The sequence below is a fragment of the Coregonus clupeaformis genome, chromosome 20 (assembly GCF_020615455.1).
Source record: "Coregonus clupeaformis isolate EN_2021a chromosome 20, ASM2061545v1, whole genome shotgun sequence".
In the NCBI taxonomy this organism is placed as follows: Eukaryota; Metazoa; Chordata; class Actinopteri; order Salmoniformes; family Salmonidae; genus Coregonus; species Coregonus clupeaformis.
In genome coordinates this window covers 13,308,943-13,438,416 of record NC_059211.1, presented here as the reverse complement: position 1 = coordinate 13,438,416, position 129,474 = coordinate 13,308,943, and the positions used below count along the sequence as shown (strand labels likewise).

At 43.1% G+C, this 129,474-nt stretch overlaps 4 protein-coding genes across 7 annotated transcripts; 3 read left to right on the top strand and 1 right to left on the bottom strand.

The window, feature by feature from the left end:
- Positions 1 to 9,751: 9,751 nt before the first annotated feature.
- Positions 9,752 to 64,064, bottom strand: ccdc50a (coiled-coil domain containing 50a). Of its 2 annotated transcripts, XM_041839960.2 has the most exons (12): positions 63,747 to 64,064; positions 37,359 to 37,421; positions 30,471 to 30,600; positions 26,606 to 26,696; positions 25,720 to 25,822; positions 21,121 to 22,125; positions 20,178 to 20,338; positions 19,674 to 19,718; positions 18,997 to 19,110; positions 18,653 to 18,732; positions 12,988 to 13,097; positions 9,752 to 12,654 (listed from the first exon to the last, which is right to left on the bottom strand). In XM_041839960.2, exons 1-12 carry the CDS (start codon positions 63,793 to 63,795, stop codon positions 12,635 to 12,637), a joined length of 1,971 nt encoding a protein of 656 aa, XP_041695894.1. In that variant the 5' UTR covers positions 63,796 to 64,064; the 3' UTR covers positions 9,752 to 12,634. The 2 variants fall into 2 exon arrangements, with proteins under 2 accessions (XP_041695894.1, XP_041695895.1); XM_041839961.2 differs by lacking the exon at positions 21,121 to 22,125 and having other exon boundaries at positions 63,747 to 64,051.
- On the top strand, positions 63,080 to 77,055 carry uts2d (urotensin 2 domain containing). 3 transcript variants are annotated; one of them, XM_041839964.1, is made up of 6 exons: positions 63,080 to 63,314; positions 65,676 to 65,808; positions 75,474 to 75,578; positions 75,732 to 75,769; positions 76,153 to 76,246; positions 76,397 to 77,055. In XM_041839964.1, the coding sequence occupies exons 2-6, from the start codon at positions 65,727 to 65,729 to the stop codon at positions 76,420 to 76,422; spliced, it is 345 nt and encodes a 114-aa protein (XP_041695898.1). In that variant the 5' UTR covers positions 63,080 to 63,314; positions 65,676 to 65,726; the 3' UTR covers positions 76,423 to 77,055. The 3 variants fall into 3 exon arrangements, with proteins under 3 accessions (XP_041695898.1, XP_041695896.1, XP_041695897.1); XM_041839962.2 differs by lacking the exons at positions 63,080 to 63,314; positions 65,676 to 65,808 and adding an exon at positions 74,045 to 75,010 and having other exon boundaries at positions 75,447 to 75,578; XM_041839963.2 differs by lacking the exons at positions 63,080 to 63,314; positions 65,676 to 65,808 and adding an exon at positions 74,049 to 75,010.
- A 4,939-nt stretch (positions 77,056 to 81,994) lies between these two features.
- On the top strand, positions 81,995 to 86,645 carry LOC121532775 (platelet glycoprotein V). Its single transcript, XM_041838571.1, has 2 exons — positions 81,995 to 82,079; positions 84,357 to 86,645. The coding sequence occupies exon 2, from the start codon at positions 84,362 to 84,364 to the stop codon at positions 86,540 to 86,542; it is 2,181 nt and encodes a 726-aa protein (XP_041694505.1). The 5' UTR covers positions 81,995 to 82,079; positions 84,357 to 84,361; the 3' UTR covers positions 86,543 to 86,645.
- Positions 86,646 to 94,037: 7,392 nt separating this feature from the next.
- On the top strand, positions 94,038 to 107,414 carry LOC121532776 (leucine-rich repeat-containing protein 15-like). Its single transcript, XM_041838572.2, has 2 exons — positions 94,038 to 94,290; positions 104,595 to 107,414. Exon 2 carries the CDS (start codon positions 104,603 to 104,605, stop codon positions 106,316 to 106,318), a length of 1,716 nt encoding a protein of 571 aa, XP_041694506.1. The 5' UTR covers positions 94,038 to 94,290; positions 104,595 to 104,602; the 3' UTR covers positions 106,319 to 107,414.
- The last annotated feature ends 22,060 nt before the right edge of the window (positions 107,415 to 129,474 follow it).

The following is a 129,474-nucleotide window of genomic DNA, read 5'->3' as shown; positions in this document are numbered from 1 at the left end:
CAATGCCTTCCTCTTGCAGGAACTGCTGACACACTCCAGCCACATGAGGTCTAGCATTGTCTTGCATTAGGAGGAACCCAGGGCCAACCGCACCAGCATATGGTCTCACAAGGGGTCTGAGGATCTCATCTCGGTACCTAATGGCAGTCAGGCTACCTCTGGCGAGCACATGGAGGGCTGTGCGACCCCCCAAAGAAATGCCACCCCACACCATGACTGACCCACCGCCAAATCGGTCATGCTGGAGGATGTTGTAGGCAGCAGAACGTTCTCCACGGCGTCTCCAGACTCTGTCACGTCTGTCACATGTGCTCAGTGTGAACCTGCTTTCATCTGTGAAGAGCACAGTGCGCCAGTGGCGAATTTGCCAATCTTGGTGTTCTCTGGCAAATGCCAAACGTCCTGCACGGTGTTGGGCTGTAAGCACAACCCCCACCTGTGGACGTCGGGCCCTCATACCACCCTCATGGAGTCTGTTTCTGACCGTTTGAGCAGACACATGCACATTTGTGGCCTGCTGGAGGTCATTTTGCAGGGCTCTGGCAGCGCTCCTCCTGCTCCTCCTTGCAAAAAGGCGGAGGTAGCAGTCCTGCTGCTGGGTTGTTGCCCTCCTACGGCCTCCTCCACGTCTCCTGATGTACTGGCCTGTCTCCTGGTAGCGCCTCCATGCTCTGGACACTACGCTGACAGACACAGCAAACCTTCTTGCCACAGCTCGCATTGATGTGCCATCCTGGATGAGCTGCACTACCTGAGCCACTTGTGTGGGTTGTAGACTCCGTCTCATGCTACCACTAGAGTGAAAGCACCGCCAGCAATCAAAAGTGACCAAAACATCAGCCAGGAAGCATAGGAACTGAGAAGTGGTCTGTGGTCACCACCTGCAAAACCAGTCCTTTATTGGGGGTGTCTTGCTAATTGCCTATAATTTCCACCTGTTGTCTATTCCATTTGCACAACAGCATGTGACATTTATTGTCAATCAGTGTTGCTTCCTAAGTGGACAGTTTGATTTCACAGAAGTGTGATTGACTTGGAGTTACATTGTGTTGTTTAAGTGTTCCCTTTATTTTTTTGAGCAGTGTATATATATACAGTTCAAGCCGGAAGTTTACATACACTTAGGTTGGAGTCATTAAAACTCGTTTTTCAACCACTCCACAAATGTCTTGTTAACAAACTATAGTTTTGGCAAGTCGGTTAGGACATCTACTTTGTGCATGACACAAGTAATTTTTCCAGAAATTGTTTACAGACAGATTATTTCATTTATAATTCACTGTATCAAATTCCAGTGGGTCAGAAGTTTACATACACTAAGTTGACTGTGTCTTTAAACAGCTTGGACAATTCCAGAAAATGATGTCATGGCTTTAGAAGCTTCTGATAGGCTAATTGACATCATTTGAGTCAATTGGAGGTGTACCTGTGGATGTATTTTAAGGCCTACCTTCAAACTCAGTGCCTCTTTGCTTGACATCATGGGAAAATAAAAGGAAATCAGCCAAGACCTCAGAAAAAAAGAATTTGACCTCCACAAGTCTGGTTCATCCTTGGGAGCAATTTCCAAACGCCTGAAGTTACCACGTTCATCTGTACAAACAATAGTACGCAAGTATAAACACCATGGGACCACACAGTCGTCATACCGATCAGGAAGGAGACGCGTTCTGTCTCCTAGAGATGAACGTACTCAATCTCAGAACAACAGCAAAGGACCTTGTGAAGATGCTGGAGGAAACAGGTACAAAAGTAACTATATCCACAGTAAAATGCGTCCTATATCGACATAACCTGAAAGGCCGCTCAGCAAGGAAGAAGCCACTGCTCCAAAACCACCATAAAAAAGACAGACTACGGTTTGCAACTGCACATGGGGACAAAGATTGTACTTTTTGGAGAAATGTCCTCTGCTCTGATGAAACAAAAATATAACTGTTTGGCCATAATGACCATCGTTATGTTTGGAGGAAAAAGGGGGACGCTTGCAAGCCGAAGAACACCATCCCAACCGTGAAGCACAGGGTGGTAGCATCATGCTGTGGGGGTGCTTTGCTGCAGGAGGGACTGGTGCACTTCACAAAATAGATGGCATCATGAGGAAGGAAAATTATGTGGATATATTGAAGCAACATCTCAAGACATCAGTCAGGAAGTTAAAGCTTGGTTGCAAATGGGTCTTCCAAATGGACAATGACCCCAAGCATACTTCCAAAGTTGTGGCAACATGGCTTAAGGACAACAACGTCAAGGTATTGGAGTGGCCATCACAAAGCCCTTACCTCAATCCTATAGAAAATTTGTGGGCAGAACTGAAAAAGTGTGTGCGAGCAAGGAGGCCTACAAACCTGACTCAGTTACACCAGCTCTGTCAGGAGGAATGGGCCAAAATTCACCCAACTTATTGTGGGAAGCTTGTAGAAGGCTACAGAATCTTTTTCAATTGATAAAATATCCTTGACTAAATGTCTATTAAATCTCTTGAAGCAAACTCCTTTATAGTTAAATTCCTGACACGGTGTGGACCGTTATCTCACGCTCTCTGAGTTGCACCTGTGTTCAGTGAGGTATACATCCACTTTTGGCTGTATTTAAACCGGCTGTAGGACAGCTCACTTGCGCCTGCTGGTGGTTATACATAGTTATAAACTGGGTGTTCGAGCCCTGAATGCTCGAACCCCGGGTATACCACGGGTATGACAAAACATTTATTTTTACTGCTCTAATTACATTGGTAAACAGTTTATAATAGCAATTTACCACAAGCTAAGGGCTGTATCCGTGTTGCGTCGTGCATAAGAACAGCCCTTAGCAGTGGTATGTTGCGCAATATACCACACCGACTCGGGCCTTATTGCTTAAATATATTTTGAATGAAAAGGTTGGCCATTTCTTAAAATGGGTGTGTTAAAAAGGGAAAGGCAACTCCTGTGTCAATTTCTTAAGAACTAAGAGGTGATCAATTAAAACTAATTCACTCACCACTGTACAAAACTGAAGTCGTAATATGTGTTAGTGACTCACATAGGTGGTTTATCTATTATATTATAATGATATTAGTAGGTAGCCTCCCACAGAATGAATCATGTTTATATTCTTATCACATAGTCTGAACTATTAAATTAGTTTTCTAATTAAACTTAACTTTTCCTAACTAATATGAAATTCAAACCCTGAGTGGTTTTGATCCTTATTTTGACACAAAATCCAATCAAGTTTAAATTCTACCAATGCAGATTGTAGGCTTACATGATGCAATTTATTGGAGATAAGCATTACAACATTTACGGTAGGCCTACAGCTGTTAGCATATTCTAACCAGGTTCACAGCATTGAAATGTTTCACTGACACACAATACTAAATACATCCAGTATCTGTTTACATACTTGTGTACAGGTTCATAAAATGGGACAGCTTAATGAGGCTTAGTGATACACACCTCAAAGACCATGTTAGTCTGTGAGGGAACTGAGGTCCTTTTTTCCCAATATTTGTATGAGAGTATGAGGAAATAGCTGTTCATAAGGCCAGTCCTGAGATGGGAAAAATATAATTATCCTATAATGTTCCTTGGTCTTGGAATGACTTGCAAAATACTTTAAAACTGGAGAGGGTTGTTTTTAGTGTATTGTTCCTGTATGTTATTTTGTACTGTATCTGCACGCTGACTTCTTCCTGCTGACCTCTTGCCAAAAAACAGCTGGATAACTACAATACCAAAAACAGGCCTCTAATTTCTTATCATGTTATTTGGATACTGTCATCTCATCACAGGTTTGAGGCTGTAACCTTACAATCAATAAATTCAAGGCTACACACTGTGTCAGGGAAGGTCATACTAGGTCAAACACAGACACAATAAGTGGTTAAACATGTTTCCAGGTCAATTATTTGCAGGTCATTTTTAATTATGGGGACTATCTGAACAATGGTGATTTAAAGTGATGTATAATTTCAGCCAGTAGTTTTTGAAAGTGGTGCCCACGAACCAAAAAGGGTCCCAATTTTTTGTGTACTATGTCATCCATTTCATATGATGTTACGATTTAATTCCCAGATCCACAAGAGAAGCCAGCTTGGTGAGGGTCTGTATCTACACATCTGTGGAGGAGCAATGTGTGTTGCAGAGTGCTGTCCATTGTCATTCTAGTGGACGATCTAAGTAACACAAGTCACAAGTTGCAGTAAGATCTGTAAAAAAGAATACCCTTGTCCATGTTAAGTTTATGTTCCCTTGTCTGTGTATTTCATTTTTTGTATTTTGTGTTATTGTTCAATAGAAATGTAAAATGGATCTCATAAATGCTGACCTCAGCTATTCCTGATCTCTTTCTTAAACCAAACTTAGAATTTCCCCTTTCTCAGAAATGCAGTGTTTCAAAACGACCTGGGACATTTATTTACCTTCTTACTCATTGGGCTAGTTTCCCAGACAGATTACTCTCGTCTTGGAATAAAAAGTGCTCTCAATGGAGAATCTCCATTGAGAAGGCTTTTTAGTCCAGGACGAGGCTTAATGTCTGGGAAATCTGACCTTTATGTAGTCTATTTTGACCGTAGCCCCAGATCTACAATGCATTTTATTAGTAGCCTGTCTGTTGATGAGTTTTGTAGTGCAAAGAACAAAATATACTCAGGATATTTGAAGACTCTTTTGCTGGATCTGTGATGTTTTATCATATGTATAACAGACTGCATACAGAAGGACTGCATACAGACTGCATAGAAATGATCTCCTTTGATCAGCACATAATTATTTTGCTCTTGAGACAAAGTCTAAATATTGGACACACTATATGTTATTGTAAGTTACACGAACACCATGCCTTATACTAGTAATCTGAATCAGATATCTGTCCAGTTTCCTGTCATTAGAATTGAACTTCTGTTTGATGTGCAGTATCTTATCTGCGGTTACAGACTAGCTGAGTAAATGTAACTACATGGTGTAAGAGTGATACAATGTCATGTAAAATGACAATGATTTAAACACTGCCAGTATATCAGTACAACAAAAAGTCCCTTCATGTTAGAGTGATTATAAGCTATGCCTTAAAACAGATATGTGACTGAACACATGCGGACTGTCTTGGCATGTATTAGAGGTGACTCCCTCTTAGCACAGGCCCCAGGACTGCTGCTGTCAAACCAGTCCGATGTCATTCATGCATCAGGCACAGTACACAGCTCACAGAGCACAGTGCCCTGGGCCAAACGGCCTGCCGCCTATTTAACTAACACCCAATGATGGGAATGTTTGCTTTTTATCTCTCTCTACCCGCATACCAGCATTCAGGGTGCCGATGCAGTTTAAATCACTATACAGACTAATATGCTTCCGATCCACCACTTTTACTGAGGGGATAGCCAAAATGAGATTACACTGACTGTCAAATTGTTTTTGCAAATGGAAATCATAACATCAATGACAAATGTTTATTAGTCAAAGTCAAGACATCTGCGTTTTCAATCTTGTCCTCATGCAGAAACCAAAGGTGTGGCACCACACAACCACACCAGCTTTTGTTTCATGTGAAGGAATCTGACAACAGATTCAGAGAACTCTCAAGCCAACCAAATCAGAGAAAAGGGGACTCACATGGAACATGTTACTCAAGTTCCATAATATTTCCCTCCTTTCTTATGATCTCACTATTATCAACTGAAAAAATAATAACTTCATAATTTAGCATGACACCTAATATTTCCACTGACACTTCATGGTATTCTGCATGAGATTAAATACTGCAATTAAATAAGTCATGAATCATTCTTTGTAGACTACACTACAGGAGGTTTCAGATAGAAATTGACAAACATTGACAAAATAGCACTTAATTGCAGTATAGTAGAAAAAAGGTAAACAATGCATGTGTCAATGGTAATTGATAACCATAACGTTTTAAGGGGAAATAGCAGACTTGGGAGAACTAATAACTAATTTCACACATTTTGAGTCAACATGCATCAAAGGCTGGTTTAATTAGGTATAGAGGTGCTTGTCTGCCTGACACATCCTCTGCCTATTACCACCTTTTCCGATTTTACCTGAAGATGTGCCCAAGGAGTCTCAGCTCAAGTTAGAAAAAAACGTAAATGGCATGAATTAAAGGAATGGTATTTGGAATGGCAAATTATATTTTGGTTTTGCCATCAACAATACAAGCGCCATCGCCTTACGAAAAAAGATTGCAGTCAGAGTGGAGTATAACTGCAGTTAGAGTGCAGTATTGCTGCAGTATGCAGCAATTACTGCTTCCAAAATACCACAGTCGACTGCAGTTACTGCAGTCTCAAAACAGCAATTTTTTTTTATAAGGGTCTCGGGTGATCTTTTGAGGAGTTGGCTGTCCTCTCCAATGATGAGTGAGCGAAAGTTGCGCTGATTCAACTGGGCGTGTGTCTTTTCCATGTCTCAACACGGCATGTTCTAGTTTCGGGACGGCTGCATTTACTTTAAATTCTCTGGTAAGGTAAGCCATACAATGAGTGACTGCTCTTCATAAACATGCTATCTGCCTAGTTAACATTTACTTGACCATATCTACTTTATTATTACATGATTATTAAATGGAACATTGTACGACACCGAGACCACGACAGGTGAGTTAACCTACGCACACCTTGAACTGTCAGCATGTTATATTCATTGCCATACGTCGTGTTCCTTGACAATTTTCGTTCACTAGCCTGTGTATTCCTAGTGTTTTAATAGTAATTCCAAGTGTTGACTGATTAAAAGTTTATCGGCACAGGTACACTTTTTTGTTGGCTACACACCTGAATAACCTGTCACTAACCTGCACATGACAGAAGCAATGGCGCCTTCAAAACGCTAAAGTAGCGTAAATGTTTTAAGCCTAGATAGCCTCATTAGATTTTATGAATGAAACAGGCTAAAATCCTTAATAATATATGTAACTAGTATAGTCATTGCATTGATAATGCCACATAATTACTTATTGCTTCAAGAGGTAACGTTTTATACTGTAGGCCTACATGTATTTGATAATAGCAATGAACCATGATATTGTTGTATTGCAATACAGTGGTAAAACCACAATGCATGATAAGACATGCACTAATGATACAAATCTGTAATAACATACAACAGTAGCTTACCTCTCTCACAGAGTCCTTTCCAAGTGTTACAAGTTGCCCACACAGCTAGAAACATTGCCTGAGATGTGCTAACATATTTCAGTCATTGTTTCTGGTAGTGTGTGTAGCAGGTATGTCAACAGGTGTCAAGGCCTCTGGTTTTAAGTTGGATAATGGAGACAAAGTTCTAATAACCTGACGAGTTTGAGTGTGATTGGGCCGGTTACCCGGACACAGAATAAGCCTAGTTCTAGACTAAAAAGCATTGTCAATGGAGAATCTTTTAATCCAGGACTAGGCTTAATCTATGTCTGGGAAACCGGTCCTTACTGTGTTTTTAAGTCTCATACATACTGTTGTAGCCAGGGGGCAGTGGTGTGTCTCAATCAAATACAAACCCTTGACATAACGTACTGTGGGCAGTCTCAGTGGGAGAATCTCAATTGCATACTCTTCACATTATCTCTGTCTCCTTCACAAAACCCATTGGAGTGGAAGGTCAGAGGGACCTCTGTCTTCCTCATCCAATGGGTTTTGAGGAGGCAAGGAGAGAGGACGCGAGGAGTATGCAATTGAGATTCTCCCACAGACTGCCCACAGTACGTTATGTCAAGGGTTTATTTGTCCCTCTGATGTTGCAACATGCAAGCAAACCATCACTACAGGATAATCTAAATCGCATACTCCACGCGTCCTCTCCCCACTTCCTTCTCAAAACCCATTGGATTAGAAAGCCAGAGGTCTCTCCCCTCTGACCTTCTTATCAAAACCCATTAGAAGAGAAGGGGAGGAGAGAGGATGCAATTGAGAAAATGCCAATGTCAGGTATGTTGCTGAACCAGCTCTACTGAAGCACTCAACCCTCCTTCCTCATTCAATTCACAGGGAAGAGTTAAGTGGGTCAATGTACTTTCCTTGATGACTGCAACCCAGCATGACTCACTTTTATATATTTTATAAAATTGCAATGAACTCATCACAAGGTTTTCTCCTCTCAACATTGTATCATGAAAACCAAATGAGTAAATATAACTTGAAACAAACTTTAGGCTATTTGATTTGTTTATTTGGAGATGGACAATGATAGTATTTAGCAAAAAATGACTCCTTTTGCAGACAATTTATAGTAGGATACTTCTGAAAAACATTAAGGACACCTGGTCTTTCCATGACATAGATTGTGTGCCATTCAGAGGGTGAAAGATTTAAGTGCCTTTGAACGGGGTATGGTAGTAGGTGCACCGGTTTGTGACAAGAACTGCAACGCTACTGGGTTTTTCACGCTCAACAGTTTCCCATGTATATCAAAAATGGTCCACCACCCAAAGGACATCCAGCCAACTTGACAACTGTGGGAAGCATTTCAGTCAACATGGGCCAGCATTCCTGTGGAGTGCGTTCGACACCTTGTCGAGTACATGCCCCGAAAAATGTAGGCTGTTCTGAGGAAAAAAAGTGAAACTCAATATTAGGAAGGAGGTCTTAATGTTTTGTACACTATTTTCCTCTGCATTATCATGAACATTGAAGAAGAAAAAAAGTGAGCAAATTTCACTGTTCAAACAAGGAGAAGATTGTGCTTAGTCATTTTAATCCATGATTCGAGTACCATTTTTACCTCAGTGCCCAACAAGACTTCTTATATGCAAACAGTTGCAGGCCTAACAGGGAAAACAGGTTACACTGGTAACTGATGATACTCACTTTGTACAGTTGCCATGTAATGCAAATATTGATCATGAGTCAAGCATGTCATTACTGGTAATTTAACTCATAACAGCTTAGTTAGAACAAACAACTATGAACAGAGATTAATTAGACTAGGCCTACATAAGACGTGGCTTTGTAATATTTGCCACTTTCTTTTAACCTGTCGATGTTGCAGGGTTATGAGGGGCGCATTAAGCAGGGCACAACATTGTGGAACGTTCAGATAGAAATGTTATTTAGAACAAACTGAATCATGTAGACTATTCAAGATATTTCTTTATGCAACATTCAACGTTTGCCTTGTGAACATGACCGAGGTCTTAGAACTTATAGGCTAGAACATGGAATTGGCCTTGGATAGTACTGTGGTGGAGACAGCCTTCCTCCATTCCACATTGTGGTGCAGGCAAAACCAGGGCATCATCAGAATGCTGCAATAAGTGTATACATGTTCTCTCTCTACAGGTAAGTGTGAATCCCACCAAGACCAACCCTTTTCCCTGACAATAGGAACGAGACTGTAAAGATGGAATGTAGCACAACACATGTTCTAAGTGTAACGTTACGAGAGTATGGTTGACTTTACACTGACATATTTCATACTTGTGCTTTGGTTGTCAACTCTTTTGCAAAATGACTTCGTCACGTGTTGTACAATATCTGCAAATGAAACATGTAACTCGCTGAATAAATACTGTAAGCAAATTCCTAGGAATCTGAGTCTTGACGGACTCTTTTCAAGGGGAGCCAATAGCACCCACATGCACCTCAAAACATTTAGGCTAGTTGGGCCATACATAAACCATTCACATGTTTTAGTCTCGAATAGTCTTGATAGATATGTGATACAGAACCCGGGCCTGAAGTTAGAAACAGAATACAAGTGACACCACAGAATTGGACAGATATGTTTAGTGAATAAACACATGCAAATGTAAATATTGTTTTGAGATGGTAAAAGCAAAACCTTTATTTAGTTCATGATACAAAACAGTCTCAGTTACATTAAGTGCCAACACACGTTGTAGTCTTTATGATTTGTAAACTGCATACAGGCCCTGGATCGCGAAAAAGTTACTTGATTTCGGTTCGGTTTGCACTCACAGCATATAGCACAATCAGTATACAGCAATCACCAATATGCACTCATTATCTGATCAGATAATGTACGTTTTAATTTGATATTCAATATGACCACAAGGTGGTGCTACTATCACATGAAAGGATATATAAATCCCTTAGTTCTGGGCGTTTTACACCAATCCTCCTCAACTGTTATTAACTTAAAAAGAGCAGAGATTCCCCGTTATCTACAAGTCCCAGAAAATTATCATACTTATGGCAGAAATCTCATCCAGCCAACATTCAGAACATTTTACACATCTCAAATGTCAGAAGAGTCTTGAAGAGTCTCGGGGCAGATGCTACCAACTTGGACAAAGCACATCAACAACAACAAAAGCACCAGCATAGACTTGGATAAAGAAGCTTACTCAATGGAACAATTTTAAATACAACGGAATCATAATTAAACATTTAACTTCGATCAAACTGGGAACAGTGTCGGATTACTCTTTATACCTGTGCAATAAACAATTATAATACATGATGAGAACATGTGGCACCATGTCCATTTGCAGTACAATATGTATATGTCCCAAATGGCACCATATTCCCTACAAAGTAAACACATTTTTACCAAAGCCCTATGGGCCCTTGTCAAAAGTAGTGCACTACATAGGGAATAGGGTGCAATTTGGGATGCATCCTATATCCAAAAGTCCCTATAGTCTCCTGTAACCCATTTGATACAACATGTATCCCTATTACAGTATGATGTCTGATAATAAAAAGTGTGCTCTATTCCCACTGCCCACTATTGCGATCTTTATTCAGTATGACAAGAAAATGACTAAACTGGCCATGGAGCAGTAAACCCTGTCACACAGCTGTCTGAGTCAATAGGTCCCTTTGAGTAGAATTAAATCACATTCTCACTTTCCCTGTTTATTCTGTGGATGACTGAAACTTCCCTCCACACTCTCATGCATGTCTACCCTGGGAATGTTTACTCATGTTACACACAGGAAGTGATACAACCCTCTCAGACAGAGGGAGTGATGTGTGTGTGCGCGAGACAGAGAGAATGCATTTTATTATGGAATGTACAGGAAACAAGATAAATGCCCTGTTAGACTGATGCCAAATAAAATAAGATATAAAAAAAATGTCCCTGTGATGGTTGGTGTGACCAGCAGAGCTTAAAGCCCATTTCGGGAGCAGAAACAGTAATTCAGACATGATTTGCACTTTAACAGGTGACCAACAACGAGATCAACCGTTCCACCAATGGACACTGATGGTTGGGGGGAAAAAACTACCTGGGGTGTATTCATTACTGCACATCGTAGCAAAACATTTCGCAACGGAAAACGTTTTGCAACAAAAATGAGAGTTTCTATTTGACGAATTCAGTTAGGTCATTCCTTGTTTTGTCCCATTTGTTTCCTAGTGAATACAGCCCTGCCAAGACCAGCACAATTTTATGTTTGGCACAACTGGTCCAGTTGCCTTAGCGCTGAGAGCATGTACCTGTTCCAGTTCGTAAACAGATGAGACTATATCAAATACTGATGGAACATACGATCAAATATATTAGGGCAATATTTAAAATAGCATTTTGTTCATCCACAAAAAAATGTGGATGAGTTTGCGGTGGCTTGGGCTCTCGTTGACTAACGGAGTGTCAAAGAGTTTCTCAGAGAGAATAGAAATGCAACACACAGGAGAGTACACTTTCAGTAAGCATGCACCTAGAAACACTGAACCATAGCAGTATGTCCCATAAAACTCCACTTCCACCTCCAAGTCCTTATTCCAAGTAGGGAAATACACCAGCCCCTTAGAAAGACACAGGAAAAATACACGCATATGGAAACAGCTTACAGCCAGCAACAAGTCAGAAGTCCACATATGATCACCATCCGCTTCTGGACTGGAAAGCATTAAACACAAAGCCAAAAACCCAGCATCCTGATATAGTAGGTTTTCTTATTTTCTGTGAATAAAATGCTAAAAATGGGTCTCTCAAAAGGATTATTATATGCATCGCAGCACATATATGACTGGGCCTGTCATGTTGTTGTTCATCCTAGATGTGCAGCACAATACGAGGATTGTAGAACTGGAGCCTGGGAGTGCAAAAAGCAGCGCGCCCGCCATTTTGCATCAAACAAGCTTCAGCAGCCATCTTGACTCAAAGACGTACAATGGCGGCCATTTCGGCTCCAAATACAGGCACATTCCATAGACAGCGATAGATAGACGGAGATTGCACAGTTATACAGTATATCCAGCAAAGGCTTGATTCACCATGATGAGCATGATCCACAGACGGACGGAAACACCAGCAAACGACGACTACAGCAGAACAGAAACGCTTTCATATCTTTTTTTCATCTTCATCACCACCATCAATCATCATCATCCTACTCCTCCTCAACAGCTAAAAGCCAGCAGGAGTAGAATATCACAAAGTATCTCCTTTGGGTTGTCTTGGCTGTCGCACCAATTAAAAGAAAGAACAAATAATAAAAGGGATAGATGATGAAAGCGTTTGGGTTTCCGCTCTCAGCCGCACGCTTCCCGAACTCTCGGCCAACTGAGCATGTTGGAGAATCACACCGCCAATGACTAGGTACATTGTCCCAAGGCTCTTGGTCAATATAAAGTCTTCAGAGTTTTTACAAATACAGCAACGACGAGTAAAAAAAAGAAAAAAGGAACAACAAAGTCACGGATGGATAATTTAGGAAGCCAGGGTCACTGCCTGTAATAGGTACCTGGAAGAGACAGACAGAGAGAGAGAGAGAGAGCAGACATACACTTAAGACTTTTCACTGTAACCACAACTGTATGTGTGTGTATATGGTAGAGTATCCAAAACAGTGGGAGATCTCTTAAGAAATTAACTAATCCATTTAGCGTTTGTCAACAATGTGGTATGCTGGATAGTTGACTGCATTGGAAAGATGTTACATCTGCACTAAAACGATCACGTGACAATAGGAGTCCTATTGAACCGTCTAACACGGCACTCAATGCACACACTGATTTAGTCAGGTAATGTAAGTTAAGGCCCAAACAGAGCCTGGGCCTCCAGTAGCTGGACTGACCTTTGTAAGCAGCCTCAGGTCTGGCTGGAGCGCGGGAAGAGTAGTGGCTCTCTGAGTACCTGTAGCTGGTCTCCACATTCTCATAGTCATGTGGATGAGGTTGAGGAGGCCTGAGAGAGAGGGGAGAGAAAGCGAGAGAGAAAGAAGGGCATTATATTGCTATAATAAGGTTGTTTCTAATGTAATAAGGGGTGTTACAATGTTGTAATAAGGTTGTATTAATGTTGTAATTATAGGCGTTGCAATGTTGTAATAAGGGGTGTTAATGTTATTATTACTATTATTTTATTTTTGGGGGGTGAGGGAGGGTTAGATCAGCTTTAATATTGCAGATAGATTGTAGCTTCCATCAATGTAATTGTATGCATCATTTCCAATCAATGTAATTGTCTGCATCCTTTTCTAATCCCCAATATATATATATATATATATATATATATATATATATATATATATATATATATATATATATATATATATATATATATATATATATACACACAGAACCAGTCAAAAGTTTGGACACACCTACTCATTCCAGGGTTTTTCTTTATTTTTACTATGAAATAACACATATGGAATCATGTAGTAACCAAAAAAGTGTTAAACAAATCAAAATATATTTTATATTTTATATTCTCAAAGTAGCCACCCTTTGCCTTGATGACAGCTTTGTGCATGACAAGTAATTTGTCCGACAATTGTTTACAGACAGATTATTTCACTTATAATTCACTGTATCACAATTCCAGTTGGTCAAAAGTTTACATACACTAAGTTGACTGTGCCTTTAAACAGCTTGGAAAATTCCAGAAAATGATGTCATGGCTTTAGAAGCTTCTGATAGGCTAATTGACATCATTTGAGTCATTTGGAGGTGTACCTGTGGATGTATTTGAAGGCCTATCTTCACATTCAGTGCCTCTTTGCTTGACATCATGGGAAAATCAAAAGAAATCAGCCAAGACCTCAGAAAAAAAAATGTAGACCTCCACAAGTCTGGTTCATCCTTGGGAGCAATTTCCAAACCCCTGAAGGTACCATGTTCATCTGTACAAACAATAGTACGCACGTATAAACACCATGGAACCACGGAGCCGTCATACCGCTCAGAAAGGAGATGCGATTTGTCTCCTTGAGATGAATGTACTTTGGTGCAAAAAGTACAAATCAATCCCAGAACAACAGCAAAGGACCTTGTGAAGATGGAGGAAACAGGTACAAAAGTATATATATCCACAGTAAAATTAGTCCTATATCAGCATAACCTGAAAGGCCGCTCAGCAAGGAAGAAGCCACTGCTCCAAAACCGCCATAAAAAAGCCAGACTACGGTTTGCAACTGCACATGGGGACAAAGATCGCACTTTTTGGAGAAATGTCCTCTGGTCTGATGAAACAAAAATAGAACTGTTTGGCCATAATGACCATCGTTATGTTTGGAGGAAAAAGGGGGCGCTTGCAAGCCAAAGAACACCATCCCAACCGTGAAGCACGCGGGTGGCAGCATCATGCTGTGGGGGTGCTTTGCTGCAGGAGGGACTGGTACACTTCACAAAATAGATGGCATCATGAGGAAGGAAAAGTATGTGGATATATTAAAGCAACATCTCAAGACATCAGTCAGGTAATTAAAGCTTGGTCGCAAATGGGTCTTCCAAATGGACAATGACCCCAAGCATACTTCCAAAGTTGTGGCAAAATGTCTTAAGGACAACAATGTCAAGGTATTGGAGTGGCCATCACAAAGCCCTGACCTCAATCCTATAGAACATTTGTGGGCAGAACTGAAAAAGTGTGTGCGAGCAAGGAGGCCTACAAACCTGACTCAGTTACACAAGCTCTGTCAGGAGGAATAGGCCAAAATTCATCCAACTTATTGTGGGAAGCTTGTGGAAGGCTACCCGAAACGTTTGACCCAAGTTAAACAATGCTACCAAATACTAATTGAGTGTATGTAAACTTATGACCCACTGGGAATGTGATGAAAGAAATAAAAGCTGAAATAAATCACTCTCTCTACTATTATTCTGATATTTCACATTCTTAAAATAAAGTGGTGATCCTAAATGACCTAAGACAGGGAATTTTTACTAGGATTAAATGTCAAGAATAGTGAAAAACTGAGTTTAAATGTAGTTGGCTAAGGTGTATGTAAACTTCCGACTTCAACTGTATATATATATTTTTTGTAAACACATACATATATTCATACATACACACACATATGGGGAGTTACAATGTTGTAATAAGGTGTTCTACATTGTTGTACCTAATACCTGAACAGCGCCGGAGAAGATGGCTGCCGTTTTACAGCCCTCTAACCATTTGTACTATTATGTGTGTTTTTCCGCGTTATTTGTAATTTATTTTGTACATAATGTTTCTGCCATCGTCTCTTATAACCAAAAAGAGCTTCTGGATATCAGGACAGTGATTACTCACCTCGTATTGGACGAAGATTTTTTCTTCAACGAGGCGGCCGCGAAGGATATCATACAGACACCCGACAAGGCCCAAATCCCCGTCATTCGCGTGAGGAAGAGACGGAGATATCGTGGACGTAGATCGGGGTGCCTTGTAAGGATCCGACGGCGAGCGAGTAAACTGCCTCTTCCATCAATCCTATTAGCCAATCTTCAATCATTGGATAACAAATTGGATGACCTAAGATTACGGTTATCCTACCAACGGGACATTAAAAACTGTAATATCCTATGTTTCACCGAGTCGTGGCTGAACGACGACAATGATAACATACAACTAGCGGGCTATACGCTACATCGGCAGGATAGAACGGCTGACTCCGGTAAGACAAGGGGTGGCGGTCTGTGTATATTTGTAAACAACAGCTGGTGCACAAAATCAAATACTAAGGAAGTCTCGAGGTTTTGCTCGCCTGAGGTAGAGTATCTTATGATAAGCTGTAGACCACACTATTTACCAAGAGAGTTTTCATCTATATTTTTCATAGCTGTCTATTTACCACCACAAACCAATGCTGGCATTAAGATTGCACTGAATGAGTTGTACAAGGCCATAAATCAACAGGAAAACGCTCATCCAGATGCAGCGCTCCTAGTGGCCGGGGACTTTAATGCAGGGAAACTTAAATCCGTTCTCCCTAATTTCTACCAGCATGTTAAATGTGCAACCAGATGAAAAAACTCTAGACCACCTTTACTCCACACACAGAGACGCATACAAAGCTCTCCCTCGCCCTCCATTTGGCAAATCTGACCATAACTCTATCCTCCTGATTCCTGCTTATAAGCAAAAACTAAAGCAGGAAGCACCAGTGACTCGGTTAATAAAAAAGTGGTCAGATGACGCAGATGCTAAGCTACAGGACTGTTTTGCTAGCACAGACTGGAACATGTTCCGGGATTCTTCAGACAGCATTGAGGAGTACACCACATCAGTCACTGGCTTCATCAATAAGTGCATCGATGATGTCGTCCCCACAGTGACCGTACGTACATACCCCAACCAGAAGCCATGGATTACAGGAAACATCCGCACTGAGCTAAAGGGTAGAGCTGCCGCTTTCAAGGAACGGGACTCTAACCCGGACGCTTATAAGAAATCCCGCTATGCCCTCCGACGAACCATCAAACAGGCAAAGAGTCAATACAGGGCTAAGATTGAATCGTACTCACACTGGCTCTGACGCTCGTCGGATGTGGCAGGGCTTGAAAACTATTACAGACTACAAAGGGAAGCACAGCCGCGAGCTGCCCAGTGACACAAGCCTACCAGACGAGCTAAACCACTTCTATGCTCGCTTCGAGGCAAGCAACATTGAAGCATGCATGAGAGCACCAGCTGTTCCGGATGACTATGTGATCACGCTCTCCGTAGCCGATGTGAGTAAGACTTTTAAGCAGGTCAACATTCACAAGGTCGCAGGGCCAGACGGATTACCAGGACGTGTACTCCAAGCATGTGCTGACCAACTGGCAAGTGTCTTCACTGACATTTTCAACATGTCCCTGACTGAGTCTGTAATACCAACATGTTTCAAGCAGACCACCATAGTCCCCGTGCCCAAGGACTCTAAGATAACCTGCCTAAATGACTACCGACCCGTAGCACTGACGTCTGTAGCCATGAAGTGCTTTGAAAGGCTGGTCATGGCTCACATCAACAGCATTATCCCAGAAACCCTAGACCCACTCCAATTTGCATACCGCCCCAACAGATCCACAGATGATGCAATCTCTATTGCACTCCACACTGCCCTTTCCCACCTGGACAAGAGGAACACCTACGTGAGAATGCTATTCATTGACTACAGCTCAGCATTCAACACCATAGTGCCCTCTAAGCTCATCACTAAGCTAAGGATCCTGGGACTAAACACCTCCCTCTGCAACTGGATCCTGGACTTCCTGACGGGCCGCCCCCAGGTGGTAAGGGTAGGTAACAACACATCTGCCACACTGATCCTCAACACGGGGGCCCCTCAGGGGTGCGTGCTCAGTCCCCTCCTGTACTCTCTGTTCACCCATGACTGCATGGCCAGGCACGACTCCAACACCATCATTAAGTTTGCAGACGACACAACAGTGGGAGGCCTGATCACCGACAACGATGAGACAGCCTATAGGGAGGAGGTCAGAGACCTGGCCGTGTGGTGCCAGGACAACAACCTCTCCCTCAACGTGACCAAGACAAAGGAGATGATTGTGGACTACAGGAAAAAAAAGAGGACTGAGCACGCCCCCATTCTCATCGACGGGGCTGTAGTGGAACAGGTTGAGAGCTTCAAGTTCCTTGGTGTCCACATCACCAACGAACTATCATGGTCCAAACACACCAAGACAGTCGTGAAGAGGGCACGACAAAGCCTATTCCCCCTCAGGAGACTGAAAAGATTTGGCATGGGTCCTCAGATCCTCAAAAAATTATACAGCTGCACCATCGAGAGCATCCTGACTGGTTGCATCACCGCCTGGTATGGCAACTGCTTGGCCTCCGACCGCAAGGCACTACAGAGGGTAGTGCGTACGGCCCAGTACATCACTGGGGCCAAGCTTCCTGCCATCCAGGACCTCTATACCAGGCGTTGTCAGAGGAAGGCCCTCAAAATTGTCAAAGACTCCAGCCACCCTAGTCATAGACTGTTCTCCCTGCTACCGCACGGCAAGCGGTACCGGAGTGCCAAGTCTAGGTCCAAAAGACTTCTCAACAGCTTCTACCCCCAAGCCATAAGACTCCTGAACAGCTAATCATGGCTACCCGGACTATTTGCACTGCCCCCCCACCCCATCCTTTTACGCTGCTGCTACTCTGTTAATTATTTATGCATAGTCACTTTAACTCTACCCACATGTACATATTACTTCAACTATCTCAACTAGCCGGTGCCCCCGCACATTGACTCTGCACCGGTACCCCCCTGTATATATAGCCTCCCTACTGTTATTTTATTTTACTTCTGCTCTTTTTTTCTCAACACTTTTTTTGTTGTTGTTTTATTTTTACTTTTTTTGTTAAAAATAAAAGAACTGTTGGTTAAGGGCTGTAAGTAAGATTTCACTGTAATGTCTGCACCTGTTGTATTCGGCGCATGTGACCAATACAATTTGATTTGATTTGATTTGATTTAATAGAGTGAGGTAAGGCGTTCTACATTGTTGTAGCTAATAGAGTGAGACAAGTACCTGGCAGCCTTTTGGTGGTTCCTGGGCCTCTGGTATTCCTCCTCTCGTGACCTGGGACGCACTACCTCCTCTGAGCTTGGCTGGAACACACATACAGAAAGACAGACAGGAAAACACCATCTGTGGTCTGGAATCCATTATCAACAAGTTGACAAAAACAGGCACCCTAAACTGTTCATATCAGCACAACAGTTAAAATAAATGCATCCCTACGAGGGACAAACATTACAGTATGGAACACAAATACCATCTTGATGACTATCAAAATACTGTACATGTAGTGCTAAAATCATAAAGTGTTATTAATCATAAAGTCATCTCATCGATGAGAGAGGGAGAGTCACCTTGAAGTCTCCTCCCTCTGGCCTCCTCTCTTCCAGCCTCATCCCCTGCTTCTCCTTCTCTCTGGACTTCTTGTACTCCATCTTCTCCTGCTCCATCAGCAGCCGGGCTATCTCCTGACAACACCAATACAACCTGGTTACTATACAGTTCTAGTACAAACAGACACGCTCCTTGTGCCAATGAATTTGAGAGTGGTAACATTTCTCCAGCCCCATCCCTCAGCGGTTTACCTAAACAAGTGGCTGGGTGACCACTTGTTTTTCCAATCCCAGATTGAACCTTTCAGGCACATAGTGCTGCTTCATCTTGCATCTGGCAGTATACACTGATATGTGATATGTATACACTAATAGGTGATATAATCCATGATGTGGTGGGATGTGATAACCCCAGGTTAACACTGACCAAAGAGAATAAATGGACCAAGGGACATCATTTATTTAACAAAGGTAAACCACTGTCACACTCAATAGCTGGCTTTATTGATGTGGTGAAAGTTGAGACTTCAATGACCATGAGAGACAGGGCGAGAGAGAGAGAGAGACAGGGAGAGAGAGAGAGAGAGAGAGAGAGAGAGACAGGGCGAGAGAGAGAGAGAGAGAGAGAGTTGGAGTGACACGTCAGTCAGTAAAGACAGAAGTTTCCAGACTGAGAGAAGCGGCCGCCTCCAACTTACCTCATCCTGAGCCACTTGGGCTGCGCGCTTGTCCATCTTGCTTGCCTGGAACCGAAAAACAATTAGAAACCAAGTTTGAGTCACAGAACATTATTGTCCCTAGGCTCTATCATGACAACATAGGAGGTGACCATGTTGAGACGGAGCCTTTCTCAAAGACTTCTAAGACATCTGACGCTACACAGCACAATACAAATCTGAGGTCTACTGAATGTAGCTTCCACTGTTCACACTAGTCAGCATATCACCAATATCTACATTCTGTTGTTAAGTTCCTGAAGTTAAATTGACAATGAACCCCAAAAATATTGCATAATGAAAGCTATAAATGTATCTATGATGCTGCTGTAACTAAATGCATCTAAAATAGGGGGCTATGGCAGAGGCTAACTGAATGTTGAGAGGGAGTATTACAGTACAAAGATGTAATATGGATGTTATGATCTCATAGTAAGGGTGTTTTAAAATGTAGGGTGTCATTCACTCGCTGACCAGTCCTCTCACCTTGACTTCCTCCTCCTGTAGTTTCCGGGCCACCTCCATGTCCAGGATCTCCTGCTCCCTCAGGTCCAGCTTGGCGATGCCCTGGGTGGCCTCGCCCATCCCGTACTCCCCTCCTACTACCACCGCTCCACGACCCCCTGGTCCTCCTTGCACGATACGACCTGCAGGGGGCGCCACATACAAGTTATTACAGATCTATGTAGAGTTGATGATATAACTACAGTCTCCCCAACTCTGATTCCTCCAGGGCTGTAGTGCAGTGTCTACTAGATTAAGTCACTGGCATTTTAATCAATGTCTGATTTACGGTCTGAGATAGTAAATATATGTCTGGACAAATCGATGGCAAATCAATGCCAGTACTTGATCAGTTGTGGTGAGTAGGGCTACACAGGGATAGAGAAAACACTGCACACCCACGGAAGCCCTTGAGGACTAGAATTGGAGTGCAATGCTAAGAAGGTTCCAGACAGAAATGTAATGTATACGAGCTGACAAATAATGGAATCATATCTGTTCTACACAGTCCATTTCTATCTGGACCATCTGTCATGTTGCGTTTCCCGATGTAACTGGATCCATTGAGCTCAAATCACAACAACTCCCTAGATTCAGCCATCAACCCCACACATGATTAACACCAGCCGCTGATTCAACTGATTCACATCAGAGGCCTGTTTCCCACCATCGGAATTTTATTGTGAATCAGGGACTTTTATTGTGAACTACAGTGGAATCATCACCATTATGATAATCAGATATTGGAAGGAGTGAAAGCCGCCACACCAAGGAGAGAGGAAGAAGATGAAGAGGAAGATAAGTGTATGATTAATAATTATTGTGTTAGGGAGCCAAAACCACCACCAGCAGCTCCCAGCAATGGGCCAATCAAGGCTGCACACACACACACAAAGTCGACCATGGGCCCGGCGCTGTGCCGTACCTGGCTCCCTGGGAGCGGGGTGCGTGTAGGAGCGCTCCGTGCCCATGCTGGGCCCCTCCCCAGGGTCCCTGTGACCTCTCCTCTCCCCCCTTTCTCTCCCCATCCCGCCGGGGCGGGGGCTCCTTCTGGCCTCCTCCTCACACAGCTCACTGGGGCCAGAGTAGAGCCTGGCCATGGGCCCCCACTTCCCATCATCCCCAGGGCCAGGGGCCTCCTCCCCACCAACAGTCCAGGCCCGGCTGTGGCTACTGGGGATGGGCTCGTCATAGTCTTCATCCAGACCTCGCTCCCTGCTCTTGGTTCTTTCTCGGTGTCTGTCTTTTTCTCTGTGTTTGTCTCGGCTATGCTCTCGGTCTCGCGATCGCTGCCCGTGTCTCTGTCCGTCTCTCGATCTCTCCTCGTGTCTCGGGGCGTCGCTCTCCCTCTCCTTGTTTCTCCTGGGTTCTCTTTGCCTGTCTTTCTCCCACTCTCTTTCTTTCTCCCTCGCTCTCTCCCAGGCCTTGTCTCTCTCCACAGGGTTGTGGGACGGCGGGGGAGGCCGGATGGGCCTCTCCTTCCTCCTCACCACCCTCTCCCCCTCCTCCCCTCTGTGTCTCCTGGGATCATGGCTGTCTTGGTAGAAGGTGGACTGGGACCCCTGGGGGTCTCGGCTCCTCTGGCCCCCTTTCCCTCTACTTCTACCCTCGGTGGGGTGGTGGTAGTCTGGGTACCTGCCCCCATGTTTCCCCCTGCTATTGGAGAGGTGGTCCTCGGGGTATGGGTCTCCATGCTTGCTCCTGCTACCCTCTCCCCTACTCTCTAAATGGTGCTCGGGGTATCTGGAACTACCACTGGTGCTAGGCTCTACAGGGTCGTATCGGGGGTATCTGGTCCTGCTAGGCTCAAAAGAACCGTACTCAGGGGAGAGGTCGCGTCGTGAGCCCGGGGTAAGGGGATCCGACTCGGGCGAGTGGGAGTTCGAACGAGGTTTGGGTTTGTCATCCAGGTCCAGAGGGGCTCGGATGGCTGGGTTGAGGGAAGGGATGAGGGGTCGATGTGGAGAGGCGGTGGAGAATGGAAGGAAGACATGGATGGATGGAACAAGACAATGACAGATGTGAACAAAACTGGGTTGGTTAGTGAGCACACAGGGTTAGTTAAGTCACAGCACCTGCATGTGAGGACACTGAGGGTTCAATGTTAAATGTTGAGCCATGGATATAATGTACAGTTTCGGCAAACTCAGTTTAAGTTTGATAATTAAATGGGTGCCATTTTGGCTCCAAATATTCCCAGACAATTGGATCTGAGTTAGAATGCAGAGTAGGATGTTATTATCATGGGAAGTTTGAAGCCAACATGGAGGGCTAGTTAGCCGATCCCTGCACATCTATAGCCGAGGTAAAACAAAGCTAAAGCTCCATGCACCTCAGACAGGGAGAAGGGATGACATGCAGGCATTCATATTATGACATTCAGTGACAGTGACATCCATGAGAAAGTAATGGAACAATATGGACATAGTATAGTAATGCGTGGTAGGCAGGCATGGTTGTAGTAATTTGTGGTATTTGACAGACGCAACCTCCTAGAGTGCGTCGTACCGAAGAGATGCAAATCAATAGCTTTCATGTGTATTGAGCTGTGGTTGGAGGCACTTGAAATTGAACCGTTAAAAAACATTGGCTGTGAAAATAATAATCAGCTTATAACAGCGTTTACCAAACTAGGGGTGTGTGGGGTCACCTGATTTGAAAATGGGGGTTGCGAGCGAGAAATCAGAAATAAAAAAATCTAATTCAAGCTTGGTTCATAGAACCAGTAGCCGCTAGATGCGGTTGTAATAAACAGATCGGTTTCTGTTTTCTTCCTACACGTGGCTCTATCATTTGAACGGTTTAAGCTACAAAATATTATGACCCCATCACTGAAAGATAAGACTGTTTCCCTCAAGCCGCACAGGACAGCATGGACAAGACCAGGCACAAAATCAGACTGTGGGAAAAAGAACATCAATGATGATGTTCTTTACACAGAATATCATTGAAAATTATTGTCTGATGATCTTCTGAACTTCCCTTTCTGATGCATTTCAGTCACTTCAAACCATACTTCCTTCAGATTGAAATACGGTCAAAAGTACTGTCAGACAGATTTGTAATAGACAGTCATAGCTCCAATTAAAAACGTAAACAATGGCCTTTGATTACATCACTTTTTTTTAATTTTTATATATGCTGAGGTCGCAAAATGGGGTCTTGTGCCAAAAAAGTTTGGGAACCCCTGGGTTATGGTAAGTGAACTGTTACAACCACAGTCGACATTCCTACTATGCACTGACGAATCACAGGCCTGCATTTGAGTAAAAACAAACGTGGAAAGCACACAAGTGTGTGTGTGTGTGCCAGTTATTTCTCAGCCTGTCGTCAGCTGAATGGAATGTCAGTCATCCTGGAGCTGTTGGTGAAGCTAATCTCATCAACTGAAACAACTGTTTATGTTTAACTTTTGAAATAAGGTGAGGGAATATACAAACCTACGTAACACATTTAGTGCTAATGTCTCCTTAATGACAGTGAAGTCATTGTTTAAAAAGTTCCACCCTCAACCTGGGCTGGTTTCGAATGGTAGCTTGAGGAACTAGCCTACTTTGCTCTCACAGTCAACTGCCAAAGGTATATTAGCTAACTAATGAGCGTGTGCTGAATATCTGTTAAAGCTGAGCAGTTGTCATGCTCTAACTGCAACATTGTGGAAATTATTCTCTCTAGCCTATTTCTGTCTCTTAATAAAAAACTGAGGCAAAGCCTGGATATCTTGTCTTCCTTCCTTCCTCCGTCTCCTCTCCCTCTCTTCTCTCTCCTCCTCTCTTTCCAGTTGTTTATCTGCGTAGAAGAGGCTGAACGTTAAACCAACCGTCTCTCCATGATTTGGAGGATTAAGACAAACATGGCAGCCAGGCAGTGCCCCCTCCCTTACTCACTTCCTAAGAGGGGCAGCCAATCCCACGAATAGAGGAAACGACACGCCAGAGATAAGACATGGCAGAGTGTGTGTGTGTGTGTGTGTGTGTGTGTGCAAGGGTATTTGAGGTTTAAAATGCTCAGCCAGACAGCATGTACACACACACACAGGGTAGAACTGTATATGAGGCTATAGTTCTTGGCCCATATTCATAAAGCGTCTCAGAGCAGGAGTGCTGATCTAGGATCAGGTCCCCCCCCCCATCCATGTAATCTTATTCATTGGGATCTAATCGGCAAAACTGATCCTAGATCAGCACGCCTACTCAAGACGGTTTGTGGATATAGAAAAATGCCTTTCACTAGGAAATAGATCCTTGCAGAAAGACAACAAGAAAGCAGAACATTCCTGACAGCAGTGAACGTCCCTTCAACCCTGTTCATGTCAACACACAGAGACGGAGGGAAAACCTGTGTGTGTGTGTTTGTGTGTGTGTCATCCACACCTAACCTACGTACTGTAACCACAGCCTTAGCTGCGGCTTGTGTAGTTTAGTAAGAAATCACTGACTATTCTCTCTCTGCTTCTTTAAAAGTGACTTTCGGGAGAAGAGAAGCTTTACTCCACATCTTTAGGTGTAATAGTGAAATTGAGAGAGGCCCTGGTCAAATATGCCTCCTCGTCTTCTTTGTCTACATCCAAGTAGCTAGGCAGCAATCAGGTGGGTCTGGGCCTGCAGGAAACCTCAGCCTACGTCAAGCCAACCGGACCCCACTGTGGGTGTGCCAGCTGGAGAGGAAAGAGCTGGGTTTTACGGGGTGCTGGAGAACATTAAAGTAACCAATTAAAAATACCTCCCGCGCACACACACACAGCCTGCTCATCCATACACATACCTGTGCCTCTAGCAGTGAGGCCTGAAAGAGCTTCTACCTTCTACCCCAGCAAGGGCTCAGTGAATAAGGTAAAATGCCTAATGCCCACCACTTTCCAATGAGACATATTACAATTATTAACGACAAATGTCTTACTGTTTTAAGGCAGGGGGATGGGGAGGCTGGAACCGACTATGAAAGAAACATTAACTGCCAAAAGGCTCCTTAAAGTTGTTTGGTTATTCTGACAGTAGGCAAGCTTCTAACTGTTTAAGATGGAGCCTTATTGCTGCAGTGAAGTCAAAGCTGTTCTCGCAGCCCTGCAAAACACTGTCTCAGCTCACTAAGGAGCAAAACCACTCTGTGTGTGTGCAAGAGAGAGAGAGAGAGAGAGAGAGAGAGAGAGAGAGAGAGCGAGAGAGCGATGACAAACGACTCCTTTTTACCTTAGCATCTACGCAGTACGCACACTCTCCCTCAAGGTCAACTATGTGCTTGAAACAGCCCTCCTAAATCCTCGACCTAAAATCAACCCTACTCTAACGCACGCACCACTCCACACACACGCCATGCATCTCCATCCCTAACCAAGAACACACTACTATATGACGCACTGTATGAACTTTCCAATTCACCCCTCGCCATAACCCACCCACCCCACCACACACGCATGCATGTGTGATGTACCCAGACACTCCCACCCCAACCATATCCCTCCCTCCAACAACAGAGGAATAGAATCCTAGATCCTTGAGACACAGACAGGGGGCGCTAGACCCACCTCCTTTATCCTCGTAGTACTCCTCCTCAAAGTTGGCCTCCAGCTGCTTCTGTCTCTTCCTCTCCTCCTTCATCTCCTTCTCCTGCAGCTTACGAGCGATGGCCTGGAAACACACGCACAGACACACAGACAGACACACAGGCACGCACACACAGACGCGCGAGCGCAGACAAACACACACACACATTAATAAACAAACCACTTCAAACTGCTGACACCTCACTTGTTATTTCTATCCTGGATTTCTCACAGAGATGAGCGGTTTTTCACTGAGGATTACAATTTAAAAAGTAGCCTATGAGGAATCAGTAGTATGGCCCTGTATATGCACAGTGCCAATCAATCAGACCTGGATTCAAATACTAGCCTATTTTAAACCTTTTAATACTTTTAGCATTTGCTTTAGCCTGCCTGGGCTAGTGGTTTGATGTTTTGGGACAGTTCTATTGGTTCCATTGAACCAGGTAAGCTCTATCAAGCACATACAAAGTATTTCAAATGATTCAAAATAGTATTTGAACCCAGGTCGGGTGCCAATAGGGCAATAATGAGATCACCATTGGGCTAGACATTCATTTCTAACGCTAAAGTTGAATAAACAAGTACAGGGTGTAATACTAGTAGTGGATTTGAATAGCCCAATCAGGTGACCCGCCCATGGTGACCCATCGCTCCTACAGAAGTGGTAGGGTAGAGGAGGTACACCCATGTTGATTGGGTTTAGGGTGAAGTTGCCCCTAGACCCTGATCTTGGGTAAGTTTAGCATTTTCCCCAGTAATGGTTCTGGTTAGGATTGGGGAAGGGGAAGCTGATCCTAGATCTGTACCTAGGGGAAACTTCACCCCGGAGCTGTTGATTGGGTGTGGGTGGTATAGTGTCACTTACCGCATCCTTCTCCTCCTGCTTGCGCTGCTGCTCCGCCTGTCGCACCAATTCCTCCTGAATCTCCTGGGCAATCTCATTGTCGCTGCGCTCACTAGGGGTGTGTGTGTGTGTGTGTGTGTGTGTGTGTCGGGAGTTAAGAAGCCAAACAAGAGGAGACAAAACATTAGAAGCAGAAACAGAACAGTCAACTACCCCAAAACCTGTAGCCTGCCCAAAGTTATTGTATGGATAGTAGGCCTATTTGCATCTTATCCATACTACACCACTCCATAACACTAGTGGCAATAACAAGGGCTTTCACAGAACACAACAAGGATGCTAGTGCTACCAGGATGTTAGTGCTTCTTCATCTGCATTACTTGCTGTTTGGAGTTTTAGGCTGGGTTTCTGTATAAGCACTTTGTGACATTTGCTGATGTAAAAAGGGCTTTATAAATACATTTGATTGACTAATCAAGCGCTAACTCGATAGCATATCCCTCTTTCTGTATTTCTTATTGGCAGAGTTCAAGTAGTCCCTCCCTGTTTCAGTCTTCTTCCTTTTGGTCTCTTCATGTTACGAAACAGATTTATCCAGTGTAATAAAGTTGTGATAGACGTCTTATCACACTGTATTTGTGATAGCTAGGCTAATACATTCTGGCTGTGATAGTTGATGCATTGAACTGTAGAAGGGTTGGCTCAGGGTGCCAGGGCAGACTATAACGGGTCAGAGATTAGGCAGATGGGACGTCTCGCTACCGATCCGTCACGCATATAGCCTCCACTCCAACGACCTGGGTGTGTGTGTTGTCAGCTGACAGATTCAGAAGCACAGCATCTGAGACTCAGCCTGATCATATCCGAGCTGACTGTGATTATTAGGAAGAATATGCCAATATGCAAATATGTATGCTATTTATTTTCAGTTTTATAATGCCTGGTCCTTTTAAAACAGTGGAGATTGCCAATAACAACAGTATGAGTGCATTGCCAAAATTAATAGACTTCCATTTGAATTTCAGCAAATGGCTCCTATTTGAATTCAGGTACCCTACTTGAAATCGCACAATTCTATATGTATTGTGATTCGATACTGTGATTTTATTGCGATTCGATGTTCCAAACATATTGCTCACCATATGTCTGCTGCAGAGGGACAAGAGAGAGCCATGAGAAAACTAGTTTTGATTTGTTATGGAAATAAAAGACAATAAAATGTTCTCCCTATTTTAAAAGAAAATGAAGAACAAACTATGAAATAAAAATACTAGAGTTTTGGTGAAGGTACAGCCAACTATTGCAAAAAATATTGTCAAAAATAATATCCCATTATGTAACTGTATCGATTTTATCCCACATCCCTACAAAACAGCCTACATGAAAAATAAAACAATATGAAATGTACAGTCCTACAATATTAAAATGTTTGTGTCTAGAGTGCATGTGTGTGGGGGAGAGAGAGAGAGAGAGAGAGAGAGAGAGAGAGAGAGAGAGAGAGAGAGAGAGAGAGAGAGAGAGAGAGAGAGAGAGAGAGAGAGAGAGAGAGAGAGAGAGAGAGAGAACGAGAACGAGAGAGAACGAGAGAGAGAACGAGAGAGAACGAGAGAGAGAACGAGAGAGAACGAGAGAGAGAGAGAGAGAGAACGAGAGAGAGAGAGAGAGAACGAGAGAGAGAGAACGAGAGAACGAGAGAGAGAGAACGAGAGAGAGAGAGAGAGAACGAGAGAGAGAGAACGAGAGAGCGAGAGAGAGAGTGAGAAAGAAATAAAGAAAAACACACTGGGCAAGGGCAGAGAAGATGGCAGCGGGAGCTCCCAGCATGCCAAGCAGCATTAGCCGGGCTGTATGGGCGGCAGAGCATCTGGCCTCTCTCTTGGGGGCGCTGCCCTGCTGCTAGCGAGCGTGTGAGGAAGGCTGACTTTGGAGCACAACTTTCACTGCGACGTGAGCCAGCATATTTGGCGAAAAAAAGTGGAGCACTTTCTTCCACATCTGACACCCTAAATGTGGCTGTTGTGTTGGGCGGTGGTAGGGTGTTGAGCATAATGTCATGGTGTGCATAACACAGTATGTGTGTGACTCATATGTACCTGTGCCATCTATGACTTGAGTTAAGGTGTGGGTTAGATCATGGTTATCTATGAGTGTCTCTAGAACCTTTGGTTAGGTTAAGATGGCAGTAGTGAACTAAATGTTTGTGTGGATGCGAGTGTGTTCTACATCTGACACCCAAATGTCTGCTGCTGTGTTATGGTCATAGTAGAGAGTCTGTGGTAGAATGAAGTGTATAATTAAGCAATAAGGCCCGAGGGGGAGTGGCATATTTAAGCAATGAGGCATGAAGGGCTGTTCTTAAGAACAACGCAACGCGGAGTGCCTGGATACAGCCCTTAGCCGTGGTATATTGGCCATATACCACAAACCCCTGAGGTGCCTTATTGCTAGTAAAAATAAATGTTTTGTCATACCCTTGGTATACGGTCTGATATACAGTGCAGTCGGAAAGTATTCAGACCCCTTCCCTTTTTCTACATTTTGTTACGTTACAGCCTTATTCTAAAATTGATTAACGAAAAACATTTCCTCATCAATCTACATACAATACCCCATAATGACAAAGCGAAAACAGATTTTTAGAAATGTTTGCAAAAAAACAGAAATAACTTATTTACACAAGTATTCAGACCATTTGCTATGAGACTCGAAATGGAGCTCAGGTGTATCCTGTTTCCATTGATCATCCATTGTAGTCCACCTGTGGTAAATTCAATTGATTGGACATGATTTGGAAAGGCACACACCTGTCTATATAAGGTCCCACAGTTGACAGTGCATGTCAGAGCAGAAACCAAGCCATGAGGTTGAGGGAATTGTCCGTAGACCTCAGGACAACCATCTCTGCAGCACTCCACCAATCAGGCCTTTATGGTAGAGTGGCCAGAAGGAAGAAACTCCTCAGTAAAAGGCACATGACAGCCCACCTGGAGGACTAAAGAACTCTCAAGAAACCAAGATTGAACTGTTTCGCCTGGTTGGAGGAAACCTGGCACCATCCCTACGTGAAGCATGGTGGTGGCAGCAGCATCATGCTGTGGGGATGTTTTTTCAGCGGCAGGGATGGGAGACTAGTCAGGATTGAGGGAAAGATGAACGGAGCAAAGTACAGCAAGATCCTTGATGAAAACCTGCTCCAGAGCGCTCAGGACCTCAGACTGCGGTGAAAGTTCACCTTCCAACAGGACAACGACCCTAAGCACACAGCCAAGACAACGCAGGAGTGGCTTCGGGACAAGTCTCTGAATGTCCTTGAGTGGCCCAGCCAGAGCCCGGACTTGAACCCGATCTAACATCTCTGGAGAGACCTGAAAATAGCTGTGCAGCGACGCTCCCCATCCAACCTGACAGAGCTTGAGAGGATCTGCAGAGAAGAATGGGAGAAACTCCCCAAATACAAGTGTGCCAAGCTTATAGTGTCATACCCAAGAAGACTCGAGGCTGTAATCGCTGCCAAAGGTGCTTCAACAAAGTACTGAGTAAAGGGTCTGAATACTTATGTAAATGTGTTATATAAATTTTTTTATTTTTAATAAATTTGCAAACATTTCTAAAAACCTGTTTTTGCTTTTGTCATTATTGGGTATTGTGTGTAGATTGATGAGGGATAAAAAAAATCAATTTTAGAATAATGCTGTAACGTAACAAATTGTGGAAAAAGTGAAGGGGTCTGAATACTTTCCAAATGCATTGTATACCACGGCTGTCAGCAAATCAGCATTCAGGGCTTGAACCACCCAGTTTATAATGTCTGCTATACCACAGCTTTCAGCCAATCAGCATCCAAGACCCAAACGACCAGGTTCATAATAGTATCTGTGTCACTCACATGTCCCGGTGCTGTCTCTTGGCCTTGGCTTGGGCCCTCCGGTCCTCCTCCTCCTGCAGCTGCTTGGCCAATGCTACGTCCTGCTGCACCAGACGGCTCTTGTGGACGTTGGATGCCAAGTGGCTCTCGACTGCAAGGACAAAATCAACAAACACCATGCTCAGAACTATTACACAATCAAGGCATTAACATGAATCACTCTCACAAGCTGCCTCCCAAACAGCACCCTTTTAGGACTCTGGTCAAAAGTAGTGCACTATGTAGGGAATAAGGTGCCATTTGGGACATCCTCAGTCAGTTCATCTGGCGAAACTGCAACGCTGAGGAACAAGATGGACGACATCAATCACAACCCTCAGGTTTATTTGTTTTGGTGCCTTTTAAACCGCAGGACTGGGAAGCAAGTACTTGGAGTTGAGAGTATGTTTATTTAGCAAACAGTTGGGACATACATTTTGAGTAGTAGAATTGCTGTTTAGAGTTCTATGGATGAGACGAGAGGGGATAACACAGACGCGTCGGCCCTGACGTTACTGGGCCTGACTCATTGAGCTTGGCTATGACAAACTAGCCCACTTGATCAACTTGATGAGGAGCTGCCATTCCAAGGCTGAGTGGCTACATGTGACAAGACAGGGCCATAAACCTGGACAGGGCAGGCTCTAAATCCTTGGTGACGCACTCCCGGCCCAAAACGTGTGAAGGAGCATCACTCACTCCCTTGCTACTCATTCAGCTCCACTGGACTGGCTATTGATCCACTCGTAGGTTTCACGTGAAAAGGACCAAATTACACCACAATTTACAAGAGATGCTCCATGAAGTTCCCGCGGCGAGATTGCGAGACGACAAAGATGGGAAGCAGTATATCATGGCGATAGGAAACCAATAGACTGAAATATCGATTTGAGGACAATGCTGATTGATTGTGTGGTGGGTTTACGGTGCCTCGCAAAATGTTTAGGGCAAACATACGACGCCAGAGAACAAAATATATTGTTACGTTCAATGCTATTTTTTTCTCCGGGGGAAAACAAATTACGGTTTGCTGTCATCTTTTTTTCTAAGAACACAGGATAAAGGTTTCTTGTTAACTCAACCTTGGTCTGATATCCTCCTAATCAGTGGGCCACAATCTGGTCTAAGACACTACAACTAGCCTCAGTCTATACACAGAGAAGTCTGGGAAATGAAGTTTCTGTATGGACTACCAGTTCTCTGTGGCTGGCATCCAAGAGGGCCAGATGGCATTGGACAATGACAAATAATGCATGGGACAGTGATGCTGGACAATGAAAAGGGAAATCATTCAGAGGCATAACAAAGCCCTAGTTTATAGGACTAATGTGATGGAGAGACAATGTCAGGCCTAGCTTGCTCATCTGGCTTCTGCCTGGGTTAAGAAACATGACGGATGCTTTTAGAATGTAGCCTATTTATGATCTCAACCCAAGGCCATTCATGTCTGCTGGTGCTTGACGGTTCTACCAGGGCTTTAAAGCAGTAGGCCCTATGTGAGTGGTCCTATATCCTACCGTGACAGCCATGCACTCAGTAGTTCTTCGGTTGAGTGAACCAAACCTTGCTTGTAGCAATCCCTCCCTGAGGACTTTTGAATCAAAATAATCGTTGTTTCCTCTCACAGCAGATGCAAACATGCCAAATGTTTTGGTTCAGCAGAGCTGGTTGTAGGGCAGTAGACATCTGTTGATTAGAGTGAGGATGACACTGTGCATTTAGGGGACAGCCAGGCTGTGTAAGAGTAATTCCCAGTGACCTCCAGGACAAAGGCCACGCAGACTGACTGCTGGCTGGCTGCTAAAACCAGAACTGTTGCTCTGTTAGAGAGGGGACCCGCCATGTCATGATGCACTATGACAGTGGAGGGTAGAAGACTGATACAAGGACAGACCCAAAAAGAATCCATAGGCTCTTCACATTCAGAGGTATGGATGGATACTCTGAACTGTACCTCCTATCATCCTGTGTAGTATTTCTCTTACAAGTTAACTTTGTGTTGAAAAGCCATGGATTTGAGCAATTTTACAGATTGAAAGCCATTATCGCTAGAGTGGTACATTCTGTCCTCCTAGGGCAGTGGGAAAGCAATGGGCTCCCAACTAAATAGTCAGAGGTCCAGACTCATAGACCTTAAATCTCCCTGGCCTTTTCATGTGAATAGTTATGGCTGAGGGATAGAGCTGGGACGATAAACCGTAAATTATCGACACTGACCATAATGATCACGCATCGCACTTATATTGTTCATTACGATAAGTAGCCTATACTAGAGAAACGTTGAAAACACGTAGTTTCCGGACGTTGAAAACACGTAGTTTCCGGACGTTGAAATCAGGTTCAATGAAAGCTGAAAATAAGTAATTTATAGATGTCTATGTTTGGGCCAAATCAAGGCTGTTCCAGAATGGACAAAATCTGAACCAAACATAGATGTCTGGTCCGGACTCAAAAAAACTAACAAATTGCATTCTAAACTGAAGATCATGATTACTTGATTATTGGTGTCAGACGTGTTAACTGGGGCAAAAGTGTGACACCAATCAGTCCCCAGAGGACTGGAGTTGCCCATCCCTGGCCTACAGTGTCGCCTGAAATTTAAATGTAGGAATGGCCATCTACAGTGAGGGAAAAAAGTATTTGATCCCCTCCTGATTTTGTATGTTTGCCCACTGACAAAGAAATGATCAGTCTATAATTTTAATGGTAGGTTTATTTGAACAGTGAGAGACAGAATAACAACAACAGAATCCAGAAAAACGCATGTCAAAAATGTTATAAATTGATTTGCATTTTAATGAGGGAAATAAGTATTTGACCCCCTCTCAATCAGAAATATTTCTGGCTCCCAGGTGTCTTTTATACAGGTAACGAGCTGAGATTAGGAGCACACTCTTAAAGGGAGTGCTCCTAATCTCAGCTTGTTACCTGTATAAAAGACACCTGTCCACAGAAGCAATCAATCAATCAGATTCCAAACTCTCCACCATGGCCAAGACCAAAGAGCTCCCCAAGGATGTCAGGGACAAGATTGTAGACCTACACAAGGCTGGAATGGGCTACAAGACCATCGCCAAGCAGCTTGGTGAGAAGGTGACAACAGTTGGTGCGATTATTCGCAAATGGAAGAATCACAAAAGACCTGTCAATCTCCCTCGGCCTGCAGCTCCATGCAAGATCTCACCTCGTGGAGTTCCAATGATCATGAGAACGGTGAGGAATCAGCCCAGAACTACACGGGAGGATCTTGTCAATGATCTCAAGGCAGCTGGGACCATAGTCACCAAGAAAACAATTGGTAACACACTACGCCGTGAAGGACTGAAATCCTGCAGCGCCCGCAAGGTCCCCCTGCTCAAGAAAGCACATATACAGGGGCGTCTGAAGTTTGCCAATGAACATCTGAATGATTCAGAGGTGAACTGGGTGAAAGTGTTGTGGTCAGATGAGACCAAAATAAAGCTCTTTGGCATCAACTCAACTCGACGTGTTTGGAGGAGGAGGAATGCTGCCTATGACCCCAAGAACACCATCCCCACCGTCAAACATGGAGGTGGAAACATTATGCTTTGGGGGTGTTTTTCTGCTAAGGGGACAGGACAACTTCACCGCATCAAAGGGACGATGGACGGGGCCATGTACCGTCAAATCTTGGGTGAGAACCTCCTTCCCTCAGCCAGGGCATTGAAAATGGGTCGTGGATGGATATTTCAGCATGACAATGACCCAAAACACACGGCCAAGGCAACAAAGGTGTGGCTCAAGAAGAAGCACATTAAAGGTCCTGGTGGCCAACTACAAGAAACGTCTGACCTCTGTGATTGCCAACAAGGGTTTTGCCACCAAGTACTAAGTCATGTTTTGCAGAGGGGTCAAATACTTATTTCCCTCATTAAAATGCAAATCAATTTATAACATTTTTGACATGAGTTTTTTGTTGTTATTCTGTCTCTCACTGTTCAAATAAACCTACCATTAAAATTATAGACTGATCATGTCTTTGTCAGTGGGCAAACGTACAAAATCAGCAGGGGATCAAATACTTTTTTCCCACACTGTATGTGGTAAAAAAAAGACATCCAAAAGACATTGCCTATGGTCCGTGCTTACTGGGGTGTAGCATACCTTGGTCGGCCTGCAATATAATTTGATGAATGCCCATCCATATTAGGCCCACCGTTTGTAAAACGGGCCGTTGCATATGGCTTTATTAGTCCTGATTCCTGAGACTAATCAAATTGGCTGAATATCAGTTATCCTGAGCCTTTTTGTAATGCGTTTACACAGCGAGAAATTAAGAAACATTTTCATTTTCGCTATGATCAGCTCATAAAAAATATACGGATACAAACTTGAAACCGCTGATCATGACAACTTAGCCCATCGGATGAAACTCCTGGACAGCAATTGTGAGTAGCCTGACTGTCCATTCCATATTGTCCATTTTACTTTGACCTGTCCTGTTTTTAGGATATGTTGTTTGTTAATATGTCAGCGCATTTGTTATTTGATTGGGTGCCATATAGGTTAAGCTATTTGATCGGCGAAACCTGCATGATGTAAAAAGTTTCAGTCTCATTACATTGTCATACATTTTATCTCCAGCCTGTAGGCTACAGAAAAGGCCACATACTCTTTCTACCATATACTATATCTGCGGCCGCCTAATCCTGCCTAATGAGCAGGCCGGTCTGGACTTTAAAGGATATTATGTTTTAAACTGTGGTGCACATTGTTATAAACGTATCGTTCTATTTATCGTTAGCGCATCAATTCAGGCAATTTATCCCAATATGGATTTTTGTCCATATTGCCCAGCTCTACTGAGGGATACGAGGGCTTATGCTGTAACCCCTGGCCATCTGGGTGATAATGTTTATTTGTGTAAGTAGGAAGAAGAAGTTATGTCTGGCCTGGGCTTTAACCTATTCTGGGAAGAGTGACTTTTTGACCTCAGGGCCTAAGGAATACTGGGAGGCAGCCAATGATAGTGCTTACAGTAAGATAGACGTCCATGACAGAAACCTAGGCTTTGAGTGAAACTGTGTGAAAAGGGGCGTCACCGAAAGATGAACGGCACACATTTACAACCCAATTATGATTAGACACACACAGACAAGTACACACCCACAGGCAGACACAAAGACACTGACATGGCAAAGATGACACGTTCATCTAAAAACACAAAGATGCAGACAAGAATTAGCCTAATCCAGGGATACAAACACCACAGACACACACAGGTTTCTCAGGAAAAATCGTAGAATCTTTGAGATTCAGATAGTTTAATAGTCACATGTACAGGGTTGCAGGTGTGATTGCAGGGTACAGTGAAAATCTTAAGCTTCAAGCAACACAACTGATTGGCTCAAATGCATTAAGAAGGAAATAAATTCCACCAATTAACTTTTAAGAAGGCAAACCTGTTAATTGAAATGCATTCCAGGTGACTACCTCATGAAGCTGGTTGAGAGAATGCCAAGAGTGTGCAAAGCTGTCATCAAGGCAAAGGGTGGCTACTTTGAAGAATCTAAAATATATTTTGATTTGTTTAACACTTTTTTGGTTACTACATGATTCCATATGTGTTATTTCATAGTTTTGATGTCTTCACTATTATTCTACAACGTAGAAAATAGTAAAAATAAAGAAAAACCCTTGAATGAGTAGGTGTGTCCAAACGTTTGACTGGTACTGTACATATTAACAACTGCAACAGTGATGAATGTTGTTGGGGTGGGGGCAGAGTAAAGTCCGCTGGGGGGAGGGTGGGGGTGGAATGTCCATAGGGGGACTAGAAGGGGAGGAGGCAGCAGGAGAAAGACTGTCCATAGGGGGAGAGGCAGGTAAGGTAAGTGAGAGTTGAGGGTGTGTGTGTGTGTGTGTATTGGGTGGGGGGAGTAGCGTGGGGAATGTCCATAGGGGGAGGGGGGAGCAGGTAGCTGATTAGTGGTGGCTATTCAGCAGCCTGGTCTGAGGGTAGAAACTATTGGCCAGTCTTTCAGTTTTTGCCATGATGCTCCTGTACTTCCCGCGTCTGAGTAATTGAAGCAGATGAGGCGTTTCCCCGATGACATCACAATCCCTGCTCATCTGATTGTGCTGGCCTAACGTCCACCCAGACTAGACCAGTCTGACAGAGAGACCAGACTGGAATTTGTTGTTGTCCTACAGTAGATGGGCATTAATGTGATCCAGACACAGTGAGCAAACGCCCAGCCCACTAACACACACCACAGCCCCAATGTGCTAATGCTGTGGTTGCAGCCTAGCAGGAGTCCTGCAGTGCCAGCCTGCTGGGAGAAGCGCACTCAGTTGCTATGCTCGTGTTTTATGGCTGCTTCCTGCCCGCTTCCGCTGACGCTGTGGTTTACGTTGTCAGACATGACCGATTTTCGGAGGGAAAATGTGTGGATTCATTAGACCTTTCTAAATTCTAAATGTGTGGAAAATGTTTGATAGTCTGTATTATCGTAAAGAAGACAAAATGGGAGCTTGGAATACTTTATGAAATATGCTGCAAAGGAATCTCAAAGTGCTCTTTCTAGACTGGAGGAGCAGTTTGCATAAAATAGTTGGGGCTATTATAGAAAAGATCTTGTAATTGCTTTGACGTAAATGAGACTTCAATGGAGGAAGTTTACTGTGCATGAAGCAGACTGTCTGCATCCAGATTTAAAGGAAAATAATGCCCTGAACAGATCCCAGCCCAAAGCACTCAGCCTTTGCCTGACACATTCGAAATAGGGTCTGTTCTCTGTTGCCCTGAGAGCGCTGCTTTGGTAACAGCCAGGACAACCTGAAACCATAAGGGATGGGAGGGAGAAGCTGACTCCAGGTCAGCCTGAGGTGTGGTGGTAGTATACTTACTTTCCTGCTCCTGGAGGTTATGGGCCAGGCAGTGGTCCTCCAGCACAGCAAAGTCTCGACACACTGTAGACAGGAAGAAAAAAAGGTTAGGAAGCTCTTCTGAAGGTTATCGGTCAACTTTAAAATGAACGTTTGTAGTGAAAATAGGCAATACAACTACACACTTGGGAAGTTGTCTCTTTTGATGCGATAACGCTGAATTACTTATGGAAAAACACACCAAAAGGCCTTTTGAGAAACTGTTTTTGGTGGTGCTGTATGACACAGAACATTGTTCCGTGTTACGAGACATTGTGCCCGCCTACACATTATGTTCTACTACAGTAAGCGCTGATAAGAGCAGTCGCCCCAATCAAGGGCAGGAAACTAACTTGAACAGAGCATGCAAGACTAAACAAGCTCCCCCAGTTTAACCTTAAGCTAATCTTACACTCTGCACTGATGGAGGCTATTGGGGCTGAACTACAGCATCAATTGGAGCAGTGGCAAGGCCATTGTAATGATACACATAACGCCCACAGAGAGGAAGTTCATGTCTGCTTGGTGGTCAAAAGGACGATTGCTGCACTACAAGCCGTCTCTGCCTGATGTCTGTTCAGAGAGCTAAAAGACAAAGAAGAAGCTAAACTAGCCTGTCTCAAGCAGGGCCCCTGAAAGACAAGCCTATATTTAGTAGTCTGTAAATAATGAGAAAAGCATGAACTATAACTGTTTTTGGTTTGAGTCAACAAGAGCTGTGCTCATTTTGAATTAGGCTCCCCATATCCCAATTTGTAAGTCGCTCTGGATAAGAGCGTCTGCTAAATGACGTAAATGTAAAATGTAAATGTAATCCCTTTTCTGGGCCGTATAGCCTAAGCTTGCTGTGGTAAAGCAACATATTTTTACAATACATCAAAATACAGAAAAACACACGGGAAAGCTAGTAATAAGTTACCAAATCTTCTAAGAACTTGAAAGTGAAAGTAGACAGACACTAATAGGCTCACTTCCAATGCACAGCAGCATGGCAAAGTTAAAAGTGTCTGCTATGCTGAACCTTCCTAGATGTCACTCAGTCAGAATAGCAATGCGCTTTATTTGCAGTATCTGGCATACATTGAGCCACTTCCGCACAAGCTTTTGCTGAGGACATGCAAACATTTTAATGAGCTTATGGGGAAGAGGAGGGAAGCAGCAGCTTCCAAACAAACAGTCAGCAGAACACTAACAAAAACCCTTCAACGGTCAGACTGAGGCAAAGCAGTTGTGAAGTGGCAAAGTGCTATAGTTTACATTTACATGAGTCATTTAGCAGACGCTCTTATCCAGAGCGACTTACAGGAGCAATTGGGGTTAAGTGCCTTGCTCAAGTTCAAGGCGATTCAGATAAACAGAACAAGAAGAATCCCAGAAGTAGAAATGACAGAGAGAGTGGAACTAATGGAGGAAATCTAGGGCTGCGTCCCAAATTGCACCGTACTGCCTATATAGTGCACAACTTTTTTTTAACAGGGCCCATGGGGCTCTGGTCAAAGTAGTACACTATGTAGGGCAGCGATCATCTTTTTCCACTTTAAGTTACAGTCTTATTCTAAAATGGATTAAGTTGTTTTTTTATAAACTGATATCACATTTACGTAATAATTCAGACCCTTTACTCAGTACTTTGTTGAAGCACCTTTGGCAGCGATTACAGCCTCGAGTCTTCTTGGCTATGACGCTACAAGCTTGGCACACCTGTACTTGGGGAGTTTCTCCCATTCCTCTCTGCAGATCCTCTCAAGCTCTGTCAGGTTGGATGGGGAGCGTCGCTGCACAGCTATTTTCAGGTCTCTCCAGAGATGTTCGATTGGGTTAAAGTCCGGGCTCTGGCTGGGCCACTCAAGGACATTGAGACTTGTCCTGAAACCACTCGTCTCCCAGTCCCTGCCGCTGAAAAACATCCCCACAGCATGATGCTGCTACCACCATGCTTCACCGTAGGGATGGTGCCAGGTTTCCTCCAGACGTGACACTTGGCATTCAGGCCAAAGAGTTCAATCAAGGTTTCATCAGACCAAAGAATCTTGTTTCTCATGGTCTGAGAGTCCTTTAGGTGCCTTTTGGCAAACTCCAAGCGGGCTGTCGTGCCTTTTACTGAGGAGTGGCTTCTGTCTGGCCACTCTACCATAAAGGCCTGATTGGTGGAGTGCTGCAAAGATGGTTGTCCTTCTGGAAGGTTCTCCCATTCAAAATGTAACGAGTACTTTTGGGTATCAGGGGAAAAGTATGGAGTAAAAAGTATATAATATTCTTTAGGAATGTAGTGAAGTAAAAGTAGTCAAAAATATAAATAGTAAAGTACAGATACCCCAAAAGTAGTACTTTAAAGTATTTTTACTTAAGTACTTTACACCACTGCCAAATCATGTCCATTCATTTGAATTTACCACAGGTGGACTCCAATCAAGTTGTAGAAACATCTCAAGGATGATCCATGGAAACAGGACGCACCTGAACTCAATTTCGAGTCTCATAGCAAAGGGACAGAATACTTATGTAAATAATATAAATTCTCAAATTTCTAAAAACCTGTTTTCACTTTGTCATTATGGGGTATTGTGTGTAGATTGATGAGGACATAAAAAAAAAATCCATTTTAGAATAAGGCTGTAACGTAATAAAATGTGGAAAAAGTCAAGGGGCCTGAAAACTTTCTGAATGCACTGTATGCCTACTTTGTCCTTGTCTGTTGGCTTTTTTGCATATCATTTGTTTCAATACAGATCCTATTTTGACTCACAAAACCATTCAAACGAAGTCTGATGTGTTCTCCCACTTTTCCCGAAATATTTGCATAACGTCACAAACCCAGCTGCTGCGGTCATTCGATGACATATAGGCCTATAGAGAATCAGTGAACTCACTCAAGCACACCCCCTTAAAAGCACCCATCAATCAAAGCCACCAGCGTACAAAACATTAGGAACACCTTCCTAATATTGAGTCCCCCCTGTATTTAATACATGTATTAACATACATTTATGTAACCAAATGACAGGGATTAACGATAAATTGCCTGTTTTACAAACGGTAGGCTACCACATGGGCATTCATAAAAGTGCATTAAGGGCCGACACTGTATAGCCTAGGCTACCATTCTACTTTGCGGGGATAGGAGGGTCCTTTTTTTGATCTCGCCTAGGGCAGCATATCGGCCAGGACCGGGCCTGATCAGCGTTGATTAGTCTATAAATTAAGAAAAGATTCCGCATCAAATTATACCATGCCAGGTTGGAGAGGATTGTAGCATTGTCCATTTGACACAACATTAGCGCTTTATAGGCCTCTGAGCCAGAACAACATTGTCGACTGCTGTTGAATAATTAATGAATAGTCAGACACATCCAACCTTTAAAAGACCGATTTATTTATTTACTAGCAAGCAATGAAAATGTGCATTGTATAAAAGAATGTCCAAACATCAAATTATTCTTTTTACGGAAGTGCCATAGCCTACACCCCTGCGCATCTAGTGGATTAGCTGCTCGAGCATCAAAGGACAGTTGGAAAGAGGAGGAGATGTAGACATTTTATTAAAACAGACTAAGTTAGCAAACAATTGCTTATAATTATTAGTAAACACTCCCGGTATAAGGTAAAGTTTATCTACATGAAAATAACGTTGTTGTTTTTTAATCCTAAAATGAATGTAGACCTATTTAAACAGTTTTGACGGCTATTTTATTTTCATGACGGTCTTCATCCATAATGACAGTTACCGGAGTTGTTAATCCAGTTCTATGAGTGGAGCGGAGCCCCATAGGGGAGCTCTGCTCCTATTGGTTTACCCCGCTGCCTAGGCAGCGAACAGCCTGAGACAAAATTATGCACACATCTGCAGCCAATAGGAGTTCAGGTGTCCCTATAAGAGGGGACGCTTCCCCTCAATCAGCCTCCCATTATCTTCAGCGACTGGACTGAAGAAGCCGAGAAGACTAGACTCAGGACGAGAAAGCCGACGTCGATTTTCCAAGTCTCGACGTCGTCCTAAAATGAGCACACCTAGAGATTTTCCACCCCCAAAAGCTCTTTTCAGAGCTCAATTTATCTTCAGCGAGACTGGAGGGTCGGCAGGGCCTTAAGTCCTATGGGGCTCCGCTCCACTCATAGAACTGGAGTTACAACTCCGGTAACTATCGTTCTATATCGTGGAGCTCCGCCACATATCGGTTTAAGGCGGAGCGCAACGCTCCAAAATGTACTCCCTGCCGAACCCAACACTTCCCACTTAATGAAATGGCTGCGACCGAGTCCCACAGTACTGTGACACACTGTGTCACAATATACTGTGTCCTCAGTACAATCCGCCCCACCTAGTCCAATGGCATTGCCAATGTCTAGTGGGCAGATAATCAGAATATGAGTCATACTAATCTGAACCAGCAGATAAATGATGTCACAATTCCATCAAAATCTATGACTGGTCTAATAGTAATGTAACCAAAGTTACAAACACTATTTCCCTCATCATTCCGCCCCAACCCAGTATACCCTGGTGGGCAGATCAATAACATGCCTACTACTGTACTGAACATGTCAGTCAGGAGTCATGCCATATATGTCCTGTCTCTTCAGTCCTGCATTCCTTTCTCAAGTCCTCCCATCAGCTACGCTGAGTACAGACTGAGCCAAAGAGTTCGAAGACATATCTAAGAGATAGAAACTGATAAAAGGAGACAGTGACGACCACGACGCCGCTGCACAAATATCCTCTACCCCTGTTCCTCTGAAAAGGGCAGTAGAAGCCGCTACTCCACGAGTGGAGTGGGCTCTTATATCCTGAGGCAATGGCCGCCCCGCCGCCTCATACGCCTTCTCAATGGCTTCACAAAGCCAATTTATTTGTATTTATTTAACCTTTATTTAACCAGGTAAGCCAGTTAGAACAAGTTCTCATTTACAACTGCGAACTGGCCAAGATAAAGCAAAGCAGTGCGATAAAAACAACAACACAGAGTTACACATGGGATAAAACAAAACATACAGTCAATAACACAATAGAAAATCTATATACAGAGTGCAAATGTAGTAAGTTATGGAGGTAAGGCAATAAATAGGCCATAGTGCAAAATAATTACAATTTAGTATTAACACTGGAGTGATAGATGTGCAGAAGATGTGCAAATAGAGATACTGGGGTGCAAATGAGCAAATAAAATAACAATATGGGGATGAGGTAGTTGGGTGGGCTAATTACAGATGGGCTGTGTACAGGTGCAGTGATCGGTAAGCTGCTCTGACAAGTGATGCTTAAAGTTAGTGAGGGAGATAAGAGTCTCCAGCTTCAGAGATTTTTGCAGTTCGTTCCAGTCATTAGCAGCAGAAAACTGGAAGGAATGGCAGCCAAAGGAGGTGTTGGTTCTGGGGATGACCAGTAAGATATACCTGCTGGAGCGCATACTACGGGTGGGTGTTGCTATGGTGACCAATGAGCTAAGATAAGGCAGGGATTTGCCTAGCAGTGATTTATAGATGACCTGGAGCCAGTGGGTTTGGCGACGAATATGTAGTGAGGACCAGCCAACAAGAGCGTACAGGTCACAATGGTGGGTAGTTTATGGGGCTTTGGTGACAAAAAGGATGGCACTGTGATATACTACAGTGAGGGAAAAAAGTATTTGATCCCCTGCTGATTTTGTACGTTTGCCCACTGACAAAGACATGATCAGTCCATAATTTTAATGGTAGGTTTATTTGAACAGTGAGAGACTGAATAACAACAACAAAAATCCATAGAAACGCATGTCAAAAATGTTATAAATTGATTTGCATTTTAATGAGGGAAATAAGTATTTGACCCCTTTGCAAAACATGACTTAGTACTTGGTGGCAAAACCCTTGTTGGCAATCACAGAGGTCAGACGTCTCTTGTAGTTGGCCACAAGGTTTGCACACATCTCAGCAGGGATTTTGTCCCACTCCTATTGCAGATCTTCTCCAAGTCATTAAGGTTTTGAGGCTGACGTTTGGCAATTCTAACCTTCAGCTCCCTCCACAGATTTTCTATGGGATTAAGGTCTGGAGACTGGCTAGGCCACTCCAGGACCTTAATATACTTCTTCTTGAGCCACTTATTTGTTGCCTTGGCCATGTGTTTTGGGTCATTGTCATACTGGAATACCCATCCACGACCCATTTTCAATGCCCTGGCTGAGGGAAGGAGGTTCTCACCCAAGATTTGACGGTACATGGCCCCGTCCATCGTCCCTTTGATTCGGTGAAGTTGTCCTGTCCCCTTAGCAGAAAAACACCCCCAAAGCATAATGTTTCCACCTCTATGTTTGACGGTGGGGATGGTGTTCTTGGGGTCATAGGCAGCATTCCTCCTCCTCCAAACACGGCGAGTTGAGTTGATGCCAAAGAGTTCGATTTTGGTCTCATCTGACCACAACACTTTCACCCAGTTCTCCTCTGAATCATTCAGATGTTCATTGACAAACTTCAGACGGGCCTGTATATGTGCTTTCTTGAGCAGGGGGACCTTGCGGGCGCTGCAGGATTTAAGTCCTTCAAGGCGTAGTGTGATACCAATTGTTTTCTTGGTGACTATGGTCTCAGCTGCCTTGAGATAATTGACAAGATCCTCCCGTGTAGTTCTGGGCTGATTCCTCACCGTTCTCATGATCATTGCAACTCCACGAGGTGAGATCTTGCATGGAGCCCCAGGCCGAGTGAGATTGACAGGTATTTTGTGATTCTTCCATTTGCGAATAATCGCACCAACAGTTTTCACCTTCTCACCAAGCTGCTTGGCAATGGTCTTGTAGCCCATTCCAGCCTTGTGTAGGTCTACAATCTTGTCCCTGACATCCTTGGAGAGCTCTTTGGTCATGGCCATGGTGGAGAGTTTGGAATCTGATTGATTGATTGCTTCTGTGGACAGGCGTCTTTGATACAGGTAACAAACTGAGATTAGGAGCACTCCCTTTAAGAGTGTGCTCCTAATCTCAGCTTGTTACCTGTATAAAAGACACCTGGGAGCCAGAAATCTTTCTGATTGAGAGGGGGTCAAATACTTATTTCCCTCATTAAAATGCAAATCAATTTATAACATTTTTGACATGCGTTTTTCTGGATTTTGTTGTTGTTATTCTGTCTCTCACTGTTCAAATAAACATACCATTACAATTATAGACTGATCATTTCTTTGTCAGTGGGCAAACGTACAAAATCAGCAGGGGATCAAATACTTTTTTTCCCTCACTGTACATCCAATTTGCTGAGTAGAGTGTTGGAGGCTATTTTGTAAATGACATCGCCGAAGTCAAGGATCGGTAGGATAGTCAGTTTTACGAGGGCATGTTTGGCAGCATGAGTGAAGGAGGCTTTGTTGCGAAATAGGAAGCCGATTCTAGATTTAACTTTGGATTGGAGATGATTAATGTGAGTCTGGAAGGAGAGTTTACGGTCTAACCAGACACCTAGGTATTTGTAGTTGTCCACATATTCTAAGTCAGACCCGCTGAGAGTAGTGATTCTAGTCAGGCAGGCGGGTGCAAGCAGCGTTCGATTGAAGAGCATGCATTTAGTTTTACTAGCATTTAGGAGCAGTTGGAGGCTATGGAAGGAGTGTTGTATGGCATTGAAGCTTGTTTGGAGGTTTGTTAGCACAGTGTCCAATGAAGGGCCAGATGTATACAAAATGGTGTCGTCTGCGTAGAGGTGGATCAGAGAGTCACCAGCAGCAAGAGTGACATCATTGATATACACAGAGAATAGAGTCGGCCCGAGAATTGAACCCTGTGGCACCCCCATAGAGACTGCCAGAGGTCCAGACAACAGGCCCTCCAATTTGACACATTGAACTCTATCTGAGAAGTAGTTGGTGAACCAGGCGAGGCAGTCATTTGAGAAACCAAGGCTATTTATTCTGCCAATAAGAATGCGGTGATTGACAGAGTCGAAAGCCTTGGCCAGGTCGATGAAGACGGCTGCACAGTACTGTAATTTATCGATCGCGGTTATAATATCGTTTAGGACCTTTAGCGTGGCTGAGGTGCACCATGACCAGCTTGGAAACCAGATTGCATAGCGGAGAAGGTATGGTGGGATTCGAAATGGACGGTGATCTGTTTGTTAACTTGGCTTTCAAATACTTTCGAAAGGCAGGGCAGGATGGATATAGGTCTGTAACAGTTTGGATCTAGGAGTGTCACCCCCTTTGAAGAGGGGGATGACCGGCTGGTGGCCGAGGTAGGGGTAGCCAGGTGGAAAGCATGGCCAGCCGTAGCATTGCTTATTGAAATTCTCGATTATCGTAGATTTATCAGTGGTGACAGTGTTTCCTAGCCTCAGTGCAGTGGGTAGCTGGGAGGAGGTGCTCTTATTCTCCATGGACTTTACAGTGTCCCAAAACTTTTTGGAGTTAGTGCTACAGGATGCACATTTCTGTTTGAAAATGCTAGCCTTTGCTTTCCTAACTGATTGTGTATATTGGTTCCTGACTTCTCTGAAAAGTTGCATATCGCGGGGGCTGTTCGATGCTAATGCAGTATGCCACAGGATGTTTTAGTGCTGGTCAAGGGCAGTCAAGTCTGGGGTGAACCCCAGGGGCTATATCTGTTCTTAGTAAGGAATTTTTGGAATGGGGCATGCTTATTTAAGATGGAGAGGAAAGCACTTTTAAAGAACAACCAGGCATCCTCTACTGACGGAATGAGGTCAATATCCATCCAGGATACCCGGGCAAGGTCAATTAGAAAGGCCTGCTCGCTGAAGTGTTTTAGGGAGCGTTTGAAAGTGATGAGGGGTGGTCGTTTGACCGCGGACCCATTACGGATACAGGCAATGAGGCAGTGATCGCTGAGATCCTGGTTGAAGACAGCGGAGGTGTATTTAGAGGGTAAGTTAGTCAGGATGATATCTATGAGGGTGCCCATGTTAATGGATTTAGGGTTGTACCTGGTAGGTTCCTTGATAATTTGTGTGAGATTGAGGGCATCTAGTTTAGATTGTAGGACGGCCGGGGTGTTAAGCATATCCCAGTTTAGGTCACCAAGCAGTACGAACTCTGAGGATAGATGGGGGGCAATCAATTCACATATGGTGTCCAGGGTCTGTAGCAAGCTGCAACAATGATAGACTTATTTCTGGAGAGGTGGATTTTTAGAAGAAGAAGGTCAAACTGTTTGGGCACAGACCTGGATAGTATGATAGAGCTCTGCAGGCTCTCTCTACAGTAGATTGCTGGCAGTTCTATCTAGATGGAAAATGTTGTAGTTGGGGATGGACATTTTAGAGTTTTTGATGGTCCTCCTAAGCCAGGATTCAGACACTGCTAGAACATCAAGGTTGGCGGAGTGTGCTAACTAACGCAGTTCTACTGGTTCCGACCCACTTCGCGTCTACCCTACGGGGTCACGATGTGTTGGTCTGGTCAGACAACCGAACCACAGTAGCCTACGCAGTGAGTAACTCAAACTTAGGGAGGAGCCTTCTGATGTTAACATGCAAAAAAACAAGGCTTTTACGGTTACAGAAGTCAACAAATGATAGCGCCTGGGGAGTAGGAGTGATACTGGGGGCTACAGGGCCTGGGTTAACCTCTACATCACCAGAGGAACAGAGGAGGAGTAGAATAAGGATACGGCTAAAGGCTTTAAGAACTGGTCTTCTAGTGCGTTGGGTACAGAGAATAAAAGGGGCAGATTTCCGGCCGTTGTAGAATAGATTCAGGGCATTATGTACAGACAAGGATATGGAAGGATGAGTACAGTGGAGGTAAACCTAAACGTTGAATAACGATGAAAGACATAGCATCACTGGAGGCACCGATTGAGCCGGTCTCCACGTGTATGGGGGGTGGGACAAAGGACCTCTCTGAGGCTGGTTGAGTGGGACTAGGGGCTCTACAGTGAAATTGTATAATAAGAACTAACCGGAACAGCAATAGGCAAGGCATATTGACATGGGAGAGAGGCATAAAGCAATCACAGGTGTTATTCGAGAGAGCTAAGACAACAACTGGTAATGGTGACGAAAGTTTGGGATGAGGCTAAACAGATAAAACAGGACAGAGGTACCGTGTAAAGGAACAGTCCAGCAGGCATCAGCTGTGCAGCTGAGTGATCATAAGGTCCAGTGAACAGCAATAGGTGAGACCGGGAAGTTCAAATGGCTGCTACATCATGTCTCGAGGACCGCCTCGTTCAAGTAGCCTGGAATGTGTGCTGCTCTCAACGAGCGCAGGTGCTCGTGAACCCACAGCCACAATTCCTCCGCCGACCGGTGGAGTGAAGGAGACCTGACTCCTCCCTGACGATTGATGTAGGCTACTGTGGTTCGGTTGTCTGACCAGACCAACACATCGCGACCCCGTAGGGTAGACGCGAAGTGGGTCGGAACCAGTAGAACCGTTTCAACTCCAAGAGGTTGATGTGGCGACTCGAAAGAGGCCACACACCTCCTATCGCCTGGGTCTTACATGTCCCTCCCCATCTAGTCAGAGAGGCATCTGTAAACACTGGACTGTAGGAGGACACTCTGCCTATCGGGACTCTGTGCGTAAGAATGCACGGGTCTCTCCAGTAGTTCAGATCTGCTCTGAGCGAGAGAGGAACCACCAACAACCGACGACGCTGACGCACTGGGTCTAGTCGTAGTTGGGCGAACCATCGCTGTATCCTGCGCATTCGCAGGACTCCCAGCGGAACCACGAAATGGGCCGACGACATGAGACCCAAGAGTGACATGACCGAAAGCGCTGTTACCGTGTGATTCGGATGAAACCTTCGTAGGGCTAGCAACGGCGCAGCCCATCGAGGATCCCAAATTCGAGCCCTCATCGTCACAGTGTCTAGCTGTATCCCCAGATAGACAATCTGATGACTGGGCCAGGGCGTGCTCGTCCTTCAGGTCTATGCTCGTACAAAAGTCTCTCCTCTGGACACATTCCAGTAGACGTTTTGTCGTTAGCATTCGAAAAGGGCCATTTGGTTACGCTCTCGTTGAGAACGCGTAAATCAAATATTGGCCTCATCCCCCCCGTCTTTTTGGGCACCAGGAAGTAGGGCGAATACAGCCCCCTGTTCCTTTGATCCCAGGGAACTACTGTGACCGCCTACTTCGCCAAAAGTTCCGTAATCTCTGTAACGAGAGCGGCTACTTTTTCCGGCGTTTTCATCACCGTCTCTACCACCCCCCTAAATGGGGGAGGGATCCAATGAAATTAGATGGCATAACCCTTCTCCAGCGTCTGGTCTAGCCAGCGGGAGAGGGTACAGCTTCGCTGCCACTCCCAATAATGTTGAGAAAGCGGAACAGCGCGAAGCTGTGGTGCATTCAGTAGGAAGGACCTGTATTCCTCGACGGCCCTCGCCGCCGCTGTTCCCCAACACTGAAGTGGTGGAACAGGCCAAGGCGAGCCTCCCATGAAAGGGAGAGGAAACATGAGCACGTTCTGAGAGAAACAGGGGCGCCGATATGTTGGTTATACTCGTAACCTCGTTATCCCAGCCCTCCGTGAACGCAGCACGGGTCTGAACTGTACTGACTGAGGCGCTAGCCTGAGTCAGAGCGCCGTCCCCCAATAGCGATTGCCTCATCATTCCATTACCTGGCTGTGTACACAGTCTGCTATGTGAAACCTCCCCTACAGTACTCCTAGGAATCTGTGGTGTGAGGTTTTTATGAGGTATAGCAAGGCGGCGCCTTGTTACCTTACTTACACCTGCCTCATGTGTACGCTCAGCTACGCACCCTTGGTGGGCTGTGCTACACTCAGTGGTGAGAGAGAGAGAGAGAGGTATGTATCATGGAAAAAGGGCTCTCTTGTGACAAAGTCAATTGGAGCCAACTCTTTATTACATACACCATAAAACACAGTTTCCTCCGTACCCACAACAGAAGGGTGGGGGGGAATAGTGGGCACAGTCGAACCAGGCGCTGTGCCGTCTCCCATTCTCTCCCCCTCTCCATGTCATAAGCGCCGTCTTTTCTGGCTGCCCTTCGGGTGATGCCAGGATGACGTGCTGATGACCTCCATCGCCGGCAGGATGGTCGGAACCTCTGGCGCTGCCGGAGGGGCGGAGCCCTCTCCCCTGCTGCTGGAGGCCGCCGTCTGACGCCGGGCACGATGCCTCGCAGTAGACCCAGGCCTACTAGAAGCGGTGGATGTTGACGGTTTCCGTGGCGCAGAGCTAGATCTCCCTGCCAGTGGCAGGCGTCTGGCCAACTCTTCCTCTCTTCGTCAATCTTAATGAAGCGCTCCGTCGCATCCTTGACGGCGACCCCAAACAGGCCGTCGTAAGAGATGGGGGCGTTCAATAGTGAAGCTCTATCGGCCTCCTTCATGGACAGCCAGAGGTGTCGCTCTGTGACCACCAAAGTGGCCATGGACCTCCCTGCACAAACGGCCGATGCCTGCATCAGGTGGAGAATAGCGCCAGAAATCCTGGAAGCCTCTTCCACCTCCTCCCCCGAGAGCTCAGTCTTACCCGTGGTTAGACGGGACAGAGAGGCTGCGAGGAGGGCAATTTTGTTTGCTGCTGCTACAGCCTGGGCTCCCAACTCAAAGGACTTCTCAACCAGCTGTGCTGTGAGCCAGTCCTTCTGTGTAGGCAGAGTGGCTTTTTTGGACGAGGGCCAGGAACTCGAACCCGGCACGCAGCCATGGTGCTCTCGAGTCTGGGGATTCCCTTAGAAAAGCCCTGCTGTCTCCCTTCCACTCTGGTGAATGGGAGATACGCCTTGGTCGGCGCACGCTCCGCCAAGGCTGCCTCCCATGAGCCCTCAACGTATTTGTTGAGTGAGGGCATGGCCGGAGCCAAAGGTTCCACCGCCCTCCATGTCCACTTCCGGGTTGGAGGGAACAGGGGCAGCTTAATCTCAAGGCGCTTAGCAGCCCTCTTGATGAGCCCTGGAAAGTCAGAGCGCATAGAGGCTGTGGCGTAAGATGGGCTGTTGATAATTCAGAGCCGTGTCGTCATCGCCCAGGAATGAAAATGACCTTGCACTTCCCAATGGAAAGGGGGACTTGAATGACTGGGTCAATGAGACGGATTGTTCCAATGGAATATCCATCTCTTCCCCAATATCCCGGTCATCTCCTGAGTCTGCACCCTCAAATGACGCCTCAAAAACTGAGGCTAGCACCGATAGCACATCCTCAAGAGGGATATCCTCCCTGAAAAATGCCCAACGCTGCTTCCTCTCCTTTAAAGAAAGGAGGGCGCAGCTGGCGCATAGTGGAGGATCTATGAGGCCGTCCCTGGCGTGCTGTGACCCTAAGCACACAAGACAAAAGTCTTGGGAGTCGACAGCCGCCATGGAAGAACAGCGACATTGAGCTCTGACAAGAGCTTTTGGGGGTGGAAAATCTCCAGGTGTGCTCATTTTAGGATGACATCAAGACTTGGAAAATCGACGGCGGCTTTCTCGTCCTGAGTCTAGTCTTCTCGGCTTCTTCAGTCCAGTCCAGTCGCTGAAGATAATGGGAGGCTGATTGAGGGGAAGCGTCCCCTCTTATAGGGACACCTGTACTCCTATTGGCTGCAGGTGTGTGCATAATTTTGTCCAGGCTGTTCGCTGGCTAGGCAGCGGGGTAAACCAATAGGAGCAGAGCTCCACGATATAGAACCGTCAGTTACACGGTTATTCAAATACCATCACAGCCCTATTAAAATCACTTGGAGCTGATTTGCTGGTGTTTTTAGTCTTTTATGTCCAACATAACATTTAAGGAGGGCAAAAAAATAAAAAATAAAAAATAAAAAATAAAAGAATAATCACCCAGTTGGGGAACACTGATGTAGGGAATAGGGTGCCATTTGAGACACATCCTAAATGTCTGACTGAGATGGATGTCTTTGGGAGACATGCACTGTCCTGCATGTTTTCCCTTGTGCATGACTTGAACAACAATTTAACTAACAGTTGTCGTGACGTGACTTACTTTAATGTATGACTGTTACAGTGGGGGAAAAAAGTATTTAGTCAGCCACCAATTGTGCAAGTTCTCCCACTTAAAAAGATGAGAGAGGCCTGTAATTTTCATCATAGGTACACGTCAACTATGACAGACAAAATGAGAAAAAAAATTCCAGAAAATCACATTGTAGGATTTTTAATGAATTTATTTGCAAATTATGGTGGAAAATAAGTATTTGGTCAATAACAAAAGTTTCTCAATACTTTGTTATATACCCTTTGTTGGCAATGACACAAGTAAAACGTTTACTGTAAGTCTTCACAAGGTTTTCACACACTGTTGCTGGTATTTTGGCCCATTCCTCCATGCAGATCTCCTCTAGAGCAGTGATGTTTTGGGGCTGTCGCTGGGCAACACAGACTTTCAACTCCCTCCAAAGATTTTCTATGGGGTTGAGATCTGGAGACTGGCTAGGCCACTCCAGGACCTTGAAATGCTTCTTACGAAGCCACTCCTTCGTTGCCCGGGCGGTGTGTTTGGGATCATTGTCATGCTGAAAGACCCAGCCACGTTTCATCTTCAATGCCCTTGCTGATGGAAGGAGGTTTTCACTCAAAATCTCACGATACATGGCCCCATTCATTCTTTCCTTTACACGGATCAGTTGTCCTGGTCCCTTTGCAGAAAAACAGCCCCAAAGCATGATGTTTCCACCCCCATGCTTCACAGTAGGTATGGTGTTCTTTGGATGCAACTCAGCATTCTTTGTCCTCGAAACACGACGAGTTGAGTTTTTACCAAAAAAGTTATATTTTGGTTTCATCTGACCATATGACATTCTCCCAATCCTCTTCTGGATCATCCAAATGCACTCTAGCAAACTTCAGACGGGCCTGGACATGTACTGGCTAAGCAGGGGGACACGTCTGGCACTGCAGGATTTGAGTCCCTGGCGGCGTAGTGTGTTACTGATGGTAGGCTTTGTTACTTTGGTCCCAGCTCTCTGCAGGTCATTCACTAGGTCCCCCCGTGTGGTTCTGGGATTTTTGCTCACCATTCTTGTGATCATTTTGACCCCACGGGGTGAGATCTTGCGTGGAGCCCCAGATCGAGGGAGATTATCAGTGGTCTTGTATGTCTTCTATTTCCTAATAATTGCTCCCACAGTTGATTTCTTCAAACCAAGCTGCTTACCTATTGCAGATTCAGTCTTCCCAGCCTGGTGCAGGTCTACAATTTTGTTTCTGGTGTCCTTTGACAGCTCTTTGGTCTTGGCCATAGTGGAGTTTGGAGTGTGACTGTTTGAGGTTGTGGACAGGTGTCTTTTATACTGATAACAAGTTCAAACAGGTGCCATTAATACAGGTAACGAGTGGAGGACAGAGGAGCCTCTTAAAGAAGAAGTTGCAGGTCTGTGAGAGCCAGACATCTTGCTTGTTTGTAGGTGACCAAATACTTATTTTCCACCATAATTTGCATATAAATTCATAAAAAATCCTACAATGTGATTTTCTGGAATTATTTTCCTCAATTTGTCTGTCATAGTTGACGTGTAACTATGATGAAAATTACAGACCTCTCTCATCTTTTTAAGTGGGAGAACTTGCACAATTGGTGGCTGACTAAATACTTTTTTCCCCCACTGTATTTATCGAATCACCTAACTATGTTTAATTATCACTCGATTAAATTAATCATGTAATAATTAACTCATTCGGAATTTGGGGCACCACGGAAGAAGTTGTTTAACGAGTTACCATCTCCCGAATTAAACTCTTAGAAGATACGTTATATATCGATAACAGTCACTTATCAAATAATTACCTCTTATCAGTCTCATTCTGAATATCGCATCATCCTTGAACCTGCAAGAACCCTAACCTTATTGATGAATCAGCAATACACAAATTGGCTTAATTGTTTATTTACTAACTAACTAAATAATAACACAATACAAACAAACATATGTTATTAATTACTAACATAATACAATGAAAACAGGTCCCTAGTGGACTGGACTAACATGAGCAGACAGAGATTCAAACAATCGTGGTTACTTTGGAGACTATGCTCACAGTAATCATAATACTTACAGTGAGGGAAAAAAGTATTTGATCCCCTGCTGATTTTGTACCACTGACAAAGACATGATCAGTCTATAATTTTAATGGTAGGTTTATTTGAACAGTGAGAGACAGAATAACAACAACAAAATCCAGAAAAACGCATGTCAAAAATGTTATAAATTGATTTGCATTTTAATGAGGGAAATAAGTATTTGACCCCCTCAATCAGAAAGATTTCTGGCTCCCAGGTGTCTTTTATACAGGTAACGAGCTGAGATTAGGAGCACACTCTTAAAGGGAGTGCGCCTAATCTCAGCTTGTTACTGTATAAAAAGACACCTGTCCACAGAATCAATCAGATTCCAAACTCTCCACCATGGCTAAGACCAAAGAGCTCTCCAAGGATGTCAGTCCCAAGATTGTAGACCTACACAAGGCTGGAATGGGCTACAAGACCATCGCCAAGCAGCTTTGTGAGAAGGTGACAACAGTTGATGCGATTATTCGCAAATGGAAGAAACACAAAAGAACTGTCAATCTCCCTCGGCCTGGGGCTCCATGCAAGATCTCACCTCGTGGAGTTGCAATGATCATGAGAACGGTGAGGAATCAGCCTATAACTACACGGGAGGATCTTGTCAATGATCTCAAGGCAGCTGGGACCATAGTCACCAAGAAAACAATTGGTAACACACTACGCCGTGAAGGACTGAAATCCTGCAGCGCCCGCAAGGTCCCCCTGCTCAAGAAAGCACATATACAGGCCCGTCTGAAGTTTGCCAATGAACATCTGAAAGATTCAGAGGAGAACTGGGTGAAAGTGTTGTGGTCAGATGAGACCAAAATCGAGCTCTTTGCCATCAACTCAACTCGCCGTGTTTGGAGGAGGAGGAATGCTGCCTATGACCCCAAGAACACCATCCCCACCGTCAAACATGGAGGTGGAATCATTATGCTTGGGGTTGTTTTTCTGCTAAGGGGACAGGACAACTTCACCGCATCAAAGGGACAATGGACAGGGTCATGTACCGTCAAATCTTGGGTGAGAACCTCCTTCCCTCAGCCAGGGCATTGAAAATGGGTCGTGGATGGGTATTCCAGCATGACAATGACCCAAAACACACAGCCAAGACAACAAAGGAGTGGCTCAAGAAGAAGCACATTAAGGTCCTGGAGTGGCCTAGCCAGTCTCCAGACCTTAATCCCATAGAAAATCTGTGGAGGGAGCTGAAGGTTAGAGTTGCCAAACGTCAGCCTCAAAATCTTAATGACTTGGAGAAGATCTGCAAAGAGGAGTGGGACAAAATCCCTGCTGAGATGTGTTTGACCTCTGTGATTGCCAACAAGGGTTTTGCCACCAAGTACTATATCATGTTTTGCAGAGGAGTCAAATACTTATTTCCCTCATTAAAATGCAAATCAATTTATAACATTTTTGACATGCATTTTTCTGGATTTTGTTGTTGTTATTCTGTCTCTCACTGTACAAATAAACCTACCATTAAAATTATAGACTGATCATGTCTTTGTCAGTGGGGAAACATACAAAATCAGCAGGGGATCAAATACTTTTTTCCCCTCACTGTATGCACCCTAATAACGCTCATTCGGATTAGAAATGCAACATGTATTTATGTGTAGCTGTCCTCAATAGTTGAGTTGATGATGTAGGACTCTGGTTTGCCCACCAGAGATCCCAATGTCCTTGGTAGAGATTCTGGTCATAGTGCTGGTTAGAATGGATACTTCACATGTACCAGCAGTCGTCTGAGAGGGATTGTCCTTCCCACTTTGTGTCTTTAGTGAAAGTTCTCTAGACGACTATACATGCCAGCTGCAGACTGAAATGATAAAGGTCTAGTGCATTCTTCTTCTTCACCTCGTGTAGAGGTTGAGAGTGTCCGAGTTTCTCCATTTAAAACGTGTGGACTAACGTCTCACGTTTTCTGGTCTTGTAGAAATTCAACCATTTGCAACGTTTAGCTCATGCTTCACGTCTGCTGGTCTGTAGTGTTTCAACCACTTTGCCTAGCAGGAATGTTTGATCCTCAACCCATGAGGGCAAGTCATGACAGTCCCCCTCTGGTGGTTCAATCTTGGTATTATTCTGCAAGTTGCAACCCACCATAAAAATGACCACAGGTTGTCCTGGTTGTGGATCATTGTTGCGGTCCCCCTCTGGTGGTTTACCTTGGGAGGATCTCTGCAAGCCACCACAAGAATGGTTAGCGGGCATTCTGGTAGGGCATCGCCGTTCCGGACCCGTCGTCCAGGCTGGTAGATCTGGGCAGTAACTTAGGCAGATGTTAACAACGCTCACACACACTCACAAAATACATAATTACATTTATTTCCCAAATGAGCGGCGTTGTGGCACTAACTGATGGTTGTACGGGGAACTTGTTTATTGCTCGATCACTTCGCGTCAGAGAAAATGAAACAAAATGAATAAAAGCATAAACAAAAGAGATACAGAATATAGTCACCACACCTTAATCATCTTATTGGACTGTATTCTATATACGTCCACGGTCTTGGCTAAATTACTCTAACATGGCATTGTGTCTAATGTCATGTCTAGGGTTTTCCCACTTAGTGGTGTGTTGCTTAGGCACTATCCTAAGTTGATAACTACATGATTAGTCTACAGTTTGTAAGGCACTATCTTTGGACTGTCTACAGGGATGACCTATGGACTTCTGGGGAGAAACTGGTGAGTACGGTAGCTGTAGAATCAAAGGCCTCAGGGTACATTTTCAACTTTACCCAGGCTGGTGTTTTGCTCTGACCCTTTAGTGATCCTAGCATAAATCCTAATTGAATGTTCCGTTGTACAAGCGCACATACCAAGGGAAAGAAAACCAAGTCTCCTGGTAGGCTGTAACCTGTTCAGAATGAGTCTGACGTATTCAGATAATTTTCATGTCAATGCCTGGAGGTCAGTAAGAATTGGTGTCGAGGGAACCTGTAATGGTTTTACTACAGGTCACGGTGTCTTACACCATTGTAGTGGCGATAGGTATGAAGGAGTCTATTTCATAGCTATGTTATTCCCGGAGGAGCTAACCTCACGACGGAAGTACTCTAAGCACTGAACCAGTCGTACATGGTGTGATCATGGTTCATGACTTCTAATAACCTTCCTTCTGAATGGAGGGTTCTATTTATTAGTGGCATGTGTGTTAACCATCAGAAGAGTGTTTTGGGAGATTCCCTTCCACGTGTTGCAATCTGAGTGACTACTAACTCCTCTGTCGCTGTTGTCAAGGGTAATTCGACTTGTTAGGTGTCTAACCTTCTTACTGATTGTGGCTGGACTGACGGTTGCTCGCATTGTTACTGGTCCTCAAGGGGAGCAGTTATCCTACCGATTAATTCTGAAACGTTATCCTACCGGAATACATGATTAGAGCATTTTACTAGTTGCATTGTAGTTGAAACTACACATGGCAAGGAATGATTATTGTTGCCATTTGTTTTGGAGGTGGAAAGTCCACTGGACTTCTTTTACGACCAGTGTGACACACCTCAGTGATATCTCAGATGTGTTCTAAGGTTATCCCTGTCGAGGGGCTTGTGCGCTCCTCTCTGTTCTCATGGGGAAGTTTACAACTAGATTTGTTTCCTGCTCTGGCGGGCTCGTACAGTGTTGCACCTAGTCTCGACCCCCCCACCGGCCTCGACGAGGCTCATCATGTGTCTGGGCTAGTATTCCCCCTCTTTGTGTCTTGGGACCCCCCCCACCAACGGTGGGTGTTGGTGTCCGAGGCACAAACGAAAAGGTTGGACCCTTTGTACGAGTTGTCAACAGCCGCGTGGTTAGTAGATTGGCTGTAACCATTCAACCAAATCTCCTGGTGTTTGTGCTTGAAAACGCTCAGTGGCTATCATGGCCTGTCAGTCACCACAGCGTCTGTGTGTGGCGACCGTTCCAGTACCTGCGAACTGAGACAAGGATATCTTTCTGCGATATGGCACAGTATTTCACCAGTGGGAATCATCGGGTCAGTTGTGGGACTGACGCCGTTAGTTTCATTGTAAGGGGTTTTAGTCCCCCTCAAAGTGGAAAATGTAACATCGGAAGCAGAGTCCACTCTTTGTGGATGACTGTGTCGCAGTCAGCGGTAGGAGACGACAGTATGGTCAGTGGAGACGGCACGGTTGCCTTTTCGTCAGATATACAACACCGGAGGCAACCTCTAGTATCTTGTTCAAATGGAAACACACATACCTCAACAACAAATCCTGCCTACGGCTCTACTGGTGTATAACGTAATGTGCTGCAAAATTGTCAGACTAAATTCAACAGTAAGGCCTCATTCTATCTTAGATTCCTCACAGGGGGCACAAATATGTCATGACGTGACTTTGTTTAATGTATGACTGTTATTTATCGAATCACCTAACTATGTTTAACTATCACTCGATTAAATTAATCATGTAACAACTAACGCATTAGGAATTTGGGGCACCACGGAAGAAGTAGTTTAACGAGTTACCATCTCCCGAATTAAACTCTTAGAAGATACGTTATATATCGATAACAGTCACTTATCAAATAACTACCTCTTATCAGTCTCATTCTGAATGTCGCATAATCCTTGAACCTGCAAGAACCCTAACCTTATTGATGAATCAGCAATACACAAATTGGCTTAATTATTTATTTACTAACTAAATAATAACTAAATACAAAACACACATAGGTTATTGATTACTAACGTAATACAATGAAAACAGGTCCCTAGTGGACTGGACTAACATTAGCAGACAGAGATTCAAACTATTGTGGTTACTTTGGAGACTATGCTCACAGTAATCATAATACTTATGCACCCTAATAACGTTCATTCGGATTAGAAATGAAACATGTATTTACGTGTAGCTGTCCTCGATAGTTGAGTTGATGATGTAGGATTGATTTGCCCACCAGAGATCCCAATGTCCTTGGTAGAGTTTCTGGTCGTAGTGCTGGTTAGAATGGATACTTCAGATGTACCAGCAGTTGTCTGAAAGGGATTGTCCTTCCCACTTCGTGTCTTTAGTGAAAGTTCTCTAGACGACTATACATGCCAGCTGCAGACTGAAATGATAAGGTCTAGTGCATTGTCTTCTTCTTCACCTCGTGTAGAGGTTGAGCGTTTCCGAGTTTCTCAATTTCAAACGTGTGGACTAACGTCTCACGTTTTCTGGTCTTTCTGGTCTTGTAGAAATTCAACCATTTGCAACGTTTAGCTCACGCTTCACGTCTGCTGGTCTGTAGCGTTTCAACCATTTGAAGCCGTGGGGCTTGCTGGTCTGGTAGAAATTCAACCATTTGCAACGTTTGGCTCACGCTTCACGTCTGCTGGTTTGTAGAGTTTCAACCATTTTAAGCCATTGGGCTTGCTGGTCTTCCTTTGGTAATGGAGTCTTGGCGGGAAGACTTCCTTTGTGTCACAGGGAAAACATTTCTTCCCATACTAGAGAACAAAAGGAGTACTTTTCTGCAAACTATTTATGACCGGCTGTTAAGTCATAAAACTGGCCCCCAGGAAAGGGGGTGTTCAAACCTTTGCCTAGTAGGAATGTTTTGATCCTCAACCCATGAGGGCAAGTCATGACACAGTCCTCATGCAAGCTACTGTTAACAGTAATGCTGATGTGATATTCATATGATTACCATCATTATCAGCATTATTTTAATCTTCGAGGGGATCAGACGGATTACATATGCTAACCCTTATCCCGTAAAATCTGTCCTAACAAACCACAATATGCATTAGACCTACTGTACAGCCAATTAGCTACAGGGAACAAAGTTCTAATCAGTTTCTCATAAACCTGTATGCACCAGCCATCTCAATCAGTTGACATTCAACAAGCAAATGATGATTGAAACAGACATGCTAATGTCTTTTTGCATTCAACTCCATGAGTCCAATAGAGCAGATAGACCTGTACAGATCCCTGCTAACGTAGGGGCTGTTTTGATCTAGAACATTCTTAGCAAACATTAGCACAGCAAATGTTTGCTGAGGAACATTCATATTGGCATGTGTTTCATAAACTGGGTAAACCGTACTTAAGCCCCTTCTATTTATCTGGAATCAATCTGGAAATGCTATTAAGTGGCTTTGCTGTTACTGGCGCAAAACTGTTGTGGACATATTTTCTCCCTCCACTGTGACTATGTTGTTAGAGGAGGATACAAGTAAGCTGTGATTATAAATGTGTAATTAACCATGTCCCCATCTGCTACTGGCAGTGGGTGGCTGACATCCAGCCTAATTTTATCACCAGATCACAAGTTCAGATGTTTTCTACACCGAAATGTGCAGAAGTTGCATGCATAGCAGCACTTAGGCCAGTTTTGAAAGCAACAGTGTGGGTTAACTGAGGCTGTAAATAAGTTCTTATTTTCTCCCTGTGAATATAAATCCTAAGTCGAGAGATATTAACAAATGGAGGGGGACTGGAACCATCTCCGATGACCATATGAATCACTTGGATGGCTCTATGGAGACAGCCGCAGAGCAGTGGAAAGGCACGTTCTCCCATCATGCACTTTTCTAGACCAGCATCTCAAATATTTCATGGAGTTGGATTGGAGCAGCTTTTTCCCCACACGCAGGAAGAGTCCGTTACACTTCCCCATTCCGATCAGATTGAAAGCATACAGAGGAACAGGAAACGTGCATGAGATATCCAAACGGGGATCTGTCCAGTGTCCACACATATCTCAACAGCTGTAATGTGCTATTGTTTTAGGGAAGAGTTAGTGCTTTCCTATTTCTCCACCACTCAATTTCTGAATAACATTTACATTTTAGTCATTTAGCAGACGCTCTTATCCAGAGTGACTTACAGTTAGTGAGTGCATACATTATTTTTTTATTTTTCATACTGGCCCCCCGTGGGAATCGAACCCACAACCCTGGCGTTACAAACGCCATGCTCTACCAACTGAGCTACATCCCTGCCGGCCATTCCCTCCCCTACCCTGGACGACGCTGGGCCAATTGTGCGCCACCCCATGGGTCTCCTGGTCGCGGCCGGCTTCGACAGAGCCTGGATTCTAACCAGGATCTCTAGTGGCACAGCTAGCACTGCGATGCAGTGCCTTAGACCACTGCGTCACTCGGGAGGCCCATTTAGGCCATTTTGAGGAAACATTGATTGTGAGGAAAGGAACATTTGTTTGGGATTGTTTTGCACACTGACATGGAATATTTTTGTCAACACACCGCTATTGCTCCATGAAGTAATTTAACAATGTGTATGACGCCATCTTGTCTAAGCTAGTGCTAACCTGGATCCTTGGGAGTCCCTACCCTAAAACCAAACCCAGTGGTATCAAAGTCAGGGTCATGACCTCTAGAAGGGTTGCGGGAGAACAAAAAATTCTGAGTACAGATTATTATATGAGACAATATAGACAAAGATATTTTAAAAAACACAATTTTATTGAGTAAATGTATTTATTGGCTTCTTTTCATAAAGAAACATGGGGTCCCCAGAAATTATGGTGAAAAACAAATGGGGCCCTCGCTGAAAAGGTTTGAATACCACTGCCCTAACCCTCAACCATAACCCTTAACCATTTTAAATGTCAACTTCAAAAGGGGTGATGTCAGAGTTGGGAGGTCCCAAGGATCCCATTTAGACTTCTCCATCTTGTCTATTTCAAATCTTCTCTCATTTATTGAGACAGGTGGGATTTAGGTAGGTATATATCCAATTTTATACACCTGCCAGCAACTGGTGTGGTTGAAAAAAGAATATATATATATTTGTTTCTTTTTCTTTTTTTCTCAGCCACACCAGTTGCTGACAGGTGTATAAAATTGAGTACACCGCCATGCAATCTCCATAGACAAACACTGGCAGTAGAATGGCTTTACTGAAGAGCTCAGTGACTTTCAATGTGACAGTCATAGGATGCCACCTTTCCAACAAGTCAGTTCGTCAAATTTTTGCCCTGCTAGAGCTTCCCCAGTAAACTATAAGTGCTGTTATTGTAAAGTGGAAACGTCTAGGAGTAACAACGGCTCAGCCGCGAAGTGGTAGGCCACACATGCTCACAGAACAGGACCAATTTGTAAGTCGCTCTGGATAAGAGCATCTGCTAAATGACTTAAATGTAAATGTACACCTTTGGGATGAATTGGAACACCGACTGCGAGCCAGGCCTAATCGCCCAACATTAGTGCCCGACCTCACTAATGCTATTGTGGCTGAATGGAACCAAGTCCCCGCTGAAATGTTCCAACATCTAGTGGAAAGCCTTCCCAGGCTGTTATAGGAGGCTGTTATAGCAGCAAAGGGGGGACCAACTCCATATTAATGGTCATGACTTTGGAATTAGATGTTTGACAAGCAGGTGTCCACATACTTTTGGTCATGTAGTGTATATACAGTGAGCTACAAAAGTATTGGGACAGTGATACATTTTGTGTTGTTTTGGCTCTGTACTGCAGCACTTTGAATTTGAAATTAAAGTGCAGACTGTCAGCTTTCATTTGAGGGTACCATGATTACGCATAAACCCAAATGAATCGTGAATAATGATTAGTAAGAAAGTTAGAGGCATAAATATCCTAACCTCCCCTGTTATTGTAATGGTGAGAGGTTAACACGTCTTGGGGGTATAATATTTGTGCGTCTAACTTTCTCACTCGTCATTATTAATTCAGGATTATCCGTAATCATGGTAGCATCCACATTAATGTAGAATTGTTTAGAAACATATTCTATTCTTAGATTCTAGAAGATTCTAGATGATAATCCATTATTTACCATTCATTTCTATTGGGCACAAAATAATCTGAAACACAACCAAAACAAACAGCAAATGCATCCACCAAGTTTGTACAGTCACAAGCTTAATGTAGTCATTGCGTGCTAGGAATATGTGACCAAATACTTAACTTGTTTATACTTTAATACACGTGTGAATTTGTCCCAATACTTTTGGTCCCCTAAAATCAGTTCACCCGATATGGATGAAAATACCCTCAAATTAAAGCTGAGTCTGCACTTTAACTTCACAGTCCTTGTATCATTTCAAATCCAAAGTGCTGGAGTACAGAGCCACAACAACAACAAAAATGTGTCACGTTCCAAATACTTTTGGAGCTCACATTCACACCGAGTGGCCAGTTTATTAGGTACACCCATCTGGTACCGGGTCGGACCCCCCTTTGCCTCCAGAACAGCTACAGATACGCTGTGGCATTCAAACATTGCTCAATAGGTATCAAGGGACCTAACGTGTGCCAGAAAAACATTCCCCACACCATTACATCACCACCACCAGCCTGTAATGTTGACACCAGGCAGGATGGGGCCATGGACTCATGCTGCTTACCCCACTTCAACTAGCTGTTTTCGCCCACAGAACTGCCGCTGACTGGATGTTTTTTGTTTGTTGCACCATTCTCGGTAAACCCTAGACACTTGTGCGTGAAAAGACCAGGAGGCGACAATCATACCACGCTCAAAGTTGCTTAGGTCACTTGTTTTGCCCAATCTAACGTTCAATCAAACAGTAACTGAATGCCTCGATGCCTGTCTGCCTGCTTTATATAGCAAGCCATGGCCACGTGACTCACTGTCTGTAGGAGCGAACCATTTTTCTAAACTGGCCACAGTGTATATCAATGTAGAGCTAATGTAACCGTGATTGACCACACACTCCAGCACAGTAGGTGGCAGCATGCACCTTAAACGTTTGTTTGCGGACCACCATTATACCATAGAAGAAGAAAAACAGCCAGGTGGGTCCACCCCAAATGCTGCATGTCATGACACTCACCTGTCTAGATCAATGAGAGATTTGAAATAGACAAGAGGATAGTGTACACATTGTTGGATTAGCTACTTAATGGAGCAAAAAATATATATTTTATTAACAGAGCATTTTCTAAATTCAAACGAACCACCTGCAACTGGACAAATACGTTTTAGAAGATACGTGTTTGGCCAAATCGAGAATGAAGATAGTATCGTCAAGTTAAGGTTGGTCGAAAATTATCTGCGCTACACCAAACAATACCTATCCTGCCCAATGAAGGATCACATTAGCCCGCGTTACAATCTGCAAGCTAGGTTGGTTAGCTGCCAAGCAGCTAAAAGCTCAGGCCAACAAACGTGTGATAACTACAGCATTATAAATAATTCTGGATTCACGTGTTTTTTTTTATTTGTACCAGGCTAGGTAGCAAATATAATATAACTAGCTAGTTACATTGGCACACTTTATTTGAACAATACTAGTACCGTTACTGATGTTATGAGGGTGAACTGGCTAGCTAGGTACTGTAGCTAGCAAACAAAACAAACAGATGCACGCACTTGACACCTGAAATGTTGAAAACAACCACCTGCCACAGGTAGGTGTAAACATGAGGCTAGTTCTAAAGATTTAGATAGATAACTAGCAAACGTTACCTTCTTTTACTCCGGGCAGTTTGTTTTGATCGATGGGAAATTCAGCCATGTTGTCAGCGATGTGTCAAAGCCGTTCACGTTGAATTATGCTTCCGCGATTTGCCGTAGGTTACCAGAGGCAGAGTCTGATTGTTTATTTTGTCATAAAACCGATTGATGATTCGGGTACTAACGTTATGGGTGTCCCTTTGATTAGTTTCGGTACTGTAGTTAGCCAGTCAGATTTTGTGAGCGTCCCTCTTCCTCTGCTCTGCAGCTGTGGATTTGATTAACTAGCTAGCTAGCTGGAGGAAGAAAAAAGAGGTCAGCTACGGATAGCAGACGGGCCATATCATTCACTGCTAAATATGTGAGGAATGAAAGAGGATAGGAGATAAAAACGAACCAATTTAAGAGTGTCATATCAACATTTAAAATGTTCCAGATTTGTACATGTCAGTCACTCGGGTTTTTACCAAACAATACAACAATGAGTTATGAATGTGATAGGCTACCTGTTGATAAATTATTAAACACAATTTTTAGGACCATCTCTTGTCCCAGCAAATTGCATTTCAGAAATTATTCAAATCTTCACTGGGGAGGATTGCGCGCACAACACAACACACACGTTTTCTGAATGATAGGACATTTCACAATATTCCTTGCTGCATGGATGTCATCTCTCAGTTGCTCCCCCTGGTGAATGCAGGACCAAATTACACAACCTTAACCACTATTAAAGCCCTGGGTGTACATCAGGGTTGAACGTAAGGCGGTACGGTACGGGCAAAATAAATGGGGGGATGAGAAGCTCGCAGACAAGGGAGGATGAGTGGCCGAGATCGAGGCACGCGTGGACAACAGTGGGTGCATCCATTTAGGCTACATGTGTAGGCCTAATGACAATTGCATAATGTCATTTTTTTGCGGGGTTGGCTGTTTTGCATGTTATTTTGGCATTAATGTGCCACATATCAGTTTGCAAACAATGTAAAAAAAAAAAAAAAATTTAGTTAATAAAGTCGCATACGAACATGGTCTCTTTTTTTGCTTTATTGAGTAAGGCAGCTCCAAAAGGCAGGTGTTTCAGCCTAGCTCAGTGCTTTCTGTGGTGGTGGGGTAGCCAGCGGAAAATACAGAGCGTAGGGTTTGGTAATGTTCTCTAGTTGCGCCGTGATTGGCTCAGTGTTCTGTCATTCATGGGGACACTTCACCGTAAAATCTTCGGGGAGAGCTTGAAAATTCAAGCCCCTTGGAAGCTGCCATATATTTACATTAGAAGTGCCCATTCAAGAAGGCTCAATGTAATTGGCCACAGATAAAATGACATCAAATCACGTTATATCTACCGTAGCTTTGATTGGACTGATCATGTCAACATCATACTTTCAAAATCTTCGCTAGCAAGCTAGACAAGCAGTCATCATTATGAATCAAGTCGACAATCTACTGGCAAATCCTTTACAATCCTTGTCATATGAAGAGAAATTATAGATAAAACGTATTGGTGCTCATCGGCTATTGGACATAAACATTAAACAAGTTGGAAATCGCAAATTCAACAATAATTGGTTTGGAAGGAGTCAGTGGCTAACCGCAAGCTTTGCAAAGCAATCTCTAGCCTGTTATTCAGTGGAGAGTGTGTGTGGTCAAAGTCTGGGATTAAGGGTCTCTTTTCCAAGCTTTAAAGTATAAACATTCATATGCAACACCATCGGCTAGAAAAGGTTGAATACATTGGCCATGCTGTCAATCCAACATGACATCTGCCGCGTTCAAAACAACTGGAAACTTGGAACTGGGAAATCTCAGACTTCAGTGAGTTCAAGACAACTGTGAACTCTGAAAAAAACTAGCACTGACTGGGAAAAGTTTTTGAACTTGGGCCTCTTTCTAGAGCTCCGACCTAAGATCACTGACGTCATGATTTGACCTTGTTTTTTTCAGAGTTCCCAGTTGTCTTGAAAGCACCATAAATCCAGAGAATGCCAGACTTTGATGACAAAGTTTGATGACAGAATTTGCAAACAAGAAGGACTGCTGTGCCACCTTCCTAATCAAGTGATTACAGCACAACAAAGTGAGTCCAAAAATGTATTGTATGCTGCTGCATAAATTATGTAATATGCCAGGGAGATATGTATACTGTAGCTAAGAAAGTAATACTAAGTGTATGCTGTGTAGTAAACTGTTAGTAGCCCATGTGCCTCACCCTAATAATGTATTCCCTTTCCCCCTCATAACTTAGCCTACTGTTCTGACATGGTGGTGCACATGTAGCCTATAGCCTGTTTTAGAAAAATGTCATCATTGAATATTTCAAGAGCTTTCATTGTCTGCTTATATGCCTCCTTTATTTATCCTATGGTTCTGACTTGGTGTACAGGGAGAATACTGTAAGAACGGCCCATGTTCTGAATTCTGTCGCTGTACAGTGCATTCGGAAAGTATTCAGACCCCTTGACTTTTTCCAAATTTTGTTACGTTATTCTAAAAATATATATATTTTTTAAACATTCTCACCAATCTATACACAATACCCCATAATGGCAAAGCGAAAACAGGTTTGCACATTTATAAAAAAACAAAAACAGAAATTCATTATTTACATAAGTATTCAGACCCTTTGCTATGAGACTCCAAAGTGAGCTCAGGTGCATCCTGTTTCCATTGGTCATCCTTGATATGTTTCTACAACTTGATTGGAGTCCACCTGTGGTAAATTCAATTGATTGGACATGATTTGGAAAGGCACACACCTGTCTATATAAGGTCCCACAGTTGACAATGCATGTCAGAGCAAAAACCAAGCCATGAGGTCTAAGGAATTGTCCGTAGAGCTCCCAGACAGGATTGTGTCAAGGCACAGATCTGGGGAAGGGTAGACCATGACTCTCAGACCATGAGAAACAAGATATTTGGTCTGATGAAACCAAGATTGAACTCTTTGGCCTGAATGCCAAGCGTCACGTCTGGAGGAAACCTGGCACCATCCCTATGATGAAACATGGTGGTGGCAGCGTCATGCTGTGGGGATGTTTTTCAGCGGCAGGGACTGGGAGACTAGTCAGGATCGAGGGAAAGATGAACGGAGCAAAGTACAGAGAGATCCTTGATGAAAACCTGCTCCAGAGCACTCAGGACCTCAGACTAGGACAAAGGTTCACCTTCCAGCAGGACAACGACCCTAAGCACACATGTCCTTGAGTGGCCCAGCCAGAGCCCGGATTTTAACCCGATTTAACAATTCATTGCAACTCTGCTTAGAAGGTCAGCATCCCGGAGTCGCCTCTTCACTGTTGACGTTGAGACTGGTGTTTTGCGGGTACTATTTAATGAAGCTGCCAGTTGAGGACCTGTGAGGCGCCTGTTTCTCAAACTAGAGACACTAATGTATTTGTCCTCTTGCTCAGTTGTACACCGTGGCCTCCCACTCCTCTTTCTATTCTGGTTAGAGCCAGTTTGTGCTGTTCTGTGAAGGGAGTAGTACACAGCATTGTACGAGTTCTTCAGTTTCTTGGCAATTTCTCGCATGGAACAGCCTTCATTTCTCAGAACAAGAATAGACTGAAGAGTTTCAGTAGAAAGTTATTTGTTTCTGGCCATTTTGAGCCTGTAATCGAAGCCACAATTTCTGATACTCAACTAGTCTCAAGAAGGCCAGTTTTCTTGCTTCTTTAATCAGCACAACAGTTTTCAGCTGTGCTAACATAATTGCAAAAGGGTTTTCTAATGATCAATTAGCCTTTTAAAATGATAAACTTGGATTAGCAAACAACGTGCCATTGGAACACAGGACTGATGGTTGCTGATAATGGGCCTCTGTACGCCTATGTAGATATTCTACAATAGCCATTTACAACATTAACAATGTTTACGCTGTATTTCTGATCAATTTCATGTTATTTTAATGGACATTTTTTTTTGCTTTTCTTTCAAAAACAAGGACATTTCTAAGTGACCCCAAACTTTTGAACGGTAGTGCACATTTCAAAAGTGCTGAACAAATAGTTATATTGACTACGTCCGTCTTAGCTCGCTCATTAATGACTTAATCTAAATTACGGATTGCCTCTTATCCGCTCATCGTTCCCTTATGCCATAGTTTGTACATCTCAATTGTCAGTAGAAACCACATTTTTTAAAGCTAGTCAGCCATATCAGCTATGTTTTTTTTTAAAGGCAGTAAATTAGGCTAAATTAACTGTTTCGCTGCCAGACAAGGCTCCGCTGATAGCCAGGTGTAGCAGTGGTAAGGATTCACTCCATGGTGCTGAAAAGAAAGCTCTGCTGTTGGGACAACTTTATGTAGGACCTAACAGTTTGTGGGCACCGTTTGTCACCATTATAGTTAAATTAATGTATTGTGTTGTGTAGTGGCTTTGCTGGCATGCATCAAATAAATGTTTTTTCAGTTTGCCTCACCAAGATTTACATACTAAAATCGCCAATGCATAGGCGACTTGTCCCTTGTCCATAAGGCTAGGGGAAGATAAGCTTTCCCTAAAGTAAATGAAATTACACTGAACAAAAATAAACGCAACATGTAAAGTGTTGGTCCCATGTTTCATGAGCTGAAATAAAAGATCCCAGAAATGTTCCATACGCACAAAAAGCTTATTTCTCTAAAATGTTGTGTACAAATTTGTTTACATCCCCTGTTAGTCAGCATTTCTCCTTTGCCAAGATAATCCATCCACCTGACAGATGTGGCATATCAAGAAGCTGATTAACAGCATAATCATTACACAGGTGCAACTTGTGCTGGGGACAATAAAAGGCCACTCGAAAATGTGCAGATTTGTCACACAACACAATGCCACAGATGTCTCAAGTTTTGAGGGTGTGTGCAATTGGCAAGCTGACTGCAGGAATGTCCCCCAGAGCTGTAGCCAGAGAATTGAATGTTCATTTCTCTGCCATAAGCCGCATTGGTAGAATTTGGCAGTATGTCCAACCGTCCTCACAACAGCAGACCATGTGTAACCACGCCAGCCCAGAACCTCCACATCTGGCTTCTTCACCTGCAGGATCGTCTGAGACCAGCAACCCTGATGAAACTGTGGGTTTGCACAACCGAAGAATTTCTGCACAAACTGTCAGAAACCGTCTCAGGGAAAGCTCATCTGCGTGCTCATCGTCCTTACCAGGATCTTGACCAGACTGCAGTTCGTCAATGTAATCGGCTTCAGTGAGCAAATGCTCAACTTCGATGGCCCCTGGCATGCTGGAGAAGTGTGCTCTTCACTGATTAATTCCGGTTTCAACTGTACCAGGCAGATGGCAGACAGCGTGTATGCAATCGTGCGGGCGAGCGGTTTGCTGATGTCAACGTTGTGAACAGACTGTCCCGTGGTGGTGGGGTTATGGAATGAGCAGGCATAAGCTACAGACAAAGAACACAATTGCATTTTATTGATGGCACAGAGATACCGTGATGAGATCTTGAGGCTGTGCCATTCATCCGCCACCATCACCTCATGTTTCAGCATGATAATGCACAGCCCCATGTCGCAAGGATCTGTACACAATTTCTGGAAGCTGAAAATGACCCCATTCTTCCATTGCCTGCATACTCACCAGACATGTCACTCATTGAGCATGTTTGGGATGCTCTGGATTGATCTGTACGACAGTGTGTTCCAGTTCCCGCCAATATCCAGCAACTTCACACAGCCATTAAAGAGGAGTGGGACAACATTCCACAGGCCACAATCAACAGCCTGATCAACTCTATGCGATGGAGATGTGTCGTGCTGCATGAGGCAAATGGTGGTCACACCAGAAACTGACTGGTTTTCTGATCCATGCCCCTACCTTTTTTTAAAGGTATCTGTGACCAACAGATGCATATCTGTATTCCCAGTCGTGTGAAATCCATAGATTAGGGCCTAATTAATTTATTTCAATTGACAGATTTTTCTTATGTGAACAGTAACTCAGTAAAATCTTTGAAATTGTTGCATGTTGCGTTTATATTTTTGTATTACTTACATTACTATGAAGCGGCAGCCGCAGAGATGGACACCGCATGGGTTCTGAAAGTAGGCTAATTCAAGGTCTATAATTCATTTAAACAGTCTTCATTTTAATTTGACTTTAGGCTACTAACAACAAGAGGGCTTTGTGTTGGAGCCTATTTATTCCTATTCAAGAAATAAGAGGTAGGCCTACCTGTTTGACAGACTCAATTATATTCTATATCCATAGATTTTTTCAGCCAATTCCTTCAGTCACCATGCACTCCTTAAATATATCAGTGTCTGTAAAGGTCTTGGTGTGTTAGGTTAAAATTAGGGCTCGAATTGAGGGGGTAAGTGAGGGATCTGTGGCTTTTGTTAAAGAAAATGGCTACCCCTTGTTAGGTTAAGATGTAGATTTTTTTTAAATGGACCTGATCATATAAAGCGATCTATAATGACGCTTTAGTCCGCAATGCTAGAAACAAGCTGTAAAATGCTGGGGAAAAAGGTGACTCCGATACATATGGGATATATCTTTGGTTTGTCTCTATGACATTCAGAGGTTGCACTACAACCTTCTAATGCCGAGGAGACAAAAAATGTACTTTGCTTGGGAAGTAATGTGTGATTCTGTCACTATCAATTGACGTTCAACATTTCAACGGGCTATTAAACAACATGCTGTACTAACTGTTAATCAGTCAGGAGCAAGCCAGGTAGCATAAGAAGGAACGAAAATGAATTATGTAGGCTATATTATTATTATTATTATTATTATTATTATTATTATTATTTCAAGGCTATAGCCTGCCATTTTAAGGAAGAAGTTGTGAAGCATTTGTGACACGCTACAGGCTGGCAGGAGCGCTCAGCATTTCAACAACACATCAACAACAGCACTTCAACAACATGCCTATACATTTAGCATTTAGGCTGTATACAATGACATAAAAAAATATATTACTTACAATTACATAATAATGAAACGAAAAATGCGTTATTAGACTATACAGTCAGTGCCTTTTGAATTCACTTGTAGAAACTCGAGTTTTGCCAGTCTTTGGTTTCAGGATCATGTGGTGAGCTATGCATGTCTAGTTTGTTAATTTTGATCAAATTCCTTAAATTCCCATGCCCTAATCACAGTCAACAGAAATCTATTTTGTAACAACAATATAATGGAAAATAATACATTAGAAAATTATAGTTTCCCAAATGACAAAAAGTTACAAGTGCATTTAGGCCTAACTGATGATATGCGGCTGCTGTATTAAAAAACAAATGGCTTTTTCTCGAATTCATTGATGATCAGATATTTCAGTTGTAATTTTTACAGTTGATAGACAACTTTAGGACTGTTCCAAACTTAGACTCTCCTCTTTTTTTAACAATAGAATATAAATGAAAACGTCTCCGGTGCTGCAACATGCGCTCCAGCATGCGCTCATTCATTGTCATGCTCTTTTGTGGTATTCAAAAAGATTCTGCTTGTCTCCAGTAAGGTAAAATGACGTGCATTACGTTCATGAAATGCATTTATACAATTATTATTTTTGTCAGACCACAAATAAGATGATAGATTTATGCAGTGCTTTTATTGTAATGGAGATCTTTCCACCCCTACCCTTGTCTGCGGTGGTCTGCGAATCCACAACCTTCCGGCTACTTTGTCATGTTATGTAATGCATACAAAGTGAAGGACAGTTTCTAAAACTGCATATCTAAGGCTCTGGTCTGTCTTAGGAGTGAGAGTAAAACAGTAGGCATGTTCTCTGCTATCCACTTTGTTTTCATTATTATTTTGGGTGTAGAGGAGGGTCAAGGTTCTTTATTCAAGCGTTCAGGGAGGGTCTGGTAAAAACATATTTTACTGAAGGGAGGGCCATCCATTTTCATTTTAGAGAGGTCTGATTTTCTCCAGGTATCCCTCATTATAAAAAACGTCCAGTCCCTTACTCTTAACATATTGATGTTGTTTGTTCCACCTAAAAAAGCACAAGAAAGAGGATTTCGACACCCACCATCTCAGATTATTCTGAAATTGCTTCTGTTGTTACAGTTAAGATTAGCATTCCTGCAACATTATTTTGTAGGAAATATAATTTCATCTCTGAGAATTTAAGCTAATTGATTGCACCTATACGCTGCTGCTACTCTGTTTATTATCTATCCTGATTGCCTAGTCACCTTTACCCATACCTACATGCACATATTACCTCAACTACCTCGTACCCCTGCACACTGACTCGGTACCGGTACTCTTGTGTATATAGCCTCGTTATTGTTATTTTATTGTGTTACTACAGTATATATATATTTTTTGCTAATCTTTTCTTACTTTTTAACTCTGCATTGTTGGGAAAGGGCGGTAAAGTCCACACCTGTTGTATTTGGCGCATGTGACAAATACTATTTTATTTGAGTTCAAACATGGATTGTCATATTACTTCTTATCACAATAGAAGGAAACAAATCATTCCCTATAGATATACTACTTCTAGGATATCATATATGGCTTTCTGAACATCAGAGCAATCTGTCAGGACATAACACCATCTGCTTTGACAGTTGACACTATTATTGAACTTCATTTTATTGAATGATTCCAAAAGTACACCCTACAGTCAGAGGTACAGACAGTGTCTAGGAATGTTGTGTTCTGCAATGTGAGTCATGCCTGGAGATCCATCAAGTTATTGATTATAGTGAGGGGAAAAAAGTATTTGATCCCCTGCTGATTTTGTACGTTTGCCCACTGACAAAGACATGATCAGTCTATAATTTTAATGGTAGGTTTATTTGAACAGTGAGAGACAGAATAACAACAACAAAATCCAGAAAAATGCATGTCAAAAATGTTATAAATTGATATGCATTTTAATGAGGGAAATAAGTATTTGACCCCTCTGCAAAACATTACTTAGTACTTGGTGGAAAAACCGTTGTTGGCAATCACAGAGGTCAGACGTTTCTTGTAGTTGGCCACCAGGTTTACACATCTCAGGAGGGATTTTGTCCCACTCCTCTTTGCAGATCTTCTCCAAGTCATTAAGGTTTCGAGGCTGACGTTTGGCAACTCTAACCTTCAGCTCCCTCCACAGATTTTCTATGGGATTAAGGTCTGGAGACTGGCTAGGCCACTCCAGGACCTTCATGTGCTTCTTCTTGAGCCACTCCTTTGTTGCCTTGGCCGTGTGTTTTGGGTCATTGTCATGCTGGAATACCCATCCACGACCCATTTTCAATGCCCTGGTTGAGTGAAGGAGGTTCACACCCAAGATTTGATGGTACATGGCCCCGTCCATCGTCCATTTGATGCAGTGAAGTTGTTCTGTCCCCTTAGCAGAAAAACACCCCCAAAGCATAATGTTTCCACCTCCATGTTTGACGGTGGGGATGGTGTTCTTGGGGTCATAGGCAGCATTCCTCCTCCTCCAAACACGGCGAGTTTAGTTGATGCCAAAGTGCTCGATTTTGGTCTCATCTGACCACAACACTTTCACCCAGTTCTCCTCTGAATCATTCAGATGTTCATTGGCAAACTTCAGACGGGCCTGTATATGTGCTTTCTTGAGCAGGGGGGACTCTGCGGGCGCTGCAGGATTTAAGTCCTTCACGGGCGTTGTGTGTTACCAATTGTTTTCTTGGTGACTATGGTCCCAGCTGCCTTGAGATCATTGACAAGATCCTCCCGTGTAGTTCTGGGCTGATTCCTCACCGTTCTCATGATCATTGCAACTCCACGAGGTGAGATCTTGCATGGAGCCCCAGGCCGAGGGAGATTGACAGTCTTTTGTGTTTCTTCCATTTGCCAATAATCGCACCAACTGTTGTCACCTTCTCACCAAGCTGCTTGGCGATGGTCTTGTAGCCCATTCCAGCCTTGTGTAGGTCTACAATCTTGTCCCTGACATTCTTGGAGAGCTCTTTGGTCTTGGCCATGGTGGAGAGTTTGGAATCTGATTGATTGATTGCTTCTGTGGACAGGTGTATTTTATACAGGTAACAAGCTGAGATTAGGAGCACTCCCTTTTAAGAGTGTGCTCCTAATCTCAGCTCGTTACCGGTATAAAAGACACCTGGGAGCCAGAAATCTTTCTGATTGAGAGGGGGTCAAATACTTATTTCCCTCATTAAAATGCAAATCAATTTATAACATTTTTGACATGCGTTTTTCTGGATTTTTGTTGTTGTTATTCTGTCTCTCACTGTTCAAATAAACCTACCATTAAAATTATAGACGGATCATTTCTTTGTCAGTGGGCAAACATACAAAATCAGCAGGGGATCAAATACTTTTTTCCCTCACTGTATATTTTCCACAAGAGGACCAGACTGTTTCACAAGATGCAATATATCCTTGATGTTACAAGGTTCATTCACTGTGACTCACTCAACCAGGTTCTCTAAGTCCTCAAGCTCCGAAATCCATATCATAAGGATATGTGATGTTTATTTGGGATGAGAGACACAATTAGACTAAGGCTCAATAACTTCCTCAGCAGAAGACAAAGGTGTCAATGAAAACAGCACTCAAGAAGCTTTATGACGTAAACAGGCCAAACAAAATGGGTGCCAGGCACTTCATTTAACTAAAACTACCGTACATAAACACAGCAGCCATTACACTGACGGAGTTGTGAGCCATGATTCACATGGTTTGACCTCGGTGATATATGTTCAATCAGCTCCACATTGGTGCCGATGCTCAGACCTGGAGCCAAGATTGAAGAGCTCATCTCCGGGCATGGTGCACTTTATAGGGACAGAATCAATTAACTTCTCCCCCTCTTAACCCCGTCCAAGATTCTCCCCCTACATTCTTAAGGAAGTAATTAATGTAAAAGAAAAGGACTGAAAGTGCCAAGAACATCTGACTGTCATCTCCCGTAAATAACAGGTGATTGATGACTTTCTCACTTTGTTGGCTTTGTATCTGTCGTGTTGATGAAGGGCCGCTGGCAATGGATCCAGATCGTCATATTTCTGTCAGCCACTACATGGTCCCTCTTGCAAAGGACCGTGGTCCATTGACGAAAGCCACTGTGACTACCTATTGATTGAGTGCACTGGGGGGCTGACTGCCCCCTCCCAGTCTCCTCCTTCCATGTCTGACAGGATAAAAGTATGGCTGGGATGGACCAAAGGCAGTGGATCGCTGGGGCAGGTTGAGAACCAGTTGATACTAAGCACTTCTTTGGGACCGTTGCTTCGTTGACATGGACAGTGTTGTCTCTGTGAACTACTGGCTGGGACTGCTAGCTTTTCTGCTTCTACAAGGGGTAGTCAGTGTGGAGGGAAGAAGCATCTTCAACCCTGGTGAGTCTGCTGGTTTGGTGAATGAATGTGTACTAGCTGCTGGCCTATTTGAGGCACAGACTACCTGAAGATGTAGGCAGTCTGAGGATGCTGGATACAACTATGGGTTCATTCCCAGCTGCTTGCATGCATTGTCAGTTGTTATAATGTGAGCATGCAAAAGCTCTGCTGGAGGATAATTGGGACAAATTGCACAAAAGATCTGCAACAGGTAGTAGTTTCAATAGTTGTTATTGCCATTCATCTTTCACATATGAATAATTATTCTATTGGTATTCCATGGCAAACTAATTTAGTGTTTGCTTGGCAATTCAATTGTGTTCTTCTAACAATACTGTGAATACTACACTGTGAATGTGTCTCAGTTTAAAGGGGATATTGTGTAATTATATATTTATGTACACCAGGTGCATTTGAAGTTGTTTACAGTAAACAGATGTATTGCCATTTGCCACATATTCAGGAAACCATGTCTATCCCCAAAGAGGGGACACAGATGCCCAGAACAAGATTCTAGCGTTGTTACTACATAAAAGCTTAGAACCTATTGAAAGAAATTACGCTTTAGGTAAGGATTTACAGTATATCACACACACACTAATTCAGTGTTTGTCAATGTAGAATATATAATGATGTGTGTGTGTATATATAATATGACATGGACTGACCAAGTGTTTCTCAGGTTTGCCGTTTGTGCTAACATATTTTTTCTTCTCTGCAGGTTTAGAGTTGGCCAACAAACTAGAGGAGCTGGAGGAGGTAGGTCATTCAAGTGTTTTGTACACACTGACTGCAATAGTTTAAGCACTTGGTGTGTCCTGTGCAGTCATATATTTCATTCAGCTGATAAGATGGCATGCTTTTAAGCAGGGTTTATGAGACGAACAGGTAAACATAGTTCTCTGACTGAGATACTGTGTACATTCTGTGGAAAATTCCCCTTGGATTTAGCCTTTACAAGGTTCATCAAGCAAATCTACCTATTGTCTGACAGAGTTCAAATGGGAGCTCTAGCAGCATAATTGATTATGTCTCTCATGGCCTTGGATAGTGATTTACCTTCCATGAGAGAAGTCCGCTTCCATAAAGACCAACACGGTGATCCTTTGACCGTCTGTAACCACTGTGTTCTCTCCTTACAGATAGAGGCTTTGAAGGAGGACTTAGAGCTGGAAAGGGAGCTCTCATCAAACACACTAGCAGAGGACAAGTCCATACCGAGGAAAAGGGGCGAGCGTAAGTTTCTTATTGCTTATTGTTGGTGATGGCAATAATTTCATAGTCATAACACATTTTATTTACTATAGTGGTCTTCATTTTACAACAATGATATTCCTCCTTGTAATAGAGCAAGAGACTGAACAGTGTTTTTCTCTGTGTCCACAGCCTGTTTCTGGAAGTACTGTGTATGATAGCTTAAGGGCGAGAAGAACCTCTACTGAGTCCTGCTGCATTGCCCTAACGCTCCAAAGACTCAACACGCTCACAGACATCAACACAACTCACCCATTACCATCACCAAATGTTTAAATGTTGTAACATAACTAATCTACTAATACTATAATGTACTCATCACGCACATTGTTCAATAACCTCTGTGCTGATGTCGCAATATCGGGCGTCTACAGGTATTTATAATAGGTCCAATGACTGTTGAGTCTAAATCAGGGTGGGCATAAGTTACATTCTATTTGTGATGTATTGCATAAATACCTTGTAATGCATAATTACCTCAAATGACAGAAATTACTTGATCGTCAGTTCTGTATAGGATGTACTGTTCCAGATGCTTCTCTACAGGACTCCAACATTTGAGAAGACAAGGAGTTATCAGCATTTCCTGGAAAGTATTGTTGTCACAACCTAATATTAGTCCGCTGACAAAGGCCTTGGCCCTTCTTTCCACACCCGGAGTAACACGTTGACTTTGTCTTCCCCTAGTGGTAAATGGGGGCAGTGACGCAATTCATGATACTTTCCATTGTCAAATATCAGTATTGCTTTGATGAATGTGTTACCGTTTCCTTCATTTAATAAATTATATATTATCATGCTAACTTGTGTCTTAGCTACCAGTGATTATGTCAGTCCGGGAATAGAGAAATAAATGGTTAGATCCATGAATTGTAATTAACTGGATAAGAGCGTCAACTAAATTACAAGAATGTAAAATGTAAGGACCAGAGCTGTGACATTTTTGACTATATCTTTTGCCTGATTGAAACACCTTTACAACTCAAATTTCTTGTTAATGAACTATAGTTTTGGCAAGTCAGATAGAACATCTACTTTGTGCATGACACAAGTAATTTTTCCAACGATTGTTTACAGACAGATTATTACTTACAGTGAATTATATCACAATTCCAGTGGGTCAGAAGTTTACATACACCAAGTTGACTGTGCCTTTAAACAGCTTGGAAAATTCCAGAAAATGATGTCAAGGCTTTAGAAGCTTCTGATAGGCTAATTGACATCATTTGGGTGAATTGGAGGTGTACTTGTGGATGTATTTCAAGGCCTACCTTCAAACTCCGTGCCTCTTTGCTTGACATCATTGGAAAATCAAAAGAAATCAGCCAAGACCTCAGAAAAGAAATTGTAGACCTCCACAAGTCTGGTTCAGCCTTGGGAGCAATTTCCAAATGCCTGAAGGTACCACGTTCATCTGTACAAACAATAGTACGCAAGTATAAACCCCATGGGACCACGCAGCCGTCATGCCGCTCAGGAAGGAGACGCGTTCTGTCTCCTAGAGATGAACGTACTTTGGTGCGAAAAGTGCAAATCAATCCCAGAACAACAGCAAAGGACCTTCTGAAGATGCTGGAGGAAACAGGTACAAAAGTATCTACAGTGGGGGAAAAAAGTATTTAGTCAGCCACCAATTGTGCAAGTTCTCCCACTTAAAAAGATGAGAGAGGCCTGTAATTTTCATCATAGGTACACGTCAATTATGACAGACAAATTGAGAAAAAATTATCCAGAAAATCACATTGTAGGATTTTTAATGAATTTATTTGCAAATTATGGTGGAAAATAAGTATTTGGTCACCTACAAACAAGCAAGATTTCTGGCACTCACAGACCTGTAACTTCTTCTTTAAGAGGCTCCTCTGTCCTCCACTCGTTACCTGTATTAATGGCACCTGTTTGCACTTGTTATCAGTATAAAAGACACCTGTCCACAACCTCAAACAGTCACACTCCAAACTCCACTATGGCCAAGACCAAAGAGCTGTCAAAGGACACCAGAAACAAAATGGTAGACCTGCACCAGGCTGGGAAGACTGAATCTGCAATAGGTAAGCAGCTTGGTTTGAAGAAATCAACTGTGGGAGCAATTATTAGGAAATGGAAGACATACAAGACCACTGATAATCTCCCTCGATCTGGGGCTCCACGCAAGATCTCACCCCGTGGGGTCAAAATGATCACAAGAACGGTGAGCAAAAATCCCAGAACCACACGGGGGGACCTAGTGAATGACCTGCAGAGAGCTGGGACCAAAGTAACAAAGCCTACCATCAGTAACACACTACGCCGCCAGGGACTCAAATCCTTCAGAGCCAGTACATGTCCAGGCCCGTCTGAAGTTTGCTAGAGTGCATTTGGATGATCCAGAAGAGGATTGGGAGAATGTCATATGGTCAGATGAAACCAAAATAGAACTTTTTGGTAAAAACTCAACTCGTCGTGTTTGGAGGACAAAGAATGCTGAGTTGCATCCAAAGAACACCATACCTACTGTGAAGCATGGGGGTGGAAACATCATGCTTTGGGGCTGTTTTTCTGCAAAGGGACCAGGATGACTGATCCGTGTAAAGGAAAGAATGAATGGGGCCATGTATTGTGAGATTTTGAGTGAAAACGTCCTTCCATCAGCAAGGGCATTGAAGATGAAACGTGGCTGGGTCTTTCAGCATGACAATGATCCCAAACACACCGCCTGGGCAACGAAGGAGTGGCTTCGTAAGAAGCATTTCAAGGTCCTTGAGTGGCCTAGCCAGTCTCCAGATCTCAACCCCATAGAAAATCTTTGGAGGGAGTTGAAAGTCTGTGTTGCCCAGCAACAGCCCCAAAACATCACTGCTCTAGAGGAGATCTGCATGGAGGAATGGGCCAAAATACCAGCAACAGTGTGTGAAAACCTTGTGAAGACTTACAGAAAACGTTTGACCTGTGTCATTGCCAACAAAGGGTATATAACAAAGTATTGAGAAACTTTTGTTATTGACCAAATACTTATTTTCCACCATAATTTGCAAATAAATTCATAAAAAATCCTACAATGTGATTTTCTGGAGAATAAAAATCTATTTTTTTCTGTCATAGTTGACGTGTACCTATGATGAAAATTACAGGCCTCTCTCATCTTTTTAAGTGAGAGAACTTGCACAATTGGTGGCTGACTAAATACTTTTTTCCCCTACTGTATATCCACAGTAAAATGAGTCCTATATCGACATAACCTGAAAGGCCGCTCAGCAAGGAAGAAGCCACTGCTCCAAAACCGCCATAAAAAAGCCAGACTACGGTTTGCAACTGCACATGGGGACAAAGATCGTACTTTTTGGAGAAATGTCCTCTGGTCTGATTAAACAAAAATAGAACTGTTTGGCCAAAATGACCATCGTTATGTTTGGAGGTAAAAGGGGAATGCTTGCAAGCCGAAGAACACCATCCCGACCGTGAAGCATGGGGGTGGCAGCATCATGCTGTGGGGGTGCTTTGCTGCAGGAGGGACTGGTGCACTTCACAAAATAGATGGCATCATGAGGAAGGAAAATGATGTGGATATACTGAAGCAACATCTCAAGACATCAGTCAGGAAGTTAAAGCTTGGTCGCAAATGGGTCTTCCTGTGATGAGTGTGATAGAAGGAGTCAGGCGCAGGAGGGTTAATCACTGAATACAGAGTTTATTCCTTCGTACACAATTGCGCTAGATAGCGACACACGAAAACAGGCGCAGGGGAAACTATCTACCCTGGCAATACACGGTACGGGATACTCCAACAATATACAGGCACAGGGGAAATATCTACGCCGGCAATACAAAGTGCGAGTAACTCCACCGAGCTACACTACTCTCACAAATAACAATCACCCACAAGGACAAGGTGGCTAGAGGGAACACTTATACACAGACTAATGAGGGGATAAGAACCAGGTGTGTGTAATTGACAAGACAAGACAAATGGAATGATGAGATATGGAGCGGCAGTGGCTAGTAAGCCGGTGACGACGAACGCCGAAGCCTGCCCGAACAAGGAGGGGAGGCAGCCTCGGCGGAAGTCGTGACACTTCCAAATAGACAATGACCCCAAGCATACTTCCAAAGTTGTGGCAAAATGGCTCAAGGACAACAAAGTCAAGGTATTGGAGTGGCCATCACAAAGCCCTGACCTCAATCCTATAGAAAATGTGTGGGCAGAACTGAAAAAGCGTGTGCTAGCAAGGAAGCCTATAAACCTGACTCAGTTACACCAGCTCTGTCAGGAGGAATGGGCCAAAATTCACCCAACTTATTGTGGGAAGCTTGTGGAAGGCTACCCGAACCGTTAAGTTAAACAATTTAAAGGCAATGCTACCAAATACTAATTGAGTGTATGTAAACTTCTGACCCACTGGGAATGTGATGAAAGAAATAACAGCTGAAATAAATAATTATCTCTACTATTATTCTGACATTTCTCATTCTTAAAATAAAGCGGTGATCCTAACTGACCTAAAACAGGGAATTTTTACTAGGATTAAATGTCAGGAATTGTGAAAAACTGAGTTTAAATGTATTTGGCTAAGGTGTGTGTAAACTTCCGACTTCAACTGTAAGTTAATTATATGTACCACTAACTGATTCTTGAAGAATATAATTTATAAATGCCTCATGAGGTTAGTTCAACAGTCGTACCCCATCAGAACCCAAAATATAAGCTTGTTTTACTCCAATGTTTGTAAACAAAGTTAATGTAAAAATATAAAAAACACTGTATAGTCTCAAAACATGGTTAAAACTGTCATTTTAATATAACGGATGGTCAGTCCTTGCATCCCTACCTCTGTCTACAGATGTAGGATCTTCATTTGGGCCAGTGCAGGACAATTCTCAGGAACAAAAGAGTGATCAAATTAAGATCCTACATCTGTATGAATTTGAGTGGTTACATTTCTCCAACCCCATCCCTCAGCTTTTTACAGAGACGGGGGCGGGGAGGACACTTTGTTATTGTTTCAACTGCTGATTACCGCCACAAATACAGTATTATTTATTATATAAATAATACACATTATTTAGGTTATTCAAGCTTGCATCAAAAATATTTTGTTTTAATGATATTTTACCAGTTTTAGTCATGCTAAATCTATGCAATTTATAGTTCTACAATTTTGCTGAGAATTATTGCTCTGCCCATGACTTTGTTTTTTTGCCATGGTCTCTGCCTCTCCTCCCCCATTGTCACTGTGGTGGTGTGTATGGGAGCTGAGTCATTGGCTAGGTCTGAACAATGGGCAGCTGCACCAATGATAGGGCTCTATCTGAATCCTACAGAGAGATAGATGGGAGTGGAGGGATGTCTCTGAGAAACCAGTAAGCCTGTGCAATCAGCTACACTGTCAGAAAACTACAAGGAATATTGGAGAGAAACTTGTGGCTTTGAAGCACCACTGACTCACCTGAAGTGGTAGAATTGTAGATCTGACTACAACAGGATAGGGTGAATTATTCATCACTCATGTCCTAATCAAAACAAAAACGCAGACAAACAGCTAAGCTCGCAACCATACACAAATGCACGCAAGCACACCCAAAATAGGACAGAGAAAACCATTTAAACCTACTACGTAACAATGCTACGGGGAACAGGGAGGAGCAGCATTGGCCACCATCCAGTCTATAACTGATATATTGTAATATGTTATCTCCCCATGTTCAGCGGCCTGTTGACCGGAAGAGAAGTTATACGGAAATGGAGACGCATCCTATAAAGTCTCTCAAATACCAGACATATAAGGAACAAAAGCAACACAACAAGAACAAGTCTGCTGTGGTGCATCTCATTAGAAAGGTAGGCAGAATTCATTGCATCAATCTACTACTACTTTCCTTTATTCTGTTTATTGCAAAGTACAGTAACTCTATACTACTTTCCTTTATTCTGTTTATTGCAATGTACAGTAACTCTATACTACTTTCCTTTATTCTGTTTATTGCAAAGTACAAAATCTCTAGTACTGTATATTGTTTGATTATATTGTTTGGTTAAATAAAGAGAAAAAAAATACCTTAAAAAATCCATAAACGTATAATTCTTGTGCAATTTATATTTATAGGCTACATTGAGGTTTTTATTTCATTATTTAGGCTATGTGGCATTAATGCGTAAGCCTAAGCTTTAGGGCCTAACTGTACACGCACCAAATAGCTTACACACCAATCGCCAAATGCTTTTGGAAACAGGCAAAAAAGGACAATGTCGAGTTTAATTCAATAAGAGAAAAGCTGCGAAATGGAGAGTTGAAGATAAAGAGAAGGGAGTGCCTGAAAAGTAATGTTTGGGAAAGATTTGCTGAAGTGGTAAAAGAGGATGATTGATATGATTGTGAGGCGCTATACAAATTTGACAGTCACAAGATGGGGCCTTCAAATAGGCCTATGTCACGCCAAGGGAACTGTAGCCTACTGTTCAGATGGGTTAAATGGAAACTGAAATCTATAACATTTACATTTTAGTCATTTAGCAGACACTCTTATCCAGAGTGACTTACAGTTAGTGAGTGCATACATTATTTTTTTATTTTTTTATACTGGAATCGAACCCACAACCCTGGCGTTGCAAATGCCATGCTCTACCAACTGAGCTACATCCCTGCCGGCCATTCCCTCCCCTACCCTGGGCCAATTGTGCGCCACCCCATGGGTCTCCCGGTCACGGCCGGCTACAACAGAGCCTGGATTCGAACCAGGATCTCTAGTGGCACAGCTAGCACTGCGAAAATTTTGACTCGGGAACAGAAGTGGAGAAATATGATTTATTTATTTCAGCATCTTGAGAGAATGCAAATGCGCAGTTAGATACCATCTGTAGAGGTGCTATCTTTATCGGCATCATAAAAAACGATAGTAGGGCCTCCCGAGTGGCACAGCGGTCTAAGGCACTGCATCGCAGTGCTTGAGGCGTCACTACAGACCCCGGTTTGATCCCAGGCTGTGTCACAACCGGCCGTGACCGGGAGTCCCATAGGGCAGCGCACAATTGGCCCAGCGTCGTCCGGGTTAGGGGAGGGTTTGGCTGGGGGGGCTTTACTTGGCTCATCGCGCTCTAGCAACTCCTTGTGGCGGGCCGGGTGCCTGCAGGCTGACTTTGGTCGTCAGTTGAACGGTATTTCCTCCGATACATTAGTGCAGCTGGCTTCCGGGTTAAGCGGGCCGGTGTTAAGAAGTGCGGTTTGGCAGGTGATGTTTCGGAGGACGCATGACTCGACCTTCGCCTCTCCCGAGCCCGTTGGGGAGTTGTAGCGATGAGACAAGATCGTAATTGGATATCACGAATTTGGGGAGACAAAAATAAAAGAATCATAATAATAATATATTATTTCAACCATAAAATATGCATCCAAGCCAAACTGAAATCTTATCAGAAAAATGTTGGGTCGTTTTCACAGATTTCTATTTCCTTACAACCGCTCAAACTGATTTTTCACAGAAAAGTGAATTTTCTCCCCGGTCCCTAAACGTCTTTGCTCCGCAAAAGAAGTAAAGATGACAGAGAAAACTTTACTGATGTCAACTACATTGAAGCATTCATTCTATCGATTTATTACATTATTCTGGTGAGCAAGGATTTATTTAGTCTTCTAGGGCAACATATAATGGCAGAAGAGAAGCTGCATGTATCTAGTTATAGACAAGTTGACTAACACATAGCCTACCAAAATGTCATAAATTATAAGCTGAAACATAGCCTATCTAAATCAGGTCAAAAAATCTTCTGCCATCTCTGACTGTAGCCTACAGTGCATTTTCTATATTAGGGTCGGGTGTGGGCCTAAGATATTCACATTATCACATTTAGTCGGGCGGTTGCGGATGGGTTATTAGCAATTGCGGGTGAGTGTGGGTGAACAAACTGCTGACCCACGCACCACTAATAGGGGCAACCAATTTGTTTTGCTTGACTGCAAAACAGTTTATTCTGGCACATAGACTACTTTGAAGGTGAGGAACCATCTAACAACATGTTGTAAAATACTGAGCTTCACCTTTAATCTATCAAATTGTCATATACTAGCATAATATCTATGATAAGCAGATTTTGACCTTAACACATTTCTCCCTTCAATAGGCACCATGTGGAGCGTATTACTCCTTCTCCTGGTCCAACCTTTGCTCACCGACAGCATGGTCTGCCCTAGCAGCTGTATGTGCAACCTAGAGGGGGCCATCAAATGTGTGGGCAACATCACGGACGTGCCCAAAGGTATGCCCACCAACATTTACCTACTTCAGCTGAATGGCACCAACATGAAGGTTCTGAACAAACAGAGTCTGGCCATGTTGCCCCTTATGCTGCGTTTCAGCATCAGCCACAGCCCCCTGGACACCATCCACCCTGAGGCCTTCCATGTGGCCCCGCAGCTCCTCTCCCTCAAGCTGTCATCCAACGCCCTCTCCAGCCTCCCTTCCCAGGTGTTCAGCCCCTTGGTCAGCCTGGAACAGCTACATCTGGATGGCAACCGTCTGGAGTCCATTGCTCCTGTGTTGTTTGAGGGTCTGGCCAACCTGAATGAACTGGACGTCAGTAACAACGCCATCGCTCACCTCGCCCCCGATGTTTTCCACTGGCTGAGTAGCCTGCGCTTCCTCAACCTGGGGAGAAACTCCCTGCAGCAGCTGCCCCCCACCTTGTTCCACTCATTGACAAAGCTGCAGTTCCTCATGCTCTACAACAACAAGCTAGAGGGACTGGAGGCAGGAGCCTTCGATGAGCTGGCCAACCTCCTGGAGCTCAAACTGCACAACAACCAGATCGCCCACATCCCCCCCGAGGTGTTCTGGGCCCTAGGCAACCTCATGACCCTCACCATGTCCTCCAACCAGCTCCAGGGCATCCCGAAGGAAAGCTTCTACCACCTTCCCAAACTCACCAAGCTCACCATCTACAAAAACCCTCTGCTGTCACTGCCTGATAAGTTGATGGGCCACATGCCCAGGATGAAGGAGTTCTACCTGTATTCCACCAACCTCAACACCGTGCCCTGGACCCTGTTTGCCAACATGAGCGGGATGGAGAGGCTCTCCCTGCACCTCAACAACAAGCTGAGAGAGCTGCCCCCTGACCTCTTTTGCTGCCTGCCCAACCTCCAGAAGCTTTCCCTCAAGTTCAACGACATCCAGGATCTACACCCAGATATCTTCTCCAAGCTGGCCAATGTGAACACTCTGCTCCTGAATGACAACAAGCTCCGCTCCCTTTCTGAGGACATATTTAAGGGCAACCCCAGTTTGGCCAGCATCGAGCTGAAGAACAACCAGCTGCAGAATCTTCCGGGAGAGGTCTTCTCTACTGCAGGGGTTTTAAGGGAGGTTACTTTGAGTGGCAACCCATGGGACTGCAGGTGTGGTATCAGAGACATTGCAAGTTGGATAAAGCTTAATGAAGGTGTGGTTAGTGATCGGACGGATGTGATATGTCATAATCCGTACCCTCTACTGCTCCGCCCACTCGGTTCCCTACTCGATGAAGAGTTTAAGTGTGACGTTACCACACCCTCGAGCAGCCGTACCACTCACTCTTCGACTGAATTGATCCATGTTTCCACTACAGCTGAAGCATCAGCTGCCAGGGAGACAGAGGCTGTAGAATTCACACCCACAACTACTGCATCCGAGGTACCATCAACCCAACAAACAGAAAATCCTACTGAGAGAGTCAGGTTCACCACAAGGGCTGTAGAATTCACACCCACAAATACTGAATCCGAGGCTCCATCAACCCAACAAACAGAAAATCCTACTGAGAGTGTCAGGTACACCACAAGGGCTGTAGAATTCACACCCACAACTACTGAATCCGAGGCTCCATCAACCCAACAAACAGAAAATCCTACTGAGAGTGTCAAGTTCACCACAACTGTGTTTAGGCGCACTACAACTGCCACACTGACCACCGACATTCTCGACATTCTTGACGACGACTCTGAATCGCTCCCCGTCCAACGAGGTGATATCCATGTCCTATCGCCACCCTTCCATGACAGGCTGGTGTTTGAGAACGGACTTGAGTTTGTGCACAACAACCGCCTGATGGGCTGGGTTTACCTGTGGACGCTGCCACCTAATGGGGCTTACGTTGGGTTTCTCATGGCTCTCCTTATCCTTCTGCTGGCCACAGGCGTGGCCCTGATTCTGGCTGCCATGTATGGGATGTACCGTCTCAACGAGGCCATGGAAGACCTAGTAGCAATACTCACAAACAGGAAACACACCATAATATCAGAGAGGAAGCAGAAAGACCAAGATAAACTGTAGCATCACCAAATGTGAAGATATAGTATGTGTCGAAAGTATCATTGTGGTGAAACAGTTTTGACAAGAATAGTGGAATAAAACCTTGGAAATCTGTCAATGTAAAGCACAAGCCAACATTGTCTGCATTGTGTGCAGTTCTTTAGATTTAGAAGACTGTCACTGACGACTTATTCATTAGGCATATCTAGTCTCCTCCCAGTGGTATGAGCTTTGAACAACAGGAACAAAGAATAATCATCTTAGGGGGAGAGGACAGTCACAACATTGGTCCAAAGGGCCAGAGCATTATAGACTTAGGCTAACTATTTGTATTATTATCGTGAAAATAACTGATGTCAGTATTGATGACTACACGGACCTAGCAAACAATTTCTCAATTTTGTTGGGTGAACCATGTGTCCACTAAGCAGTGGGTAAAATTAACTGCTAGAGTATCAGCTAAGCAACCTTGTATTACTCCTAGGAATTTGCCAGTCTCTATCACAGGATAAAGTCCAAATATATGCTTATACAGTATTCATCCCCCTTGGCGTTTTTCCTATTTTGTTGGATTACAACCTGTAATTTAAATGGATTTTTATTTGGTTTTCATGTAATGGACATACACAAAATAGTCCAAATTGGTGAAGTGAAATGGAAAAAAATTCTAAAAAATAAATAACGTAAAAGTGGTGCGTGCATATGTATTCACCCCCTTTGCTATGAAGCCCCTAAATAAGATCTGGTGCAACCAATTACCTTCAGAAGTCACATAATTAGTTAAATAAATTCCACCTTTGTGCAATCTAAGTGTCACATGATCTGTCACATGATCTCAGTATATATACACCTGTTCTGAAAGGCCCCAGAGTCTGCAACACCACTAAGCAAGGGGCACCACCAAGCAAGCGGCACCATGAAGACCAAGGAGCTCTCCTAACAGGTCAGGGACAAAGTTGTGGAGAAGTACAGATCAGGGTTGGGTTATAAAAAAATATCCGAAACTTTGAACATCCCACGGAGCACCATTAAATCCATTATTTAAAAAATGGAAAGAATATGGCACCACAACAAACCTGCCAAGAGAGGGCCGCCCACCAAAGCTCACAGACCAGGCAAGGAGGGCATTAATCAGAGAGGCAACAAAGAGACCAAAGATAACCCTGAAGGAGCTGCAAAGCTCCACAGCGGAGATTGGAGTATCTGTTCATAGGACCACTTTAAGCTGTACACTCCACAGAGCTGGGCTTTACGGAAGAGTGGCTAGAAAAAATACATGGCTTAAAGAACAAAATAAGCAAACACGTTTGGTGTTCGCCAAAAGGCATGTGGGAGACTCCCCAAACATATGGAAGAATGTACTCTGGTCAGATGAGACTAAAATTGAGCTTTTTGGCCATCAAGGAAAACGCTATGTCTGGTGCAAACCCAACACCTCTCATCACCCTGAGAACACCATCCCCACAGTGAAGCATGGTGGTGGCAGCATCATGCTGTGGCTATGTTCTTTATCGGCAAGGACTGGGAAACTGGTCAGAATTGAAGGAATGATGGATGGCGCTAAATACAGGGAAATTCTTGAGGGAAATCTGTTTCAGTCTTACAGAGATTTGAGACTGGGATGGAGGTTCACCTTCCAGCAGGACAATGACCCTAAGCATACTGTTAAAGCAACACTCGAGTGGTTTAAGGGGAAACATTTAAATGTCTTGGAATGGCCTAGTCGAAGCCCAGACCTCAATCCAATTGAGAATCTGTGGTATGGGGTGAATAGTTATGCACGCTCAAGTTTTCTGTTTTTTTGTCTTATTTCTTGTTTGTTTCACCCCAAAAAATATTTTGCATTTTCAAAGTGGTAGACATGTTGTGTAAATCAAATGATACAAACCCCCAAAAAAATCCCTTTTAATTCCAGGTTGTATGGCAACAAAATAGGTAAAATGCAAAGGGGGGGGTGAATACTTTCGCAAGCCACTGTATGCTTAAAGTAATGTCCAGATGGTGACAGTATGCACTCTTTCAGCGATACAAAGATTGGCAACATCTAACCAGTGGAAAATAAAGTTATTTAGGCTTATTTGGTAGACAGAAATGTGTCAGTTGATAAAGGTCATACTGTTTCTGCAGCTGGGGATAGTAAACTGCATGAATAAAAATGTCCTGATGTCATAAGATTATCTTATTCCTGCCTCTCCCACTAGCAGCTATGAGTGATCCTAATAGACCTGCATCTTACACACAGAGACACACACACACTTACAGAGAGACAAAATGTAAGTGAGGTACTGATTTCTTACTATTTAACTGTTCCGAGACATCTTGGTAGGCCAAGAGGTGTGAATGATGAAAATTAGGTGACTTTTGAAACAAGGTATTACTTAAGGGGCCATAAGCTTCCTGTATTGTAGGTGAGCTGATGCTTTTCTTTTGACTCACAAGACACTACAGACAGATATGATGATGCTCCTACCTCCATCTCAGTCCTAAAAATGGGAAGCTCAAGTACACCATTTCTCAATATCATAGTGTAGTAAGACATTTTTTGTTTGGAAATGTTCCTTCCAATGATCCTTCCAATGTTCCTTCCAAAACAAAAACAAGCATCAACCAAGCATCAACATGAAAAACTGTGTAATTCATGGCATTCATTTATCACCATGTACAAAGTTGCCTATCCTTCAGAACAAATGTTTTTTATCCATTAGCATTGTGTTGGCAGATCATTCTCATGTAGGCTATTTGAGAACTACACTGTTAAAATAGAAAGACTCAAAACACCATCATTGTGTAGTGAAACCATAAAAAATAGTGCACCTAAGCTGAGACCTGGTGTTTGGAGGGTGTTTGAATGTAAACCCAATGTAAGTGTTATAATACGCTGAATGTATTTGAAAACAGAATGGAAATTCAGAAAGTGGTTCTTCAATTTGAATATTGGTGTTTTTAAGATAGTCTTGTGAAAACCATTTTTGGTGTTTCAGTGCATGTAAAAGGCAGCATCAAAACACAAAAAGCATGTTTTGGCAGACTGTGTCTCATACAATCAAATGGTTTTGAAATGCCAATGGTTTATAGCGTAAATATTGATTGGTGATGATTTTATTTTAATTAACATTTTAAAGAAGACACTGGGAATTGAATACTTTTCCTAGGGTAGACAATGGCACTAATTATAGGCTACTGTTGCCAGGCCCATTGTGAGATTATAATGATGTTACAATCGAAATGTTGAGGGCTATGTATAGCCGATGTAACATGGGCCTTCATCACTGGTGGATGTGAACACGGGTCTCCTGCTTGTCAAAACACTGTCTTAGTCCACTCAGTCAGTCTTCAGGACAAAACTGTTGTGCTGAACCACCCTTGTTACGCTGAGCACATGGGGCCCGATTCAGACTTGAGATAGACTTAACATGGACTCAATAAAACATGGACTTAACTAAAAAAATGTAAAGTCCATGTTAAATCAATTTATCTTAATTTTTTCTCTGCTTTGTTTAGACAGATTAGAAACAGGAGGAGACAGATTAAGGAGTGAAAGTGGGACTTTTGGGGCAGTAAGAAGGCACATTTATTTGGAATTTTACCCACTCAACCACACAGCCACGTACCGTGTGAAGAACTTGGGCCCCCATATCAGATTGTTTAGATTTAAGGCAAAATTTGAACTTCAGACATTGTGCTGCTTTACTGTTTAGAATTCCCCCCGTCTAGGGCATGGAGGTGGAGAGACGGTATTTGTGTCTGGTGTGCCCACTAGCAAACTCTATGGTCAAGTATAAAAACAGGCAAGTTTGCGGGGGCCTCCCCTGTTTTCCGGTCCTTCAGGAAAGAGCACAACAAACGCTGAGGTGAAACTCTCCAAAAGAATCCAAGAAAGTATGTGTCAATGACAATGTGAGTACAAAATGTTATTACATTGAAGAAAGAAACAGAAAAGGAATTTACTCAACAAGAACTAGCCAGCAGATCAGACCCGCTTGCTTACAGCTAGTGATGTTACGTTTGATACCGGCGCTCAGAGGCATGCGTCGAAATCGCTAAGCAGCTAACTTCGAAGATGTGTGCCGATGCGTGAATGACTTTATTAGCAGTACGTCATCAATGACGTCTGAAGCTTCGTTTGATCACGTGCTTTTTCAAACCGTGTGTTGCAAAATGCAAGATCCCACTGATTACGCCATTGTTCCGGTGCTTTTTCCGATTCCAAGCTGATTTCAAACACTGACCTCTACTGGACACCATACTTACAAATACAGTTAGGATTTTGTACAAAAGTTTCACCTAACCGGTAGCTTAGTAGATAGATGAGGGAACTATGTAACATTCATGGATGTGAGGGTATGGGGTCGAATCCCGTTGAAGGCACACTATTTAGAATTGTTTTCTTTCTACACTGTTGTTCAAATAATTTGTTTTATTTAGTATAGTATAAGCTTCTGTCTTAAGCATCCTAAATAATGCCATATAGTAAACTTGAAGGCAAAAAAGGGAAGCATGATGTGAACTTAGTATTCCAACTGAGTAGACTACTAAAGCCAACGACATAACGCTGCGCCACGTGTTATAATGAAAACAACGGGTAAAAAATACCTCTATCTCAGGGGTGTCAAACTCATTCCATGGAGGGCCTAGTGTCTGCAGGTTTTTGGTTTTTCCTTTCAATTAAGCCCTAGACAACCATGTGTGGGGAGTTCCTTACTAATTAGTGACCTTAATTCATCAATCAAGGACAAGGGAGGAGCGAAAACCCGCAGCCACTCGGCCCTCCGTGGAATGAGTTTGACACATGTGCTCTATCTGATAATCACGCGCTGCTATTTATTGCTGACCAGCAGATGTCACTAATGTGCTTTGTGAACAGATAATGAAGCTCTGTGTCATGAACAGTTTTTTGGCACAATTTGGTGAAAGCGCTGAAGCCTTCAGAAAGCCTCGGTTTCCCATCACTACTTACAGCTAGCTGCACTAGGGTTGGACAGGCTTCGCACCCTGGTGCCGGTGCGAGATATGGCTCGGAAAACGTACCTCAATCCAGTAGCCAAGCAGCCATTGTGGAATGGCACGTCGCGTTGAACAACAAAGGAGCTGATTGTCTGACACTGCCATTCAAAAATGGCTGCTGTAGCTTCTGCTACCTAGTATTAGGACGAAAAGGACAGTTTTCTGGAAAAACTAGTTGGGATAATGGGACAATTCGGAGTACAATGCATTTCGCATCCCTGGATTGCGGTACACTACCAGTCAAAAGTTTGGAAACACCTACTCATTCAAGGGTTTTTCTTTATTTTTACTATTTTTTACATTGTAGAATAATAGTGAAGACATCAAAACTATGAAATAACACATCTGGAATCATGCAGTAACCAAATAAATAAATCAGAATATATTTTATATTTGAGATTCTTTAAATAGCCACCCTTTGCCTTGATGACAGCTTTGCATTTTCTTGGCCTTCTCGCAACCAGCTTCATGAGGTAGTCACCTGGAATGCATTTCAATGAACAGGTGTGCGTTCTTAAAAGTTAATTTGTGGAATTTCTTTCCTCCTTAATGCGTTTGAGCCAATAAGTTGTGTTGTGACAAGGTAGGGGGGTATACAGAAGATAGCCCTATTTGGTAAAATACCAGGTCTATATTATGGCAAGAACAGCTAAAATAAGCAGAGAGAAACGACAGTCCATCATTACTTTAAGACATGAAGGTCAGTCAATCCGGAAAATGTCAAGAATTTTGAAAGTTTCTTCAAGTGCAGTCGCAAAAACCATCAAGCAATGTGTAGCACAACTCTTGATTAAGTGGTGTTACAACACACCATGTCATGTTTCAGAACACCTTAAATCTGTCCCATAGCCCCTTACAACCATGCGTTTCAAAACTCCAGCAAAGTTAAGGTTTCTGGCTTAGTTGCCATTAGTTTTAGTATTACAAAACACTTCATTTTAACAGTGTGTAAGTACTTGGAACAAAAGTACACTAAAGTCCCTAAAAGGGTTATAAAACCTGAAAAGTACAAACACAAAATACTTTGGATAATTAATGACCAATTCCAAGTGATTTAATATAAAACAAACAACGAACAAAACAGAATGAATTGCTGAAAAGCACCCAAGTTCATCACTATGGCGACCGGTGATTAAGCCTTTCCAGTACATTGAGCTCACATAACAGTGGGCAGAGATCACACTATTCACATCACTGACACACACTCAAATAGTTCACATCAAACACAGGACAGGAAATAGCAAGACTGGGTTTTTACCCATAACCATAAGTCACGAGAACTATGCCTTAAAAACAGCCATCATAGGTTAGGGTTAGAGTTTGATTCGTCATAATATTTTCAGTGAATAGGAAGTCATTGTAAACTGGCCAATCCAAACATTTCAATTCACAAAAGGGAATCTCCAAAAAATTGTCTGTGCACAGCATTTTAGCAGTAGCAACAAATCTGACCAAAATTAGGCTAGCACTAATGATAATGTATCAGGACCTACACAAACGTTTGTCTGTGTAAACCTTGCACAACCCATTACCTACATAAGTTGGCCTATTGCTCTTCTTGACTAATACAACTTCCCTGCAAAAACACCCTGTACAAAGGACAAGATAACACCCTTTCTTTTGCATGTTCCTTAATGATAATCTGTTACATCTGTATTTTGAAAATGCTGGTCACATAAAGTAAATGTTCTCGCTGCTGCTGGGTTGAGATATACATTAACTCTACCCATGCTATCTTGTTTAGGGTGTAGTGGGGGTATCACTGCCCTTACTCTGCGTATGAGTCGTAAAACAGATGGATTTCCCTTTTACAGCAACAGAGAAGAATGTTAATGAGAATAATAGGTTCATATACAACTTTCCTTTCTTTAGGTCTAATTAAGTGCAGATGATTCCCACTGTTCACCTCTAATGATCTAAAATTGTATTTCTGCAGAAGATTGAAGTTTCTTTGGAATATTGGAAGAGAAGATGTTAATACCCCTGCCTCTCCATCAGAAGTTAGTTATTATCTGGAAGGTTTGATTCCTAGTGCTGTATGCCTCTGAGCCATGCGTGAGAACCCCAGCCCCTACCCTTCCACCCCCATGATCAGGCTTTTGGTTATTAGCACATTGGGCAGCCCCTCCACCCCAACTGAAAGCCCACTGTCAGCATGTCAACGCCTAACACACATGCAAACTTACTCATGCACACACACAACTACAAAGTCCCATGCACACATACAGTATATCCCCCTCCACGACATTCTCAACAATCCTATACACATATACTGTAGATACAAATACATCCCCCCACATGCTTGCCACAATTCCACACATGTAGACATTCAAATAGGCTCAAAGCCACACACATTCATGCAAGTAGTCCCAAGCACACACTCACACAACCACAATTACAGTCTTTTTACAGAAAGGGTGGGGCTTTCCCCTCACACAATCCCCCTACCATACTTCCCAAAAATATGTGTGTATGTGAGAGAGAGAAACAGACAGAGCACAGGGTGGTGCAAGCAAGCTTCAGTACATTACCTGAAAGTTTCAAGGGCACAGCGGGAAAAGATTGATTGAGGATGATGAACGTGATGATTAAGAGCTGAACAATGTGACGATGTGTGGTTCTGGAAAAGACTGGAATCTCTAGTTAAATCATATCTGACATTTCTGAAGAGAAGAGGGAGCACAGTGACGAGAGAGGATAAAAGATAGCAGACGCTCCCCACCAACTCATTTCTCCGTTCACTCAACTGCCAAGTACTGTACAAGGTAAGCTCTGCTCTACCATATAGCCTACAGCATTTTATTTTACAACAGTTAGCAGGACACTGGTTGACCTGGAGATTCCTAATCTTATTTTTTCTGTTGAAATGGCTTTCTGCTCATTTGAGAGAGAGATGGTCAAAAACTGTAATTATTATTAAAACTGTAATTATTATTAAGTGAGGTCGTCTATTTTATTGTGAAGTTTTAATTGTCCAAGCAAGAAAAAAAGCTATTATTACGATTAAAAAAGTAGACGACTGTAGAAGCATGGTTTTCTGAAACTATGACTTAACTGTATTATTTGGTCTTACTGTGTGCAAATTATGTGGGAAAGAACAGAAATGTGCTTTGAAGAGAGCTGAAACGCTCCTCTTTCAACCCTTAACCAATGTTTTTTCAGGATTTTTAGTAAAGAATTGTCTCATGTAATTTTCTATTACCTTTGTGATATTGTTTTAGTCTGTGCAACTCTCCCCATATACCCACCCTCCAATTTGTTGGATGGATCTTTGTGACGGGCAAAGTGCTGATGCTTCAGTCCTGGAAATGGGGGAAAAAATCACAGCAATTAATGGTGAACTGGAAATGTTTTACAATGTCAAATATTCCAGTCCAGTCCAGTCCAGACTGTGGTTTGGTGAGACTGTGACTGATTATATCAGAGAGGAGATGGTTTAAATGTATGCAGTCTTTCAAATAGGGACCTTATGAATTTGAATTTTGCTGAGGAGTCAGAAGAGGCATATCAATCTCAGAATTAGCCATGTTTGCCAATGGTGCTGTTCAGTCATATCTGCTATGTCTTCCCTCCCAACACTTAGAGGGGAACAGCGATAGGATAACGTTCAACTACAATTTCCTAAGAGGAAACATCTGTGTTAGAGTCAGTAATGTAATTACAGTGCATTGGGAAAGTATTCAGACCCCTTAACTTCTTCCACATTTTGTTATGATAGCCTTATTCTAAAATGGATTAAATCATTTTTTTCCCCTCATCAATCTACACACAATACCCCATAATGACAAAGCAAAAACACGTTTTTAGAACATTTTGCAAATATTAAAATAAAATTATGATATGAAATATTACATTTACATAAGTATTCAGACCCTTTACTCTGTACTTTCTTGAAGCACCTTTGGCAGCGATTATAGCCTCAAGTCTTCTTGGGTATGACGCTACAAGCTTGGCACACCTGTATTTGGGGAGTTTCACCCATTCTTCTCTGCTGATCCTCTAAAGCTCTATCAGGTTCGATGGGGAGCGTAGCTGCACAGCTATTTTCAGGTCTTTCCAGAGATGTTTGATCGGGTTCAAGTCTGGGCTCTGGCTGGGCCACACAAGGACATTCAGAGACTTGTCCCGAAACCACTCCTGCGTTGTCTTGGCTGTGTGCTTAGGGTCATTGGAGCAGGTTTTCATCAAGGATCTCTGTACTTTGCTCCGTTCATCTTTCCCTCGATCCTGACTAGTCTCCAAGTCCCTGCTGCTGAAAAACATGCTTCACTGTAGGGATGGTGCCAGGTTTCCTCCAGATGTGATGCTTGGCATTCAGGCCAAAGAGTTCAATCTTGGTTTCATCAGACCAGAGAATCTTGTTTCTCATGGTCTGAGAGTATTTAGGTGCCTTTTGGCAAACTCCAAGCGGGCTGTATTGTGCCTTTTACTGAGGAGTGGCTTCCGTCTGGCCACTCTACCATTAAGGCCTGATTGGTGGAGTGCTGCAGAGATGGTTGTCCTCCTGGAAGGTTCTCCCATCTCCACAGAGGAACTCTGGAGCTCTTTCAGAGTGACCATCGGGTTCTTGGTCACCTCCCTGACCAAGGCTCTTCTACCCGATTGCTCAGTTTGGGCAGCCAGCTCTAGGAAGAGTCTTGGTGGTTCCAAACTTCTTCCATTTAAGAAAGATGGAGTTCACTGTGTTCTTGGGGAACTTCAATGCTACAGAAATGTTTTGGTACCCTTCTCCAGATCTGTACCTCAACACAATCCTTTCTCGGAGCTTTACGGACAATTCCTTCGACCTCATGGCTTGGTTTTTGCTCTGACATGCACTGTCAACTGTGGGACCTTATATAGACAGGTGCGTGCATTTCCAAATCATGTCTAATCAATTGAATTTACCACAGATGGACTCCAATCAAGTTGTAGAAACATCTCAAGGATGATCAATGGAAACAGGATGCACCTGAGCTCAATTTCGGGTCTCATAGCAAAGGGTCTGAATACTTATGTAAATAAGGTATTTATTTTATATATATAGTGAGGAAAAAAAGTATTTGATCCCCTGCTGATTTTGTACATTTGCCCACTGACAAAGAAATGATCAGTCTATCATTTTAATGGTAGGTTTATTTGAACAGTGAGAGACAGAATAACATCAAAAAAATCCAGAAAAACACATGTCAAAAATGTTATAAATTAATTTGCATTTTAATGAGGGAAATAAGTATTTGACCCCTCTGCAAAATATGACTTAGTACTTGGTGGCAAAACCCTTGTTGGCAATCACAGAGGTCAGATGTTTCTTGTAGTTGGCCACCAGGTTTGCACACATCTCAGGAGGGATTTTGTCCCACTCCTCTTTGCAGATCTTCTCCAAGTCATTAAGTATTCGAGGCTGACGTTTGGCAACTCAAACCTTCAGCTCCCTCCACAGATTTTCTATGGGATTAAGGTCTGGAGACTGACTAGGCCACTCCAGGAACTTAATGTGCTTCTTCTTGAGCCACTCCTTTGTTGCCTTGGCCTTGTGTTTTGGGTCATTGTCACGCTGGAATACCCATCCAAGACCCATTTTCAATGCTCTGGTTGAGGGAAGGAGGTTCTCACCCAAGATTTGACGGTACATGGCCCTGTCCATCGTCCCTTTGATGCGGTGAAGTTGTCCTGTCCCCTTAGCAGAAAAACACCCCCAAAGTATAATGTTTCTACCTCCATGTTTGACGGAGGGGATGGTGTTCTTGGGGTCATATGCAGCATTCCTCCTCCTCCAAACACGGCGAGTTGAGTTAATGCCAAAGAGTTCCATTTTGGTCTCATCCAGTTCTCCTCTGAATCATTCAGATGTTCATTGGCAAACTTCAGACGGGCATGTACAGTGGGGAAAAAAAGTATTTAGTCAGCCACCAATTGTGCAAGTTCTCCCACTTAAAAAGAAGAGAGAGGCCTGTAATTTTCATCATAGGTACACGTCAACTATGACAGACAAAATGAGGAAAAAAAATCCAGAAAATCACATTGTAGGATTTTTAATGAATTTATTTGCAAATTATGGTGGAAAATGAGTATTTGGTCAATAACAAAAGTTTCTCAATACTTTGTTATATACCCTTTGTTGGTAATGACACAGGTCAAACGTTTTCTTCACAAGGTTTTCACACACTGTTGCTGGTATTTTGGCCCATTCCTCCATGCAGATCTCCTCTAGAGCAGTGATGTTTTGGGGCTGTCGCTGGGCAACACGGACTTTCAACTCCCTCCAAAGATTTTCTATGGGGTTGAGATCTGGAGACTGGCTAGGCCACTCCAGGACCTTGAAATGCTTCTTACGAAGCCACTCCTTCGTTGCCCGGGCGGTGTGTTTGGGATCATTGTCATGCTGAAAGACCCAGCCACGTTTCATCTTCAATGCCCTTGCTGATGGAAGGAGGTTTTCACTCAAAATCTCACGATACATGGCCCCATTCATTCTTTCCTTTACACGGATCAGTCGTCCTGGTCCCTTTGCAGAAAAACAGCCCCAAAGCATGATGTTTCCACCCCCATGCTTCACAGTAGGTATGGTGTTCTTTGGATGCAACTCAGCATTCTTTGTCCTCCAAACACGACGAGTTGAGTTTTTACCAAAAAGTTATATTTTGGTTTCATCTGACCATATGACATTCTCCCAATCCTCTTCTGGATCATCCAAATGCACTCTAGCAAACTTCAGACGGGCCTGGACATGTACTGGCTTAAGCAGGGGGACACGTCTGGCACTGCAGGATTTGAGTCCCTGGCGGCGTAGTGTGTTACTGATGGTAGGCTTTGTTACTTTGGTCCCAGCTCTCTGCAGGTCATTCACTAGGTCCCCCCGTGTGGTTCTGGGATTTTTGCTCACCGTTCTTGTGATCATTTTGACCCCACGGGGTGAGATCTTGCGTGGAGCCCCAGATCGAGGGAGATTAACAGTGGTCTTGTATGTCTTCCATTTCCTAATAATTGCTCCCACAGTTGATTTCTTCAAACCAAGCTGCTTACCTATTGCAGATTCAGTCTTCCCAGCCTGGTGCAGGTCTACAATTTTGATTCTGGTGTCCTTTGACAGCTCTTTGGTCTTGGCCATAGTGGAGTTTGGAGTGTGACTGTTTGAGGTTGTGGACAGGTGTCTTTTATACTGATAACAAGTTCAAACAGGTGCCATTAATACAGGTAACGAGTGGAGGACAGAGGAGCCTCTTAAAGAAGTTGTTACAGGTCTGTGAGAGCCAGAAATCTTGCTTGTTTGTAGGTGACCAAACACTCATTTTCCACCATAATTTGCAAATAAATTCATTAAAAATCCTACAATGTGATTTTCAGGATTTTTTTTCTCATTTTGTCTGTCATAGTTGACGTGTACCTATGATGAAAATTACAGGCCTCTCTCATCTTTTTAAGTGGGAGAACTTGCACAATTGGTGGCTGACTAAATACTTTTTTTCTCCACTGTATATGTGCTTTCTTGAGCAGGGGGACCTTGCGGGCGCTGCAGGATTTCAGTCCTTCACGGCGTAGTGTGTTACCAATTGTTTTCTTGGTGACTATGGTCCCAGCTGCCTTGAGATCATTGACAAGATCCTCCCGTGTAGTTCTGGGTTGATTCCTCTCCGTTCTCATGATCATTGCAACTCCACAAGGTGAGATCTTGCATGGAGCCCCAGGCCGAGGGAGATTGACAGTTATTTTGTGTTTCTTCCATTTGCGAATAATCGCACCAACTGTTGTCACCTTCTCACCAAGCTGCTTGGCGATGGTCTTGTAGCCCATTCCAGCCTTGTGTAGGTCTACAGTCTTGTCCCTGACATCCTTGGAGAGGTCTTTGGTTTTGGCCATGGTGGAGAGTTTGGAATCTGATTGATTGATTGCTTCTGTGGACAGGTGTATTTTATACAGGTAACAAACTGAGATTAGGAGCACTCCCTTTAAGAGTGTGCTCCTAATCTCAGCTCGTTACCTGTATAAAAGACACCTGGGAGCCAGAAATCTTTCTGATTGAGAGGGGGTCAAATACTTATTTCCCTCATTAAAATGCAAATCAATTTATAACATTTTTGACATGCGTTTTTCTGGATTTTTGTTGTTGTTATTCTGTCTCTCACTGTTCAAATAAACCTACCATTAAAATTATAGACTGATAATTTCTTTGTCAGTTGGCAAACGTACAAAATCAGCAGGGGATCAAATACTTTTTTCCCTCACTGTATATATATATATTTGCAAACGTTTCTAAAAACCTTTTTTCGCTTCGTCATTATGGGGTACTGTGTGTAGATTGAGGATTTTTATTTATTTAAGAATAAGTCTGTAACATAACAAAATGTGGAAAAAGTCAAGGGGTCTGAATACTTTCCGAATGCACTGCTGCTATAGTCAATACTGACCAATTTGGACTACCAATAAAATGTTAATGCGGTGGTTGTCATGTATCCACAGGGGAGCAGCGTGTTGCAAACACACCCACAGGTTGCTATGGTTATGATGAGGAACATGCAACCTAATGCAAAAGTTATTCAAACCTACTTCAAATGGTATGATAGGATATTTTTGATAGGAAACTGGAACTAGGCTATGTTATTGCTACTTTATAGAGAGAACCTCAAAGCAAATAGGCTACATACTGACTGAACACAAAATATATTGAAACATCTGGGAAACTCCAGGAACGGTTTTATGTTCCTACTTCTTTGATGTAGAAATAAATTACGAAAAATAAATAAAACACAATTCCTCTGTGGCTGTGTTCAATGGAAGGACAAACACGCTGTCTTTGAAACACGGTTCCTCTGAAAGACTCTTTAAAATAACATTCCGCTGCCATTTGACTTTAATAATGGACCATGGTCTGTATGGAGAGAGAACCAAACCAAACAGACAATAATGTATGCAGAGCTGTGTATCTGCTGCAACCCTGTGCCATTACAAACAGTCCAAACAGTCCACATCCCCAGAACGCTGCAGTCACTCTGTCTGCTAATGCTGTGGCCTAGAACACTTGTGGTGGTGAATTAAGCCGCACTTAAAAGTATTATATTTTATGTTGAATTTTGCACTTATTTTACTTTGAAACTTTTATTCAATTACTACACTCTTACAGTGCCTTCAGAAAGTATTCATACCTCTTGACTTATTCCACATTTTGTTGTTACAGCTTGAATTCAAAATGGATAAAAAAATAAATGTTTCTCACCCATCTACACACAATACCCCATAATGACAAAGTCGGATTGCCAGATGGTGAAGTGTGAGTCATCACTCCAGAGAACGCGTTTCCACTGCTCCAGAGTCCAATGGCGGCGAGCTTTACACCACTCCAGCCGGCGCTTGGCTTTGCGCATGGTGCCATGGAAACCCATGGTGCCATGCTCGGCCATGGAAACCCATTTTATGAAGCTCCCAACGAACAGTTATTTTGCTGACGTTGCTTCCAGAGGCAGTTTGGAACTCAGTAGTGAGTGTTGCAACCGAGGACAGACGATTTGTAAGCGCTACGCGCTTCAGCACTCAGGAGTTCCCATTCTGTGAGCCACTTTGTGGCCGAGCCGTTGTTGCTCCTAGACATTTCCACTTCACAATAACAGCACTTACAGTTGACCGGGGCAGCTCTAGCAGGGCATAATTTTGACGAACTTACTTGTTGGAAAGGTGGCATTCTATGACGATGCCTCGTGGAAAGTCACTGAGCTCTTCAGTAAAGGCCATTCTACTGCCAGTGTTTGTCTATGGAGATTGCATGGCGGTGTGCTCGGTTTTATACACCTGTCAGCAACTGTTATGGCTGAAATAGCCGAATCCACTAATTTGAATGGGTGTCCACATACTTTTGTATATATATCGCTGTGGAGCAGGTTTTCATCAAGGATCTCTCTGTACTTTGCTCCGTTCATCTTTGCCTCGATCCTGACTTGTCTCCCAGTCCCTGCCGCTGAAAAACATCCCCACAGCATGATGCTGCCACCACCATGTTTCACCGTAGGGATGGTGCCAGGATTCCTCCAGACGTGACGCTTGGCATTCAGGCCAAAGAGTTCAATGTTGGTTTCATCAGACCAGAGAATCTTTAGGTGCCTTTTGGCAAACTCCAAGCGGGCTGTCATGTGCCTTTTACTGAGGAGTGGCTTCCATCTGGCCACTCTACCATAAAGGCCTGATTGGTGGAGTGCTGCAGAGATGGTTGTCCTTCTGAAAGGTTCTCCAATCTCCACAGAGGAACTCTGGAGCTCTGTCAGAGTGACCATCGGGTTCTTGGTCACCTCCCTGACCAAGGCCCTTCTCCCCCGATTACTCAGATTGGCCGGGCGGCCAGCTCTAGGAAAGGTCTTGTTGGTTCCCAACATCTTCCATTTAAGAATGATGGAGGCCACTGTGTTCTTGGGGACCTTCAATGCTGTAGACATTTTTTGGTACCCTTCTCCGGATCTGTGCCTCGACAAAATCCTGTCTCGGAGCTCTACGGACATGCCTTGGTTTTTGCTCTGACATGCACTTTCAACTGTGGGACCTTATAGACAGGTCCCACAGTTGACAGAACATGTACAATCACTGAATTTATCACAGGTGGACTCCAATGAAGTTGTTGAAACAGCTCAAGGATGATCAATAGAAACAGGATACACCTGAGCTCAATTTCGAGTCTCTAGCAAAGGGTCTTATATAAATAAGGTATTTTATGTTTTTTATTTTTAATACATTTGCAAAAAAATCTAAACCTGTTTTCGCTTTGTCATTATGGGGTATTGTGTGTAGATTGCTGATAATTTAAAAAAAATATCAATTTTACAATAAGGCTGTAACGTTAGAAAATGTGGAAATAGTCAAGGATTCTGAATACTTTCCGAAGGCTCTGTATACTGTAATTGTATGTGAAGGGTACAGAGATGAGGTAGTCATTCAAAAATAATTCTAAAAACTATTATTGCACACAGAGCGAGTCCATGCAACTTATTATGTGACTTGTTAAGCAAATTTTTACTCCTAAACATATTTAGGCTTGCCATAACAAAGGAGTTGAATACTTATTGACTCAAGACATTTCAGCTTTTTATTTTTTATTAATTTGTAAACATTTATTAAAACATAATTCCACTTTGACATTATGGGGTATTGTGTGTAGGCCAGTGTCACAAAATCTCAATTTAATCAATTTAAAATTCATGCTGTAACATAACAAAATGTGGATAAATTTAAGGGGTGTGTAGCGGATGATTCGGACGGAGTCAGGCGCAGGAGGTGTGAATCACAGAATATGGTTTATTCGTCCAATACAGTAGTTAGCAGCAATGCGTACTGGGAAAACAAAAACACACAGGTGAATATCCCAACGATAAAAGTAAATAATGTTCAACCGAGCTAGCGACACCTCCACATGGAAACAATAACACACAAAGACATGGGGTGCAGAAGGAATACTTATACAGAGACTGATGAGGGGATATGAACCAGGTGTGTGTGAAAAACAAGACAAAACAAATGTGATGATGAAAAGAGGAGCGGCAGTGGCTAGAAGGCCGGTGACGACGAATGCCGAAGCCTGCCCGAACAAGTAGAGGAGACAGCTTCGGAGGAAGTCGTGACAGGGTGTGAATACTTTCTGAAGGCAATGTAGAAAAAAGCGTTCCAAAAGGGTTCTGCAGCGGTCCCCATATGATGACTCCGAAGAAGCATTTTGGTTCTAGATAGCACCTTTTTTGTAAGAGTGTAACATGTTAGGGGCCTCCCGAGTGACTCAGCGGTCTAAGGCACTGTATCGCAGTGCTAGAGGCATCACTACAGGCCCGGGTTCGATCCCAGGCTGTGTCGCAGCCGGCTGCGACCGGGAGACCCATGAGCGGGCGCACAATTGTCCCAGCGTCATCCGGGTTAGGGGAGGGTCCCATTGCGCTCTAGCGACTCCTTGTGGCAGGCCGGGCGCATGCATTCTGACTTCGGTCGCCAGCTGTACGGTGTTTCCTCCGACACATTGGTGCGGCTGGCTTCCGGGTTAAGCGAGCAGTGTGTCAAGAAGCAATGTGGCTTAGCGGGGTCGTGTTTCAGAGGACGCATGGCTCTCGACCTTCGCCTCTCCCGAGTCTGTATGGGAGTTGCAGCGATGGGATAAGACTGTAACTATCAATTTGAGGAGAAAAAGGGGTAAAAAGTACAACAACAAAAACTACAACAAAAACAAGCATGTAACATGATATAAGACATTTTTCCTCATAATACTTGGTTATTTCTGCTTCCTTCAGCTTACTTGAAGCATTTACTGTGAGTAGCTACGAGTGTCTGCTAAACTGACAAATTTTTTTTTTAAATGCCAGACCTTTAAGCTGGTGTTAGGCTGGTGGACTAGTATGTCTGTTCAGATGGTACTAAGTGTAGGAATAATGTGGTAAGAATGTTGGGTGAGACATTAGTCTTTCTAACTTTAGACTCTGGGAATGGAAAAATTCTTAGAAATAATAGCCTAGTCATTGTGGATCCAATCAAAGAAAAAAATCACATGAAAACCAAAACATCACATTTTTGTGCATCACACACCTTTTATTTTAAACTATGAATGTATGATACTATTTTCAGTTTACCCTCATTTGAACAGAAAGTTGTTACTTTTTGCTACTATTAAGTTAACAGTCCCATTAAGCCATTAACTTAACGATTAAGTACTATTAAGTCAACAGATGGCCTGATTCCAGTACAAAATGGTAGATGCTAAATATAGCCCATTTAATGGTCTATTTAGCTCGCACCCTCCCATGCGTGTTATATCCACATGATCCCAATTTAACAAGACACAATTTCAAGAATTGATGATGCAGCCGTATTTGTCTAATATATTTTTGACTTCACTCTACTTTAATTTATTAGGTCTTATTTTAATGTGGATTTTTTCTTCAGTGTTGCTCATACTGTTTTATAAACTTGACATGTTTGCGTGTGCATGGCATCAAATAAAGCTACCCACAGGGCATAGACGTCAATTCAACATCTATTCCAGGTTGGTTTAACGTAATTTCAGTGAAATGGAAACCACGTTGATTCAACCAGTGTGTGCCCAGTGGGTAACCACTCTTTTCATATTTTCTAGGACCATCAATGGACCTGCCAATCAACCTCCACATCTTTCTCCTCCTCCTTGCCATCAGTGGAGTTCTTGGAGCGTGCCCAGATGAATGCCAGTGCAGAGACTACAAAATCCTCTGCCAAGGCAGGTCAATCACAGAGTTTCCCTCCTCAGTGCCTGGCTCCACCACCACCTTCTACATCTCCAACACCAACATCACCACTCTCAAACCTGATGACTTGGCTGATTTTGCCGAGGCCCTTGGCATCTTCGTTTTCAAAGACACTGGGATCAGAGAGGTATTCCCTGGCACCTTTGACCTCACCCATAACCTGGGTGCCCTGGGCTTCATAGGCACCGAGCTGAATGACCTGCCTGAGGCCCTGTTTCTAAATTTGGTGAAGCTGGAATCTCTGACTCTGAGCGGCAACAAGCTCCTGGTGCTTCGCCCCGCCTGGCTTTACTCCCTCGCTGCTCTGAGGACCCTGGACTTCAGCAAGAACCTCATCACGTCTGTACCAGAAAAGGCCTTTCGCTCTGTCACTCAGCTGGAGCATCTCACCCTGGCCAGGAACAACATCAACCAACTCTCCAGGGACACCTTCAGGGGCCTGAGCAAGATCAAATCCCTGCGTCTGAACCGGAACGCTCTTAGGGCGATCCCTGCCAGAGCATTTGATGACCTGGTAAACCTGGAGGAGCTCTCTCTGCAGGATAACGCCATCACTCATCTCCCCGCTAACCTGTTCTCCCAGCTGCAGAGCCTACAGAAGCTTTATCTCTCCAACAACCGGCTAACTTCCCTCCCAGAGGGGATTCTCCTCAACCTCCCTAGCTTGGCCCAGATCTCCCTGTATGAGAACGAGCTCCAGAGTCTGTCCCCAGGAGTGTTCGGCCACATGGCCGTGAGGGAGCTGTGGCTGTATGACAACAGGCTGACCCGCCTGGAGGACCACACCTTCAGCAACCTGACCCAGCTGCGTCTGCTGGTACTGAGCCGGAACCAGATCAGCTCTGTGTCTCCCGGGGCCTTCAGTGGGCTGGCAGAGCTGGGGGAAGTGTCCCTGCACACCAACCTCCTCACCAGCCTGCAGGAGGGCACCTTCCAGGGTCTGCCCAAGCTGGTAAACATCTCCCTGGAGCACAACTATATCCGCTCCCTTCCTGCCAGGCTTCTCCAGGGCCACTCCCACCTTGGCCAGCTGGACCTCCACAACAACTCCCTCCCCAACCTGCCCTCAGAGCTCCTCAGCACCCTCACAGTGGCCAAGGAGGTGCTGCTCGCTGAAAACCCCTGGAAGTGTGACCAGGACATCGTGCCACTTCGGGACTGGCTGACACGGAACCCCACCAAGGCTAACCTCAGCACTGTGGTGTGCCTCACGCCCTCTGTCTTAAGCGGTGACAGCATAGCCCAACTGACTGACGAGGAGCTGACGTTGTTCACTCCGACCGCCGTCCCTGATATCACCCCGACAGAAAAGAGGAGGAAGCCCCACACCCCCCCTCCCAAGAGGAGCACCCCCTCCCCTGCTGCAGAGGCCACGCCCACCCAGGAGCAGGGGGAGGACACCAGCAGTGGGCAGGGGAACGGAGAGGGTGTGTCCAGGAACATGCAGATCATTATCATCGCGGTGGTCTGCACCACCATCATCACCAGCCTCATTGTCTGCTGCGTGTGCTGGAGGAGGAACAAGAGAGGCAGCCGCAACCTTGGCCGCAGGAACAAAAACAACTCTGTCATCTAGACTGGCCCAGGGGCCTGAGCACCACATAGGATATGTATTGTGCAGTCATGCTGAACATGCCAGAGCAAACATCCTGATGCAGTTGTTCCCAAACATCTTAGCACAGGAACCCATCATGTCTCTATCAAGAACTCATGACCAAGGACAGACTAGCTGGGGCCTGACCCTTGGGGAACTCTACTCTGATGGAATAAGTTGTTCTGATTGGGATCCCATAATATTATTATTACCCCATTTTGCAAGTCCCTCTTTAGCAAACTTTCTGTTGTCTGAGGTTTGAACAATGTTTTGCACAAAGAACCAAAAAGAACATCTTATAAACTGTAACAATAATCACCTGGAAATTGCATGGATGGTATGCACAAAATGCCATTCTTCTTTCTTTTTATACTGGTCAATTTTTTTTTGCATATATACTGAACAAATGTAATGTTCAGCATATAGTCTTATCACACACCTGTTGATTTTCAAGAAGCTCTTTTTTATGATTTACTGACTGGAATTAGGCTGCTTATTGTGTAATTTTGATATAGTGTAATCAATAGATAAAGGCTGGTTTCATCTACTTGTAAATTGTTATGCTCCACACACAAATCACATAAAATGACTGACTGTTATATTAAATAAATACACAACATAGTAGTGATATTCTGAAATGCTCAAGAGACAAGTGTTCATTGTGTGATAAAGAGTTGTGTTGAACTGTTGTGTGGGGATTCCCATCTTCTTCAGCTGATAGTATTTGATCCAGTTGTATACCACAAAATTTTTTTTGACGTTTTAAGCCGGACTACTGGAATGAGATGTTATCACACTAGTCAAATATGTATGCACTCTGAGTAGGCTACACAAAAAAGATTGATAATCATGTTTATGCCAAGGGTTCGTGGTGGTGTTGGGAGGGGTTCAGATTAAGAGCTCTGCCACAACCTTGGCATCCAGTGTTTGTGTGTGAGGGAGATTCTGACTGTATCCTTGGTACATTCCATGTGTCTAAAGCACGTTGATGGTATAGGCCTACACGTAGAGGTTGAAATGTAAACCACCCATCTACCTGAACACACTTAACAAGATAGAGGATACATCGAGTTTTGTTGATGCTGAGAACGGAATGTATATACATTTTAAATAACATTCTTAGAACATTCTCTGAACATTACTAAAGTTTTCTTGTGGTTTTTATGGAAAGCTTTCTTAAAACCCTTTACACTCATGGAAATATGCCTGTATGGATAGGGATAAATTGAAATGTTTCTTACAGAAGAAATATGAAAATCATTGAGGAACTAGAGCAAGCACACTTGTAGTTGTTTTGTTTCGAACACAACCGTGCATCCCTACCATCACACCATTTCTGTTGTTGTTTAGGCAATCCAAAAACGGTCCATTATAAATCGTACTCTGGGTCAGGTTGGCATCATTTGAAAGCTAGTTCTATTGCCAACATGACTAGCTAAATTATAAAATACGATATTACATTTTTAGGCTTCACAATGAAATTCGGTGAAACAGATCATAATTTTGGTGCACATAGAAAGGTGTCGTGGGTGCAGTGTTGTAGTACTCAAGACCACATATTGAGTGTCTCGGTCTTGTCTTGGTGTCAGATACATTTGTAGCCTACTCGGTCTTGACTCGGTCTCGGACAGTTAGAACTGGTAATTTCCAGAGACCAGTGGAGTAAAAAAACCTCATAATTATCAGCTTCCATTCAATCAGCGCATAAAACCGCTTCGCCAGGCCAAATATATACAGTGGGGGAAAAAAGTATTTAGTCAGCCACCAATTGTGCAAGTTCTCCCACTTAAAAAGATGAGAGAGGCCTGTAATTTTCATCATAGGTACACGTCAACTATGACAGACAAATTGAGAAACAAAAATCCAGAAAATCACATTGTAGGATTTTTAATGAATTTATTTGCAAATTATGGTGGAAAATAAGTATTTGGTCACCTACAAACAAGCAAGATTTCTGGCTCTCACAGACCTGTAACTTCTTCTTTAAGAGGCTCCTCTGTCCTCCACTCGTTGCCTGTGTTAATGGCACCTGTTTGAACTTGTTATCAGTATAAAAGACACCTGTCCACAACCTCAAACAGTCACACTCCAAACTCCACTATGGCCAAGACCAAAGAGCTGTCAAAGGACACCAGAAACAAAATTGTAGACCTGCACCAGGCTGGGAAGACTGAATCTGCAATAGGTAAGCAGCTTGGTTTGAAGAAATCAACTGTGGGAGCAATTATTAGGAAATGGAAGACATACAAGACCACTGATAATCTCCCCACGCAAGATCTCACCCCGTGGGGTCAAAATGATCACAAGAACGGTGAGCAAAAATCCCAGAACCACACGGGGGGACCTAGTGAATGACCTGCAGAGAGCTGGGACCAAAGTAACAAAGCCTACCATCAGTAACACACTACGCCGCCAGGGACTCAAATCCTGCAGTGCCAGACGTGTCCCCCTGCTTAAGCCAGTACATGTCCAGGCCCGTCTGAAGTTTGCTAGAGTGCATTTGGATGATCCAGAAGAGGATTGGGAGAATGTCATATGGTCAGATGAAACCAAAATATAACTTTTTGGTAAAAACTCAACTCGTCGTGTTTGGAGGACAAAGAATGCTGAGTTGCATCCAAAGAACACCATACCTACTGTGAAGCATGGGGGTGGAAACATCATGCTTTGGGGCTGTTTTTCTGCAAAGGGACCAGGACGACTGATCCGTGTAAAGAAAAGAATGAATGGGGCCATGTATCGTGAGATTTTGGAGGGAGTTGAAAGTCCATGTTGCCCAGCGACAGCCCCAAAACATCACTGCTCTAGAGGAGATCTGCATGGAGGAATGGGCCAAAATACCAGCAACAGTGTGTGAAAACCTTGTGAAGACTTACAGAAAACGTTTGACCTGTGTCATTGCCAACAAAGGCTATATAACAAAGTATTGAGAAACTTTTGTTATTGACCAAATACTTATTTTCCACCATAATTTGCAAATAAATTCATAAAACTCCTACAATGTGATTTTCCTCATTTTGTCTGTCACAGTTGACGTGTACCTATGATGAAAATTACAGGCCTCTCTCATCTTTTTAAGTGGGAGAACTTGCACAATTGGTGGCTGACTAAATACTTTTTTTCCCCACTGTACACTCCTTTCTTGAAACATTAATATCTTGACAGCCTTTATATCTATTATAGACATGTTTGTGCAGTGGCGAACCTATTCACCTTCAGTGTGTGACAGGTTCGTGATTCTGAAAGGACAGCAACCGTAATACCATCGCAAAGGGCCAGCAGTGTAGTGAAGGGTATACGCAGGTACTTTTTCCCCCAGTGTGCATTACCTATACTCACTTCTTAATCCCTACTGATGCGTATCAAAGTAGTGTAGTGGAAGTATACGATTTGTAGTACAATAGAGAAATCATGCACAAAGTAGCCTACACAATCGCAAAGCACGTTAAATATATTCACATGCGCGCCGCATACTGCCTAGTTTCAGCCGAATATAATCTGCAGGCAGCAAGGGAGTGCAGCTCTCCACTGGTTTTGACATGGAGCAGCTCACAGAAGACTGACATCGGTAGCCGGTAGGGTAGGAAAGACATTTCAATTCATGATATCTACCAGTAAATGCTAACTAAGGCAACAATGGGTATGCAAACCATGTATAAAAAAAGTTTAGTCCGAAGTGTTGGTTAGTAGGCTATTTGTGATGCGCAATTGTTATCATGTAGCTGTTTGCATAAGGGGCATAGACATGGATGGGGGCTGGGTGGACAGAGTCCTGGCCCTGACAGGCCCACCTAATCAGATTGATGTAGTTTAAGCATTGTTGTGGATTTAGACCATCAAATGTTTGTGTTTTGTATATTTAAAAAAAACGCTGATTTTGAGAGTGAAAATCTGAAAAATCTATAGGAAAACTCATTTAAAAAACTTCGGATTTTTCACACGGTGCCTTTCCTTCGCTGGGCGGGCCGTTTGGGAACTTTTTTGCAAGATTAGAGTATACCCACTTCTCCAGGCACCACTACACCACTGCATAGGGCCGATGGAAAGACAGCAGTCACACACAGCATGATGTTAACCTCTACCGGATCAGTGTCCCTAATAAGGGACGGTTGTTGCTCAATATGCAATATGTGACTAGAATGGTGTTGTAAACAACAGCCAACTTTCCGGGACATAGACATGTCTTATATGGGCAGAAAGCTTAAATTATTGTTAATCTAACTGCAGTGTCCAATTTACAGTAGCTATTACAGCTAAAGAAATACCATGCTATTGTTTGAGGACAGTGCACAACAACAAAACACTTTAATCATGGCAACTGGTTTGGTACATTCCCCTCTGAAGGTAAATAATGTACTTACATTCAGTAATCTTGCTCTGATTTGTCATCCTGAGGGTCCCAGAGATAAGAAAAATTGAAAAATCAATTTTTATATTCAAATGTAGGAACTGGGTTCTACAGTTTGAACTCTGACTCCACACCCATCCCACCCAGCCATCTAGATGTGTGAAGGTTAGTGTATTTTCTGTAGGGAAGCTAATTATCCATCATTTATGACATTCCTGTGAGTGTGCAAACTTAAATTTTGTATTACCATAGCATTTTTGTATGTTCTTTATAGTTATGTACTTGAAAACCAATTTGGCATATTTAGGAAAACTCCTGGCAGACTTGATAGGAAATATTGTGTAGTGATGTAATTCTTCACTGGATCAGTCTGAAACTTTGCACACACACTGCTGCCATCTGGTGGACAACATCTAAATTACAGCTAGAATCCTATATCACTGTCTGGCCTTTCTCTTGCATTTCAAAGATGATGCAACAAAACACAAAACGCATGTTTTGTTTGTTTGTATTATCTTTTACCTGATCTAATGTGTTATATTCTCCTACATTAATTTCACATTTCCACGAACTTCAAAGTGTTTCCTTTCAAATGATATCAAGAATATGCATATCCTTACTTCAGGTCCTGAGCTACAGGCAGTTAGATTTGGGTATGTCATTTTAGGTGAAAATTGAAAAAAATGATAAGCAGTCCATAAACTCAGAAACAATAAGACAGTAGGTCCTAATCATAAGAATACAAAAACACAACTATTAAGCATTTCCCAATCGAAATGTACAACTATTACTTCCCATTGCAAAAAAAACATTTCACCTTTAGCAGACAAAGTAACCCGTGACCTAAAGTTTAAAGTGGAACTGACAGCGTTTTAACTACTTTGCAGATATGAAACAAACAAACAGACAATCATAATATCAGTCAGAAATATCAAATTCCCAGTTTATGCCTCAAAACTAACTTTATAAGAGGTTTTAAAAATATGTTCTATTTGACTCAACTTTCCATGACGTACACTAAGGCATTGTTGACAGAATAGATGGATGCAATTAAATGCATGATTAATATAATTCACCTATACATTTCTTGGTAGTCCAAAATATATTGCTATCAGGTTGTAAATCACAGCTGGTCTGGTACATTGTTTGCTGCCTCCATTCTGGACAAAAACTGACAAATGTAATTAACGCTGGGAATGTCAATACAATCAAACTAGCAAGGGCAAAGATCACAAGTCATTCATAATGTGGCTAATAGGCTAGCGTATCTATTTATGTAGCAAGCTAAAAACACAGAGCCTAACATTAGCTAGCTAGCTAGCTGCTAGGAGGATGTCATATCATGCCATTGGAGGAGTGGGTGAGTAGCTGACTTTTTTCCTTCTTATCGTTTTTTCAGTGGCTATACGCAGCTCGAGATGCAAGTGTCATTTAGATAGCTAGCGTAGAATCCCGTATTATCGGCATATTCAACAGCGTTTAAGAAATATATTACCTTCAACAGTGTTATCTTGTGATCAAGCCTTCAATGTTTTGTGATTATTGGTGTCGTAAAAATGTTAGCTAACGGTTTAGCAATTAGCAAGTTTGACATTTCATTTGAAATATTACTGTTATCTGCTTTTGATAAGCGGTTTAGCAAAAAAATACGTCCCGTATTATCTGTATACGGCCCCCAGTTATTGGGCACCTTACTATTTTGTTCAATTACAAGATATATCCGTTTGATTTTGTTGAAAAAAGAGACACCAACCACGTAGCCGAAGTGTTTACTAGATAGTTGACTAGTTGGCTAGTCTTCCGGTAAAAAATAATGATTTGCCTGTCAACTTTTCATTGCGTAGCCCGGTGCGCCCTCTTGTGGACTCTTAAAAAATGGTTCTTCACCAACATATTCAGTGTTGTAACCAAATGAAATATGAGTATTAATAATTTACATCAAATACACTTTAATTTCAGTTATGTGCATTAACATAAAACAATGAAAACAGTGTTGGAGTTTGTGTTGCAGAGGTGCACTTGGAAAGTAAAGGAAGAAATACACAAGATGGGTTCAATAAATATATATATTATATTTTAGACATTTATTTTTTTGAACAAATAAATAATTTCATATGAACACAAACAAAACAAACAATTAAATCTCGACCTCCATCCCTATATTGTCACAAAAATCACAATAAAAATCCAGCTCCACCGCTACCTCTTGATCCCACTGCACACACCTGCAGTGGAACCAGTGCTGGCAAAAGTCACAGCACACCCATGGCACCTCGGATCTACACTCCTGAGAGGAGCTTGCAGGCGGATCACGCTCCCGCAGCGAGCACAGCAGGTGGTGTCTTCTTTTATAAAAAATTAAATAATAATACAAATTGATTAATATGGTTTTGCAAAATGTAGAAGTTCTTCAACAACAATAGTAATTGATACAACTGAGAGAGTGAGAAAAACAGATTATGAAGTACCTGAGAGTGGTGCCATGGGTGGTGTGACAGATGTGACCGGTGTAGCTTTTCTCTTCCTTTTCTGTGCTGCAGTTTGAGAAAAAGTAGTGTTAGACAGAGCATGTTGCATGAAAACCCTTTTCAACTTTTTTACATCAATACCTCTGGAGGAAGCTGCAGAGGTTTTGGAGGAGGCGGAGATGACTTGAGGGCTGGTGCTATGTACTGTAGATATATAAAGATATATATATATTTTTTTTACATTGCTGTTTTATAAAACAGATAACAAACAGTCATTTTTTCGTAATTTAACATGTGTTTACCTGTGGAGGTGGTGGTATTCAAATTGCAGGGGGCAGGGACACCAGACGAGGCTGCTATGGTGGTGTGACCAGGGGAGACGGAGGAGGCAGTTGGTCCAGAGGAGGCCGTGTTGGTGGTGACAGACATGGGGGGTGGTGTGCATTGGGGTGGTGGTGGACAAAACCGCCGACGATGGCTTGGAGGAGCTGGTGTTTGTAATGGTGGGGTTGAGGGGCCGACGATGGTGTGGCCGGGAGAGTAGGCATGTGGCCTTCTTCTGCAGCTGGGGACTCCGGCGGCTCCTACAGGTGTTGCACACTGGGAGGCACTGGCAGTGGTGATGCAGCTGTCAGGAGTGGTTCCAGCAGGGGGTCCAGCAGAGGCGATGGCGTCAATGGTCTCATCCATGGCAGCCCTCTCCTGTGCCCTCTGTGTTCTGAGGGCTGCCCGACGCTCTTTCTCCTCTGCCCCGGCCCTCTCCTTCTCACCCCTCTCCTGCCACTGGCGCGTGTATTCCTCCCCGGTGAGGCATGTGGCGACCACAGGGAGTCTTCTGTATCGGTCCAGCCGATACTTCAGGACAGTAAGGATGTGCCCCAGGTCCTTCGCTATCAGCCCCCCCTCTATTAGGGGATGCTCTTCTAGAGCTAGGGATAGGACTGGAGCAGCGGCTGGGACTGGGGCAGGGGCTGAGGGTCCTCCTGTGGTCGCTGGGGAGGAGGTGCTGATGGATGGCACAGTGCTGCTGGTTCCAGTAGAGGCGGTGTTGGGACCCGGTAGGGTCCGAGACGGCATTAAACGGGACCCTTCAATGGCTGAAGGGTCAAAAGGGAAGATGCCACACTTCTTAAACCCTTCCACCACATAGCGCATGTCCTTGCATCGCTGGTACGGGTAGCGGAATACTCTGGCAAATTCTGATTTGTTTACCATGTAGGAGTGGTCAAAATGGCTAAGGTCTCCAGCTACCTTGGAGAACTCAGCCTTTAAAGGGCCAAAGTATGCCACGTCCAGCGGTTGCAGGACATGGGTGCAGTGTGGTGGAAGACAAAGAAGTATAACCCCTTCCCTTAGTGCCACCGCGAGCACTTCCGGGTCCATGTGGCTCTTGTGCTCATCGAAGAGGAGAAGGAGAGGGCGCTCTTTCACTGCATACTTAATGAAGTGCTGAAACCACTTCTGAACAGGTCCCCGTCAATGTAGCCACTGCTTGACCGTCCATACAAGGCTTGGGGGCCTCCCAGTGTGTAGTGGCCACCGGGGGAAACACTTGGGGTAGATGATAAACGGGGGGACGTCCTCCCCAGTTGCGTTGAAGCAGGCCAGCACTGTGATGTGCTCCTTGGTACCCGGAGCCTGCTGATACACGTGTTTTGCGCCCCGGGGAGCCAGCACTTTGTGCCTGCTCTGGTCGCTACGAAACCCAGACTCATCGCAGTTATATATTTGTCTGGGTTTCTCCCTCAACCCACTCTCCTCCAAGTGCTTCTCATAAGAAGTGAAGAAGGTGTCCATCGTCGGATGTGTGGCACACTCAGCTCTCCCCCTATCCAGGGTGTCCGGCCTCCTCATGCTAAGGTTCTTGTGCCTCCTCCTGAACATTTCCCACCACCTCTTCCTCAGTGGTGGGATTGTTTCCCCTGGGTGCCGAAACCTACAATAGAATAGAATATATAATTGTCCATCCAGGATGAAAATGTTTGTTTTGGCATCACCATACACATCCACATTTACATCACACACATTGAGAACAGTCAGTCCACCAATCTACATACATAAACACATAGAACACCAAATACCTGCGTATTTTGTTGGCGTATTTCATCAGCCTCTGTCTGGTGAAGGGAAACCCAAGGCTGGCGCAGTAGATACAGTACTGCACCAGAGACTTTTCATCCTCTGGTGCAAGCAATGTGGGTGGTCCACTGCGACAACCATGGGTCACCCGGCCGCTCAGCCTGTCCGCCAGGGTCTGCCGAGGTACACCATGCACCTTGGTAGATAAGAAAAGAAAACTGTTACTAGCAGATACAATTCACATACACATGGTAATCTCCTAAAAACAAAAGATGCCTAACCTTGGCAGCCTGGCGGATAGCCATCCCTGCCCCGCAGTCCTCCATGGCATGGCACATGTCCACCTCACTCCACTGCTTCCTCTTGACTTTCTCCATGCTGCAGTGGTAAATACATGTAGCTAAATAACTTGGCATACTATACACATTTTAGAAAGATAACTCAATCTGAATATGTATAAACATTTACATTTCAAAGCTAAGGCATTGAAAGGTGATGAAAGTTTTCACAATAACTGAAAGTGTACCCACGTTTTTTGTTTGATGTTATCTGTAATGAAAATTAGTGTCCCAATTAGTGTAATATTGATGCATACATTGTACCATTTAACTAAATACTGCCTCTATGTAGCTGTTGTAAGATGAAACATAGCCAACAGTGATAGGTGTCGAAAAGTTCATGGTTCAAAGTTCCAAATACATTTTTGCAGATTGTGCAAAACGCCTCCGTCAGAGGACTCCAATTTTGATACGGTAAAGCTTGACAACATGCAGCTGTTTTCGTGATATGTATTATCTAACACTTACAATTTCTTTCCTTTTTGCTTACTTAGCAGTTCTATCAACATTTAGCAACTAAGATAGCAACATTAGAAAATCCGTTAGCTATATTTCAGAGGTAAAAAGTTGGATATTAAATTAGGTGTGGTCTGTCGCGCAGTCGAATTTTACAATATGCAGCGTGTTCCACAAAATGTGTACATATAACTTTTTTGAAAACTCTCAAAACCTAACTTAACTTACATAAATTGCACTGAAAATCGGTGGTCAGCTAGCTAAAAGGGTGTCGTTAGTCACAAAACTTACCGTTATTTTTCAGTCCATTTAAGTCGAGGTGATTCAGTCCTCCAACCGCTAGAGAGTGTCCGAGGTCAGGGGGTGTCTGATGTTTGGGGAAAATTAGCTAGCAAGAACTTCAACGACTATTATCTAGTTAGCATATCTCTTGCGTTCGCAAATTCACTCTGGCTATCTACTCCGATTTCAGAGCACTCTCGTCTGAGTGTGCCAGAGCACAGAACAACTGTAAACAGCCTAAACAGCTTTGCTACTGCGAGTAAAATGGTCAGTGAGGTGTTCTCTAATTTGTCTTTGGAAGTAGCAAACTAGCCAACTTTAGCCAGTTAGCTTGCGTGCTTGGTTGGGAAAATCATGCATTGGCAGGCAAGCTTCAGAAGGACGAGGAGGCTACAATTCCCCATCGTTTATCAGTACAATTTTGACAGCCAACTAGCTGAAGAAGTTTGACAGGTTTGATCTAATGTTCCTTCGTTAGATTTGAGCTAATCTTACTCTGGCTAGCATTAGTTGTTGATGTTTATAACTGAGGGAGAGAGAGCCTACCTTTTCATGGTTGTTTGATCAATAGGACTGTAAAGTTCCCAAATGTAAGAGGACTCCCGTAAGGTGTTTACATATTTGCAGAAATCCATTCAGGTGTATTTTGTGGCTTTTGGCAAATGCGTTCTAATGATCTAATGTCACGCTGTCCTACTGCCTGTAAACACACAGTCCAGTTCAAAGTGAATGATGGCAGGCCCGTATTTACATTTTAGTCATTTAGCAGACGCTCTTATCCAGAGCGACTTACAGTTAGTGAGTGCATACATTTTCATACTGCCCCCCCCGTGGGAAACGAACCCACAACCCTGGTGTTGCAAGCGCCATGCTCTACCAACTGAGCTACAGGGGACTAGCTATCCAAGTCAACCATTGGCTAGGCCATCAGAAGCTAGATAAAGCCATCTGCCATTAACTGTATTAGGGCAACATTTTGGAGTGACAGTGGAATCAACCAATCACATTTGTTTCAAATCAAATCGGATTTTATTTGCCACATGCGCCGAATGCAACAGGTGTAGACATTACAGTGAAATGCTTACTTACAAGCCCTTAAACAACAATGCCGTTTTTAAGAAAAGAAAAAAAAAAAGTGTTAAGTAAAAAATAGATAAGTAAAAAATAGCAAATAATGAAAGAGCAGCAGTAAAATAAGATAACAGTAGGGAGGCTATATACAGGGGGTACTGGTACAGAGGGAATAGGCCCAAATCACTAGTGTTTATTATGGAAAAAGATATAGACCATATTCTTTTTCTGCCTACATTGGCCTTTTGAAGACCATTCTCGTTTAACAAAATTGATGGATTGAATAATAACATTATTATATTGTAGCCTACAAACACACAAAACATTTGAATATTGAATAGAATCTAGTGATTCACATAGTAAAATGTATAATGTATTAGCAGCAATATAACAATATTTATGTTGCATAAGGTCGATCCTCTTCTATGGGGAAAATTGTGAAACTGAATGTTTGACTAAAGAGCTGGAATCCACTGGCTTCAATTAATGCAGTGCCCTACATTTGATTGCGCTTATAGTATTTTGGAGGGTAAGAGAGGTGCAGACTGTAGAGTGGTGTTACTAAGTGGTGGTGAAGGACACAAGGCTCAATTCAAACAGACAAGATACAGGACGTAAACAATTAAACAAACTCACAACTATACACAATTGCAAGAGAGCTGGATGGACTTAGTCTCTTTTTAGTTTGAGGTTTGAGGCTTTAAATCTTGAATAATACACATTTGGGGTTTTCTTTCAAATGAAGCATACAAGCTTTCAGTGAACTTTCTGCTGGTAAAGGAAGACATAACCACCTAAAGGCTACTTTCCTAAATAAATTAAACAAACTCTACTACTAATTCATAAACCTGCTAGTTCATGAAGAAAATATGTCCATTCATCATTATTCATTCTCTGAACCAATCCGCTACACTTAGAGAAGAATAATGACCCCGGCTGCATGTGACTTTCTGGAGCGGTACAATACAAAATGATGCATTGTTTAGATCATACCAGTGACCTTTGACACAGTGCTACTGTATTCTGTATCTCATAGTGCGTTCTGGAACTCACTGAATCACTGATCATGGCATAACCAACCAAAGAACGCATACACATTTCAACTGAACATTAACATGACAAAACAGAAACCATAGCTACTGTAATTGAACCTATATGGACACATACTGTGTAATAGCCTAAGTGATTATTAGAAAATAAGGAATAAAGAATACAGTACTAAAGCATACATAACACCACTGCCATTAGCTTCAGAGTTCTAGTATAGCCCACAATGTGTGTTCTATGGGCTCACAGCTCTGTTCCTTATCTCTGACAGCAGAGGGTTCTCTAGCCACGTCTCATGTTGCCTCCAGTAGGCACCTAGCACACTGGAAGCCTGCTGTGCTTATTATATTGACAAGATACTTGAGTGACCACTCTAACAATGGAAGTAATGTCCTCAAAGATGGAAGCACTGTACTGTTTTTGATGGAAGGCAGGCGGGAGGAGGCAAGATCAGGTGGGACCATTCTAGCCAATGAGAGGGCAGATACGCGTGTGAACAACAGGCACAACGCCAATATAAAGTTGTTTTATTCAAATGTTGCCAAAATGCCAAGTACATCCACTTAATCAGTGCATTCGTAACAACCTTACCATTACGAAATTTATATTTGATAAAATAAGCCTCACATAGCAAATTAGCAATTACATTTTATGTTGGCCAAATTTGACACTCTCATTGACCCTCATTGACAAATATATATATATATATATATATATATATATATATATATATATATATATATATATATATTCATGGACAGATTTTGGGCCAAGTAAACTCTCTACAAAACTGTGTGTTTGCCTGACTCTCTCTATAACTGTCCTAATCGCCTCTCTCAGTTATAAGCCTCAAGACAAGAGGAAATAATCAGGATTAGCTGTTTTCTTTCATGTCGGACAGCATTATTTTATTTTTTAGTCATTTAGCAGACACTCTTATCATGAGCGAATAACAGTTAAGTGAGTGCATACATTTTCATACTGGCCCCCTGTGGGAAACGGACCCTGGCGTTGCAAGCGCCATGTTCTACCAACTGAGCTACAGGGGACTACCTTAGCGTTAAACGGCTCCAGTGTCATTGCTCTGCTTATAGTTTTGCTGCAGGTTTCACTTTAGAGATCCCCTTTCTTTGTGAATCAATAATACTTTAGAATATATCAAGTTAATTACAATATCAAAACGAAATCTTTCCATAAAAAGTTATACATATTTTCAGGAAAAATGGCTAGAGGACACATCTTCATCTGTCTTCTGCCTTTGCTGTTTGGGTATTAGTCTCAGTCCTGTGAGAAGGAGACTGACTTCCCCAAAGAGAACCAGGATGTTGATGGCAAGGATGTAACACAGATCCCGGTAACTCTTAAAGCAGGTGCCACAGAGGTCTTCTTTGTGGATGGTCAAATCACTGTCATCACAAAGGGGGCCTTCACCACCAACCCCCAGCTGGAATAGGAGGAGTTCATCAACACCCCCACTGTCTCCATAGAGACCGGTGCCTTCAAGGGATTGGTCGACCTCAAGCACATTGAGATCTCCAGTATCCCACTAACATCTGTGTCTGTAGGTGTTTTCCAAGACCTGCTGCACAACCTGGAAAAACTTCTGCTGAAACTCAACCAGATCTGTAGTCTGGACATAAGACTGTTTGATGGCCTTAAAAACTTTCAGATCCTCCATCTGGCCAAAAAACACCTACGTTCAGTGGCCTCTGCTCTGTTCTCAAAGCTGCACAAACTGCAGGTACTGAGAATCTATGACAACCAGCTGACCGCCGTTCCGGACGGGATATTAGAAAATCTACCCAAATATGAAGGAGATCACTCTACAGGGTAACAATACCACTACAATACCACCCATACAGTACCAGTCAAATGTTAGGACACACCTACTCATTCCAGGGTTTTTCTTTATTTTTACTATTTTCTACATTGTAGAATAATAGTGAAGACATCAAAACTATGAAATAACACATAGGGAATCATGTAGTAACCTGTCACGATCGTGACATAACCAAAAAAGTGTTAAACAAATCAAAGGCCACCCTTTGACTTGATGACAGTGTTGCACACTCTTGGCATTCTCTCAACCAGCTTCATGAGGTAGTCACCTGGAATGCATTTAAATTAACAGGTGTGCCTTGTTAAAAGTTAATTTATGGAATTTCTTTCATCTTAATGCGTTTGAGCCAATCAGTTGTGTTGTGACAAGGTAGGGGGGGTATACAGAAGATAGCCCTATTTGGTAAAAGACCAAGTCCATATTATGGCAAGAACAGCTCAAAAAAGCAAATAGAAATGACAGTCCATCATTACTTTAAGAAATGAAGGTCAATCAATCCGGAAATTTCAAGAACTTTGAAAGTTTCTTCAAGTGCAGTCGTAAAAACCATCAAATGCTATGATGAAACTGGCTCTCATGAGAACCGCCACAGGAAGGAAGACCCAGAGTTACTTCTGCTGCAGAGGATAAGTTCATTAGAGTTACCAGCCTCAGAACTTGCAGCCCAAATAAATGCTTCACAGAGTTCAAGTCACAGACACATCTCAACATCAACTGTTCAGAGGAGACTGCGTGAATCAGGCCTTCATGGTCGAATTGTTGCGAAGAAACCACTACTAAAGGACACCAATAAGAAGAAGAGACTTGCTTGGGACAAGAAACATGAGCAATGGACATTAGACCGGTGGAAATCTGTCCTTTGGTCTGAGGAGTCCAAATTTGAGATATTTGGTTCCAACCGCCTTGTCTTTGTGAGACGCAGAGTAGGTGAACGGATGATCTCTGCATGTGTAGTTCCCACCGTGAAGCATGGAGGAGGAGGTGTGGTGGTGTGCGGGTGCTTTGCTGGTGACACTGTCAGTAATTTATTTAGAATTCAAGGCACACTTAACCAGCATGGCTACTTAACCAGTAAGGGCTATTTGACCAAGAAGGAGAGCGATGGAGTGCTGCATCAGCATTACAGGGCACCTCAGGAATTTTGATAGTGCACAGGGCTGTGGGGGAGAAGGTTGTGGGTTCACAGACCACCATGGACAAGAGCAGGGGTAGATAGATCTACTTTATAGTAAAAGCATTGCATGAATCGATCATCGTATTTGCAGGTCTGAGAAAAAATTGTATTTTATGAAAATGTCATGCAATTCTACATCATTTGACATATCAGCAGATTATTTTTTAATACCACACAAATTACCAAAATTACAGGCTAATAATGGACAGAGAGATACGCCTACGTGTTCATTTTATATGTTCTCTAATGCCAAATCAGTGTGTCTTGTTTGCTACGAAACTGTCCCTGTTTGCAAATAATTAAATCTGAGATTAGGAATCTGAGCATGGTCCTCTGTAGCTCAATTGGTAGAGCATGGCGCTTGTAACGCCAGGGTTGTGGGTTTGATCCCCGGGAACACCCATACTTAAAAATGTGTGCACACATTACTATAAATCGCTTTGGATAAACGTGTCTGCTAAATGGCATATTATATTATTATACTTTCAAAAGTTTCACCGCAGACAGTAGGCCTACCGACGCAGAAAAATGTAAGCTTCAACTGCTGGCTACTCTCCTTCCATGGCTTAACCCAACGAGAAAAGGTCACAAGTGTTTCCCTAAAAGCTGTCTAGGTTTAAACATCTTCTATTGTACAGAAAGTGAATAGTTTAATCAATTGATAGTGACAGAACTAGATTACTTCCCAAGCAAAGTCAATGTTTTGTCTCCTCGGCCATAGAAGGTTGTAGCTCAGCATCTGAATGTCAAATAAATGAAACAATGATATCCCCATATGCATTGGAGTCATGTCTTTCCCTGGTATTTTACAGCTTGTTTCTAGCTGAAGCATTGCGGACCAAACTTGCTGTTATATAAGTATCACTTTATATAATTGGATCTGTTTTATTTTCTTCAAAATCTTAAACTAACAATGGGTAGGTCTGTGCTTTTTTGCCATTTTCTTTAATAAAAGGTAGGCCTATGGCCTTCACTGACACGGAGGTAGGCTATTTAAAGAGTGCATGGTGGGTGGAGGAATTGGCCGACATATAGCAGTTTATGGCCTAATTTAATCTGTCAAACAGTTAAGCCTACCTCTTATTTCTTAAATAGGAAGAAATAGGCTCCAACACAAAGCGTTCTTGTTGTTAGTAAAGTCTAATTAAAATTAAGATGGTTGAAATTTATTATGCCTACTCGAATTTGCCTACTTTCAGCACCATGAGCTGTCCATTTCCGATTGATTGTGCTGTGACTGCTGCTTTAAGTTTCAGAACCACAATGTAAATGACTAGAATCTGGCTTATTGTGAGGTCAATAACTCTGATAAATACATAATGGGCAAGAAACATATTGTTTATTAAAATCAATTATGGTAGTAGCTATCAATGTTGACCTCTTCATCTTCACACTCTCCTTCTCAAACCTAACAGAACATACAGTGCATTCGGAAAGTATTCAGACCCCTTGACTTTTTCCACATTTTGTTAAGTTACAGCCGCCTTCTAAAATGGATTAAATTGTTTTTTTCCCCCCGCATCAATCTACACACAATACCCAAAACCGTTTATTTTTTATTTTTGCAAATTCATTAAAAATGAAACTGAAATATCACAAACCAAGCCATGAGGTCGAAAGTAATTGTCCATAGAGCTCCGAGACAGAATTGTGTCGAGGCACAGATCTGGGGAAGGGTACCAAAACATGTCTGCAGCATTGAAGGTCCCCAAGAACACAGCGGCCTCCATCATTCTTTATTGGAAGAAGTTTGGAACCACCAAGACGCTTCCTAGAGCTGGCCGCCCGGCCAAACTGAGCAATCGGGGGAGAAGGGCCTTGGTCAGGGAGGTGACCAAGAACCCGATGGTCACTCTGACAGAGCTCCAGAGTTCCTCTCTGGACATGGGAGAACCTTCCAGAAGGACAACCATCTCTGCAGCACTCCACCAATCAGGCCTTTATGGTAGAGTGGCCAGACGGAAGCCACTCCTCAGCAAAAGGCACATGACAGCCCGCTTGGAGTTTGCCAAAAGGCACTTAAAGGACTCTCAGACTATGAGAAACAAGATTCTCTGGTCTGATGAAACCAAGATTGAACTCTTTGGCCTGAATGCCAGGTGTCACATCTGGAGGAAATCTGGCACCATCCCTACGGTGAAGCATGGTGGTGGCAGCATCATGCTGTGGGGATGTTTTTCAGCGGCAGGGACTGGGAGACTATTCAGGATCAAGGGAAAGATGAACGGAGCAGTACAGAGAGATCCTTGATGAAAACCTACTCCCGAGCGCTCAGGACCTGACTGGGGAGAAGGTTCACCTTCCAACAGGACAACGACCCTAAGCACACAGCCAAGACGACGCAGGAGTGGCTTCGGGACAAGTCTCTGAATGTCCTTGAGTGGCCCAGCCAGAGCCCAGACTTGAACCCGATTGAACATCTCTGGAGAGACCTGAAAAATAGCTGTACAGTGCCGCTCCCCTTCCAACCTGACAGAGCTTGAGAGGATCTGCAGAGAATAATGGGTGAAACTCCCCAAATACAGGTGTGCCAAAATTGTAGCATCATACCCAAGAAGACTCGAGGCAGTAAACGCTGCCAAAGATGCTTCAACAAAGTACTGATTAAAGGGTCTGAATACTTATGTAAATGTGATTATTATTTATTTATTTGGCAAACATTTCAAAAAATCTGTTTTTGCTTTGTCATTATGGGGTATTGTGAGTAGATTGATGAGGGAAAAAAAAAAACAATTTAATCCATTTTAGAATAACGCTGTAAAGTAACAAAATGTGGAAAAAGTAAAGGGGTCTGAATACTTTCCGAATGCACTGTATATCATTTCCTGATCGTTCTTATATCCGTCAGATATAGGACAGACACTTTAAAACAAACTTCCGTTTGATTTATTTTCTGACTATCTGTTTTTCCATGTATGAATCTGTTTTTATGGGCAAATAGCGGCGAGGAAAAATTAAATGTTATATCAAATTATTATTTTTATATATATTTTTTCTACGTAAAGTGGTCCTAAAATTCCAAATCAAATACCTAACTGATCCTTGGTATGACCATCTTAAAACAATTCCATAAGTTAGCTTGGTCAATACACCCAGTCACTACAAATATACAGTTGAAGTCGGAAGTTTACATACACTGAGGTTGGAGTCATTAAAACTAGTTTTTCAACCACTCCACAAATGTCTTGTTAACAAACTATAGTTTTGACAAGTCGGTTAGGACATCTACTTTGTGCATGACACAAGTAATTTTTCCAAAAATTTTTTACAGACAGATTATTTCCTTTATAATTCACTGTATCACAATTCCAGTGGGTCAGAAGTTTACATACACTAAATTGACTGTGCCTTTAAACAGCTTGGAAAATTACAGAAAATGATGTCAAGGCTTTAGAAGCTTCTGATAGGCTAATTTACATAATTTGAGTCAATTGGATGTGTACCTGTGGATGTATTTCAAGGACTACCTTCAAACTCAGTGCCTCATTGCTTGACATCATTGGAAAATCAAAAGATATCAGCCAAGACCTCAGACATTTTTTTGTAGAACTCCACAAGTCTGGTTCATCCTTGGGAGCAATTTCCAAATGCCTGAAGGTATCAAGTTCATCTGTACAAACAAAGGTACGCAAGGATAAACACCATGGGACCACGCAACCATCATACCGCTCAGGAAGGAGATGCATTCTGTCTCCTAGAGATGAACGTACTTTGGTGCGAAAAGTGCAAATCAATCCCAGAACAACAGCAAAGGACCTTGTGAAGATGCTGGAGGACACAGGTACAAAAGTATCTATATCCACAGTACAACGAGTCCTATATCGACATAACCTGAAAGGCCGCTCAGCAAGGAAGAAGCCACTGCTCCAAAACCGCCATAAAAAAGCCAGACTACGGTTTGCAAATGCACATGGGGACAAAGATCGTACTTTTTGGAGAAATGTCCTCTGGTCTGATGAAACAAAAATAGAACTGTTTGGCCATACTGACCATCATTATTTTGGAGGAAAAAGGGGAGAGCTTGCAAGCCGAAGAACACCATCCCAACCGTGAAGCACGCGGGTGGCAGCATCATGCTGTGGGGGTGCTTTGCTGCAGGAGGGACTGGTGCACTTCACAAAATAGATGGCATCATGAGGAAGGAGAGTTATGTGGATATATTGAAGCAACATCTCAAGACATCAGTCAGGAAGTTAAAGCTTGGTCGCAAATGGGTCTTCCAAATGGACAATGACCCCAAGCATACTTCCAAAGTTGTGGCAAAATGGCTTAAGGACAACAAAGTCAAGGTATTGCAGTGGCCATCACAAAGCCCTGACCTCAATCCTATAGACAATTTGTGTGGGCAGAACTGAAAAAGCGTGTGCGAGCAAGGAGGCCTACAAACCTGACTCAGTTACACCAGCTCTGTCAGGAGGAATGGGCCAAAATTCACCCAACTTATTGTGGGAAGCTTGTGGAAGGCTACCCGAACCGTTTGACCCAAGTTAAACAATTTAAAGGCAATGCTACCAAATACTAATTGAGTGTATGTAAACTTCTGACCCACTGGGAATGTGATGAAAAAAATAAAAGCTGAAATAAATAATTCTCTCTACTATTATTCTGACATTTCACATTCTTAAAATAAAGTGGTGATCCTAACTGACCTAAAACAGGAAATGTTTACTAGGATTAAATGTCAGGAATTGTGAAAAACTGAGTTTGAATGTATTTGGCTAAGGTGTATGTAAACTTCCGAATTCAACTGTACTGTACAGGCGTCCTTCCTAACTCAGTTCCGGGAGAGGAAGGAAACCGCTCAAGGATTTCAACATGAGGCCAATAGTGACTTTAAAACAGTTAAAGAGTTTAATGGCTGTGATAGGAGAAAGGATCAACAACATTGTACAGTGCCTTGCAAAAGTATTCGTCCCCCTTGCCGTTTTTCCTATTTTGTTGCATTACAACCTGTAATTTAAATGTATTTTTATTTGGATTTCATGTAATGGACACACACAAAATAGTCCAAATTGGTGAAGTAAAAAATAAATAAATAACTTGTTTCAAAAAAGTATACAAAATATATAACGGAAAAGTAGTGTGTGCATATGTATTCACCACCTTTGCTATGAAGCCCTTAAATAAGATCTGGTGCAACCAATTACCTTCAGAAGTCACATAATTAGTTAAATAAAGTCCACCTGTGTGCAATCTATTTGTCACATGATCTGTCACATGATCTCAGTATATATATACACCTGTTCTGAAAGGCACCAGAGTCTGCAACACCACTAAGCAAGGGACACCACCAAGCAAGCGGCACCATGAAGACCAAAGAGCTCTCCAAACAGGTCAGGTACAAAGTTGTGGAGAAGTACAGATCAGGGTTGGGTTATAAAAAAATCAGAATTGAAGGAATGATGGATGGCGCTAAATACAGGGAAATTCTTGAGGGAAACCTGTTTCAGTCTTCCAGAGATTTGAGACTGGGACGGAGGTTCACCTTCCAGCAGGACAATGACTCTAAGCATACTGCTAAAGCAACACTCGAGTGGTTTAAGGGGAAACATTTAAATGTGCAAATATTGTACAATCCAGGTGTGCAAAGCTCTTAGACACACAGAAAGACTCACGGCTGTAATCGCGGCCAAAGGTGATTCTAACATGTATTGTCTCAAGGGTGTGAATACTTATGTGAATTAAATATTTCTGTATTTCATTTGTAATACATTTGCAAAAATTGATAAAAAAAACATGTGTTCACTTCGTCATTATGGGATATTGTGTGTAGATGAGTGAGAAAAAAACATATTCAACCCATTTTGAATTCAGGCTGTAACACAACAAAATGTGGAATAAGTCAAAGGGTATGTATACTTTCTGGAGGCACTGTATTTGACCCCTTAACAATACTCAGCAAAGTCTATTTAAACCATAACCCTTGGCATTGTGACTGTAGGATGGTCCCACTCTTCAATTGGATGAAGGCAAACCCTGGAAAGATCAAGTCTACATCTCCTGAGATCTGTGATTGTAAAGGGGATTCAGGTGAAGAAAAGAGAAGAGCAGTCACCGATACAGCATAGTCAATCATAAATCAATTCATTTTAATACAAGTTGCAACAGGGAGACACCTCCCACACAGAAGCAGAGAAAATGTCTAACTGGCCTCCTCTGAGAAGGCACATACTGTATATATTAATCAGACGGTACCAAATGTTATGTAAACAGCAGCCCGAGAGGTTGGGAGGACGTCACAATATCAGCGGCTACAGAATCACACTGTGTTACAGATACATTATCAGTGTGCCCTCGGCTCAGTGTACCTTGTCTGACGTCAATCACCATCAACAGATATGAGTTTAATACATAGCATACGGCATCGAGTCTAGTGACCATCAACCCGTGACACAAATGGATGTCACAAATAGAACATGTGTATTACAGAAAGGGAAACATATAAATATGCTAAGCATTGTGTTAATTACTCCTAACGGAATATGACCATTTATTAGTCTTAAATATTACCCATTACAGTGACCAATCGGAGGATTTAAAGAAACAATAAATAATGTATCTCACTGAGAACCAGCTCATATTTCCCACCTCACCTCCAACCACTGTCCCTTTACCTACCACCACTGTCAGCACTACAACCATTCCCACGACAACCACAATAACCACCACCACCACCACAGCACTCACCACAACCCAGACAACCACACCACTGACATCCACCATGCCCACTATTATTCACAACAACATCGCCAACCACTCAGCCAACTACAGTTCTCACCACTACTCAAACAACCACACTGTCCACTACCACACCAACAACGATAGAGCCTACAACTACTTGGCCAACTACAACTACTCTGCCAACTACGACCACTATGCCAACGAGTAAAAGTCTTCCAACCACAATGGCCACTATTAATGAAGCCACCACCCCAACTACAACCGCAAGGCCTCGCAGTGCAGGCCCGGATGATATCCTACACAGCCATGCTGGTGGTGGAGATAGGCTGCACTCTGGTGCTGGCTAAGTTCACCCTGTCTCTGTATTGTTTTCTCCAGCGCAGGGAGAGGAGATTCACCTGACTCGCTTCTCCTTCAGGAAGTCTGTCTCATGGAGGCCAGTACATGAGACAGAGACTGTGGGCCTGTGATCACAGACAATGGAGGGGAATTAAAACAAAACTGAATGCTGACAAAAGGCTCTGTGGCCAAAATGTATTTGTATTTTCTGAAAAATAAACTAACAAAAACCTCCCATTGGGTACAGACGTCAGTTCAACATCTAGTTTTGATGGACATTTGATTAAGTTGTCAACTAATGTGAATTCAACGTGAAACAAACAAACAAAAAAATACGTCATTGGATTTAGGTTAAAAGTTTGATTAAAAAAAGACTATGATGTGGAAACAACGTTGATTCAACAAGTTTTTGCCCAGTGGGATAGGAATGAAAATGTACCCAAAATTGCTTCAGCCCAGCTTGAAAAAAAAGGAGAATCAGGTGCTCGACATTCCATATCCCAGTACATTTCAACAGGTGACCGTCCCAGAAAATTTTAGAAAAAGGTGCACTCTGCCTGTTTGTTTGTTCCGTGAATAAACAAATATCTATGCAGACACAGTGCTCCTTTTTTTCTGGGATCGTCACCTGTTGAAGTGTCCTGGAGAAAGTAAAGCTTTTTTAAATATGAAAACATCTTTGGGTGCTACAGCCCAGGAGCAGTCCAATTTGCACAGTAACAAGTTATGCAAGACATAAAGACATTGTCCGTGCCAGAGTGTAGTGGCTTCCTTTCCTCTTTACCATAGCCACTGCCCTAGCCTGAAGCGGGGTTGTTTCGGACGCATACAGTCCACACTCAACGTTTCCAAACGGCCAAACATTCAATGAGATCCAGGGATATAGTGCAACAAAAAATGTTTATTCTTCTTATCTAACAAAAAGGTATTCTCCAATCAACTTAAAGCAGAGATTACTTGAAATGCAAATACATAATATAATATGACCTGTCTGTCTGTATTTCTGTATGTCTAT

Bases quoted from the DNA above. Each gene is read 5' to 3' on its own strand.
- ccdc50a (XM_041839960.2), bottom strand. From the start codon at position 63,795: ATGGCTGAATTTCCCATCGATCAAAACAAACTGCCCGGAGTAAAAGAA. The intron at 30,601-37,358 runs GTAAGTATACTA...TTGTCCTTGCAG, and splicing joins TAACCTCCAGGAGCAGGAAA to TCGAGAGCCACTTGGCATCC. The intron at 22,126-25,719 runs GTGGGTCTAGCG...CCCTCAACCCAG, and splicing joins GTACTACGAGGATAAAGGAG to CCATCCGAGCCCCTCTGGAC.
- LOC121532775 (XM_041838571.1), top strand. From the start codon at position 84,362: ATGTGGAGCGTATTACTCCTTCTCCTGGTCCAACCTTTGCTCACCGAC.
- LOC121532776 (XM_041838572.2), top strand. From the start codon at position 104,603: ATGGACCTGCCAATCAACCTCCACATCTTTCTCCTCCTCCTTGCCATC.
- uts2d (XM_041839962.2), top strand. From the start codon at position 74,911: ATGGACAGTGTTGTCTCTGTGAACTACTGGCTGGGACTGCTAGCTTTT. The intron at 75,770-76,152 runs GTAGGTCATTCA...CTCTCCTTACAG, and splicing joins AACTAGAGGAGCTGGAGGAG to ATAGAGGCTTTGAAGGAGGA. The intron at 76,247-76,396 runs GTAAGTTTCTTA...CTGTGTCCACAG, and splicing joins ACCGAGGAAAAGGGGCGAGC to CCTGTTTCTGGAAGTACTGT.